General features: G+C 37.4%; 4 protein-coding genes and 1 long non-coding RNA gene across 13 annotated transcripts in view; 2 read left to right on the forward strand and 3 right to left on the reverse strand.

The window, feature by feature from the left end:
* Positions 1-12,607: 12,607 nt before the first annotated feature.
* Positions 12,608-54,419, forward strand: ntrk1 (neurotrophic tyrosine kinase, receptor, type 1). Of its 2 annotated transcripts, XM_051720054.1 has the most exons (17): positions 12,608-12,987; positions 20,455-20,529; positions 20,758-20,829; positions 28,006-28,074; positions 28,272-28,423; positions 29,581-29,723; positions 30,053-30,191; positions 35,312-35,644; positions 35,772-35,789; positions 37,758-37,816; positions 37,895-37,997; positions 41,799-41,963; positions 42,091-42,221; positions 42,383-42,555; positions 46,340-46,580; positions 47,224-47,382; positions 52,189-54,419. In XM_051720054.1, exons 1-17 carry the CDS (start codon positions 12,800-12,802, stop codon positions 52,372-52,374), a joined length of 2,406 nt encoding a protein of 801 aa, XP_051576014.1. In that variant the 5' UTR covers positions 12,608-12,799; the 3' UTR covers positions 52,375-54,419. The 2 variants fall into 2 exon arrangements, with proteins under 2 accessions (XP_051576014.1, XP_051576015.1); XM_051720055.1 differs by lacking the exon at positions 35,772-35,789.
* A 7,619-nt stretch (positions 54,420-62,038) lies between these two features.
* On the reverse strand, positions 62,039-90,165 carry paqr6 (progestin and adipoQ receptor family member VI). The gene is made up of 8 exons (XM_051720059.1): positions 89,995-90,165; positions 74,963-75,207; positions 73,000-73,127; positions 72,443-72,648; positions 68,528-68,654; positions 65,707-65,803; positions 65,417-65,561; positions 62,039-63,057 (listed from the first exon to the last, which is right to left on the reverse strand). Exons 2-8 carry the CDS (start codon positions 75,011-75,013, stop codon positions 62,777-62,779), a joined length of 1,035 nt encoding a protein of 344 aa, XP_051576019.1. The 5' UTR covers positions 75,014-75,207; positions 89,995-90,165; the 3' UTR covers positions 62,039-62,776.
* Positions 90,166-94,196: 4,031 nt separating this feature from the next.
* LOC127453582 (nonsense-mediated mRNA decay factor SMG5-like) lies at positions 94,197-121,581 on the reverse strand. Its single transcript, XM_051720048.1, has 22 exons — positions 121,193-121,581; positions 118,821-118,919; positions 118,578-118,701; positions 118,334-118,490; positions 115,718-115,807; positions 115,504-115,593; positions 115,264-115,342; positions 114,835-114,960; positions 114,599-114,667; positions 111,497-111,708; positions 110,844-110,981; positions 109,033-109,881; positions 108,376-108,545; positions 108,192-108,267; positions 107,551-107,726; positions 105,427-105,585; positions 104,552-104,611; positions 104,272-104,431; positions 102,765-102,855; positions 99,970-100,044; positions 99,652-99,790; positions 94,197-95,471 (listed from the first exon to the last, which is right to left on the reverse strand). The coding sequence occupies exons 1-22, from the start codon at positions 121,255-121,257 to the stop codon at positions 95,388-95,390; spliced, it is 3,288 nt and encodes a 1,095-aa protein (XP_051576008.1). The 5' UTR covers positions 121,258-121,581; the 3' UTR covers positions 94,197-95,387.
* A 1,735-nt stretch (positions 121,582-123,316) lies between these two features.
* On the forward strand, positions 123,317-124,428 carry LOC127453692 (uncharacterized). Its single transcript, XR_007899446.1, has 4 exons — positions 123,317-123,391; positions 123,554-123,657; positions 123,753-123,899; positions 123,982-124,428. It is a non-coding gene; the product is annotated as an uncharacterized LOC127453692 (long non-coding RNA).
* A 143-nt stretch (positions 124,429-124,571) lies between these two features.
* The window catches only part of syngap1b (synaptic Ras GTPase activating protein 1b), a 181,021-nt gene continuing 162,329 nt past the window's right edge, over positions 124,572-143,263 (reverse strand). For 5 of the 8 annotated variants that reach the window (XM_051720252.1, XM_051720251.1, XM_051720250.1 and 2 more), the window contains one exon: positions 126,390-129,108. In XM_051720252.1, coding sequence (XP_051576212.1) covers positions 128,803-129,108 — 306 coding nt within the window. In that variant the 3' untranslated portion in view covers positions 126,390-128,802. Of the gene's footprint in view, positions 129,109-139,166; positions 139,229-143,263 lie in introns of all 8 variants that reach the window. The other 3 variants (XM_051720253.1, XM_051720254.1, XM_051720255.1) reach the window with 3 other exon arrangements.

The raw sequence follows: 143,263 nt of genomic DNA on the forward strand, positions 1-143,263 counted from the left end.
ATCTGTTGTTTTGTTTGCATGATCAAAAAACATTAATCTAATTCTGACATCTAGTACTGGTCCATTACTTGCTTTGTTTTACCATGCACTCTCAAAAATAAAGGTTCCAATTAGGACCAAAAAGGGTTTTACAGCTAAGGCAAACATCACTACTACTATTGACCCTTCACTAAGCCCCGCCTTAAAAGTGTTTCTGACCAATCCTGTCTCAGCAACTGTTGCTGGCCGCCATTTCTCTGACACGCATTGGCTATTTGCCAATGAGATTCTATGGCAGTGATGTGTTTTTGTGTAGTTTTAGCTGGATTTTACCAAAATGATCATTTTTTAAAACAAAAGCATTGCTGCCGAGTCACTTGTAATAGTGACACGAGGTACCCAGCGAGGATACACGCAGTGTTTTATTAGTGCTTTAAATAAATCTTGAGAAGGGCATGCTATGGATTAAACTGTCAGTCCTCATTCCCAAATGGACAGCAAGATAATTTAATTATAAAATTAATTAATTTACATATTGATTCATGTCTTAGTAAAGGTGATAGTAATTAAAAGCATTCTCAGGAACATAGTGAATGTGTTATGAGACATTATGTGCAGTTCTGTTCACTTACACTAATGTTATCAGTAGTGTAATCACCATTAAATTACGTTTATCTCTTTTCAAGTGACTGTGATGATAATAATTTGCCTCAATTCCGATTCTCAGTCTGCAAAGTTTTCAATCAAATTACAGTGTAATTTAACAATTTCTTTCACAAAAAACTTCAGATAAATATGCTTTACAATGTCACTCTTCATTCCAGCCCATGTACGTATATTATCAATTTTGTTTATGAGAATATTTTGCCAAAAATCGTGCCGTTCACGGCAATCTCCCATTCATTCCTATGGGGAGATTTGCAGAGCTTGTCAGAGTGAGCAACCATAACCCATAACCAAGGGGGGCTGAGCTTAGCGAAGGGTCAATTGCTCATACTAAATCCCAAAGAATACTTCGGTCAGGTGCGATCGCTAGACATCAGCAGAGTGCTCGAGTACTGAATGCGTGCAACCTGATTTTTCTACCAATCTGCATACTACATTTACATACTAAAGTATCGATATTTCCAATACTGATGTGGTATCAAGAATATCGATCCTCACATAAAAATATTGATTCTGAAGTTGTTGTTTTTTTAACTAGTGATCTTATTTTGATAACATGAATATTAATGTGTCGCATAAGCTTCAAAGTGGAAAAAAATGATTATATTAGCGAATAGTTGCATGGCACCGGGACTATTTTTTCTTCCGCTCATATTGTAGCACAGAAATGCTAAAATACACTAGCAGCCACAGACAGCACTCACCCTTTCAGTCATAGCTAGGGGTGTTTGATTTAGAGCTTTTTGGAGTCGACTCCGATTCATTTATTTTTAATCAGGATTGTGTCAAAATTCAGGGCCGTCACCAGGGGTGGCCATTAGTGGGCAGTGCCTTCCAAAGTGACATATTTTCACCCATGGGCACCTGCAGGATTTTGTCTGAGGATAAGCGCAGCAATTTGCCCTATACAACCTTATATCTAGGGGGGGTCCCCCATGAGATTTTTTTTTTTTTTAAACAACACCAAAGCATTCAATTCTGGTGACTTTGAGAGAAGCATTTTTTTTTCTTGAGTATGAGTAGCGCTCATGTAACTACTGGCTAAAAGCATTTCTTCCAGTAACTGTTCAGAACAAATGTGTTTCGCTCCAAAAAAAAAGCAAAACGCACAACAACAGAACAGAACGTTTTTATCGGTTGAATTTTTTTTTTACTTGACATGGCGTCTAAAAATGCAGCACTCCCATGAGAGATGCTAAAAACACAGTGAAACGTGACGCACTTTTCAATAGATATCCATTTAGCGAATGTTTACATGGAAAACGATTGAAAAACAGCACGAGCGGACGCAAAAAACACGTTCGGTTTGAACAGTCCCTGGTTCACATGACACAGCACTAGCTGAAGTTTCTCAAAGTTACCTCTCAAAAAGACAGCCTTTTGTTTCAGTTGATTGTAGGTAAATTTACACTGTATCCAGCGCTGTTTGTTCTCTGTATTCATAAATATCCCGATACTGTTTTACTGTGTGAGAAACCGCTCCAAATGATTCAGTGAGAGAGCGCTCTGAACGAATTGTACTGAATCACAAATCGATTCAGACAGCTTTGCAAGCACGTTTGGAAAATTCACTGAAAAGAACCGACTTATTCATTCGCAAATTGGGCATTGCTAGTTCTTTTAAACAGCCAACAGAAATATGGGACACATTTCATGATTGGTGAAATATTCTGAGAGGAAATGTTTCTCAGGTCAGTCGGAGCACTCATGGTACGCACAGTACGTATGGCCGTACAGCTGCAGGCACCATGCTTATCAGGCATGAGCGGAAAATCAATGTAATTATAAAAATCATCATTAATTTTCACTTGTATAGCTTGCTCAATCAATCCACTGCTTACTGCGTCCGATTGCTGCTCCGTGATTTGAAGTTTTTCTGTAACTCCTGGTCAATTTCTCCTACCCAATTCATAATCCTAACTGTAAGTGGGACGGGAGAAGCTGACTCTACATGGCTTCCATGCCGATGGAGAAACAAATTGTGCATATATTCTTGCTCGATTCACTTCAATAATTATCAATAAGCATAGTATGGAGACATGATCAAATAAGAAAATAATTCATTTGGACAACTGTTTTTAATGTAACGTACAGTATGGTATGTGAAATTGCTTTTTTATGGAATGTGGTGAAAATTGAAAACCGGCAGCTTATTAAACTCAACAGTCTCGACCTCAACAGATTAAACAGTAGTGGGTTTAATCAAGATATTTTGGTGTGATTATTGCTTTGAAAAATATCACTAGCTTACCCATACATTTAAGATAATAGTGTTTCCTATTCCATATGTTCTGGCGATGGCCCTGTAAAGAGTGCAGTCTTTATCGCACACTAAATGTAGTTTTTATTTTCTCTTATGAGTTTAAAATGTATGACATGAAGACATAAACTGCTATTATAATAGCGCACTTTTAGTACTGTTCAAATTAGTCTAATTTAAAGACATTGTGTAACTTTACCTTAAAATGACCGGTAACAATGTCATTCCTTATTGCTGCTCATATCCAATTTTAAGAAGGAAAATAAATAGAAACAGACTGGGTAGGGAAATAATTTATTTCATTGTCAAATAGAAACTAGACAAATTAGAAGAATTATGTCATACTACACAAAGTACCGAAAGACAAAGTACCGAAAGTTTTAAAATCTGTCACACACCCTCTCTCTTTTGCACACATGCACATTATCTCTCATTCAAACGCACATATTGAATGAATGAGTGTCACACCAACCAACAGGTATTTGTAGAGGATGTGATTGGTTTTTAATTAATTGATTTGAGCCAATCACAACGTCCTATTCGTAAAGATACGGAGTCGAACAAAAGAACTGATTCCTGTATTAGAGTTGACTCCAATTCTAGGACATGTCATAGTCGAGGAATCTACTCTTTTGGAGTCGACTCCCCATCAGTAGTCATAGCGCTCATTCAAAGATGGGAGCAGTGCTTTCCTGAGGAATTGACAGAAAAACAGCATCTGGAGTTATTCACAGTAAGTAATGACAAACCTAGATGTGACATTCTTCATAATGGGCTTTGTTTGACAATTTCTACAGGTTTATTTAAATTCAGAGTTGTTAAAAAATAGATAATGATCTGTAATCCTCGTTAATAAATGATACCTTTATGAAAACTTACCATGGATTTACTGTAGTAATATTGTATTAACCATGGCTGTAGTAAACATGACTGAAGTAACCATGTTTTTTTTCTTCTTTTTGGCAGAAAGTAAGGTTTTGATACAATTAACCATGGTTTTACTACAGCATTATTGTAGTTCCCTATCTGTCACTCACTCGACGTTGTGTCGATGTAGTGACACTAAGGGTCACTCTTGGGAGCCCTAAACACCTCTGATCTTTGAAAAAATGGCCAATGGGAATTGGTGAATGGAATTTGCATGCCACTCCCCCAGACATACGGATATAAAAGGAGCTGGTATGCAACCACTCATTCAGATTTTCTCTTCGGAGCCGAGTGGTTCTTTTCATTGAAGCTGAATTCATCCGCGAGTTCATTCACCTCATTTGCTGGATTTTACAGCGCATTTCAGCGGCTTCTCCCCTTTTGCACCCGTGGAGTGCAGATAATGTCCACCGTCCCATTTTCGGAGGTTTAGCACTCCAGTGGCGGACTCCCCGCCCCTGCGCACCCAGCAGTGGCACTCCTTGACCAATCTTATGGTGGTTATCAGGAGCCAGGTAAGTGCTTCGATGTCCTTGGACTCAGCACGGCCATGGGACTCGAGCCCCCGCGATGTGACGCCTCAGGCTCCGCCCCACCACAAGGCCCCACCCACCGGTACGTCCGACGTGATTATCCCCTTGGTCTCCCTCACCCGGAGTTTGGACGCGTGGCTTGCGCTTTCCAACCTGTCACGATGGCTGACCCGGACCGTCCGACTCAGCTACGCGATTCAGTTCCCAGGCGCCCGGCCAGGTTCAGCGGCATCCACTTCAACTTGGGTGCGGAGATCGCGACCCTTCTGCGCAAGGGCACGATAGAGCCTGTCCCTCCAGCCGAGATGAAGAAAGGGTTTTACAGCCTTTACTTCATCGTACCGAAGAAAGGCGATGGGTTGCGGCCAATCTTGGACCTGCAAGTTCCTTGCACAGACTCCCGTTCAAGATGCTGACACAAAAACGCATTTTAGTGAGCGTCCGGCATCAAGATTGGTTCGTGGTAGTAGCCCTGAAGGACACGTACTTTGGTTTTACCTTGACACAGACAAATTAAATTAAAACCATCGGAAAATCGGTTTTAAGCATGACACTTGCTTTCGAGGGCCAGGCATACCAGTACAAGGTCCTCCCCTTCGGCCTGTCCTTGTCCCCTTGCGTCTTCATGAAGGTCACAGAGGCAGCCCTTGCCCCGCTAAGGGAAGTGGGCGTCCGCATACTCAACTACCTCGACGACTGGCTGATCCTAGCTCACTCTCGAGAGTTACTGTGCACACACAGGGACCTGGTGCTCAGGCACCTCAACTGTCTAGGGCTTCGGGTCAACTGGGAAAAGAGCAAGCTTTCCCCGGTTCAGAGCATCTCTTTTTTCAGCTTGGAGTTGGACTCAGTCTTGATGACGCCGCACCTCACAAACGTGCGTGCACAGTCGGTGCTGAACTGTCTGAAGGCACAGAGGCTCCTGGGGCATATGGCATCCTCTGCGGTTGCCACACCACTTGGGTTGATGCATATGAGACCACTTCAGCACTGGCTTCAGACTCGAGTCCCGAGATGGGCATGGCGCCACGGGACACATCGCATGGTCATCACGCCAATCTGTCACCGCCTCTTCAGCCCTTGGAACGACCTAGCATTTCTATGGGCAGGGGTTCCCCTAGAGCAGGTCTCCAGGCATGTCGTGGTTACAAAAGATGCCTCCAAGACGGGCTGGGGCACCGTATGCAACGGGCACTCTTGCCACAACGCTGAACTACCCGCTGAAATGGCTGGGACCTTGTCTCAGCTCCTCAGCACAAAACCTGAATGAGTGGTTGCATACCAGCTCCTTTTATACCCGTATGTCCGGGGGAGTGGCATGCAAATTCCACTCGCCAATTCCCATTGGCCAATTTTTCAAAGATCAGAGGTGTTTAGGGCTCCCAAGAGTGAACCCTAGTGTCACTACATTGACACAACGTCTTGTTCCCTCCATCAGGGAACGGAGGTTATGAAAGTAACCAGGACGCATCCATATGGTAACTTGGTTTTAGTAATAGTAACCATATAATAATATTCTATGGCTAATTTTGAGGGTTTATATGTGGCTTACTAATTTTACAGGGTAAACAAAGCAGCCTAATAATTTTCTGTTTAGGCCTATAAATATATAAAAAATGTACGTTATAATTTAAGTTATTCATTTTATCCAAAGAATTCGTAAAAATTAAATTTAATAGAGGTATCGGTATTGGTATCGATATTGGCCTAAAAGTACTTGGTATCGGATCGAAAAGAAAATAAGTGGTATCGCCCATCCCTGCTGTCCTCTTCTGTGATAACACAATGTCTTTTAATGTCTCCAGGTTCCAAAATCAGTGTTTTATATTAAAAACAACATGTGGAAATGGAGGATGCTTCCACAAGAGGGTAAACACAGGGAATGATTAAAATGATTAGAATATCTTAAATATATGCATTTACTGCATATTTAAACAGACACAAAGGGAGAAAAATGTATAGTAAAACAATCAGTTTTCAAATGTTACCATCCTGATGTCTTATGGAAAAGCATACTAATATAATACTCCTATTTTTTTCAGTAAGCAGTATGTATACTTCAGTACGTATTAGGGATGCATGCACTGATGTATCGGCTGCTGATATGTATTGGCCAATTATTGACCAAATTAAAACCATCGGAAAATCGGTTTTAAGCATGAAAACGCCTATATGAAAAACCGATGGTTCATTTATAATTAATTATCAACACACTTTGTAAAAACTCTGAATTCAAATGCACAATCCAGAAATAATGATAGCCTCAGAATGTAGAAGGTTTGGCACTCATCTAATATATAATTTATAATCATTCTCATTCTCACCTTGAGGAAAAACCATCATTACAGATGTGACAGTTGTGAAAGCTGCACTTACCTACGCATAATGAGGTAAAACTATTTAAAATGCTTTGAAACCAGCAAACTTTGACTTCTGAGACATTAGTATTATATCAATTAAGGCTGCACGATTGATTGAGTTAAGACTGAAATCACAATATGGTCTAGCACGAATAAAGCTTAAAAGGCTGCGTTTAAAAATAGACTGTAATCAGCACTTCAGTCAGCATTGTGTGAGCAAGCGGCACCCTCTAGCATTTCCATTATCCATTACACCACAACAGAACTTAAAAAAACGTTTTGTTCCTTTGGTAACTTTTTGTTTTATTCATGATGTTGTGACAGTACAAACATGTAAAATGTGAGTTTTGTTGTTTTGAACCGCAAAAACAGAAGTGTAAAAAAATTGTATAAGTACAAAACAACCTTTTTTTCCACGTCAATCATAATACTATGACATTTAGTTATTTAAAAAATATATATATATCTTTTAATCTTCTATTTATCTTTATTGTGGCACTCTTTAAAATTTTGACCTGCCATGTGTTCGACATATCCAATCCATGTTCAGTGGAAATAATTTATTGTTAGAACAGAGAAAAAGCTTTTTTACCTCTTTGTACATAATAATTCCTGAGAAAAACAGTGATCTGATGACAAAATAAGGTAAATGGCAAAATATCGGTATCGGTCAATAGTATTTTGTTAAAATTGGTATCGGCCAAAAAATTTCATCTTTGCATCCCGATTAATTTTTTAAAATGGACCACCTAAAATTAGGACATTTTACACAAACTTATTTTAAACTTTTATTTATAATGTATTTCTAAGATGATAACTGGTCACCACTCACTAAGTTAAAGATGCAACATAAACGCTGAGTATGAATACCCATACTTCCCTGCTATTTAGTAAGCCAAAAACAGTATGCCAATGGAGTAGTTTGTCCGAATCCACAGTATTTATGAAGCAGTAAGCGAGAAATGCCCAGATGACCAAATATTTCTGTCAAGATTTTGAAGTGCGGATCGACTGGACACTTAACAATCCCATAATCCCTCGCGAGCTGAGGCGACGTCATGTTCAAAACACTGGATTTAAAGGAACGGCTGTGAACCACAAGTCAGATGGCTCTTCTCAACTATAAGTGCTATATATACCAAGATCATTGTTCCTTGTGCTTAAATGGTGCTTGTTTCACAAAACCAGAGCAAACATTAAATTCCGAACACAGTCTCTGAGTGGAGGCCCGGTGTTTCCTTCTTATTTGTAAGCTGCAGCATTAGCAGAAGTTCTGCTGTGTGGGAGTTGTGAATTTGGCCTATAATTAAATTATTCTCTGCTGTGATTGACAGACTTCCTCAGCATATCCTGTTTAAACTCTCATTACAAGAGCCTTCCTACGCCTTACAGTCATGGACTGGGAGGGTGCACAGAAAAAAAATGGCAGTAATATTTTTAAAGAAAATCAATTTCTTTATAGTTTCATATCAGAATTCTGTCCTGCCTGTATATCTTAATAAATCCCCCAGAAATGCCAAACATGAAAATTGTGTCATCATTTACTCAACCTCATGTCATTCCAATCCAAAACTTTTGCTTCTAAAATAGATTTGTTCTTACCGAATTTCGAAACACTGCCTCCAGTGGCCAAAGCTAAAAGTGTTGTTTAATCTATAGGCCTGTGTGAGCTCCAGTTTTCGGGAGAAATTTCCACAGTGGCGCAAAAAGCGAGATGTATTTTTAATTGTAAATGATGTAATAACATCAACAACCCAAATTGCAAACCTAAACCTAACAGTCAGTGGAGTAAAATTTTTATTTTAGAGTAAAAATGCAAACTCCAAATTGCATTCACCATTGTTTATGTGCAAGCAATTGCTTAATGGTTCTCATGGGGCAAAAACCCATGTCTGAGAGGTTGCTTGCGCAATCAGTAGCGCTAGATAGAAATAATATCATGCTTGAATTGATGAAAAAAAAAATGTCTGACGGGGGATTGTGCTTGTCAGTTGATTTCAAGGTACATGAACTTTCAAAAGTAACATGTCAAGTTCCAGTGTGATCATGTTAATGAGTCGTATGGTCTACTTTTAGTGGTATGGAATGACATAAGGGTGAGTAAATAATGGCAGAATCGTAATTTTTGGGTGAACAATTCCTTTAACCCGCAGGAACTGTCAGGTATGCATGTTTCAAAGGCGAGAGCTGTTATTAAAGCACACAGAGGGAGTATTAACAGCCAGCTTCTCCTCATGCTGATGGTTTTAGCTCTTTCTAAAAGAGCGAGAATGGCGCTGAATGAAATCAATGGATTGTGGAAGCACAGAGGTACACGGCTAGATATAAGAGGTAAACAACTGCGGCAATGATAGAGAGTCCGGAATCTACGAAATGGACTTAAAAGCCTCTTCACAAGCTGAGCTTTTAAAGAGCAAGAGAGATCCGTTCAAACTCCAGAGATGCCATTTTAGGGCCGCAGGATAGAACACCACCATAGATGGATTTTTCTCTCGCTCACTCATTCTCTCCAGCCATATTTCTGTCTTTGCTGATTTGTATGAAGAGGGAAAGAGAGGAGGAAATAGGGTCTACTCAGGGTCTGCCAGTAATTGTGGTCAGGGCACTATGACCTTACTCCTGTGTGTATGGTGACTCTCAGGGATGGTGGAGGGGCACAATATTTATCCTAATGGGATGACAAGAATCTGCCATCACAGCAGTTCACCAACAACATCCATCCTCCTGTGGGTCTTTCAGTACTACAAAGCCTTGAGTGTCTCTAAACTGAACTGAAGGTACAAAGCCACAAAGAAAATTACAACAGAATCTGTAACACACCACAGGAAAGAAACTTTCCAAATACCAAATTACATCTCTTTAATACATAAATGGTTTCTCCAAGATAGCAATTCAACTCTGTAAATTGAGTCTGCAGCTTATCAGATTTACACTCTCTGGCTGTGTCTCGTTTGCAAGGCTGCATGCTAGTTAGGACGTGTCCTTTGAAGGCTGCAGTATACCGAACATCCTCCTTTAAACAAGCCTCATTTAAATGAGACGGCCTTCATAGGACAAACGGAAACAGAATGTAACATGGTTGCTATGACAGCACGCCACTCTTGCTAGTGCGAGTGCTTTGAGTGGGAAGGAAACAAAGTCCCTCTGGAAGGGAATGTATGAGGTACATTTTAGGAGAGTTATAATGATGTAAAGAGAAAAGAAAATAGATTTTACAGTTGTACTTTTAGTCTAATACTTTATTTTAATTATATATTAATATAATTATACATAATATATACTCTGCACCCATCTACTGAGGTACTTCAACTTGGGAATTAACATTCCTTGCGTTTGAACATCATATTTATGGGCAAATTGGTGTAATTTTTTTTAGACATTTCCGTTGAAGCAAAGAATTGTGGGTTGTGAGTGCCCACGAAGGATACACCTCATGCATCCTCCGAATTCCCGTGAAAGAAAGCCGCATTCGAAGGCTGCATTTGAAGTGTCCTACTCACTTTTCTGAAATGAGACGGCCTCGATGACGTATGCGGCCGACAAATGCGACCTCCGGAGGACGCATTCTTCCAAACGAGACACAGTAATCTTACATGTGTCTCCTCTAGAGTTTCAGAAGAGATCTCAACAATGTTTCCAACTGTTCGAATGTGCCAAGATATCAAAGTCTGCAATCAAAAGTCAGAGATTTCACAAGTAGTGTAGTAGTGCATGATGACACAGTAATTAGGTAAACAGTGTTTTTGCATCATATCTGTGAAGGCCAAAATATACTTTGGTTGTCCGTGTTGCTGATGGCTCCACGCACAGTATGCGTGACACAAATTTCGTCATCAGCACAGTCTGCACGGACTGTCCGCATGCAACCAGATTTTCTTGACATGCAGACAGTCCTCGTCTGTGCATATCATTGGTGCATGCACTTGCCGTTGACTGTTCTAAAAGAGTATCACAAAGCAGTCTTAGTGTGCATGTGTCAAATGCATCTGTATTCGCTCGCGGTCAAAAAGGTATATGGTCGACCGGGCGCAATCTGATCCGGAACGCCAGAAAAGGAAGTATACCTGGGCCTTTACTATTTTGTGTATTATAACAGCTGGAATGCTGTACTGACCAATCAGCATCTAAAACCGAATTTGAATTGAAATTGAATTTATAAATTAGACTTTATAAATTAATAAGGCCATTGTACCAATTGCACTGAAAGATTTCAAATGATACCAAAATTATACCAGTTCAACTACAAATCCAAAGTCTGTCATCAGTTTTACACCCAAATGTTGTTCTAAACCCATATGACATTCTTTCTTCAGTGGAATGAAAAAGGAGGTGTTAGGCAGAATTTTAGTGTCATCAAAGTGAATGGTGACTGAGGCTAACATTCTGCCTAATATCTCTTTTTTTGTGTTCCACGGAAATAAATAAATAGTTGAGTGAACTACTACTGTAATTGGTAATTAGTTCTTTAGTGTTTGGTGGGTATCTAAAGATTAGCACTTAAAAACAATATTTCAATGTGTTGTTTGCATTAATTATTATTATTATTATTATTATATATATATATTTTTTTTTGTGTGTGGATTTTCTCCCCTTTTCTTCCTGATCTGGCATGCCCAATTCCCAGTGCTCTCTAGGTCCTCGTGGTGGTGTAGTGACTCGCCTCAATCCGGGTGGCGGAGGACGAATCTCAGTTGCCTCCGCGTCTGAGACAGTCAATCTGCGCATCTTATCACGTGGCTTGTTGAGCGCGTTACTGTGGAGACCTAGCACGTGTGGAGGCTTCATGCTATTCTCAGCGGCATCCACTCGCCCCACCGAGAGCGAGAACCAAATTATAGCGACCACGAGGAGGTTAACCCAACGTGACTCTACCCATCCTAGCAACCGGGCCAATTGGTTGCTTAGGAATCCTGACTGGAGTCACTCAGCACGCCCTGGATTCAAACTTGCAACTCCAGGTGTGGTAGTCAGCGTCTTTACTTGCTGAGCTACCCAGACCCCATTTGCATTAATTATAAAATATATACGTAACAGCCATTTTGCTTCAAGAAGCATATATTTTTATTGAACTATTTTTTTTACACACATGCGTTTTGTTGTTGTAGTGTAATGGTTTTTTTAGTTAATGTGTTAAAATGTAGAATTAAAACTATAAAAAAAAATTCTGCATTTCGGCTATCTGACAATTAATTGGTTGAAAAAAAAAACCAATATCGGTCAATCCTTAGCAAAAATGAACAAGCAATGGACTTTAATCATTAGTCGCTAAAAGTTCTCACAATGTTAGGAAAAACTGTTCTTTGTCTAACTAGTCATTTAAACTAGATTTCTTCACATTTATTCTGAGATAAAGATGTTGGCAGATTAAATTGAGAGGACTAGGCATATTTTTAGGAATATTGTGTTCTATAGAGGACAGAAAGCCATATGGGTTTGTGAGTGAATGATGACAGAAATTTCATTTTTGTCTGAATTGTCCCTTTAAGTAAATTTTAAACATGAAATATCAAATTACTCCCATTCACACAGAGCATTTTAAACTTTGGAAGATATGAACCTCATCCAAAGAGGAGGGATATATACTGTGTGTGGTGAGATGTTTGTTCCCCAAAAGCTCAAAGCTCTTGTTGACTTTCACCTTGCATCACCTCAGAGACCATATAAGGGCTTGTTGATCCGCTCTAACAGGTTGAGCACTTCATGTCCATTCATGTCCACCTGCAACTTATTGGCCTCACTTCCCAGCTCACTTCTGCAAGTGTCACAGAGGTATCTGGTGACCATTGCTCTCCTCAATCTCACACTCCCACTCAACTATTGGACTGCTTGGCCCCTCCCCTTCTGTTCTCCATCTCGGACTGGGAGGCAGTGAGAAGAGGAGAGGAGGTAACAGCCCACGTTCCCCTGGGCCCTGCTACACAGCTCAATAGCTCAGCTCCTGGATGGGATCATAACCCTGAGTGCTGTCCAAGATAAGAGCTGCCTCTCCATTCCTCCAGAGTTTCTGTTTGAATCACAGCTATCTTTGCCGCAGAGTGGAGCTGCCCCAGGATACAAACTCCTTTGGACCCACAATGGTAGTGTGCGCTGGCCAAAGTGTGCCCCTGGTTGTGGTACTACTTCTCTTCTTGGTTGCCCCATCTCAAAGTGGATGCCCAGGTGCTTGTCGCTGTTCCTTTGCAATGTTGCAATGCCTGGAGGTGGACGGAATCACAAACATCCCGGCGCTGGCACCACAGGAGAGCGAAAATGTCACCGAAATGTGAGTGAAGTTTGGCGAGCTTTATGTGCTTCATGATGGTCCATTTGAGTTACAGAAAGTTGAGTCTTGTTGAGACTGGTTAATGTTTGGTAGCTGTAGTTATCTGGTGCTCAAAGAGTTTCTCTTGCAATGAGTTGGAACAGGTTGTGAGTTCAATCAAAGCGAGTGACCTACATTAATTCTAATGGAAAAACAGGAGCATATGGATATGTAGTTTGTAGATGCGTTCGTACAATCCTGCACTGATGTTTTTTCCTGGTAGACTACTCCAATTATCAGACCCGCGTTTACTGGTTGTATAAATGTCATTTATTTTTTGGAATTGGGACCTAATACAATTAACGCAGAAGTTTACCAAAACAACTAAACCATTGGGAACTAATCATGGAATGGAGGAAAGCAGACTTGTTTCATGCAGTCGCTGGTGTTTTGAGACTCTCATGGCTGTTGAGCTGTTTGCTGCTTCTCTTTAAGTGCTTTTAAGAGTGTTAAGTGCGTAATCTATTCTCAGAAATGGTGAGAAAACAGCATAGGGTTACAGATGTGTACACTCAGCTGGTATTCCAGAGGGTTCCCAGAGGTGCAGTAGTTTTAACAGTGGCTGCGTTTACATGGACCCTCATAATGTGATTACAATGCGATTAAGGCAATACTGTGACTAAACTGTTGCTCATGTAAACAGAATATTGCAATTAGGATATTGCAATTATGCTTATAATCAGAGTAATGATAATCGCAGTAAGATATGTGCAGTACTCCTATTTCAATCACTTTATACTGGCATGTAAACGCTTTAATCGCATTTCTTCCACTCTGACCAAAGTGTGCCTGCATCAGTGCTGCAGACGGCTCATGTTCCACTCAAGCACAGGTTCGAAAACATCACGAAAAAGAAAAAGCTGCACTTACTTTTCGGCTTCATGTAAAACGGCAGTTCCATGCACCAATTTCCAGCTGTGGCGCTCCCCCATCTACAGCCCCACGGCAAAAGAAAACATATTTTCCCAAGTTGTGAATGTCCATTTGCAGTCTGAATTGAATGTTGGGGAGATAAAAAGACCATATGCCACAAAATAATAGGAAGGAAACACTTCTTTGAAATGAGTTTGTGCTCGCGAGCGAAACACAACAACATCCATCACGTGTATTCCGATTCACAAATAAATTACTCTTATGATCTGATTCTTTTTAGTGAATCAAAACAGACAGAGCAACCAGTGTAGTCTGACAAACAAATGACTCTTATGAATCGATTCTTTTTAGTGAATCAAAACATACAGCGCATCCAGTGTAGTCGAAAATGACTCTTTTGATGTGGTTCTTTTTTCTCCCCAATTTGGAATGCCCAATTCCCAATTCATTCTAAGGACGAATCTCAGTTGCCTCCACGTCTGAGATCGTCAATCCGTGCATCATATCACGTGGCTTGTTGAGTGTGTTACTGCAGAGACGTAGCGTGTGGAGGCCCATGCTATTCTCCATGGCATCGACGCACAACTCACCACGCGCCCCACCGAGAGTGAAAACCACACATTATAGCGACCACAAGGAGGTTACCCCATGTGACTCTACCTTCCCTAGCAACCGGGTCAATTTGGTTGCTTAGGAGACCTGGCTGGAGTCACTTAGCACGCCCTGGATTCAAACTCGTGACTCCAGGGGTGGTAGTCAGTGTCAATACTCGCTGAGCTACCCAGGCCCCCAAAGTGGTTCTTTTAATAAATCATTCAAAAAGACTCACAAACTGACTGACTAATTTTCCTTATGCCAAGCTGTATTTAAAGAGACATATTTGCAACAAGTTATTTTTTTGTAATAAATATTCATTTATAAAAAAGCATTAAAATATCACATTTCTCAGAAAATAATCAGAGTAATGGAAAGTAGCATGTAAACAGGATTTAACAGCATCTTTATCTAATTATTCCATATAATATGATTTTCGCAATAATCAGAGTATAGCTGTACATGTAAACATAATAATTATAATAATATAATAAATAATAAATAAATATAATAATTTAATAATAAGTTATGCTTTGTTGCATTGGGCTGTTTTATGTTATATTTTATGTTATTTATTTAAAGGGACAGTTCACCCAAAAATAAAATCCAGTAATCATTGACAGCCATAGTCACCATTCACTTTCATTGCATGGAAAAAGATGCAATGAAAGTGAATGGTGACTGACACTAACATTTATAAAACCTGTGTTACACGAAAAAAAGTCATATGGATTTTAAACAACATGAGGGTGAGTGAATGATGACAGAATTTCATTTTTTAATCCCTTTAACATTCATCCCTTTAACAATATATAATTTCATTATACAGTAAATAACTTAAAATATGCAGGCACCAAAATGCCTAAAATGTTATAAATCCAATTGTTATGGTGAAGTTCTAGCAACCACAGCAGCTGTTTTTTTATGTTAAATTGAACAAGAGTTTGTCCTTGGCACCTGTCTGTTGTTTGTCTACCATCAGTACACCTGCCAGATTATCATGCACTGAACTGCAGTACAGTCTGTACATTTACTACAAGCATTCAATCAATAAGTGCGAATGCTCTAACACCGAACACTTTGTGCCAGTACAAATTGCATCATTTCACTGTATTAGTGAGCTGGGCACAGTACAGAGGAACACAGCTTCTACCAGGGAGGAAAACAAGCAACCATTACCTCCATACCAGCAGCAGAAATTCATCATTCATCATGTTGTAGATTCCATTTTGTGAATTGCTAGTGAATGCCCTGCTGAAAACAATAGATGAAATATTACCCACTCGACTCCATTCAATAAGGCAAAGCAGTTTGAGATGCCATCCCACCTGCTCTGTAATTGCATTAAAGCTCTCTGGGTGTCACAATTTGAACCCCTTTTTGTCATCTTTCTGTGTCCAAAGACTCTTATGTTGAAATTTATTTTGGTGTTCCTCGTAAAGCCTGTGTTCTTGATTTCATCCATTGTATCCAGCTGTCTCTCATTTAGTCATTAGACTTCATGTGTATATATAGCCCTCATGTTTCCCTTAGTCTTTGTCGGTTCTTGTTCGTTTGTCAGCATGTTAGTTGATGTATGTTACATTCAAAGTTAGCCAAAACTGCTGTTGTGTTTTGTTTCCTTTTGTATCAATGTTTGATTTTCATTGTTGTTCCTTCTTCATCGTCTTCTGAGTTTAATAAACATAAATAGTACTGCGTTTGGATCCACACCTCTCGCCTCGTCCTTCCCATTAGCGTAAGAGAAGAACCGACCCCAAAAACATGGATCCAGCAGTAAAACTCTTCTGGCTGAGTCAGGTAATCACTCGCTGGAGGATTATGTGAGTGAATTCTGTGAGGTGGCTAACGAGGTTGATTTCAATGATGTGGCCTTGAAGGACATATTCCGGATTTATTTGAATGAGCCAGTGAAGTCCCTCGTGCCTTGTGGACCCTGGCCCAATTTATTGATCTGGCAAAAAAATTTAGTGCATCAGCCTTCATTGTAGGAGCGATGGAGGAGGACTACACTCATGAAGTAGAGTATCCCATTATGCCTACGACGGTCAACGAGCCAATGCCCACGCCTGCCACGGTCAACGAGCTGGTTCCTGAAGCTTTGTCTACCCCAGAGAGAGCGTTGAAAGCCTCGTCCTCCCCAGAGCCAGCGTTGCAAGCCTCGTCCATCCCAGAGCTGAAGCCATGATCGTCCCAGAACCAGCTTTCACGCCTGCTCCAGCCCTAGAGGTATTTTCGGTTGGGCGGCTACTCTGGTTCCAGTGGTCTCCGAGCTCCCTTCAACAGAGACCACATTCTCCCCAGCACCGGTGGTCCTGGAGATTTCCTTCACCAAGCCTCCCATGGCTCTACCTTCCGAGCCTCCCACGGCTCCACCTTCCTTCACCGAGCCTCCCACAGCAGTGCTCATGGCCATCCAGAAGTGGAGGATGAGAAGGGCTCCTACTCCCCAGTCGCTGCCAGTGCCCACGGCCACAAAGCCTGTTCCCCTGTCACTACCTATTCTCACGACCATGGAGGCCATTCCCCAGTCGCTGCCAGTGCTCATGACTATGGAGGTCGTTCCCCTATCACTGCCAGTGTTCCCGGCCACGGAGGCCGTTCCCCTATCACAGCCCGTGTTCATGACCACGGAGGCCATTCCCCTGTCACTGCCAGTGCCCACGGCCATGGAGGCCATTCCCCCATCATTGCCAGTGCACACGGCCATGGAGGTCATTTCCCTGTCAAGTCCCTGCTCCTCCTGTGGCTCCACCTTTGGCTTTGCCTCCCCCTGAAGCAACTGTGGCTCTGCCCCCTGGGTCTTCACCACCAGTGGTTCTGCCCCCTGTGGCTCCACCCCCTGCCAGTTCCATCCTGGTGTTCTGATCATCTGCCAGTTGCCTTCCAGGAGCCACCTCCCAAACCGCCTAACCCCGTACCCTTCCTGAGCTGCCTCCCAAACCGCCGGACCCCTCTCCCTGCCTGGAGCTGTCCCCCAAACCTCTGGATCCTGTTCCCTTCCCACAGGCTCCTCCCTGGCCTCCTGATCGTCCGCAGGCTCCTCCCTGGCCTCCTGATCATCCGCAGGCTCCTCCCTGGCCTCCTGATCGTCCGCAGGCTCCTCCCTGGCCTCCTGATCGTCTGCAGGCTCCTCCCTGGCCTCTTGGTCATCCGCCAACTCCTCCTTGGCCTCATAATCATCCTCCATATCCTTCCTGCTCTACTTGGCCATGCCCTCCTTTCCATCCATCATTGGGCGCCAGGAGTCGCCCTCTGGGGGTGGGTTCTGTCACAGTGTGAACCCCTTTTTGTCGTCTTTCTGTGTCCAAGGACTCATATGTTGAAATGTGTGTGTATATATATACAGTGGTGTGAAAAAGTGTTTCCAAAAAAGTTAAAAGTAGTATTCTGAGATGCGGGTTGGTGCTGTTTTGGTGGCACGAGGGGGACCTACACAATATTAGGCAGGTGGTTTTAATGTTGTGACAGACTGGTGTATAAGAACATGCTAAAGTAAATGTAATAATATGTAAAAATGGGCCTGACCTTACAATATTATTCAAAGCGCCTTGTCTTGATTATGTATTGACACAGAAAGAGGCTCTAAAGCAATCATCAGTAATATCAGGGAAAGCATTGGAGTTTAATTGAGTAAGCACTTGATAACCATGAGCAAAATACAGAATTTATACACATGAATAATTTTTGGTATTAGTGCTGCTATCAGTTGACACTGACCCACAGGAAACAAATCTTCTGTATGCTTTTATATCATCCTTATTTTGATTAGACATTTTTGGGGATCCAAACAACATGGTACCATGTCCAAAACCTAGTGGATAGATTAGTTTTAACTATTAGATTATGGTTTTTTTTTAACAATAGAAACACAATTAAACAAGGGTTTTTAAAGGAATATTCTGGGTTCAAGTTAAAGGATTAGTTCCCCCAAATATGAAACTTCTCTCATGATTGAATCACATTTAAGCCAGCCCAGATGTGTATGTCATTCCTTCTTCAGCAGAAGCAAAATGAAGATTTTTAAAAGCACATTTCAGCTCTGTATGTCCATACAATTAAAGTAAATGGGTGCCATCAGGCTGCTGGCTGTTTGACGGTCCAAAGGCATATTTAGGCAGCATAATAGTAATCCACATGACTCCAGTCTATCAATTAATGTCTTCAGAAGCAAATCGATAATAAATCAATAAATCATGAGAGAGTTTTCATTTTTGGGTGAACTATTCCTTTAAGCTCAATCGACAGCATTTGTGGCATAATATTGATTACCACAAAAATTAATTTAGACTTACCCCTCCTTTTCTTTAAAAAAAGCAAAAATCTGGGTTACAGTAAGGCACTTACACTGGAAGTGAAAGGGGCCAATCCGTAAATGTAAAAATTTTAACTTTTTCAAAAGTATAGCCACAAGACAAACAATTTGCATTTTAACATGATTTTAGTGTGATAAAATCACTTACTAACCTTTAGTGTAAAGTTATATCCAATTTTACAACTTCGTTGCCAGGACAAACAACTAACCCTAAAACCCTAAAATGACATTAAAATGGCAATTTAAACAACTTTACAGCTCAAATAATACATGAGTTTTAACAGATAATTAATGTAGGTGCTTTTATAAAATTATAAGCTTCGTATTTCTGGCCTTAAACCCTCCAAAAATTGGCTCCATTTACTTCCATTGTGCCTCCTGTAACCTTGATTTTTGAGTTGAAATTATTTTTTGTGGTAATTCACATTATGCCACTAATGCTGACTGATCTTAACTTGTATTGAACCTGGAATATTCCTTTAACTTATTCCAACAAAATGAAGGAATGTCTTTTATGACTCATGCTTAAACTCATCCATACTTTTTGTCTTACACTGTTTGATTCACTTAGACATGATGAAGGGATCATTTAAACTTTTTCTCAAAGAAAATTTGAGTTCTTCCTGGAAATAGAAATACTGTACAAAGAAACGGCTTGAGTGGAACTGAAGAAAAAAAATCTATTTCGGTGCTTATGCCTCATATTAACGGCTATCCGGGCAAAGCAGCATTTAATTTAACTCACGGAGCCCTGGATTCAGATGCTGCCATACTGCAATAAAAAAACATTTCAAGCTCAGAGTTTTAAAGAGGAGGTTTTCATGGTGAAATGTAGTCAGGTGATCATGAAAACATTGCCATTTAAACATTCCTACAATGCAGTTTCAGGAAGAAGTGTCTTTAGAATGAAACTTGGGTGGTTGCCTTTCCATTTTTTTTATATTTCAACAAAGTAACATCATTCTCAAATCATCATGAAGTACCATAATTTGAGTGAACCAGGATAGTCGTCAAGAAAAACATTAGGCAGCCACTTTACCTTATCTATCGCAAATTGACTGGATCATGAAAACTGGCCGTTACATACCGGAATGGAGTCAGGTGATTGGAAGGGAGGGGATTAAAAGTAAGAGGGAATTGTGACGTCAGGGTTAGGTTTCAGGGAAAGTCGTTTTGATAAAAGTTACAAAGACAGACGTTTTTTTCTTTGGAATAACATGCACCGATAAATTGGTTACAATCTGTAACTCGTTCCGCACTGTTTGTGCTACGAACATGAGTGATATAAAAAATTATCTATTTTTTCTAAGCGATCTGACTGACGTTTTTTGCCTGGCAGATGATAAAATGGGTGGAAAAATCATATCTACAATATCACAGAGACTCTTGGTGGGGCTTTCTGTACTTGGCCCAGTTAGCAACCATCCAGAACACCCTAGCAACTGGATAGCAACAACTTCGCAACACTCTGACAACCACCCACAAAACCTTAGCATTGTGGCAGCGAGTTTTGCACGGGCAATCACCACAATTTCTTTAGGAAATGCAAAAGTCTAGATATTATTATGCAGTTTTACTTTAGTTGAATTACTGATAACAAGGCCTTCGATAACCTGATAACTTGTTATTTGATTTCACCCCTAAAGCTACATAGAGAGTCAAGCCAACCTGGAGAATATCACTGACACAGACCTCGCCAACTACAGAGAACTGAAGAACTTGTAAGTAAAACACTGACTTCAAAAGATATACAGTAATGGAACTGCATAAAGATTTACAAATAACAAGATTTAAATGAAATCTTGATGTTGTTCATTGTACATAACTGTGCTTTGTAGTCTTATAGCATCTCTTTAGTTTCAATTGTATGATTAGGAACAATATATACTCATCCAAAAAAATCAATTATCTAGTTGATCTGTGTGTATATATGTGTGTTTGTGTTTCAGGACAGTAACAGATTGTGGGTTGGTGTACATCTCTGAAAATGCCTTCCAACACAGTTTCAAGCTGCAGTATGTGTGAGTGTTCTTTAAGGCGTTCAGGCCTTTCCACAATACACTTGGGTCTCAAGGCTTGTACCTGTCAATCACTTTAAATCCTCTACTCTTGTGATGAGTGAAGCTGCTTTATTGGTCTCAGGCGGAAAAATAAAAAAATCTGAGTTCAATACATGTTAAGCTTATTTGACAGCATTTGTGGCATAATGTTGATTACCACAAAAATTACTTTTGACTTCGTCCCTTCTTTAAAAAATCAAAAAGCAAAAATCTGGGTTACAGTGAGGCACTTACAAGGGAAGTGAATGGGGCCAACTTTAAAATGCTCATTCTTTTAGAGGTATAGCCACAGGACTTAAACACTATGTGTGTAAACATGATTTTAGTGTGATAAAATCGCTTAATAAACTTTTCTGTGTAAAGTTATAGCAAATCTTTGAACTTCACTGCTATGGCTATGTAAAGCCCTAAACCCTAAAACAACTTTACAGGTCAAATAATACACGAGTTTTAACACAATTAATGTAAGAGCTTTAATAAAAGTCTAAATTTCACATTTCTGCCTTTAAATCCTCCAAAAAGTGGCCTCATTCGCTTCCATAATAAGTGCCACACTGTAACCTTGATTTTTGCTTTTTTTTAAACGAAAAGGATGGACGAGTCAAATGTTTTTTTTTTTTTTTGTGGTAGTCAACGTTATGCCACAAATGCTGTCGATTGAGCTTAACTTGCATTGAAACCAGAATTGAAACCAGAATATATAGAATATAAAGGATCTTTATATTCTATATTCTTTAAAGAAGAATACTCGATTCAGGTTGGTCAATCGCGCCTTTCAGCAGTCTGATGTTTCTGAATAATGGCCGCACATCTGGAGATAAAGTGATATTTCACTGGTCATCCAGGTATTGTGAGTCATCTTTTCTACTTACCATATCACTGTGTGAGCTCTACAAGTAATCTAATCAAGTAATTTAAACTTAAATCAATATTTCATGTCCATTTATTTATTTATTTGGCAAGTAGTCGTGTAATAAGCCGGATAATGAGCAGTCATTTTTGTAATGTAAACACCAACAGAACTCTGACACAACCCAGCTGTGGAATTTAGTTGTAATAATAATGTTGTAATTTCGACTCCATTATTGTCCATTTAATTACTTATTTGGTATGTAACCATGTAATAAGCACGATAAGCTACAGTCAGCCAGTCATTATCGCAAAATAAACCCCTTCAGAGTCCGCTTCATGTAGATTATCCCCTACATAACATAAAAACAATACACATATATTGTTATTCCATAATTCAATACAGAAGCATCACTATCTTTATATCATGGATTTTTTGAGTAAACGAGCCAAATTTCCCTGTTAAAGGGAAGATTTCCAAGCGCCACATGTCAACAAAACTCTAATGACATTTACGGTCCACTTCCAAAGGTTGTTGACCCTTATCTCCACTATCTTGTAATCATTATCTCACAGTGTGTGCGACATGCCCACTGTTGTTGATGTGGGGGAAAGTGGTCACACTGGAGGGGGCGGGGGGGTTCTGGGGAAACATGAGAACATATCCAGCAGTCACCTTTTACTCTCCCACTTTGGCGTATTATTGACAACTGATGCATAATAAATACACTCCACTAAGGGTCCATTATCACTCAATCAATATTTCACAGAGGGCTGTGCATGAACAGATGTGTCTCTCAGATCCAAGCAATACATGTTGGGGGGATATACAGTATGAAAAATTACAATTATAAACGAGTTTATAGTTTATTCGCCTGGCGTCCCATCCATCGCTTTCTTGCCCCATTTGGTTCGTTAATCCATGGCCTGTCCCCTCCCCTCGAGGCCAGTATGATACGGCAGCTGCTCTTCTCAGACATACTCTCCCTGTGGTGGAATCGAGCTGTAATAGATAGGCCCCGATGGAAGACCCATCTGACATGAACTTTTGGGAGTAGCAAAAACAAGTATTTGAACCCTTGCTGGCCCCCATTAGCCCTGCCACGGAGAATCTAAATCAGCGAAGCTATTATTGTCCCTATAGGCTGTCATCTCTATGTTCGTTTAGCTTTGTGTCCAGCTTCCAAGTCTCACAAAGACAATTAAATAAGAAGAAAACTCTTTGTAAATGTCTCTGAATCAGAAACCGTGGGTATAGTTCACCCAAAATGATTGTTCCAAACCTGTTGGGCATAATGTTAAGAACTGACCGCCTCAGTCACAATTCACTTTCATTGTATGGAAAAAGATGCAAGGAAACTGAATGGTGACTGAGGCTAACATTCTGTGCAACATCTACTTTTGTGTTAGGGTGAGCTATAGCTTTAAGATGTTTTCTGTATTCAAAACCTGGCAAAAACCCTTAAAACTGTGATTTGGTCAACACACAAGCCTTCAGTTCACTTGTTCCCTTTGCACTTGCACTTAGTAAAACCTGTTTTGGCTCCTTGTCTGTATAAAACAATTTAATTCTGCTGATTAAACTTGAGCCCATTTGTCAGCCAAATACAGAGAAATGCGGGCCAGTGTTTTTTAGAACTGCAGTATACTGCTATCAAATATTTTGATGCATTAGATCTGTCAGTAAAGAATCATATCAGTGGTGTTTGCTAAGGCAAGCATCACTATTATATTGCTAAAATTTGGGGTTAGGGACTTGGACAAACCCCTAACCCTAAGTATTAAAGGGATAGTTCAGCCTAAATTCAAATTCTGCAATCAATTACTTAAGTTAATGTTGTTCCATGTTGTAATGTTGTAATGACTTTTTTCTGAGTGAAACACAGAAATTAAAGACAAACTGCACGCTTATGTGTCACTGCAATGGCATAGTGTGTGTTAAGATGCTGTGGATGTTTTTTTTTTTTTTTTTTTTGGTTTTTGTTTTTTGTCAAATGGACGTGCATTTTTTAATGCAATTAACCATGCACTGTAAAAAAAATCCTGTAAAAAAACTGGTAGCTGTGTTTGCCAGAATAATTATGTAAAAAATACATTAAAAATTTAAACAACTTTACAGAACAACCTGTACATTTTACATTTTAAAACTGTTGGAAATTACATGACCACGCTTACACAGTAAGAAAATAAAAGAATTTAAAAAAAAAATAAATTAATTAAAAAAAAAAAAATTCTGTTACATTTACAGTAAACAAAAACATCATAAACTTGATATTAACCTTCTGAAACTGTAAAAACCTGCTTTTTACTTTATAAGGTAATGTTAATTACCATAAAAATGATGACATGATGACATAAAGTTCACCAATAGTGGCTGTTCCAGGAGCAATGACCAATAAACATGTGGAGACAGTGCTCAGTGTCACTCACACAAACACTAAACACCATCAGGGTAACACATGTGAAATTTAAATAATGCAATAAACATATTAAAAATAAGAAGAAACAACAATTCCCATAAAATATAATGAAATATGATGGGTCTTGCAGGGAATTCTGTGGGAACGCCTGATTATTGTTTTTTACTGTAATTTTAACAATAATTTATTGTAAAAAGTATATGTACTCTCTTGTTAAACATAATGTACATTTTTACCATTAATTATACAAGAAAATCATAATTTTTACATCTAGAAAATGTAATTTTTACAACATTTTATTGTAAAAACTTTTTAATATAAATATTTTAAATATATTACAATTTTTTACTGTATATTTTACAGTTAATACTCGTTAATCAATTAACGTTTTTTTCTGTAGCATTTTACAGTCTTTTACCGTTAAAATTACAGAATTTTTTACAGTGTGGTGTTACTACAGTAATATGGTGGTAATATAGTAACCATGTTTAATTTTGTGGTTTACTATGATTTTACTAAAAAATACCATGGTGATACTATGGTTACTGAAGTAAAACCATGGTTAACTTTTGTAAGGTTAGGTTAGGTTTAGGGGTAGGGGTTGGTGTAGGGTGTCTGTGGGACTCTAAATAAACAAAATACTGCACAATAACATTCTGGGAATGTTAGTTTATGGTTATATAAATAAAACTTTAAAATAACCATTAGAAGGGGGCCTGGGTAGCTCAGCAAGTAAAGACGCTGACTACCACACCTGGAGTCGCAAGTTCGAATCCAGGGTTTGCTGAGTGACTCCAGTCTGGCTTCCTAATCAACCAATGGCCCGATGGCTAGGGTGGGTAGAATCATGTTGGGTTAACCTCCTCGTGGTCGCTATAATGTGGTTCGTTCTCGGTGGGACATGTGGTGAGTTGTGTGTGGATTCCACGGAGAATAGCGTGAAGCCTCCTCACGCGCTAGGTCTCCACGGTAACACGCTCAACAAGCCACATGATAAGATGCGCAGATTGACGGTCTCAGACGCGGAGGCAACTGAGATTCGTCCTCCGCCACCTGGACTGAGGCGAGTCACTACACCACCACAAGGACTTAGAGCGCATTGGAAATTAGACATTACAAATTGAAAAAAAAAAAAAAAAACATTAGAGAACTTTCTGTAAAGGTTTTTATAAGGTTGTCGCACAAAAACCTCCCTGCAACGTTCTGGGAAGATTTGTTCATAAATCCCAAAAAATAACCATTATAGAACATTCTGTATACAGTTGTGCTCAAAAGTTTGCATACCCTGGCAGAAATTGTGAAATTTTGGCATTGATTTTGAAAATATGACTGATCATGCAAAAACACTGTCTTTTATTTAAGGATAGTGATCATATGAAGCCATTTATTATCACATAGTTGTTTGGCTCCTTTTTAAATCATAATGATAACAGAAATCACCCAAATGGCCCTGATCAAAAGTTTACATACCCTTGAATATTTGGTCTTGTTACAGACACACAAGGTGACACACACAGGTTTAAATGGCAATTAAAGGTTAATTTCCCACACCTGTGGCTTTTTAAATTAAAATTAGTGTCTGTGTATAAACAGTCAATGAGTTTGTTAGCTCTCACGTGGATGCACTGAGCAGGCTAGATACTGAGCCATGGGAAGCAGAAAAGAACTGTCAAAAGACCTGCGTAACAAGGTAACGGAACTTTATAAAGATGGAAAAGGATATAAAAAGATATCCAAAGCCTTGAAAATGCCAGTCAGTACTGTTCAATCATTTATTAAGGAAAATTCGGGGGTCTCTTGATACCAAGCCAAGGTCAGGTAGAGCAAGAACGATTTCAACCACAACTTCCAGAAGAATTGTTCGGGAAACAAAGAAAAACCCACAGGTAACCTCAGGAGAAATACAGGCTGCTCTGGAAAAAGACGGTGTGGTTGTTTCAAGGAGCACAATATGACAATACTCGAACAAAAATTAGCTGCATGGTTGAGTTGCCAGAAAGAAGCCTTTACTGCACCAATGCCACAAAAAAGCCCGGTTACAATATGCCCGACAACACCTTGACATGCCTCACAGCTTCTGGCACACTGTAATTTGGAGTAACGAGACCAAAATAGAGCTTTATGGTCACAACCATAAGCGCTATGTTTGGAGAGGGGTCAACAAGGCCTATAGTGAAAAGAATACCATCCCCACTGTGAAGCATGGTGGTGGCTCACTGATGTTTTGGGGGTGTGTGAGCTCTAAAGGCACGGGGAATCTTGTGAAAATTGATGGCAAGTTTAATGCAGCATGTTATCAGAAAATACTGGCAGACAATTTGCATTCTTCTGCACGAAAGCAGCGCATGGGACGCTCTTGGACTTTCCAGCATGACAATGACCCTAAGCACAAGGCCAAGTTGACCCTCCAGTGGTTACAGCAGAAAGAGGTGAAGGTTCTGGAGTGGCCATCACAGTGTCCTGACATTAATATCATCGAGCCACTCTGAAGACATCTCAAATGTGCAGTTCATGCAAGACGACCAAAGACTTTGCATGACCTGGAGGCATTTTGCCAAGATGAATGGGCAGCTATACCACCTGCAAGAATTTGGGGCCTCATAGACAACTATTACAAAAGACTGCACGCTGTTATTGATGCTAAAGGGGGCAATACACAGTATTAAGAACTAAGGGTATGCAGACTTTTGAACAGGGGTCATTTCATTTTTTTCATTGTTGCCATGTTTTGTTTTATGATTGTGCCATTCTGTTATAACCTACAGTTGAATATGAATCCCATAAGAAATAAAAGAAATGTGTTTTGCCTGCTCAATCATGTTTTCTTTAAAAATGGTACACATATTACCAATTCTCCAAGGGTATGCAAACTTTTGAGCACAACTGTATGTTTCTTTATTAGGTTGCCGCACAAAAACCATCCCGTAATATTTTCAGAAGGTTAGTTTATGGTTTTTAAAAAATAACCTAAAAATAAACATTAGACAACATTCTGTATATGTTCTTACTAGGCTGTCACATAAAAACTTCTCTGCAATGTTCTGGGAATGTAGTTTATGGTTATAAAAAATAACCTAAAAATAAATATTACAGAACATTCTAGAAAGGTTATTTTTAGGTTGTCACACAAAAACCTCCCTGCAACATTCTGGGAAGGTTAGTTCATATTAATAAAAAATAAAACCTAAAAATAACCATTATAGAACGTTCTATATAGGTTTCTTTATTAGGTTGCCGCACAAAAACCACCCTGCAATGTTCTGGGAATGTAGTTTATGGTTAAAAAATAAAACCTAAAAATAACCTTAGAGAACGTTCTGGAAAGGTTATTTTAAGGTTTTCGCACAAAAACCTCCTTGCAACGTTCTGGGAATGTTAGTTCATAAAAATAAAAAATAAAACCTAAAAATATCAATAGAGCACGTTCTGGAAAGGTTCTTTTTAGGTTGTCGCACAAAAACCTCCCTGCAACGTTCTGGGAACATTAGTTTATTGTTATAAAAAATAAAACATTGAAAAAAAAAAAACGTTAGTAATTGGTTCCCAAAAAATAACCAAACGGGAACCATACGCTAAAATTAGGGAAACATTCTGTTTTTGCTGGGTTAATATAGAATGTGTGGTCACAGGTTTGCATAACCTGAACTTCGAAATTTGAGCTTCGAACTCACCCAGCCAAATTTAAGAACCGTAACTAACCATTTCGTAAATATTTTCAAAGTCAAAGGACTGTCTGTCAGTAACTACTTACAAGGCTTGTATGAATATTGTATAAGAGAGCCGGTGGAATTGAATGAATGAATGAAAGTGTCTCTCTAATTTCTCATCTCTATTGGATGACTTATTCACACACTCTCTTATTTTACAGAAATCTGGCTTCTAATTTTTTGATCCACATCAGTTGGAGGGTGTTCCGGTCTGTTCCTCTATTGAGTCTGTGAGTAGCAAACTACACTTATGTACTGCTGTGTTGAAATTTTCACATTTCTTCCACTCTGTGAAAATGTGAACAATTTACCTCTGTGTGAGAAATTTCAATAGATATGAGCTCTCTGTGCACATAATTCAACTGCTTGCTTTGTTGAAAGCAAGAAAGGAGCATAAGAATTGTCATCTCTCTCTTTTGTTGGGTAGAATTTTGAGGGATAATCCACTCATCTGCTCATGTGATATTTACTGGCTTCAGCAATGGCATAGAAAAAGACAAGGCGATATCGACTCTCAACAGAACTGCATTTACAATGGCAACAGCATTCAGCTGGATTCATTTGAAATGGACAACTGCAGTAAGTGTGCCTGTTTGGAACAAAAATTATTTCAAAGAGAAGGGCCTCATTCAGAGAATACATGCAGAAGGAATCTGTATAAATACTTTGTGCAACCATTATGATGTTACTTGTTCCATTTGTCGCAAATCTACTTGCTTTGTGTGAGAATTTTATGGGTGCATGCGTTTGTTTACCTGTGTTTGTGTTTATGTATAGATGGACACAAAATAAACTGAATGCATTAATGAAAATCATGTTTTCAAACTAAAGAGCAATCTGCTTTTACAGTAAAACCATTGTGCATTTGAACGGATGCTCTAGGTTCAATTCAAGTTAAGCTCAATCAACAGCATTTGTAGCATAAAGTTGATTACCAAAGAAAATAATTTTGAGTCATCCCTTGTTTATTTAAAAAAAGAGAGCAAAAATCGCAGTCGCAGTAAGGCACTTACAATGGAAGTGAATGGGGCCAGTCCATAAACAATAAAATACACACCGTTTCAAAAGTATAGCCCCAAAACGTAAACATTATACATGTTGACATGATATTAGCATGGTAAAACCTCTGTTCTACATGATTTTAGTATGATAAAATGGCTTACCAGGATTACAGTGTTTACTGAAATTATGTCGTCATGGCAACAAAGTTGTAAAAGAGGATATAACTTTACACAGATCAGGTTGGTACGAGATTTTATCTCACTAAAATCATATTAACACCCATTATGTTTACATCTTGTGGCTATACTTTTCAAACAGTTGTGTATTTTAATGTTTATGCACTGGCTCCATTCACTTCCATTGTAAGTGCCTTACAGTAACAACGATTTTTGCTTCTTTTTTTATTTTTATTAACAAAGGAAGAATTATTTGTGGTAATCAACATTATGCCACAAATGCTGTCAAATTAGCTTAACTTATTTTGAACCATGAACACTACTTTAATCATATTGACATTAAATTGTTATATGCACTCTAGTATTTATATACAGTGTACTCACATATTATGGCCTAGTGTTTAGCCCACATGTTCTTAAACACTGAGCCATGGTTCTGATGCAGGCAGCACAGGTTCGAATCCTGCTCATTATATTTCCTGACTTGCTTCACATAATTTCCCATCCTGCCTCACTGTTCTTATAAATACCTCTGTTTGCTACTTTTCTGGTTCGCAGGCATTCCTGAGGTCACAGTCCACTCATCCACACTGACCACTCAGGAAGGTGGAAATATGACATTTATATGCCATGTGACTGGAGTTCCCACACCTAATGTCAGCTGGAGATCAGAACAGCTACGATCCATTTGGACCATACAGGTACATACCACTATTTTCATATGAACAGAGTATTTTTTTGATGTTATCCATGGCAGGACGTGATATACAGTACCTAGGAAGAATATTGTGGGTATTGGAACAGCTTTCCTAACCCTAACCATAACCCTTACCCTAACCCTAAACCCACCACTAAGCTCAAAGGGCAATAACTGGTTGAAAAGAATGTTGTTCAAGCCCCTATCCCCAGCTTAATGCCAAACCCTATCTTTAAAACCTTTTTTGTTGATTGAATGTTGTTCCGCTTTTTTGAACAAAGGAGTTCTTATGTCAGCCAGCTAAATCTTGACTTCGTCAATCCTTGTCCACAGCGAGGAACCTGGGGTTCAACCCTGGAGCTGGTGCTCCATATGTGGAATGTGTCTTCTGCAGATAATCTGCACAACCTCACCTGTGAGGCGGAGAATCGAGCTGGTCTGGGAGAGGCCATGGTGCAACTGGACATCGAATGTAAGCCCATAAACTCCAGGGTCCGGTGTTTTCTGTGTAGCTTACTTGTTAGCCAGAGAAAATTGTACTTTACATCATGTTCAGCTACAACACAGCTGACACATCTGACTAACCAACTAAGGGGCTGTTCTTACAGGACACATTGAGCATGTTTACATGGATGGTCCTACATCGATTATGCTTAATAAGTCAACAATGTGTGTGTGGTCATGTGAACCCATTAAATGGATTTCCTTTATTAGAACAATCGGCATGTCTTTTTTTTCATACCCCGATTTTGCGTTGCATGTAAACACCTTTACTGGCATTCTTACAGGGTTATCCAATGTGCACAAGTATTGTGCGCATGCCTGTTTACGCTTTGATGTCAAAAGAAGAGAATAATCAGTTGATTTAAAATCTCATGTAAACACGTTTTTCTTGCATGAAGCTGATTTTTGGTAGTTATCAAGTGTATTGGTGTACATGTAAATGCCACGGAAGTCAAACCCATCACCAAAACAACATCAAACAAAACAAATCAAAACAATGTATCTGACTACTCAAACCCAGTTATGCCCGAAACGTACAAACTAAGGCTAACCAACTATGGGTCCATTCACACAGGATGCATTTTTGCAATTAAAAAGCTAGATGGAGCACAACGGAATGGAAAAAAAAACCTACTTGGGACATTTAAAAGTTTACCTGTGCCTAACTTGACATGAAATCTTTCTGAGACGATTAAAAAAACAGCAAGAAACATTTCAGTGGTAAAAGATGTCCATTTAGTGCATGTTTACATAGAAAAAACAATTCAAAAACAGGGCAGACAGACACAAGATTTGCAAGAGCTGCAGTTTGAAACCCAGGTTTGAGGTTCCTCAAACCAAATCCACCATCCAATGTGAGCATACAGGACACTTGACAATGGTTACAATATCGCAACGTTTTTCCATCTAAAATCCTCCCATATGACCAAACTCCATACCACAGCAATTATCAGTGTTTATCACCTCCTCATCAGAAAAAGGAAAAACAGTGCTTGACTTCAGACAAATGTATAGCCATCAGGGGAGCGATAATGACTGTCAGGAAAATGGGATGATAACCGTCTTCACATCTTGTTTGTTCTCTGCTAATGGATTTCTCTCCCCCAAAGTCCGGAAATATAATTGTGAGGATTGATTGGCAGACAGCAAGTGTGTTAGCTGCCAGTCAATCAGAGTAATTTTACTGGTGGACAACGGTTCACTGGCAAACACTGCTTAATTAGCTCGTAAATTAGCAGGATACATATAGCAGCGCGCTCATGAAATCCTGCAGCACATCTCTGTGTGCAGGTGCTGCCGTAGCATAATTTAGATCTGTTGTAAGCCTCTTTTATTAGATTCAGACAGTAATCGATAATATAATTCCCTAGCGTTAGTTATGATCTTAGCGTACTTACTGCTAACTGTAGCTCCATGGAGTCCAGCTGATGAAATTCACCTTCAGCCACCTATCTTAACCGCAACCCGATTACTGAATTCAATTATTGAATTCATTCTGACTACGACAATTAAAGGAGTTCACAGACGGTTCAAAATCTTGCTTGACAGTTAACATCAGGGCCGTGTAACGAGGACAGTTTTTCAAACATAAACTCGCGGTTATGACACAAATGACTGTGATTCTCCATGCGAAGCACTTTCTAGAGGAAGGGTCACAGGTTAAGAGCAGTGAAATGGTTATGGAGCAGCGACCAGGCTGCGCGCATCAGCATGTTCTCCTGGCTAAAAGAACCATTTCCTGTATCTCACCTCCAACAAGCTCTCAAGTGCCTCTTGTGGTTAGGTCCCCTAAACAGACAGGGATTTATTATTTATAACAGGTCAACAGGTTTACTGTAAAGATGGAGCACATTGATTCATGGAAAAATTAGGATGAATGCTGCAGTCATTTGAGCTATGGTAAAGAACAGGTACTGGATTTAAAAAAAATCATTATCCATCTAGGAAGACTACCTTTTTCACAGATAGTACATGAATGTTCAAAAGAGCGCAACAATCCCATTAATTTTCTCCATAGAGGAAAAGATGTTTAACAATAACTTATAACTTTATCTGAATATTCTGCAATAAAATTAATTGTTTATATATTTATAATTAACAACTTTAAATCAATAGTTTTATATTTTTCTATAGTTTTTAATTTGATTACATCATTCACAATGCTTCATGGGATTGTAGTTCATTCTCTCATTTAAGACGTTTAGTACATAGTCTTGTGCCTTTGTGTTTTTGTCTGATTTTCAAATACTTACAGTTGAAGTCAGAAGTTTACATACATTTTTTAACCACTCCACAGATTAATATTAGCAAACTATAGTTTTGGCAAGTCATTTAGGGACATCTACTTTGTGCATGACCAGAGTAATTTTTCCAACAATTGTTTACAGACAGATTGTTTCACTTTTAATTGACAATCTCACAATTCCAGTGGGTCATAAGTTTACATACAGTAAAGTTAACAGTGCCTTTAAGCAGCTTGGAAAATTCCAGAAAATTATGTCAACAATTTGTCAGTTAGCTTTTGATAGGAGGTGTACTGAATTGGAGGTGTACCTGTGGATGTATTTTAAGGCCTACCTACAAACTCAGTGCCTCTTTGCTTGACATCATGGGAAAATCAAAAAACCTCATGAAAAAAATGGTGGAACGATTTCCAAACGCCTGAAGGTACCACGTTCATCTGTACAAACAATAGTACACAAGTATAAACACCATGAGACCATGCAGCCGCTAAGGAAGGAGACGCATTCTGTCTCCTAGAGATGAACGTATTTTGGTGCAAAAAGTGCAAATCAATCTCAGAACAACAGCAAAGGACCTTGTGAAGATGCTGGAGGAAACAGGTAGACAAGTATCTATATCCACAGTAAAAACGAGTCCTATATCGACATAACCTGAAAGTCTGCTCAGCAAGGAAGAAGCCAATGCTCCAAAACCGCCATAAAAAGCCAGACTACAGTTTGCAAGTGCACATGGGGACAAAGATCTTACTTTTTGGAGAAATGTCCTCTGGTCTAATGAAACAAAAATGTAACTGTTGAACTGATGGCCATAATGACCATCGTTATGTTTGGAGGACAAAGGGTGAGGCTTTCAAGCCGAAGAACACCATCCCAACCGTGAAGCATGGGGGTGGCAGCATCATGTTGTGGGGGTGCTTTGCTGCAGGAGGGACTGGTGCACTTCACAAAATAGATGGCATCATGAGGAAGGAAAATTATGTGGATACATTGAAGCAACATCTCAAGACGTCAGCCAGGAAGTTAAAGCTTGGTCGCAAATGGGTCTTCCAAATGGACAATGACCCCAAGCATACCTCCAAAGTTGTGGCAAAATGGCTTAAGGACAACAAAGTCAAGGTACTGGAGTGGCCATCACAAAGCCCTGACCCTGACCCGATAGAAAATTTGTGGGCAGAACTGAAAAAGCGTGCGAAAGCAAGGAGGCCTACAAACCTGATTCAGTTACACCAGTTCTATCTGGAGGAATGGGTCAAAATTCCAGCAACTTATTGTGAGAAACTTGTGGAAGGTTAACCAAAATGTTTGACCCAAGTTAAACAATTTACCATATACTAACAAAGTGTATGTAAACATCTGATCCACTGGGAATGTAATGAAAGAAATAAAAGCTGAAATAAAATCGTTATCTCTAATATTATTCTGACATTTCACATTCTTAAAATAAAATAGTGATCCTAACTGAGCTAAGACAGGGAATGTTTTTTACGATTAAATGTCAGGAACTGTGAAAAACTGAGTTTAAATGTATTTGTCTAAGGTGTATGTAAACTTCTGACTTCAACTGTATTAGCTTTACATCAAAGTTTGTAACAATATGATTTACCTCGGAGCTGGTTATTTGGTTCATGGCTTAGAATTCTTTTGTAAAAACCTTGTCGCGGTTCTATGATTGGTGGATCTTTTCTCTTCATGATCATGGGTAGTGTAGTAAGTTGAATTAACGCAGACTAATGGCTTCAACAGAAGCATATACCATCGATTAACAACCTTTGAAATCACTATGGATAAAACATTTATAGGAAAAATACTTCCGAAACCAATACCGCTGAAAAAGTGGGCGGGCACTGATGTTCTCTTTAGAGCAATACTGTTAGCGGTCTGCAGCGATAAACCCAGCAAATCTGTAGTTGAAACATTTTCCGAACATTACATTGTGGTTGTGGGAACAGTGAAAATATCCAGTTTTTTTTACACGAGTAAAATGTTCCTGAAAAGGTCTCTCAACTTAATTTACCAAATTCTTTATCAGTTTTCACTCTCAGAAAAAATAGTAGAAATGTTGGTCAAAGGACTGTTTTTAAGTGTCTAAAACAATAATTTTTGTAGTTTTATTTCTGCATTTTAATACAATAATTACTAAAAACTAAAATTACACTATAACAAAAAACATGTGCATAATCAATACTTCAATAATAACAAAAATAATAATTTAGCTTAATATGCTACGTCAATCTAACTTTAGCAAAAATGGCTGTTACACAAAAATGTTACAATTTATGCAAACACATTAAAATGCTAGGTTGTTTGGCACTATTCTTTAGAGACCCACTCAATATTAAAGAACTAATTACCAATTACACCCAGAAATTAAACATATATCATAATTTTCTCACCCGCATGTTGTTCCAAACACTTGTGACTTTCATTCTTCTATTGAACGCATAAAGAGAACTCATTAGGCAGAATGTTAGTGTCAGTCACAATTCACTTTAATTGTATGGAAAAAGGATGTAATGAAAGTCTCCTCATGTGTTCCACAGAAGAAAGAAATTCATAGGGCTTTGGAAAAACATGAGATAGAGTAAATGATGACAGAATTTTCAAGCAAAAATTACTTATTTAAAAATGGATTAAATTATGCAAACTTCAGATTAAAATATTTTGTTACCGCTATTCTTTAAAGACCCATCAGATGATGTTTTTTTATTGCTACACACAGTATTGAAGAACCGATAATTGATTAGGCTGAAAAGTGTGAATATCGGTTAAAAAAATACTTGTAAAAATGATTAACGGTCTATCTTTAATCTTTGCAAACCCACTGTCACTGTCTCTCTACGTTCAGTTCCAGTGCGGATCTTGTTTCTAAAGGATCCAGAACCACAACATCACTGGTGTTTCCCGTTTGCTGTGGACAGCAATCCTCCCGCCACCATCAAATGGCTGTACAACAACACCCCACTCATTGAGACCCGCTACACCTACACCGAACTGATCCGAGATGCGGCCGATGGCTCCGTTCAACATGGCTGCCTCTTTCTCAACAAACCCACTCATCTGAATAACGGCTACTACACCCTCATCGTGGAAAATAAACTGGGGAGGGATGAGGCCACGGCAAATGCAAAGTTCATGGACAATCCATTTGACCCCTTTGATCCAGAAGGCATAATTCCAGGTGAGAACACATCATCACACATCTTATGTAGTATGTACAGCATGTAATGCATTGCATCACCAATACCAAGAGTGGTACTTGGATATCAAAAACTAATTTATTGTTATAATCTCTCTCCATATGCCAGTCCTCGGTGATGAACCAAGTAAGTTATTTTGAATTTCCTTTGATCAACTTTTTTTATTATTTATATTTACAGTATACTACTAGACTTGGTATAATATTATTCTTGGATTAATACAAAAAAAAAAAAAAATCAGCAAACTAGTCAACACTGCTACAATAGAGTTTCAAATACAAAGTGACAGTAAATTTGGCATCTTTCTGTCTTCTGACTGCTGCAACCTATCCTATCAGAGTTTTTCATTTTCTGGAAAGTCATGCAAATGTAATAGTGGATTTTTTCTTTTGCTTTAGTAGCAAATGGGAACACTGTGTTAACATTTGCTGTTCTCCTATTTACCTCTATACTGTAGGTGTCATAAATTTTCCTTTTATTAGGCTACTATGAAAATTGTTAATACTTTATTATTACCCTAACTAATCAACTAATTCATAAACGTAATAAACTGTTAAGCATTGTAGCTAATATGAGTGTAGTAATGTTCACATTAACACGTTATCTTGTATTAACATACACCGATCAGACACAACATTAAAACCACCTGCCTAATATCATGTAGGTCCACTCGTGCCGCCAAACAGCGCCAACCAGCATCTCAGAATAGTATTCTGAGATGCTATTCTTCTCACCACAATTGTACAGAGCGGTTATCTGAGTTACCATAGACTTTATCAGTTTGAAGCAGTCTGGCCATTCTCTTACCTTTCTCATTAACTAGGCATTTTTGTCCACAGAACTGCCGCTCACTGGATGTTTTTTGTTTTTGGAACCATTCTGAGTAAATTCTAGAGACTGTTGTGTGTAAAAATCCCAGGGGATCAGCAGTTACAGAAATACTCAAACCCAAACTCAAACTCAACAATCATGCCACGCTCCAAATCACTGAGATCACGTTTTTTCCCCATTCTGATGGTTGATGGGAACATTAACTGAAGCTCCTGACCCGTATCTGCATGATTTTATGCACTGCATTGCTGCCACATGATTGGCTGATTAGATAATCACATGATTGTTGGTGCCAGATGGGCTGGTTTGAGTATTTCTGTAACTGCTGATCTCCTGGGATATTCACACACAACAGTCTCTAGAATTTACTCCGAATGGTGACAAAAACAAAAAACATCAGTGAGCAGCAGTTCTGTGGATGGAAACACCTTGTTGATGAGAGAGGTCAACAGAGAATGGCCAGACTGGTTAGAACTGACAAAGTCTATGGTAACTCAGATAACCACTCTGTACAATTGTGGTGAGAAGAATAGCATCTCAGAATGCTATTTTCACAAAGTTTAATTGCATAAGTTATATATATATATATATATATATATATATATATATATATATATATATATATATATATATATATATATATAAATATTAACGTTTAGCAAGGCATTTAAAATGCATTTACAATGCAAATTATGGTTACTCCAGAGATGCTTGTGCATCAGACGCTGGAAATGTCCCACCCCTTACTAAAACAGAAAATATTATTGGTTAGCAAATATCCAATCACGTCTGAAATGAACGTTCTGATTAATGGATCAGCTTAGTCAGACTGTCTGTCTTGCCAGTGCCATCAGTTGTGCTCCCGCAGATCTGTGCATGTTTAGAAAGAATCTCTGTACACTTATATATACACAATTCACTCAACGGTGCTGCCCCATCGCGTTAGTAAACTGAAAAAGTTCCGGGTCAAAAGACTGCTCATTGTTCTGGCGGCCATACGTGTCATCAATTATTTCAGGTGGGCATACACAAAATCCTAAGAAAGATCTGTGGGCATACGGCGGATGTCTGTGTATGCCCTAGACTAAACTACTGCCTCTATATGCCAGTGGCACCATTTAACCTGCTATGGTTTCCTTATATATTCCAATCACGGAACTGGAAAAAGGGTCCATACTGCAATCAATGGCCAAATGTAATGATTGCTTACTATTGAAAATATTATTTTATCTCAGTGATAAACCAATGTTTTAATATCTGCAGCTCCCACGAACCAATCAACAGGCGATGTTACTGAAAAACTGGAGAGCAGATTTTTTGGGGTAAGAGATGAGTCACATATGTATACAGAATAAACTTATTTTTCATCTCGCACTCATTATGGATGTTTATTTTGACAGGTGTCAGTAGCTGTGGGTCTTGCTGTGTTTGCATGCACATTTCTGCTCGTCATGGTTGTTGTCATCAATAAATGGGGGCAGCATTCCAAGTTTGGTATCCATCGTAAGTTATACTTCCGCATACATTCTCAAAGTTAACATGAAATCAAAATCAACCTTATAGATTTTAGTTCCTTAATGCTTGATTGTGTTCTTATTGTGCACAAAAATGTACAAACTTGCTTTGCCACTGAAACGGTTTTCCGTTTTGGCTGTTGCTACAAATACTTCTTTCTTTTCAACCCCTTCCCCTCAACTACCTGTCTTAATTCTAGTATGTAACTCCTACCTTTCACGGTCCAATCAATTCCCTATGGAAAAAACCAAGTCCCCCCAACATATTTCTCATTTAAAATTCGGTTTCACTCGGAATTATGTCACAATATAGAAGTAAAATTGGTTGCGAACAGTGTTTGTCGATATGACAGGGGTTTTGATAAAATAAAAAAATAAAAAATAAATGTATACCTTGAATGCTCGATAAGTCGATTTGGATAAAAGCGTCTGCCAAATGTATAATTGTAAATGTAATTGTTTGGACATTATACTGACCTCTATATGCGTGGAAGCAGCATCACACAAAAGCAAATGTTGCCAGTTATCAATACCATTGTGGAAATAGCCTATTCAGAGACGTATTTGCCACCCATGGTTAATTTATTTGAAGAATAAATAAAAAAAAGTAATAAGTGACCAATGACAATGTGACAACCAAGACATTAGTGATAGAGCACAACAGTGGCCACCCACTTTTTCAGCCATCTTGGTTCCGAAAGTATTTTTCCCATTAAATTCTTTCAAAGGGATTTAATAAAATCCTTCATTAAAACCATGAAACAAACCAACCAGCTCAGAGGTCAATCCAATGAAGCATTGTGAATGACATAATAGAATTAAAAAGGATGTAAATATACAGTATAAAACTATAGATTTTTTTTTTTAAATGTTGACAATAAGTATATTAACAAAATATAATTTTTTTTTTTTTGAATTTATATAATATTTTAAATTTGATTGCAAAAATTCAGACATTTACGAATATATAAGACCAACTCAACTGCGTCATTCACAGTACGTCATGCAAGTGGTCGCTACAGTGCTTTTTTGGCACAGTTCTCTGATTGGTGGATCTTTTCTCTTCAGGATCATGGGTAGTGTAGTAAGTTGAATTAACGCAGACTGATGGCTTCAACAGAAGCATATACCATCAATTAACAACCTTAGAGCTCATGGCAGGTCTGTCTTTAAAGGTATATAAGTTATCGTTAAAAATGATTTTGCCTATGGAAGAAATGAATGGAATTTTTACTTCTGGAACCCGACTGTTGCCCTCTGTACTCTAATGACATCGCACCATGGCAGCCTCCAAGAAGCAGGGCCAGCCTTGAAAAAACAAACAAATAAAATGCTTTACACTTTTTCTAAATGTTTTTCTTTAGATGTAAAACTAAAGAAATGACTTAGCGCACCATTAAGTCAATTCAAGTTATTTGTATAGCGCTTTTCACAACACATAATTTCAAAGCAGCTTTACTGGAATTATGCTTTAACAGAAAAAGAAGCTGTAATACGTAGAACGGTTTAATAAAAAACATGACTGTAAACTGTGCCTTAAAATAAATAATAAAATAAATAAGTAAATTATATTTAGATTCAGACCCCCAGTGAGCAAGCTTAACACGACTGTGGCAAGGAACACAAAACTCTATAAGATGTTGGTTAATGGAGAAAAATAACCTTGGGAGAAACCAGGCTCACTGTGGGGGCCAGTTCCCCTCTGGCTAAACAGCATGAATATAATGCCAATATTAGTTATTTGTGTGCAGTGCAAGTCATGGTTTAAAATTAGTAAACTAAGTAAGTGTTAAGGGCCAGTGTTTAAACAAAAAGATTTTGTATGAACATTAACATGGACACTTCTCTGTAAAGAAGATCTTTCTCCCAAATTCCAACTAAAAACTCAGGTTACTGATTTATAGCAAGAGCACACTTGTTTCAATTGTTCAAAAGACAGTGCTAAATTAATTTTACTCATTGTCAAATGGAGACATTTCAAAGTCTCACCAATTTAAGAGGAAAGGGAACTACTGCATGAAAACATATTGCAGAAACAAATCATGTGTGATACGCAATAGCAGAAGAATGTTAGCATTAAACAGAAGAAAAAAATCAGTAGACAGCACAACAACAGGCCATGCCAAAATGACTTTATCCATTATTATTCTGGATTCTGAATAAGTTCCTGATAATAAGTAACTGAATAAGAGGCATTGTGTTGCTTTTAAGTAATGCTCAAAAAGGCATCGAAAAATGGCCCCTTCTAAGCTGTAACTTTTGTACAGTGTCAGCCTAACAGCTCGGCAAAGTGCTGCCAGGTCTTAATTACAGCATGCAAAGTAAATAGCATCGGGAGCCCCAGCCGCGAGCCAGCCATTAAAGAAGAGTGATGGAGCCAGGCTTTTCAGGTCCACTCGCTCCTCTCACAAAGTGCCTAAGTGGACCTGATTGCCTCACTCCCATCTCTGCCTCTATTCCCCGCGTTCCTTTTTGCTGCCCAGTCTGGGGTCTCTTTGCGGTTAAAGCTTGATTGGGTTTTGTGATTTGAAGGAGAAGCTTTTGCTTCTAATACAGATTTCTAAAACTGAGATGATTTAGTTTAAATAAGGTAAACATTCTGCTAGAACTTTTTGGTAGCATTCGCAGTCAATTTTAATAAACATATTATTAGTAGTGCTTGCTAAGGCAGGCATGAGTAGTACTATTGTTAATATACTTAGGGTTAGAGATTTGAACAAACCCTTAACCCTAAATACTGAACTCTGATACCGAACGTGTACGTGCCGAAATTTAATAAAAATCATTCTGAAGCAATTATGAAAATGTTCACTGTTCAACGTTCAACATAGGTTATATCTTCTTATTTTTTCATTTGAATCGTACTGGGGCAATTCTAGTTAAAATCTTTCTTGATTAACTTAAAGATGAAGTGTGTTATTTCTGCATCACTTGAGGCACCAAATGGAATTGTAAATTAAAGACAACATGTTTCCTGAACACTCCCCCTGGTCTGCCATTGGCTGAAAAAACAGGTAGTCTGGACGACATTGTCTGAGCCAATGATGCTGTGTAGGGATGCTCAAACAAATATGGTGAGTTCAAGTCATGTCGGAATGATTTTGTTTACGAGTTGAGCGCACATGCCACCACAAAGTCGTAATTACCTGTGGGAAACTCAGACTTTCCAATTTTCCGTGTCGTGTAAAAAATGATGGTGGAAGCAAACTTGGTAATAATTTTGTTTTACTTGAAGATTTTAACTGTGCAGTTTAGTTTGTATCCATTTTTTGGACTGTTAATGAAGAAAATATGACTCATTTAGCTGGTTTATGAGCAAAACTACATTTCCCATCATTAAATGCGGTGGCACAACAATGATAAAATGGATAGATAACACATCAGTTACATACCTAATGCACGGCTTTAATCTTTATTTTGTTACAGTGGTGCTTCTTAAGCTTCTTATCTTTGTCAGTAAAGAGAGAAAGAAATATGAAATAGCAAAATGGGAATATTCTTTCGGACTAAAATCACACTGTATTTAAGACTTCCAACCTCGTAAATACAAACTTTGCAGGAGAACTTGAACGCAACAATAGAGCAATGCTTTGAAAACGCCCAGAGTCACAGTGAACTTTGCATATAACGTTAAAACAAAATATATTTACCCAAGAAGCAAAATTGTCTAAGATATTAGAGGATATATCTTTAAAATAAGTGCATTTGGTCTTACTGCACTGGTAGATTTTTTTTCACTTGTTTTTAACCGACTTTCCAGACTTACCATTTGTTGTCTATCTGTCTACAGGTTCTCCTGTTTTAGGGACTGAGGATGATCTGGCCGTGTCTCTCCGCTTTATGAACTTTGGGGCAAGTCCTCTTTCTTCAGATGATGGCATGCTTGATTCTGGCTTGTCCAGTTTTGTAGAGAATCCCCAATACTTCTGTGGCATCATCAAAGATAAAGATATGTGTGAGTAGTGGCTAATATTACGTAAGCTTTTGAGCATGATAATTTCAATGCATTACATTCAACATGTATATATTTCCTAACTGTATTAATCAACAGATAAATGTGATTATTTCTATGTTTATTGCAGGTGTCCAGCACATTAAAAGAAAAGACATTGTTTTGAAGTGGGAACTGGGTGAGGGTGCGTTTGGCAAAGTGTACCTGGCTGAATGCGCCAACCTTTGCCCTGATTCTGACAAGATGCTGGTCGCCATCAAGGTATGGTCAATGATTTGTGTTAACTCTGGTCAGTATGTGTCTATATTATCTGCTTTCTTTGAAAACACTACCAGTTTGGCCTCACATACTCATTACATCTTTGCTTTTTTTTCCTTCTGTATACAGTATTTGTATCTGACTGTATTTGTTTTCATGGATAGACCTTGAAAGTCGCCAACGAGTCTACCCGCCAGGACTTCCAGCGTGAGGCCGAGCTGCTCACAGTGCTACAACACGAGCACATTGTACGTTTCTATGGTGTGTGTACAGACGGAGAGCCTCTGGCTATGGTGTTTGAATATATGCGACATGGAGACCTCAACCGCTTTCTAAGGTCAGTCTAATAACCACTAGCTGCTCCCAGAGAATTACCTACAGCAGTGTGGTGTAGCGGTCAGAAAGTGACCAGACAAAACAGCCCTTGGAGAAAGAGCATTAATCCATACATGATGTTTTAGTACAACTCAAGAAATACCAACACATTCTGTATGTAATTTCAAGAATTGTTTTATTTTATTTTGTTTTAGTGCTTTTAATGGTTAATGGTTTAATGGTTTGTGCCTTAATGGTTTTATTAATAAGTCTTACTTCTGAGAATAAAAATATATATAAAAAATATATATATTAAATTTGTATTGCATTTACTACCCTCAGCAGTCAAATGATGAGATCACTTCAGATTTTAACAGGGCAGATATAACAAATGAGAGGTAAATTTAATACAATTCTTGCAAAAGCTTATAAGAGCCATTTGTTTGGGAATAAGTCTACATTGGTTGCGCTGGGTATTTTGCACTATAGATTCAAAAGAACCTCCTCATAAGAGTCATTAATTTGGGAATCAGACTACACTGGTCACACTGGATGTTATGCACTGTACAATCAGACTACACTGGTCGCACTGGGTGTTTTGTGCTGAAGATTCAAAAGAACCGGCTCATAAGAATCATTCGTTTGGGAATCGGAAAACACTGGTCGCATTTTAGATTCAAAAGAACCAGCTCATAAGAGTCGTTCATTTTGGAACCCCACTACCATGGTCATGCTAGTTTTTTTGCGCTGTAGATTCAAAAGAACTGGCTTAACAGAGTCATTCGTTCATGAATCAGACAACACTGGTTACGCTGGATATTTTGCACTCTAGATTCAAAACAACTGGCTTATAACAGTAATTTGTTCAGGAATCAGACTACATTGGTTGTGCTGGGTGTTTTGCACTATAGATTCAAAAGCACCAGCGTATAAGAATAATTCGTTCAGGAATCAGACTACACTGGTCACACTGGGTGTTTTTCACCGTACATTTAAAAGAATTGGCTCATAAGAGTCCTTTGTTTTGGTAATGTTACTACACTGGTTACGCTGAAGATTCAAAAGAACCGGCTAATTAGAGTCATTTGTTCATGAATTGTACTACACTGGTTGCACCGTGTATTTCCCACAATAGATTCAGTAGCGGGGCAGAATGAGTAGTGCTGCAGGACACACAGTTCCAGTATTTTTTTAAAAATGAAACCAGTTCTTGGTTCTAAACCCTAGTGCCTATGCATTCTATTAATGGACAGATATAGCATAGCAAATAATGTACTGGAAGTTATTGGGGCGAATGGAATTGGGAAACACAACCTGATCTCGAATCTGACGGCTCCAATATGCCCAAAATACCACCTTAGGGGCTGTTCACACAGAACATGTCCTTCTGGTGTGGTGCTCCTGTGTGAGACACTGACAAAACAGTGAGATTCAGTGCAACAGTTAAACACGTCTGTCTAGCTCATGTCTACACAGCAAAATAGTGCAGAAGGACGCAAAAATGTGTTCAGAGTGAACGGCTCTTTAGGCTGATTAATGTTGTTTTTTTATTAAGCTGGGATAAAACAAATTATTTTAACATTGTAAGAATTTACACATCACCTTTTAAGCATTTCAATTTCCATATTTTTCTATGTACTTTCACATTCATATCTACTGAAACTCAAAGGCCAAACTGTGGAGAAGCACAACAGAGCTTGAATGTGGATCCAGCTTTGTGATGCTCAAGTTTTAATTAAGATGTAAAGTTCATTGAAGTATGAGTTAACTGATGGGGGACTGACTGACCATATGTGCAACACAGCTGAGTCTCGGTGCGTAAAGATCCAGTCTGTCTGCCAGGTGGTTGCTGGGGCCAGACTGGAAGTGGGGACATGTGAATGTTTGAGGGGGAGATGGAAATCACATTTTCATGAGACGAGTGTATGGATGTGTCTCCAGTCTCTGCAGCAGCTGCCCCTATCCTGCCACCTGCCTGCTAAACTAATAGGGTTCACATACGAAACCTCAGAGCAGAATGGAGTGGCAGAGAGTTTGGACAACTGTAATATGATGAATGGAGTCAGTGGTTCGCTCACTGAGGCCTGATAGACAATGCAAGGCAAGGCGAGGGTGACCCAGACTCAGAGACAAGTCTTCACTTGTAAAACATAATAGATCATTGCAGATGAATGGTTTAACAGAAGGCACATGAAAAAATATGTCTTTACTTTTAGGAGTCCAATCAAATAATGAGTTAAGAAAGAGATGTTGTATATCATGACTGATGTGTTCATTCATCACTCTCAAAATGGAAGGTCAAGTTGAGCGTATTGTATTGTAGGATATAGTATTCCATAAAGTACGCTATGGTATACAGCATATTTTTTTGAAGTCGGTCATCCGGGTAATCCATGCAAGCAGAAAATTCTCATAGGTTCACAATTCACAAACCCAGTGAGCTGTTTATGTAGGGAGCATACCTTTTGGTCCAAAAGGTAGGCAGCATAATAATACCTTATTTTGGCCAAAGGTAGCATGACGTATCCTTCAATGAGAGAATGCACTCAAAGATCAAAAACTAACCCTAACCCTAACCCTAACTCTAACCCTAACTGTGACGAGCTCAATGAAAAACAGTTCATCCAAGATGGATTCAATTTTGAGATGAGTTCCTGCACTTTGTGAAAGAATTTACTTGTATGATATATATAGTGGCTGTCTATGTAGATCTTTCCAAATTGGTCGCTTATCATGTGCCATTTGGGCTAGGATGCTGCCTATTTAGGCAGCTCACTTGGTTTGAGTGCACATACATCAAATTTCAAAAACAGTCAGCCTGATCTCAAAATTACGTGACTGTTGCGACATTTTTTCTTAATGATATTACCTTGTTTATTACACTAAAAGTGAGTTAATGTTTCATGAGGTTTTTAGGTTTAGTCAAACCTATACCTAACCGACAGTATCAAGAAAAGCAAATGTGACATGAAAAAAAATGAGGTTTTTAAGGTTAATGCTCTATCAATTTCTCAATTATCAAAACAGACCTCCCTACCCTAAACCTTAAACCTAGGGCTGCACAATTAATTAAAAAAACTGCATTATATAATCGTGGAAAGTGTCAATTACAGTATTCCATTTAGCTGTACTCCCATTGCACCAAAATTAACATGTTTTTTGGGATGTTTTTTTGAATAATCTCAATTACAATAGCAAAGGAAATAATCGGCAATTATGATTTTCGTCATAATCGTGCAGTTCTACTTAAACCTAAACAATATTGATATAAAAAGCAAATGAGACATGAAAAATGCAATTGCTGGAGAAACCACATCATTTTGTGATGCTTCTATGACACTTTCACCTCACATGCTCTTCAGGACTGGTCCTTTGCATCGCAAATGCAAGTGAACGTGCCTGATAAAGCTTGTAAATGTAGTTGACGTAATGCAAACGCTAAAATGTATCGCCTTACAAATCATGCACTACAGTAAAAGTGTTTAGATGTCATAAGATTGCATTGTGTGAGGAACAGGGCGAGAAGTCAGTGTTTATGACCTGATAATCTGCCATTTTACTCGTGATTTGTGTGAAATTTAATAAAAGTCGTTGTTGTAGCATCACTAGTGTTCATTTGACCAGGACAACGTAAAACGATGTTAAAATCATTCTGCTAAAAATGTACGTACTGTAACGAGATTCTATGAGACCAGGCTGAAAATAGTACAAGTATAGTAGGTAGAATACAATTCGGAACATATCCAAGTCTTTCCTCTGTTCAATGGTTTTAAACAGCTATTTTGTTATATGTCTCTTGTTTTCAGGGCTCATGGCCCAGATGCTCGTATCTTGGATGAAGTGAAGGTTCCTCCAGTGGGTCAGCTCACTCTTCCTCAGATGCTCCAAATCGCAGCTCAGATCGCTTCAGGGATGGTGTATCTTGCTTCTCTGCACTTTGTGCACAGAGACCTGGCCACCAGGAACTGTTTAGTTGGAGAAGGACTGATGGTGAAGATTGGAGACTTTGGAATGTCGAGAGACATTTACAGCACGGACTACTACAGGGTAAAACAGCACATTTGAGTCACATTCCATTTAAAGGAATAGTTCACCCAAAATTGAAAATTCTGTTATTTACTAACCCTCATGTTGTTCCAAACCCATGTGACTTTCTTTCTTAAGCAGAACACAAAAGGAGATGTTATAAAGAATGTTAGCTTAGGAGAAACAACTGAGATCCAAAATGGAATTTTACCCTCCAGACAGTCTATAAATATACAAATATATTTTTATAAAAAAATTAAATATAAATTTTATGAGTTACAAAAACAACAATGTAAATGTAACTAAAGTTAACAAAAAAGAGAGACTATTTTGATATTGAAAACATTATTTTTCATGTCATTCATAAGTTTTTAAAGCCTTAAAAGGAAATCATATATCCTTACTTTATTATTTGATTTATATACTTGAAGTTAAATATGTAAAAATGAATTAAGGTGCATGAAGCACACATGCACCTTAAAAAAAATATGACAATTTAAATGAAAATTAATCATGAAAGCTCTAAAAGAGACAATTAATCATCATAATCGCAATTAACTGTTTGACAATTAATCGTCAGCCAAATTTCTTAATCGTGACAGACCTACTTTTATCCAATGCAATGTACAAAATAGATGTAAATTGTTGTCTTTGACACTATTAGGTTGGTGGAAGGACGATGCTGCCAATTCGCTGGATGCCACCAGAAAGTATCATGTACAGGAAGTTTACCACAGAGAGTGACATCTGGAGCTTTGGAGTGGTCCTCTGGGAGATCTTCACCTATGGAAAACAACCATGGTATCAGCTATCCAACAGTGAGGTACAGAACTAAATTTGGTTGCGCAATCGAATGTCCAGTGTTTCTTCAAATTTCAAACTCATTCATTGTGAGTATTAAAAACAATGCAACCAAAAGAACAGCCTGATAATATACACATACTGAGAATGTGTACGCCTTTAATTCCTTGTAAGTAGCTTTGGATAAAAAACGAGAACTGCATAAATAAAATAAAGAATTTTAATGTTGGCTTGCTGATGACATCGAAATGATTCGAATAGTTGTGTATCAGTGCTGGCCAGTGAGCTAAAGCAAACAGACAAAGCTATTGCAACCCTCATTGTGATATGAATATCCATTTTGGGATGAATGAGACTGTGCTCTTAAGCACTTATGAACGTGGAGATCAATAGATTTTTAGGTACCAGAGTGATCCAGACCTCTCAGATCAGACACCAAAAAGTGGACGCTGGTGTGACCACAACTGCACTTTTACGCAGGAGAGGCCTCTCTTCTTTCAAGAGAGAGGTGGATCACTTTCCCGCCAACTCAATTTTAATCCGATTAAACCTCATCTTCGCCTCGAGCCAACGTTGTTTAACCTTGTTAACCTAATCCTTCCCGAGCCAATGATGGACACAGCTAATTCGAAAGCCTAATTGTAGGGGGCAGAGACAGATCATTCTTGACTTTTCCAATCTGCGAGGAGAGACTTTCGGAGGGGTCAATGTGAATTTTTGTTAATTTATTGCAGTGATTGAAAACCCATTTCAGTATGATGTTGTGTGGTGTTGACAGTCTCTTTACCTCATTTGATTATGAGGCAATGCTATAAGGGCATAATGTCACTGCCAGTTTAAATAGTGACCAGGAAGAGCCATGTTGAGAAGTGGCTCATTCTATAGAATCACCTGATGTACTCAATACAAGTTGAAGGGGATCACAAAGAATAAAATTTTACTTGATATTTTGAGATAAAAGAGTTTGATGTAGGCAAGGAAAGCTCTTTTGTATAGCCAATTACATATGCAGTGATAATTCCGAGGGCTTTACACAGTCATGATAAAGAAGAAAAAAATTAAAATGTAAGGAGAGGTAAAGATTATAATACGAATATATTTTATTATATCTTAACACCAGAAAAACTTACTACTTAAGAGTAAAATGAGGGAAAGTCTGTCAAATGTTGTGCTGTTCCTGGCTGTGTGTAGAATCTAAAGGTTTTTTTAACAAGATCTCTGATCATTTCAGTCTGATCTTAACATTTTGAGTGGAACATTTCAGCGCAGATTGTTTATAAAAAAGAAAAAAAGAATATATATATATATACAATTTAGAGAAATTGCATTATAAGCGTCTCCATTTCTAATTCCTTTTGCGCAGTTGCACCAGTTTCATACACTAACCTGCAAACTCATCAACATCACTTTGTTCATTCTTGAAGTAGTACAAAAACCTTTTGTGTGTATTTTTTGTTGGTGACTAGATTCACATCTTTGGACTGCCACCTGCACCCAATCGATGCGTCCTGTGTGCGAAACCTAGATACATAGAAAAATTTTAAACTCATTAGAAAAACACTAGCAACAACTCAGAACACATTAGCAACACACAGAACACACTAGCAACACCTTAGCAGCCACTCAAAAAACACAAGAAATACACTAGCAACAACCCAGAACACACTAGCAACACCTTAGCACCCAACCAGAACAAAACAGAATCACCAAAGCAACCATACAAAACACAATAGCAACACTCAGAACACACTAGCAACAACTTACCAAACACCCAGAAAACACTAGAAACACCTTAGCAACCACCCAGAACACACTAGCAACACCTTAGCACCCAACCAGAACAAAATAGTAACACCATTGCAACCACACAGAACACACTAGCAACACCCTAGCCAAGGGCGTAGATTTGGCTTGAAGCATTTACATGTTTCCATTGATCATATTATAAATATTGCGTGGCCTGTACTTTCTTGTTTTGATTATTGGGGGGTTACCTCCCCCCATCCCCCCTGGAATCTACGACCCTGACCCAAGTAACCAACCAGAACACACTAGCAACACCCAAAACTCACTTGAAAAACCCTAGCAACACCCTAGCAACCAATTAGAACACACTAGCAACACCTTAGCAACCAACCAGAACAAAATAGCAACACCCTAGCAACCACAGAGAACACACTAGCAACACCCAGAACACACTAGCAACACCATAACAACCACCCAGAACACATTAGCAACACCCAAAACTAATTAGAAAAACCCAAGCAACACCCTAGCAACCACTCAGAACACACTAGCAACACCTGAGCAACCACCCATAAAACACAAGAAACACCCTAGCAACCACCCAGAACACACTAGCTACACCTTAGCAACCAACCAGAACAAAATTGCAACACCCTAGCAACCACACAGAACACACTAGCAACACCCAGAACACACTAGCAACACATTAGCACCCAACCAGAACAAAATAGCAAAACCATAGTAACCACCCAGAACACACTAGCAACACCCAGAACACACTAGCAACATCTTAGCACCCAACCAGAACAAAATAGCAAAACCATAGCAACCACCCAGAGCACACTAACAACACCTTAGCAGCAACCAACCAGAACAAAAGAGCAACACCCTAGCAAACACAGAGAACACACTAGAAACACCCTAGCAACGAACCAGAACATGCTATCAACACACAAAACACACTAGAAAAACCCTAGCAACACCCTAGCAACCACTCACAACACAATAGCAACACCCAGAACATTCTAAACACCCTAGCAGCCACCAAGAATTGGCAAAGAGGCTGTTATAGAAAGATGGGGGATTAAAAACGATTTAATAGTCAAAATCACAGCTCGCAAGTAAGTGCAGCAAAGCGCTGTTTCTGATTTCACATGCAAAAAGGGTGTTTACATAGTCTGAAATGGTTAAAAAATTAATTATAACAGTTTTCCTAAGGTAAAAAGTTAAATGAAATTCCCTATTCAAAAGTTTTATACACTCAAGTACTTAGAGATTGTATTTTCAAATATTTTAAATAATATGTATTTGAGAGTACATTTGCTCAACATGTTTCTTAAGGGCGTCGCACACTGGACGCCTCTGGTGGACGACACGGCGGGTTGTAAAATTCAAAATGGTTGTTTTCTATAAATGTACGCACATTGCCGCTGCAGTTCCTCATCTTTCGTCAACCCAGCTACGACTCTGGAGGCTGCTCAAAATTCTGCAGCGCCATTGAGCTCTACTCACATAGTTTTCCATTAAATTAGATCCAAATCATTTTCAAAGGACTTAGATTATTTACTTCAGCCTTGACTGGATAATACATTGTATATATGTATCTTTCATATAGCTTTCACAATGTTTTTTCAGTTACAAGTATGTCTTTTTGTGGTTTGACACCTTGAACAAACCCTATTCAAGGCAAGAATAGGGTTCATTCAAGGTGTCAAACCACAAAAAGCATAGAGAAATTTCATAATAAACAACTCCATTAATCATTCAGTTTGTGCAGTTGTGCAGTTTGTGTTAGTTCATACACTAACCTGCAAACTCATCAATGTCACTTTGTTCATTCTTGAAGAAGTACAATGAATAGATTGACAACTTTGGACTGCCTCCTAAACTGCATCGATGCATCCTGTGTGGAAACCTAGATACCTAGAAAATTTTAAATATAAAATTATACTTTTAATTATGACACTAAATTATGAAATATATGCCCTATCACTACAACGTTTAAGGCTGCTCTGATGCTGCATTTCATTTACACAGCACCAAAGCAGCAGTAGAACTGCCTTTGATATTAGGGGCTTAGTTGATTCAGAGCAGGCATAATTTATTCTGGCTTTTATGCAGCATTGCATATTTTGAGCAGGCACAGAGCATAATTTTTTTATAACTTTTATATTTTAGGGTTAAGGATTTGAAAAAACACTGTTACTTGTCCTGCACTATTTGCACTACAGATATGACTGATATCTCAAATAGTGTGGCTTGTTGAGGAGTAGTATGCTATCACATTTCTATGTTATCGGATGTATAATTATCATCTGGCAAATGATAAAATGGTTTAAGATTCTATAGTTACAATGAAAGAGGGACCTGAGCCATCTCTAGAGGCCAGAATATCATAGAGACTTGGGGTAGGCTCTTATGACATTAGCAACCACACAGAACACACTAGCAACACCCTAGCAACCAACCAGAACACGCTAACAACACCCAAAGCAAAGCACACTAGAAAAACCCTAGCAACTCCCTAGCAACCACTCAATACACAATAGCAACACCCAGAACATTCTAAACACCCTAGCAACCACCCAAAAAACACTTGCAATACCAAAAACACACTAGCAACACCCTAAAAACCACCTAGAACACTATAGCAACATCTTAGCACCCAACCAGAACATACTAGCAACACTCTAGCAACCACCCAGAACACACTAGCAATTTGAACATGCAAGCACCACTGACAATTTATTCAGAAAAAAATATTAGTACATATAATATGTACATTAGATGTAGCAAATTATAAGCAGTATTGAAAGTTATTTTTAAAAATGACATGAATTAAAATCAAGGTCCAAAGAAATTGCACATTCTGCAATATAATCTTAATATGCAATATAAAAAACCTTTTTTATTAAGTTATGGACTCAGCTTGTTTTTGAGCTTGATTTTAATCTAAGAATTTGCTCAATAAATGTTTACAAAGTTGCAGACGAATTGTCAATTGTCATTCAAAGCAATTCACAGACACAAACTTGTATTTTTATTCATACGTTTTCCACTTTTTTCACTGTAAATTCAAAAGGCAATCGAGTGTATCACACAGGGCCGAGAGCTCGAACGGCCGCGTACCTGCCCGAAAGAAGTGCACCTGCTCATGCAGGGCTGCTGGCAGAGAGAACCGCAGCAGAGGCTCGTCATCAAGGACATCTACAACCGCCTCGTAGCCCTCGTGAAGAACCCACCTGTCTATCTGGACATTCTGGAGTAGAGGCGTGCAGAAACAAGCAAGGAAAGACTCACTTCTGGCGGCAGGATTGGGCTGAGGAAGAAAACAATGGTGGGTTTAGATGAACGTAAATCAAAGAACTGTCTCATATTCAGATGTGCTGTATGAACTTTTCCCTTGTTTGTTGATGTGTATGTGAAATCCACAGCTGCTACTTGTTGTTCAGCCCTTTTTGGAGCACCAAAATGAAAGAATGTAAGATTGTATCCAAGTGTTCAAATTTGAGTGGATACTTGCGTTAGTGGAAATTGCTCATGACTCACCCCAAAAGAGACTTTCTATATGACGATATTGTTGTCAGGGCCTTCTTGTATTATAATTATAGATCATTAAAAGTGATGTGCGTAATTTTTCCTGACGTTAAAATAGAGAACACATATTTCAGTTTAATTTGCAGAGATAACTATAGGTAAGCCACTGTAGGTTGACTTTCTGCTCTGTGGCACTTTTGAAAACATTGCTCTGTTTGTATGTGCATCACGACATAGCAATATTGGCTCAACCAATAGCATGAAAACAATTATTATTTTTGCATTCGGTGATGCAGAAATTACACACTTCACCTTTAACTATTATGTAAAGTTCCTAAATAATTTTACCTTCGAATGAGGATTTGAAGTTGCTTTAATTTAAATGTTGTGCCAAGTTGACTGCATTTCTTTTCACAGTGTCTTGAAATTATGAATATACTACAACAACCTCTTATGCGTGATCTAAACATGCATGTATTGTACATCTTTCGATGTTTAACATCAACTTCTAATTATTCCTATTACTTCCTGCTTTTTTACCGTATCAAAAGCATCAACAAGCTCAGCAACAGATCAACAATAGTGGAGACACATGGGCTGTGTTTGCAATTGAATACTTGCGTACCTCATACTGCGCAGTATACTGTATACTGGCTATAAATTTTTTTAAATAGTATGTGAAACAGTGTGTAGTACATGTTTCACACGGTTAAATTCTACATTGCTACATACTGTAGGTCTCCATGTATTAGGGTATTTCTTGCATACAGGAAAAACTACTAGCAGTTTACTAGTCTGCTATTCCAAACAAAGCCAGAATTTTAGCATGATACCGGTGTAAGGACAGAGGTGGTGTCAATCGAATATTAATTTATCACACAGCATGTTAAGCTGCAAATGTCCCTGTTTATTATTTTATTCTTTCGATAATGGGTGCGTCATTTTTATGTACTGGTATTGAGTCCTATACATAAGCTAGCAATTCAATTGCTTCATGTTCTCTTATTCATTTTGTGTTCTTATTTATTTATTTTTTAGCTCTAACTTTATCTAGTGTTTTAAAGACTAGATATGATTTCAGCTTTATAAATCCTTTATGCCTTCTAATGTTTTGTGACAAATTAAACATTAAAGGTGCACTCAGTATCTTTTGCGTTTGTGTCATCTTGGACCTACAGTGACACCTAGCGGCGTGGATGCAGCATAATTCAAAATCAATAGTTTTTAGTTAAGAATGCCATTGTAGAAATGTACTATTAACAGTGAGCCATGAATAATTTAATCCATGAGTGAAAGTGTCCAATATCAAGGCGGTTACTGAGATTAAGCGAGTAGTATCTGGCTGGTCATGTGATTCTAATATGGCAGCCCCCATGTGTGGACCCTCTCCATGTAGAATAAAACAGCTTTTATAAGGTTGCTGATATGAGTGGAGTTCTTCATCTCATGTGATTGCTCGTGCTTTTATACCCATGTTTCAACATTACTATTAATTTCTTTAGGAGTAAATCTTTTTTAATGAGGAAAGAATTACTGAGTGCATCTTTAAACAAATGGTTTACATTTGAGAACCATAAATTAAACAGTATGTTTTCACAGAATGTAAATTAGAGAGAAACATTCGTTTGACATTTATACATCAATAACAGCCTTGACGCAAAAGCATCTGAAATCTACAGTATAATTTGTATCATTGTACAAATAAATGTAACAGAGTTTTTGTTGTTGTTGATAAACGAATGTACAAAATCTGTATTAAACCTGATTTTATTCAAACTTTTGATTTGCATCTTTTATAATACTGTTCATCTCAGATTATTCCTGCACTAGTTTCTTGATGATAAAGGCATTCATATTGTATTTGAAGTCAATACTGTATCTACAAAATACTATAGACTTCTATTGTTTTTATAGAGAGCTAATTATAATACAGACTGAACCTACCCTTTAAAAAGAGTAGTTTACCCAGAAATTACTATGATGTCATAATTTATTTACTCACCTTTGTGTCGTTGCAAACCCATGACTTACTTTCTTCAGAGGAAAAAACAAAAGAGAAGTTTAGGAGAATGTCTGAGCTCTTTCATGTACAATGAAATCTTTTACATTTTTGTGTGAACTATTCCTTTAAAGAAAACGTTTTTCATTTAAAAAACATTATTTTCTTGATTTATGCATGATTTTTTACCTTTGTAAGCATCCCCAAAGGAAGCTTTCTTGTATCTAACATCTCAGGACAATTATGTCCCCAAAGTATAGCTACAGTATATAGTATAGGCTAAATAACACTCCACACAAATAAAATACAAACACAAATGAAATAAATTACAATAACAAAAAACATTGGAAAGGGACTGCATAGCCTTAATTAAACAACAGTGAAGTATTGTAAATGTAAAGTAAGAATAGAAACTACTAGAAGTGCAAATAACATGTCAGAGTTGTGAAGAGATGAAGAGGATCTTTACAGAGACCAACAGATGGACACAAGAGATGCTGGTGAAAAGTGACAGATGGACGTGAAGATGAAACCATGACACTATTCTTCACATTACAAAAACATACTGCCCATAGCAAGAAAAAAACATCCATTGTTTTATAAAGTCTAAGCCTGTAAATTTAAATGTGGCATCTGTCATATATATATATATATATATATAACAACAAATCAGCTGTTTTTTGGTCCCCACTCATAAGTTAAAGGAACAGAAGGCTTACACCCAAAAATTATAATTCTGTTATCACCCTCATGTTACTCCAAACACTCATGACTTTCTTTCTGTTAGGAAGAATGTCCAGAGTGCTCCATATACTGAAAATACATGGGGACTGGGGCTTTAAAAAAAAAAAAAAAAAGCCAAGATATATGCACTGTAAAAGCAGACAATATGACTTATGCACTAAATTCCAAGTATTCTGAAGCTGTATGATAGCTTCGTATGGGAAAAAGTCAGAAATGTAATTTGTTATTCACTGAAAATCTTCCCCTCTGCTGCAGCTCTCAAATCTACTTCGCACTCAGTTCAGTTAAAGAGATAGTTTACCCAAAAATTAAAATTCTCTCATTTACTCACCCACATGCCGTCACAGATGTGTATGACTTTCTTCCTTCTGCTGAACACAAAGTTTTTTAGAAGAATATCTCAGCTCTGTAGGTTTATTCAATGCAAGTGAATGGTGGCCTGAAATTTGAAGCTCCAAAAAGGACATAAAGGCAGCATAAATGTAATTCACATGAATCCAGTGGTTTAATCCATGTCTTCTGAAGCGATTTGATAGGTGTGGCTGAAAAACAAATCAATATTTAAGTCCTTTTTTAATATAAATTCTACTCCCTGCCAAGTAGGTGGCGATATGCATGAAGAATGTGAATTGCCAATAACAAAAGAGTGAAAGAATGTGAAAGTGAAAGTAAAAGTGGAGATTTATAGTAAAAAAAAGGACTAAAATATTGATCTTTTTCTCACCAACACTTATAACGCTTCTGAAGATACAGATTTCACCACTGGAGTCGTATGGATTACTTTTATGCTGCCTTTATATGCTTTTTGGACCTTGAAAGTTCTGGCCACCATTCAGTTGCATTGAATGCATCTACAGAGCTGAAATATTCTTCTAAAAATCTTCATATGTGTTCTGCAGAAGAAAGAAAGTCATACACATCTGGGATGGCATGAAGGTGAGTAAATGATGAGTGAACTATCCCTTTAAGTTGTTCAAATGGCACTTTGAATTTTAGTGGAAGTGCATGAGTAATATAGACAACTTCTGTGATATTTATATGATGCTTTTTTGTTATTTTTTTGGAGCTAGACAAAAAAGTTAATTCTGTACATGATAACAGAATTTTCATTTTTGGGTGAACTAACCCTTTACAACTCTAATAGGAAAATTACTTTAAAAACATCAGGGTACTTTGATGTAATGTTCTGATAAGGAAACCCACGTTTATCACGTATATAGCATCTCTCAGTTAAGGGGGGTATATGATTGTAAAAAGAAGCAAAATCTTTACGATTATCTCAGGACCAACAGACTACACATTTATTTTGCCTGAAATGTCAGCTCAGACTCTAGATAACTGTAATGCATTCTTGGTTATGCTATCACTGCCTCTGTGGTGTCTAAATTCAATTCTCTCGGGTCACTTGTGTCTGGACCACTATTCAATTTCACTCCTTTTCCAGGCAATGGTAGTCGCCATATTCAGACACTAAAGTGACAAATGATGCACAATTAATATTTTCTTAGTGCACATGTATTTTTTTACTAAATCTAAATTTAAAGGTCCTGTAAGCGGTTCTTTTTTTTTTTTTTTTTTTTTAAGAAACACACAAAATGTCGCTTTTATCTGTCAGATATCTCTGAAATATATTCCAAGAGATATCTCACCTGTCCTCGTGACAGCGCTAGCCTAGGTACTGTACATAGCGGGGAAAAAGTGGACGCGTGCCTATTCTTTGTTTAGCCAATCAGATGACTTTGAGGCACTTTCTGCCTGTCAATAGGCTTGTTCGAGAGGCCTTGAAAGTAGACGAGAGTAGTTTACTGCAGTCAGGGGATGAGTGAAATAAGAGCTGTCAAGTCGGACAGTTCTCACTTCTCTTAACGGATCAGATACCTTAGAGATTAAAGGCGGATATCGTGGGATTCACGTTCAGACGCTGTTGCTTCTTCGTCTTCTGTTTTATTGGAGGATCGCAATTTAACAGTGCATTACCGCCACCTGCTGTTATGCGCTGTTGCTGATAAAGTGGATATCATTTAAATTCTGTTTCTTTAAAATGAAAATAAATATGATGAAAAAGACACTCAATGTACATGTTATTTAATTTCCCCCATAAAACGTGTATTTCCATCCGTTATTAATTTAACCCTTGTGCAACCTTTTTGTCTTTTTCATTTTTGTTTTTTCGATCATTTTGTCTGTGGTAATGCCAATGGCATACATTTTGCCAAAGGTGTGTATTTTTGGGCGAATTTTGATATTTCAACTTCAGTTCCTATAATACATCTATAATACACTGTGTACACAAAATAGTTACATTCAGGACCTTCAGGACAAAAATGTCCCCTTTGAAACCCATTAAAACCGCAATAATTGATCCCAGTGCCATTAATGCACAAAATCATGAATTCTATGTTATTATGCTTTCATTCCGGAGCCCTGGCTTCAAAATTTACATTTTTAATATTTTCCACCAGATGGCGCCATTTTTCTCATTTTTAGTCTATGGAGCAAATACATGCTTTTTTCCTATTTTCTGTTTGCTGTATTATAGAGCACTGCAGGCCAATTGAATAAATGATGCATCTAAAATTGTGTGGGTGTGTTGTAAACAAACTGGCATTTAAAGGGTTAAAATCCTGAAAATGAATGAATATTTGGTAGTTTTGATCAGGACTGATGTTGGTTAAAAAAAGCAAAGTCAGTGAAAGTGGATAATAATATTACTACAGAATATTTTTTTATGGCAGTTTTTTAATGCGGACATTTTTGTCCTCTAAGGACCACTGAGTAACTTTTTTTTATTGATGCACAAGGATTAATAAAGGCATGTATTTTAGATATTTCAGAAATATGATACCACTCACATATCCCATACAGAGATCGCACTGTCAGAGTGTTGGGAATATTCTCACATTATGTATACGAATAAAAACATGATATTATTGATTTAAAAAAAAAAAAATCAAAATTTTTTAAAAGAGAATAAAACATCATGGTTGTTTGCCCCAATGAGCATTAAGCTGTGTCATTTGCAAGTCGTTTCCCATCATGCCTTTATTCAACTCAGTTGGGGGAAGAGCAGCTGCCCACCTGTATGTGTCATGATAAATTGAGTCCGCCCAGTAAATTGAGTCACCCTGAGTTTCAGGGCTTCCGTAGATTACAATAGTCTTCAAGCAACTCTTTGTGCATGCATGCTATTAGAGGGTGGGGTCTTGGAAAAAGGGATGTGTCTTATCCGGTAGAAGTTGTGGAAGTGGAAGTCTGGAAGATCCACAATGGCTAACATTGCTTATAGCATCTCTTAAGAGATTGTTCACCCCAAAAAATAATATTTTGTCATCAATTACTCACCCACATGTTGTTTAAAACCTACACAACTTCATGTATGTAACAGTCGGACAAGCACTGTAGTGAACAATGAGTCAGTTTTATTCTAACCATTATTAAAACAATCATATTTTTTCACATTTTTTTAAACGGTACAAAAATATTTCAAAAATGACAATTGAAAATAAGTGCCATTCTGATCAATTCTGATCACATATTTTACTTTGATTTGAAGGGAAATACATGTATTATAGTAAAAAAATAAAAAGCACAAAGTGAATCTCAAGGGCTTCAATACCTCTTCAATGCTTACATCTCTCACAAATTTCTTGGACCTATTAAAAACTAAAATAATAATTATTTATATTTTAATGTCATTGGTAATTTTAAATGCTACATTGCAACATTAAAGGGCTTTTAAACACACAGTTTCCAACACTGCAATACATTCATTTGGGCCAACAAACATACAGGGATTGGGACACCAATACCTTTAACATTTCATTTCTTTTCTAGCATAGAAAATACTAATGTCACCGGTTACATTCACATCTAAACTTCTGAGCAGAAGAACAGGCTCCATTAGGACTGGAGCTGATAAACACACATCCTTCGATTTAATGAGATTTTCTGCTGTCAAACTACAAATAGACAGCAGGAAAAATGCAGAACCTTTCCATTACGGACCATTTAAACACCTACAATTCCTTTTAAACCCAAGATCCCTTTAATAAACACTATCTAAAATATAATTACCACCATCTGACCGACCTTCAGAGATTGTTAGAAAAGGTTCTGCTAAGTTATTGCTTTTATGCAAGATTTTTTTCATTGAACAGAATTATATACCAACATACCTGTCCTGAACCATTAGTTTAGATTAAAGACATAAAGTATTCCACTTAAGTGCAAAGTGACAGGTCAGGGGTTAACAGCTTAGCCATAAACAATGGTTAGATCTGATTTCTTGTTTGAAGGAACAGTTCACCCAAAACTGAAAATTCTGTCACAATTTACTCAACTTTATTCCAAACCCCCTGCAACTTTCTTTCTTCCGTTGAACACAGAGGGAGAAATTTTCAAGAATGTACTTGCTGCTCTTTTCCATGCAACTACATTTGAATGTGAACTGGAGCTTTGAAGCTTCAAAAAGGATGCAAAGCCATATGACTTTTGCCCTATTTTCCAAATGTTTAAAAGCAGTGTCAATAATTGCCCCCTGGATTTGATTTTCAGGGGCATTTTTTACATTTATGAGGGCATTTTCCCCCTAAACATATAAAAGCTATACTGTGTCATCTTTTTATTCGAATACTTCAGTTGAATCAATTTGTTAACATAAGTTCTCAATCTGAATAATTTGATCTTCCTAATTTTAAAATGAAATCAAATCATATTTTATGTGATAATATTTATAAATGGGCTTAGAATAGAATATTAAGAACTATATTTTAGATGTTATGAATAAAGACAGAAAAAATCATTACAGGGTAATTTTCTGCCCACACATTATACATTTCAGGGGCATTTCTGAATGACTGGACAGATCCGGTTCTCAAGTTCAACTCACTAACTGACTTCTTCCATCTAAGACAGACAGTCATAAAGGTTTGTACAAACATGAGGGTGAGCAATTGATGGCAGAAGTTTTATTTTGGGGTGAACTGTCCCTTTAAGAGCAGCAAATAACATATTGTGTAAAGCCAACATGAGCAAAATGCAAAATAAAAGGAACTTTAAGTTTTGAGTTATGCACTGCACCAGGGTACCAAAATTGACATCTGAACTGACAAGAAGTATTTAAATATAAAACCTTGTGCTATTAGGTAAACAGAGTGTATTGTATGCCATAGGCCTGCAATTAACAAAACAATACCACAGTAAAATGTCCTGATGTAGAATTGGACAACTCAACTATAAACAGTATTTGACGAACATCTAAATGACAGTGAAGAGAACTCCAGTGCAGCCCCATATTCCCATGAGATGCAGAGAGTAGGAAAATAATGCTTAAATGAGCAATTATATTAGACAAATATTAAGAACTACTTGTCCTTTATGGAACGAAAAAGTAAAAGCGAAAACATTTAACAGAGAAATAGCCCTGTTTCCCTTCAGTTAATAAAGGTATGCACTGTACCTTTCGAATTATTGATACAATTGAAAAGAAAGGTGGTCCAGCCATTTCAAATAATTCTGTGATGAGCATTAAAAGTGAATGTTGATAAAACGGGGAATGACTGTAAAAAACAAATACAGATATTTAAAGGGGCAAAATTTCTTTTGAGTAGAGACCAACTTTCCACCTATTAGTAATTTTAGTTGATAAGATTTTCACTATCATTAGTTTGAGATCACCATATACAGTGGGGTCCAAAAGTCTGAGACCACTAGTGAAAATGATTTTATTTAAACATTTTCTAAATTAATATCATTTTTCCCATTACAAAGTACATTATCAGCATAACAATTTGATTAAGAAATGTTCAAAAGAATTTGGTTGTATTTAGCATGTCCCCCTTATTGCTTTTATGACAGGATGCACTCAAGCTAGCTTATTCATTTTACGTCATAACATTTTTTATTTATTGATTATTTTTTTCTAAAAATAATAAATAAAAACTCTCTCCCGGTTTAAATTACATTTTGAATCTCAGGTTTTAAATGTGGTCTCAGACATTTTGACCTCACAGTACTTTGATATGAAACACATCATAAACCTTAAAGGGACAGTTCACCCAAAAATGAAAATTCTCTCATTTACTCAACCTCATGCCATCCCAGATGTGTATGACTTTCTTTCTTCTGGTGAACACAAACAAAGATCTTTAGAAGAATGTCTCAGCTCTGTAGGTCCATACAATGCAAGTGAATGGTGGCAAGAACTGCGAAGGTCCAAAAAGTAGATAAAAGCAGCATAAAAGTAATCCGTTAGACTCCAGTGGTTAAATCCATGCCTTCAAAAGCAATATAAATGTGGTTGAGAAACAGATCAATATTTGCGTCCTTTTTTACAATAAATTCTCCTCCCTACACAGTAGGAGGCGATATGCACAAATAATGCGAATCGCCAAAAAAAAAAAAAAAAAAGAAAAAAAGTTAAAGTTAAAGTGGAGATTGATGGTAAAAAAAAATGACATTAATATTGATCTGTTTCTCACCAAAACCTATCATATTGCTTCTGAACATATAGATCTAACCACTGGAGTCATATGGATTACTTTTATGCTGCTTTTAAATGCTTTTTGGACCTTTACAGTTCTTGCCACCATTCACTTGCATTGTAAGGACCTACAGAGCTGAGATATTCTTATAAAAATCTTAGTTTGTGTTCAGCAGAAGAAAGTCATACACATCTGGGATGGCAAAAGGGTGAGTAAATGATGATAGAATTTTTATTTTTGGGTGAACTATCCCTTTAAAGAGCAAAGTAATACAATTCATTACATTAATGACGTTAATGACGATATTAATGCAAATATAACATCCCTGATTAATGCTATTTAATAATTTTCCAGTTAATGTTATGATAACATTTATAAGTAGTGATATTTGACTTTCATAATAAAAAAAGCCCTTCAAGACTATTATGTTAAAATATAAGCCATAGCATTTAATATTCGCGTCATTCACCCCTCAACCTTTCATATATCGGTAAAATAAAAAACAAATCTATATACCAGAAAGGTCTTGATTAATGTCAGGGTTATCGGCGTAAATAATAAACCGTAACTATAAAATCAACCTACCTACGATAAATTATCTCAAATAATATAAACAATTTAGTTCAACATTTTAGTACAAAAGCAAGCAACACAAATATATAGCTTATATATCAGTGAAGATGACTGTATATGTTTGCTATAAAAATCTAGAAATAAAGTCTTCCAGAAAAGCCAAGTGCACACCACAACACTAAAGCACACTGCATCAATGTTTTTAGTTGTCGACAAGTCTGTGACAAGTTTAGATCGCAATGTGTGCCCTTTAGTCTTGTAGTGTGCACTTCGCTAAAGGTGCTGGTTTACAGTGAGCAGAAGTGTGGATCTCTCAGTGGTTGCTCGGTTGAAAGTTACTCCTCCTTCCTCACAAGAAGTGCCTGTTGTGAGTGGGCAGCACTAGGGGCTGAAGTGCTTTGGCAGGGTGTTTGCAGTAAACTGGCGCTAAAGATGCCGATGACAGCCATGTTGAGCAGGACACCCAGAGTTAGTGCTCCCAATGTACCCAAAAAGGAAGGTAAAGTTGAGTGGGACATTAGCCACCCTTTGCGAGATGTCATGTCCGCTAACACTGCCTCCAACTGGAAGTGGGTGCCCACCACCGCACATATGTGAAAGAGCTGGTGACTGTGACCTTGAAGGAGAATGAGTGAAAAAATACAGTCAAAGGAATCATGCCTGAAGTGCAATTCAAAGCCATCCGTACAAACCTTTATACCGACAAAACAAAGGCTCTGTCCAAAACCAAGCAAGCTGCCTACGTAGACAGCACTTTAAAGCATTGATGCGAAGGCTTTTAGAAAACACGTAGTGTGTTAATCTCTGCTGTTCTTTAATTGTTTTCTGTGTAAACGTGCTAGATAGATGTCTTCGGTCATTGTGGCACATCTCAAGGTTTTTTCAGCATCTCGCGCAGGAGCGGCGTGTTTTTATGGTGCAGTGTCAAATTAAAAGAACTTTAACTTCACATTACGAGACACCTGCATTCTGTTCTGTTTGATGCGTTTAGATTTTTTTAACACGAGTACGTGTTTGGTCTAAATGGCACCTAAGACTAAAGGCCAGAGAATAATTTGGTTTTCCATGTGCTGCTATGTTCCGCATACAGTGCAACAGACGCACATTTTTTCATTAGCACAGTATGCACATAATATATTAATAATAGATATCCGTGATTGCGTTTTCAACAGGAGTGAATCACATTCTAAATTCTACTAGTGAAAACGCAGTTACAAATATCAAAAATAGTTTTTTAATAGTTGAAATTCCAATTTAGTTATCAAGAATTTGCATTTTAACTAGGGAAAACTGAATTGTAGATATCTATCATTCATATCCTGCACCTGATTAAATGTTTAAAGGGCTTGCAATCCTGAAGTCCAATGAAGATGAATGAAAAGCAGGTTAAAGATTTAAAGAGTTAAAGATTGAAAACTGTGATATATTGCAATCACAATATTCTAAACATAAAGAATCATGATATTATTGTATCGCCACCCATATATCTACAGTTGTGCTCAAAAGTTTGCATACCCTGGCAGAAATTGTGAAATTTTGGCATTGTTTTTGAAAATATGACTGATCATGCAAAAAAACTGTCTTTTATTTAAGGATAGTGATCATATGAAGCCATTTATCATCATATAGTTGTTTGGCTCCTTTTTAAATCATAATGATAACAGAAATCACCCAAATGACCCTGATCAAAAGTTTACATACCCTTGAATGTTACAGACACACAAGGTGACACACACAGGTTTAAATGGCAATTAAAGGTTAATTTCCCACACCTGTGGCTTTTTAAATTGCAATTAGTGTCTGTGTATAAATAGTCAATGAGTTCGTTAGCTCTCACATGGATGCACTGAGCAGGCTAGATACTGAGCCATGGGAAGCAGAAAAGAACTGTCAAAAGACCTGCGTAACAAGGTAATGGAACTTTATAAAGATGGAAAAAGATATCCAAAGCCTTGAAAATGCCAATCAGTACTGTTCAATCACTTATTAAGAAGTGGAAAATTCAGGGATCTCTTGACACCAAGCCAAGGTCAGGTAGACCAAGAAAGGTCACAACCATAAGTACTATGTTTGGAGAGGGGTCAACAAGGCCTATAGTGAAAAGAATACCATCCCCACTGTGAAGCATGGTGGTGGCTCACTGATGTTTTGGGGGTGTTTGAGCTCTAAAGGCATGGGGAATCTTGTGAAAATTGATGGCAAGATGAATGTAGCATGTTATCAGAAAATACTGGCAGACAATTTGCATTCTTCTGCATGAAAGCTGCGCATGGGACGCTCTTGGACTTTCCAGCACGGCAATGACCCAAAGCACAAGGCCAAGTTGACCCTCCAGTGGTTACAGCAGAAATGTTGAAGGTTCTGGAGTGGCCATCACAGTGTCCTGACATTAATATCATCGAGCCACTCTGGGGAGATCTCAAATGTGCAGTTCATGCAAGACGTCCAAAGACTTTGCATGATCTGGAGGCATTTTGCCAAGACGAATGGGCAGCTATACCACCTGCAAGAATTTGGGGCCTCATAGACAACTATTACAAAAGACTGCACGCTGTCATTGATGCTAAAGGGGGCAATACACAGTATTAAGAACTAAGGGTATGCAGACTTTTGAACAGGGGTCATTTCATTTTTTTCTTTGTTGCCATGTTTTGTTTTATGATTGTGCCATTCTGTTATAACCTACAGTTGAATATGAATCCCATAAGAAATAAAAGAAATGTGTTTTGCCTGCTCACTCATGTTTTCTTTAAAAATGGTACATATATTACCAATTCTCCAAGGGTATGCAAACTTTTGAGCACAACTATATATAAAATTGTATTGCCAGGACCATATTGATTCTTACCCCTACTGCCTACCTAGGCAGTAGACAGCAAGGCAGCTCACTAGGTTCTGGAAAAGCAAAACCAAAAACATCTATAAAATAATTGAAATGAGTTTCACAGTCAGTCAGTTGAGGCACAATGACGTACCGATGTAGTCAAAGCGGCCAGGAGCCAGTCTCTCAGGGAGATGAGAAGCAAACAGAAAACATGTGAGAAACGCAAAGAGCAGATGATCCGAGTGGCTGGCCAGCGCTTCACTGGGGCTACAGCTCCCCCAACAGCACAACAGCATCTATACACACACACACAGAAAGAGGAACATGTTTACGAATACACTTGTATCCAAAATAAGGGCATTCATGACTACAGTGTACACAAGCACAGTTTGCATAAGCGCTTGGCTTTTTATTTGTACAAAGATATGTGATTGTTCTTACTCGGTAGAACAGAGGGAAGCTATCAAACAGGAAGGGAACAACAAATGCAGCTGTACGCATGATTTTACTTCTGTGTGGAAACTGCAGCTCTATAAACCTGTTATAAAAGACAGAAGCAAATTCGCCCTCAATTAAATTTGTTTTATAATAGATACAGGTGCTGGTCATATAATTAGAATATCATCAAAAAGTTGATTTATTTCACTAATTCCATTCAAAAAGTGAAACTTGTATATTATATTCATTCATTACACACAGACTGATATATTTCAAATGTTTATTTCTTTTAATTTTGATGATTATAACTGACAACTAAGGAAAATCCCAAATTCAGTATCTCAGAAAATTAGAATATTACTTAAGACCAATACAAAGAAAGGATTTTTAGAAATCTTGGCCAACTGCAAAGTATGAACATGAAAAGTATGAGCATGTACAGCACTCAATACTTAGTTGGGGCTCCTTTTGCCTGAATTACTGCAGCAATGCGGCGTGGCATGGAGTCGATCAGTCTGTGGCACTGCTCAGGTGTTATGAGAGCCCAGGTTGCTCTGATAGTGGCCTTCAGCTCTTCTGCATTGTTGGGTCTGGCATATCGCATCTTCCTCTTCACAATACCCCATAGATTTTCTATGGGGTTAAGGTCAGGCGAGTTTGCTGGCCAATTAAGAACAGGGATACCATGGTCCTTAAACCAGATACTGGTTGCTTTGGCACTGTGTGCAGGTGCCAAGTCCTGTTGGAAAATGAAATCTGCATCTCCATAAAGTTGGTCAGCAGCAGGAAGCATGAAGTGCTCTAAAACTTCCTGGTATACGGCTGCGTTGACCTTGGACCTCAGAAAACACAGTGGACCAACACCAGCAGATGACATGGCACCCCAAACCATCACTGACTGTGGAAACTTTACACTGGACCTCAAGCAACGTGGACTGTGTGCCTCTCCTCTCTTCCTCCAGACTCTGGGACCCTGATTTCCAAAGGAAATGCAAAATTTACTTTCATCAGAGAACATAACTTTGGACCACTCAGCAGCAGTCCAGTCCTTTTTGTCTTTAGCCCAGGCGAGACGCTTCAGACGCTGTCTGTTGTTCAAGAGTGGCTTGACACAAGGAATGTGACAGCTGAAACCCATGTCTTGCATACGTCTGTGCGTAGTGGTTCTTGAAGCACTGACTCCAGCTGCAGTCCACTCTTTGTGAATCTCTCCAACATTTTTGAATGGGTTTTGTTTCACAATCCTCTCCAGGGTGCGGTTATCCCTATTGCTTGTACACTTTTTTCTACCACATCTTTTCCTTCCCTTCGCCTCTCTATTAATGTGCTTGGACACAGAGCTCTGTGAACAGCCAGCCTCTTTTGCAATGACCTTTTGTGTCTTGCCCTCCTTGTGCAACGTGTCAATGGTCGTCTTTTGGACAACTGTCAAGTCAGCAGTCTTCCCCATGATTGTGTAGCGTACAGAACTAGACTGAGAGACCATTTAAAGGCCTTTGCAGGTGTTTTGAGTTAATTAGCTGATTAGAGTGTGGCACCAGGTGTCTTCAATATTGAACCTTTTCACAATATTCTAATTTTCTGAGATACTGAATTTGGGATTTTCCTTAGTTGTCAGTTATAATCATCAAAATTAAAAGAAATAAACATTTGAAATATATCAGTCTGTGTGTAATGAATGAATATAATATACAAGTTTCACTTTTTGAATGGAATTAGTGAAATAAATCAACTTTTTGATGATATTCTAATTATATGACCAGCACCTGTATATACAACGTAACATTCATAACTATATACATTTTATTAATTAATTGAAATTAAAATTAACATTAGACAATAAAACATATTAATTTGTTTTATATTATATAAATTATATATATATATATATATATATATATATATATATATATATATATATATATATATTTTTTTTTTTTTCAGAATCAAATATTAATATAATTAACATTTTAACAATAATATTTAACTGGATATTTATACTTTCTGAAGAAAATGGGAGTGGTGCATGTCTGTGTGAAATTTGAAGTATTTCATGTCACACTTAAAGTTAAAAGAATATTCGGTGTTCAATACAAGTTAAGCTCACCATTTGGGGCATAGTGTTGATTACCACAAAAAAAAAAAATTTTTTTTTTTTTTTTTAAATAACAGTGAGGCACTTACAGTGGAAGTGAATAGGGCCAATTTTTGGAGGGTTTAAAGGCAGAAATGTGAAGCATATAATTTAATAAAAGCACTTAACATTAATTATCTGTTAAAACTAATGCATTATTTGAGCTGTATAGTTGTTTAAAGTGATACATTTGGGTGAGAAAGTCCTTTTTTACTATAAATTCTCCTTCCTGTCCAGTAGGTGGCGATATGCATGAACAATGTGAATCGCAAAAACAAAAGAAGAATGTGAAAGTGAAAGTTGAGATTTATAGTAAAAAAAAAAAAATACTAAAATTTTGATCTGTTTCTCACCCACACCTATCAAATCGATTCTGAAGATATGGATTTAACCACTGGAGTCTTATGGATTACTTTTATGCTGTCTTTATGTGCTTTTTGGAGCTTCAAAGTTCTGGCCACCGTTCACTTGCATTGTATGGACCTACAGAACTGAGATTTTCTTCTAAAAACCTTTGTGTTCAGCAGAAGAAAGAAAGTCATACACATCTGGGATGGCAATCAGGGTGAGTAAACGATGAGAGAATTTCCATTTTGGGGCGAACTATCGTTTTAAATCCTAAACCCTCCTTTAACTGCACACTTTGTAAATTAGTCAATAGTGTTCATTACACCTTAAAGCGACACTCACCTGGAGTAACAGGACATGCTGGTACAAAAGAGTGTGTTGCCAACGGCGATCGGCACAAAACACTGGTGAAGCCAACTGTTTACCCAGCAGTCGGGCATCACGTAAGATCCATACGCGATGGCGCAGCCTGAGAACCATAAAAGAGTATGGCATTAGTTAATATTTGTTAACTAGCACAAAGGGAAGTGGTGGCTCAGCGTTTAAGGCTCTGGGTTACTGACCAGAAGGGCGGGGGTTCAAGCCCCAGCACCGCCAAAATGCCACTCTTGGGCCCTTGACCCTACCTGCTCCAGGGGCACTGTATCATGGCTGACCCTGCGCTCTGATGTGAAAAAAAGAAATTTCACTGTATATATGCAAAAAATGTATATATAATGTGTGACAAAAATAAAGGCAGCTTCTTCTTTCTTCAAAAGAGGAAAAAAAAAACATTACTGAAGATAAGTAATGCACACTTTCATTCGGATATCATTTTAAGAACATATCTTTGCTTTAAGAACCAGTTTGCTTAAAGCTGCAGTCTTGGTTAGTTAACATTTTCCACTGTATTCCTCATTTGTGTGTCGCTTTGGATAAAAGCATCTGCTAAATGAATATAAGTAAATGTTAACTATGGATCTAGTGTAAAAGATAGGATCATGGAAGATCTAAAGATATTCCAGTGGAACTATAACATTAAAATTCTAACAATAATCTCCAAGTTATCAAGATACAAAGGCCACAAACGAAACAGCTTTTCTCAGAAAAACTTTCTGTGCCATTTTTGCAAAGGTCATTTTTGTGGGTATATGGGTATGTTCGGAATAGCATACTACCATACTACTCTACTATTTTGCAGTATATAGTATGTTTACTGTGCACAGTATGCACATTTTTGTATGCATGCATGACCTACTACATTTTACAAAAAAATGCCAGAAGTCAAGCATTTGTTCACAAACTTGGATTTAAAAATGTAAAATAACCATATTTATTTCACTCAAAAAAACATTTGTCTATTTTTAAGATTTAGTTATGCATTTTTTAATGTCATTAATTAACATCAAATTGAATTGTGTAATCTTTAACTAAATTAAATAAATAAAAACTTAAGGATTTTCTGTAATTTTGTTAAAAGATTACTCAATTCAATTTGATGAAACATTTGTTATAAAATTAAATGCGTGAATCTTAAAAATATATTTTGTATGTTGCAAGATGATAAACAATTGCTCAATTAAACATGCAACTTGACTTTGCAAAATCTATTAAGAAAATGTCTTTAAATTTGATCCACTAAAATCTGACAATCAGAAAGTGTCCAAATACTTTTTGTCTTCATTTTGAACAGCATATGTATTGTTTTATAATTGAAACCCTTAAAACCCTTATTTTTGTGACATTTTCAGTTTGAAAAATGTTCCTGTGCTATCTTTCTTTATAATAGATGCCACTTGTTTCGGAATTTTGTTTTCCATAACCATACATTTTTAAGAGTCCAAATACTTTTTGGGACCAATACCAAACCAAAGATTTTTCTAATGGCTAATGCTTGGCTATTATTTTGATCGATACATCCACACACATTCACATGAACTGTGCTGCTGAATATATAAAGCAGTTTTGGACTTCTTAAAGGCAGTAAAATGGCCCGTTCGTTGCCACATTTGGAAAACAGGCTGAAATAAAAATGAAAGAATAATATTATTTGATTATGGGAGCTTATAAGAAAACATACTTTATAGGCAGGATATTGAACTGCTGGACATTCCATACATTTAAGTATAGAGATGAAGGCTGTGTCCATAACCATATAAACAGAAATATCGCAGAACCACGTTTTATTTTAAAATTCAAGTTCTCTTTTTACATTTTTTCCACTTGAAAGAATTATCATTCTTCTGAAGAGAACATTATTCTTTAATGTTTAAAAGGTACATTTAGAAATCACTCACTCAGAATGCAAGTTAAAGTGTACCGCTCAGATTAACATTGCGCTTATCCTTCACACTAGCTCTTCACACTTCTTAAGTGGACTGAACAACATGTGTAGCTCTTTAACCTTCACTTTGTACCAGTGCAGACTTTAAAGGTTTTCCCTGCAGTATTTGCTTTCTTTCCTTTGAAGTCACACAGTCAAATGCCTGCAGTGTGTTAAACGGCTCATTTCCTCAGAAGCTCATTGTTTCCTTTACCTCACATCAACCGTCCAGGATGCCTTCATTTCCAGTGTCTGCCTTTATGAATTTCTCCCACATTTCATCAGCTTTAAGGGTCAATCTCACAACTTATTTGACCCCAAAGTCAAAAGAGAAACACAGAAATTATAGTTCGCCTAAAGAAAATAAATCATATTGTAAGACCATTAAATTTTTTTAATTATGACATCATTTTCACATTTAAAGGAACAGTTCACCAAAAAATGACAATTCTCTCTTCATTTACTCACCCTCATGCCATCCCAGATGTGTATGACTTTCTTTCTTCTGCAGAACACAAACAAAGATTTTTAAAAGAATATTTCAGCTCTGTAGGTCCATACAATGCAAGTCAATGGCAACCAGACCTTTCAAGCTCCAAAAATCATATAAAGGCAGCATAAAAGTAATCCATAGGACTCCAGTGGTTTAATCCATATCTTTAGAAACTATATGATAGTTGTGGGTGAGAAACATAAATATAAATTCTCCCTACTGTCCAGTAGGTGGCGATGTGCATGAAGAATGTGAATTGCCAAAAACAAAAGAACAACAATGTGAAAGCAAAGGTGGGGACTGATCATAAAAAAGGACTTGACTTAACTTTAACGCTGCCTTTATTTGCATTTTGGACCTTCAAAATGTTGGTACCCATTGACTTGCATTGTGAGGACCTACAGAGCTTAAATATTCTTCTAAAAATCTTTGTGTTTGCATAAGAAAGAAAGTCATATACATCTGGGATGGCATGAGGGTACATTATGAGATCATTTTCATTTTTGGGTGAACTATCCCTTTAAGCACAATCCCCCTCATTTTTCATTACCAAAAAAAAAAGAAGAAAACAAAATCGCTATAAAATCTCTATATGCTATATATCTAAGACTCATTACTGTAATGTAATAGCAATAATAATAATAACAATAATAATGGTAATAATGATGTATAATGTATATTATAAAGTACATATACACCATGGTAGCAGGCCAATTAGTTATTTAATATTAATAAAATAATACATTTAATTATATATATATATATATATATATATATATATATATATATACACACACACACACACAAACAAACATACATACATACATACATACATACATACATACAGACACACACCACACCACACCACACTTGATGTGCACACTTTTTCATTTTTATTTTGGTATGACCAGTTTTTGTGAGATTCACCCTTAAACAGCCTGACAAATGCGCAGAGAAAACTATCTGCTTGTAAAAATAACACATGCATGGAGTAATTATTTTAATATGTCCACAATGCGATTGTGTTTATTCCTAGTGATTGTTTTGAGACTACTGCCCCATTATTCAATTGTTTCCCCACACCAGTCTACTAGTGTCATCTATTTCAGATAAACCTGTACATAAACCAGTGTGTAAAAATAAAACGAAGTGTGATTGCTTACTTTACATGTCAGTCAGACGCTCTTTTCCTGTCTAAGCGGGCAGTTCCAGACCATAACAAGCTACAATGTGGACTAGACTGTTAGGATGTTAGTCATAAGTCTGGCTACACAAGACAAAATCACCTTTATCTAAACACAGTAGAGGTTCAAACAGAAAACAGTGGGGTAAAACAGTGGGGTAAAACAGCACTACAATAATAACAATGTGCTTATCTGCCACTCAGAAGGGTGTACAGTACTTTAAATTTTACATAAAACCTTGACAGAATGTCAGACAGCACAGGAGAACTGAAGCGTACCGAGACTGTACAGGCTGAGAGCTCCGTAGTCGAAGAAGTAGCAGATGTGGCGAGCCTCAGGTGACATGGTGCTGAAGGTGTGGGCACAGCTGGAGGTGAAGGGGTAAAGGCAGATGAGAAGCATATAGACCAGCAGTGGCCAGGTGTAGCTTTCAGACAGGAAGTCAAGGGTGAAGCACAGCACACTGAATCGCCAAAGGAAGTACCTATAGTGCAGGTCAAGTCATACAAATGGCCAGTTATGTACACAGCAAGTGAGCTGGAGATTTTATTTTATTTATTTTTTTACTTTATTATATCTTTAATGTAGGGCTGGACTGAAGTCACATATCAGCTCTTTTACAGCAGCTTTGAATGGGGCTTATCGAATAAAAGATTAGTCTGAACTATCTATTTTAGGATATTATAATAAAAAACATGTTTTGAGTCTTTTGCCTTTAACACAAGTGGTACATAATGTGTCCCGATTTTGCCCTGATGCCAGCCAACAAAAGCTTAAAAGCTGACAAAAGTTCTGGGCATTAAAAAGAGATCACATGTGTAACTGGATGCTTTACCAGGTTGGCAGGAAGTGGGTCCAGATATTAACCGTCTCATTGGTCATCCTGAAACTGCTGAGAATGCAGTCCAGGGCTGAGCTTCTGGGATGGCGGTACCCAGACATTATGCTCTCCTCCCGAAACACCTGTAAGACAGCACATGGACATCCAAACTCCACGTAACCGTCTGCCGAATTATGACAATATCAGGCAATAAGATCATACAGTTTAAAAGAACAGTTCAGCCAAAAATGAAATATTTGCCCTCACAATACTCACCCTCATGTAATTTCTTTCATTTGTGGAGCACAAAATGATTTGTTTTGAAGAATGTTCAGGCTGCTCTTTATTCATACAATTAAAGTGGATGTGTATTAATACAGTCATACTCAAAAGTGACAAGAAAGTACCATAAAGTTTAATAGTAGTCATTATTCTGAAAATATTGCTGTAGTTTACAGTATGAATGAGTTACATGGGATACTTTTATTGTACTTTTATAACTTGGCAGTCACTTTCATCCAGTTTAGTGGATGTTTGGAAAACAGCAGCTGGATATTTTGCTAAATAACTTATTTTGTGGAAATAATAATGAGAAATCATGTGTTTGGATGTGGATGAGTAAATGATGACATAATTTCCTTTAATATTCTTAAAACAAGTAATTCATCTGATTTAATCTTAAGAGTTTCTATCAATGCAGCTAAAAAAAAAAAAAAATAAAAAAAAAACAGAATTGCAAAAATAATCACTGTTTTCAAACAAGTTTCTAACACTCCCACTATCTTTCATTGAAACAAAAATTAAAAGGATAGTTCACCTAAAAATGAAATTCTCATTATTTACTCATCCTCATGCAATCCCAGATGTGTATGAATTTTTTTTCTTCTGCTGAACACAAAAGAATATGTTTAGAAGAAAATCTCACATCTGTATACAATGCAAGTAAATGGTGGCAAGAACTTTGAAGCTCCAAAAAGGTCATAAAGGCAGCATAAAAGTAATCCATACGACTCAAGTGGTTTAACAGATGTCTTCTGAAGCGAGGAAATCACTTTGTGTGAGAAACAGATCAATATTTTAATCCTTTTTTACTATAAATCTCAACTTTATCTTTCACTTTCAGAATGTGGAGATTTATAGTAAAAAAGCACTTAAATATTTAGCTATTTCTCACCCACACCTATCATATCGCTTCAGAAGACATGGATTAAAGCAATGGATTACTTTAATGCTGCCTTTACATGATTTTGGAGCTTGAAAGGTCTTGTCGCCATTCACTTGCATTGTATGGACCTACAGAGCTGAGATATTCTTCTAAAAATCTTCGCTTGTGTTCAGCAGAAGAAAGAAAATCATACACATCTGGGATGCCAATTAGGGTGAGTAAATGATGAGAGAATTTACATTTTTGGGTGAACTATCCTTTTAAGTTAAAATTAAGTTATTAACTCTCTACCACATCTTATTCATGCCCGCGTTCAGATACAAAAATGGCATATTGATGCGTCTTGCCATATTTGACATACTTAACTAATGTAATTGGTTTATTTTGTGTGTTTAAATATACAGAATGGAGAGTGAGATTTGAGAGCTGCTGCATCAGAGGGAAAGATTTTCAGTGAATACCGACTTAAATTTCGGTCTGTTCCTCATATTAATCTATCATATGGCTTCAGAAGACTTGGAATACAGTGCAGAAGTTCTATGGATAGCCTTTATGTGTTTTTCCCCACCATTTTGGAGCTTGAAAGACATGGTCACTTTAACCTGTTATTTATGCAAAAGAAAACATTTCTTCTTTAGCGTTCCATGGAAAAAAATACAGGTCTGGAACGACATGAGGGTGAGTAAATAATGACAGAATTTTTACTTCGGGTGAACTTTCCTTTTTAGTATTGGAAGCTGTGCATGACATGCAGGTTTGTTGGCAGGGTCAACTACAAGATCCTGTTTTTAGGCGTCTGTCAGTCGGTCTCACCTTTGGCACCTGGTGGAAGTCAAAGAGCTGTGGAAGTCTGACACTCAGCATGTCTACAGGCAGCCAGAACGCACCCTTCCCTTTCTGAAAGGCCTGTCTGAGTCTCTCTCTTCCTCCCAGACACAGGACGCACCACAGCGTACACTCAAGGCTCCGGGACAGGCTCCCTTCCCCAGACTCCCACCTCACACACTGAGGCCAGCCCCAACCATGACCTCCTTCAGCTCCACGCCACGCAGGAAACACTGCAGAGAGAGAGAGGAGAGAGAGAGAGAGAGATTCTTTGACCCATATACGATGTAAAGAAAGCTAGATTACTGTTGAAAACTCACATAATCAGCTTTAGAGCAGCTGATTTTTTTTTTTTTGTCTTCAGTACCTCTACAGCCCCATCAATAAAGCTCAAGTACCACAAATGTTTTCATATCAACAAGTATGAAACATAATCCATGAGTGAAACCTCTAACATTTGCATATTAACTGTCACAGCTTGCTAAAAATCAGACAAAAAGGTCACAGTTAATTGACACTTTGGAACAAATGTAGCAAATTTTTCAAGCGAGTATCTGACCCGTAATATTTGTTTCTTAATTACCATCATGTTTACTGATTAAATTTTTTTTACATATTCTAAAAATATAAAATACATTTTATAAAGTGTATAAAATGCAATGCTGGGCAGTAAAGGTCAAACTTAATATTAACACAAAAAGAAACTATTCAGTAAATAACAGACTATCATAAATCTTCATAATAGCCTTATACAGGCAAACAGTGAAGTGACAGATGTGTTTTGCATTGGAACTGATCAGTCAATGTTTGTGTGTGTTACAGGGATGGTGGGGTGTGGAAATGTTTTGTATTTATGCACTGAAATGTTCTTGTATTCATTATTGTTATGGATGATAATATTTGAATTTTTAGTGATAATATTCAGATTTTAATTTGAATGCATTTATTTTAAGCACCCAAAAACCTTTCAGAGGTGGGGTTGAAAAGAGGATCCTTTTTAGATCCTATATAAAAATATTTTTATAGTTAATAAAATCTTTAAAACATATTGCATTAGTCGTGCATTGAGTAAGGGGGTGAACAATGTGAGAGTACGGATTTGTAATCCGGCCCTCTGGTAGAAAGGAGAAAAAATGTTGGCCCTCATCACCATCAAAGTTGCCCATCCCTGATAACAACTCTATTAGCAAGTGACAAAGTAGACACAGGTGGAAAATTTATCAGGGTTAACCAGCTCATTATCATTTAGTTTATAACAATGACAAAAAAAAAATTATTTCTAGAGGACTCTGAATATCCAACTTTAAAAATACAACAGATAATGGCAATGCCTAGGGTATACATTGAATGTTCTCAATACATTCACGATGTTTTTGCTGCCAATATAACAATTAAGCAACATTGTGAACATTGTGATGATTTTCAAGCACTTTTATTTGGTCATTTAACTTTTTCAATGTTAAAAAAAAAAGATATATTTCTTATATCACAGCTTAATATGCAGAGACAACTATAAGTAAGCCATTCATATGTTAATTTTCTCGAAAACTGTAAACACTGTGTCTATGTGGCGCTATAAAAATTCCTTCTTTGTTTTGGGTGACCCGTTTAGACCCGCCCCAACAACATTACCCAACCAATGGCGTGAGTTGGTGGCGGGACTGTCTGACTGTTTGAAGAACTACAGGTGAGGATCATATTTGGAAAGCTGTTTTGAAAACGTTTATTTTTGCAATTCTGTTCTGTGGCGCTAGTGGCACAAAATTACATACTTTAGCTTTAATACAGACTTTGATTTAAACATCGGTAGCAAAAGCAGCGTTAGAGTTGGCAATGCTAAATCAATATAAACTGAATCAATGCGGATCAGTTTAGGAGCATCACCTGTTCTTGATATGGGCCACATGTGAATAACTTAACAAAAATAAGTCCGATTTGAGCAGAAAATCGGAATTGCGAACTTCGGCTTGTGGTGTGAATGTCTCCAAAAAAAGACCACAGTAATCTCAGATTTCTCCATAAGAGAGCTCAACAACATCTCAAACTGTGCTCAGAATTGGTAAGAACCCAAAGTCTGCAATCAAAAGTCAAAAATTCTTATATGAGCTTAAACATTTCTTATCAAATTCTTCCATGACCAAACTATCTGAGCTATACTAACCACATTCATTTTTATAGCTCTATACTCTTACTGTGTCAACAGTTGTCTCATTTGTGTCTATTCTTCTTTCCCTTAAGGAATTTTAGGAGAAACATCTGAGAGAACAAGTTGATGCTTTAACGAGTCCACTGGGCTATAAAAGAGCAACCTCTGAGCAATACAATCTTCCTTTGGGAAAAGCTAAAGTAATGTTCAGCTGTTTAGTTCTAACAGAAGAGGTACCTGTGCCTCTCTAAAGGGGTTCACACTCATGTACGGGCCGATTCTGTGAACTAGAACAGAATGTGCTCTGTGAGGGTCACAGAGTTGGCTGTTACACGTGGAGCTGTATGAAAATGAGCACGCTTTCTGCACACAGACAAACAGCAGCTCATAAACAAAGCAGATGGAAATGGTTGAGCAATGCCTTTACACAAGAGCCCTTACTGTTTACAGACACAGTTATTGAGCTTGGTAATATAGTTAAAAATATATGGGTGTTTCTTCGACTTCTGGCACTTTTAGTATTGTGGACTTCAAGAAAGTAAAGTCTCAATAAAACATTTTTCACACTCTCACTGGTGTATACTTAATTTCAGTGTCCAACAGTGTTTGTATATGCTTCACAGGAGATTGATTTTCATTTTGTCATTTTTTTCTGAAAGTCATGAAAGATCCCCCCTGGAGTGGCACATCCAGCACATCTCATATTCTGTATTGTGTTAAATACAGTGTTGGGTAAGTTACTCTAAAAAAGTAATTAATTACTAACTACTAATTACATCTACAGTGTAATTAGATTACCGTACTAATTACTCTGTCTGAAAAGTAATTGCATTACTTATTACTTATTACTTTCTAAAACCCTTATCAACCTCGACCAGGTGAAAAATATAAGGATAGACATGAAACTGTTCTTTTAATTCTTTCAAATAAATCATATAAAATCAAATAAATTATTCATGAACTAGCCAAAGAATTTAAGGGGGCTGCATTAAATTACAAAACATACATTTTAACTTTAGACGTTAAATTTCCATTTTAAATTCACTGTTGTTTTATATAGAATTGTTCTATAGTCTATACAGTATTTAACACAATTACATCAGAAGTAACTGTAGTTAAATTACTGAAAAATTAAGAGTAATCACTTACTTTACTTTTTTCAATGAAAAAGTAATTTAATTACAGTAACTAATTGCTTAGTAATGCATTACACCCAACACTGGTTAAATCGAATTCTGTGGTGGAAATAACATTTTTAATGTATTTGAAATAAAATGACTCATTTGTCCTGTTAAGGCTAATTTCATTGCAAACATTTTAATAACATTTATCAATTAAATAAAATGTTCACACTTTTTGCCTAATTTGGCAAGACTTAAAGCTGAATGATGGCCAATAAAAATATTCTTCTCACAAGTGATATTAACCTTCATTTTTCTTTGTTTACTTTAAACATCTAATATTTAATCTCAAGCATGCTCTTCACTGACAGTTCTGTCGACAAGTACACTAACTTTTTGAAAAACGTTGGTGTGGTGGAAATTACGCTACAACTGTGCGACAGTCGCAATTTTTTAAAGATTTTAAAAAATAATTTTTCACGTATAAATATTAAAATGGTTTATGATTATTCCACTTTGTTTAGATTAATCACAGTTTTAAACGTAATTATTTGTATTTTTATAATGGATTTTCATATTTTGACAAAGTCTTGGTCTGGGACAAGGCTTAAACACTAATATTGAAACATAAAAGGGATCTGAATAGTATCAAGTAGGGATGCTACGATCAGGATTTTTACAGCCGATACGATTACCAATTTTCTTGTCATCTGATCGGCCGATACAATAGCTATTGCCTAGGTTTTGCTGACAAAAACACTCTAGGTTGGTTAACTGATAAACAAACACAAAAATATTAATTTTCAAAATTAATTAAAAGTTAAATGTGTTAAAAATAATAATACAAATTATAGGCCTTAAAAACGAAAAATGCTATGTAAAAAAAACAAAAAAAAAACAATATTAAGATACATAGGCCTATAAAGAACGAGGCTTAGTGTCAAACTGAATTCGAACTGAAAACCCATAGGTGCAATTCTAAAGTATGTAACTTTTTCAGTGTTCAAACACTTTTTTCTATCCCATCTTAATATGCAAAGAGCAGACCTCTTACCCAACCAATGGCATGAGCTGGGGGCGGGACTATATCACTGTTTGAACAACTGCAGACAAGTGTATTCGGAGAGCAATATAACAACCAAACAACCATTGTAGGCAATTTGAATGAAAATTTTAAATGCAAGTAGTAAAATGCAGTAACTTCTTGAACATAAGAAACATATGTATTAATTATCTGACATTTTTATTAATTTTCTGACATATTTTCCACAATGTATTTTACTAAAACACTGCAATACATTAAAAATGTGGGGACTTCATTGTACATATTTTAAATATGATGCAAATGAATTATTAAATCAGAATTTTGAATCGATTCAACGAACAGTTTGAACTGTACAATGAATCGAACTTTCCACCTCTAATGCTATTTTTACTACTAGGTTCAGAGACTCTAATAAAACATCTCCATCTTAATCTCATACTTGAAACACTCTAATACTAACACTCATACTAAGTTGTAACCAGGGTTGGGGAGTAACGGAATACATGTAACGGGATTACATATTTTAAATACAAAATAATAGTAACTGTATTCCACTATAGTAACAATTTATATCGTTGGTAATCAAAATACAGTTACATTTATAAAGTACTTTGATTACTGAAGAGATTACTTTACATTTTATTGTCATTTGTTCCATTTTATATTTTGTCTATTCAATGATCTGATCCGTTGAGTGTTTAAACAGCGGTGAAACACTTAAAATGTGTTACATTCATACGAGGAGACAAAGGATGCTTTCACACTGTTACGTGTGAAGCTGTGTAACTTTCCCAACCCTGGTTTTTACTAAACGCATTCGCACATCCGATAACCGAGAATCCGATAACACCCACACCAAGACAACCTTGTGCAATGCAAATCATAGCACAGACCTTTAAAGAAATACTTCACCTATAAACGAAAACTCTATCATCATGTTACCCATATTAGAAATGTTAAAACTTAGCGCCTCAAGTTTGACTTCAATAACATAAAAAGCCATTGGTTAAGATGTGTCTTGTGACCGATCGAGACACACCAACTTTGAATGTTGAGTACTGAAGTGGAGTGGAAGATTTTCAGCAAATAATGACTTAAATTCTCTCACAGAGCTATCATTTTGCTTCAGAATAGAATCCTGCACATGAGGACTACTATACTGGTGCTTTTTATAATCCTCTTTGGAGTTTGGCAGAGCGTAGTCACTGTCTACTTTTGCTGTATGGGAAAGATCAGTGTGAACATTTCTCCTTTTGTGTTCCACTGCTGAAAGGAAGTCATGTGGTTTTGAATGACTCTAGGATGAGTAAATGATAACAGACTTTTCATTTATGGGTAAACTATTCCTTGAAAAGTACAGATACTAGCAGATATCCGACCACAAGCAACAGATTTGCACAAACCGATACGACAACTGATAAATCCCCAGGACCGGACCTCCATTCAGGGAATATGCTAACATTGTTCCATGGGCCAACTGTTGGTTTTACGGATTACTGGCCTGTGGAAGTTCTCTTCCATCAGCTGTTTCTATGGAAGTCAAACATAAACATAGTTCATGTGCTACTGGATATAGTCTCCCTGAAATGCTCTCTGGGAAACGTTTGGTTATTCAAAAACAAACAGCTCAAAACATTTCTCCTTCCAGTTTTTCCGAGTACAGCATGTCTTGCTGATAGGTGGGGATGTTTAGTTTGCAGTCTGACTCACTAAATCTCATTACACAGAGTTTTGAGATATTTGAAACAAGAGGACCAAATGAGCTCAGCTCAAGTTTGTGATGTATTGTATGCACAAACAGTGATTAAAGTCAATATGAAACTCCATTTGCAACCCATTTTACTAATGCATTCTGCCATTATACTGAGGGAAAAAGGATATTCAAAGAGAAACAATATGGGTCGGTACCATTGTCAAAATGTTTTATTTTTTATCAAGGGGTAATATTTGCCCTGTGAAATAGATTTTTTGTTGACTATGAGACTGTATTGTTTTCTAACCATATAAAGCACCTACCTGGTCTCATAGAAAACATTCTTTAAACAATCTCAAATACAAAATGTTCCGCATTCCTTTTTCTCCATTTCTTTTCATTTTATTTGTCTCACAGAAGAGGAGAACACAGACGTTTCGGCCCTCCCTGTGAGGCCGAAGCAAGATGAACCGTGCACAATAAGACCAGGAATGTGCATTATGAAAGTACAGCGGCAATAAAAGTATGTGAACCCTTTGGAATTAGCTGGTTTGCTGCATTTATTGGTGATAAAATATGATCTCATCTTCATCAGTCACAAGTATAGACAAACACAATGTACTTAAGCTAACAACACACAAACAATTATACTCTTTCATGTCTTTATTAAACACATCCCATTAAACATTCACAGTGCTGTGGAAAAAGTAAGTGAACCCTTTGATTTAATAATTGGTCAATCCTCCTTTGGCAGCAATAACTTCAACCTGCACAATGTTTAGAAGGAATTTTGGACCATTACAGAACTGCTTCAGCTCAGCCATATTCTTAGGATGTCTGGTGTGAATGGCTCTCTTTAGGTAATTTCACAGCATTTCTATTGGCTTAAGGTCTGGGCTCTGACTGGGCCACTCCAAAAGGTGGATTTTCTTTTTTTTTGAAGCCATTCTGTAGTGGATTTACTTTGATGTTTAGGGTCATTGTCCTGCTGCATCACCCAACTTCTAAAGTTTCAGCTGGCGCACAGCCACCCTGACATTATCCTGTAGGATATACTTAGGAATTCATTTTTCTCTCGATGAGGGCAAGTGGTCCATACCCCGAAGCAGCCCCAAATAATGATGCTCCATACACCGTACTTCACCGTTGGGAAGGAGCTCTCATACAGTACCCTTTTTACGCCATCCATAGTTCTGTTCTTCACAAACAATTCAACCTTAGTTTCATCAGTCCACAAAACATTTTCCCAGTAGCGTTTTGGAATGTCTTTGGCAGACTTCAGGCGCGCATCAACGTTTTTGTTGGAAAGCAGAGACTTCCATCGTGGTATCCTGCCATGGACACCATTACTGTTTAATGTTTTCCGTATAGTAGACTCATGAACAGAGATTTTAACCAGTTCCAATGATTCCTTCAAGTCTTTAGCTGTCACTCTAGGGTTCTTTTTACCTCATTGAGCATTCTGTGGTGTGCCCTTTGAGTCATCTTGGCTGGAAGGCCACTTCTAGGGAGAGTAACCACAGTACTAAATCGTATACATTTATAGACAATTTGTCTATCTGTGGACAGATGAATAGCTAAGCTTTTCGTGATAACTTTGGAACCCTTTCCTGATTTATGCAAAGCACCAATTCTTGATTGTAGGCCTTCTGAGATCTTTTTTCTGCGAGGCAAGGTCCACATCAGCAGATGCTTCTTGTAAATAGCAAACTCAAAATATTTGAGTGCATTTTATAAGTCAAAGTAGCTCTAACCCACACCTCCAACCTCACTTCATTAATTGGATGCCAGGTTTGCCAACTCCTGACTCTGATTAGCTTTTGTTGACATCATTATCCTAGGTCTTCACATAATTTTTCCAACCTTTTTGTGTTATTAGTTAAAACAGATTGTGTTTGTTCATTATTGTAACTTAGATGAAGATCAAACCAGATTTTAAGACAAACTTATACATAAATGCAGGTAATTCTAAAGGGTTCACAAATATTTTTAATTGCCAGTGTATATATGTTATTTTGATTTAATGTTGACTTTAATGCTCAAGTACTTGACAGATGTTTCATGACCTTGATTTCTGTTAGACTCGGGCCCTTGTCTTTCTCTTTCTCTCCATATAAACCCTGTCTCACCCTCCTCTGTAATTCTGACATTCTTTGTCCAGCTCGTGATTGTGTCACAAGATCTGCCTCAATGGACATCTTTATCATTGCGTGTTGACAATAAGGTGCCTATGAATGGGGCCTGTTAGCTGTTTTCTGCAACCATGTACATGCAGAGACAGTACGGACACTAAACCAGGCTGTTAATGCATTGTCCATTGTCATGTTAATGCATGATCATGGGATGAAACTGTCTGGCAACCACCTACACACACACAAGACTAATAATTATGTAAATGGCTATACTGGGAAAACTGGAATTTTCCAACACTGGAAGTTTCAAAAACACCTTTTCATTTAGATAAGTCTATTTATGTTTTAAATGGCATTTCGATTTAAAATATTAAATTGTCATTGAGTGTTGCAAGAAATAAATGCATTTGCAAAGTGAAAAACCTGTTTTAAAAGTTGTGTATTAATAAAATTTTGCCTGAAGCTTTTTCCTGGAAATAAGGGCTTTTAACCATACCGCACAGTGCTTTCGAGCCAAACAACACGTGACATACATTACACTAATTAAAAAAAAATTAAAATTAAAAAAACTTATTTTTGCTGCTTGTACAAGTTACTTTATTAAAATAAACTAAGGCAACACAATTCTCAAACAACTTGATTTTATTTCGTTCTATCCATTTCAATTTGGAAGTTTACTTAATCCATTTGAGTTGGGACTACATTAATAATTTTTAGGGTGTTAATGTAGAATTGATGAAACTGGGCAGAGGATTTCCATTTCCCAGCATGCTTTGTTGGGGACTGGTTAGGGAGAACAAATGTTGAAATTAAGTGTAATTTTATGCATTTTTGAGCAAGATGAGAACAGGAGGAGATTTATTAAAGTTTAATGTTCTTGGTATTAAAAAAGACTGTCTGTTATACTGGAGTTTTGACGGTTACCATTGTGGGGAAGAATGGTGCTTGTGCTTAGGTTGAGGACGGACATTCATTTTCAAGAAATGCTTGATTCGAGTGCTCTAGCTCTATAAGCAGTTGCTATTAAAATTACAATGCAACAGTTTCACTGTCCTTGTTCACCTGGCATATACTAATGATTACTAAAATAAAATAAGTTGGACCAACATATGAAAATGTATTAAATAAACCTTAGTAAATTGAGTTTGTCGAACCTAATTTAGTTGAGTTAAAACTACTATAGTACATTAATTTGACCTAATCCAACTAAATTACATTGGCTCAATGAAACTGACTTAATCTGAACGAGACACAAAATTTCTTGTAAAAAAAAAAAAATTATAATAATTTTTATATATATATATATATATATATATATATATATATATATATATATATATATATATATATACACACACACACACACATACATATATATATATATATATTAGTTTAATTAAGGGTAATGACTTCATTTTTTGAGTGTACATTTGAGAACCTTGGTAGAGTCAACAAACGATTATGTGTGTGTACTAAAACAAGCGTCACTTTTACTATTGTTCATATTTAGTGAACAAACCCCTGATCCTAAGCATTAAACTTTGATATGTAACAAGCCCCACACTATTTGTACTGCAGATATGAATGCAACTGATGGTGAGAAAATTGCACTTTTTAATGCAGAAGTAAATAATGCACTACTCTCCATAAAAAGTAATGCTGTGACATAATTATTTTTATTATCACCACTGCTGTCATGTTTTAAAAGCAATGTTGGAGTCATTAACCGGACATTGTTTGCACTATAGTCCCAAAAAGCAGTAGGTGCTTGCTGTTACAGATTACATTTACCGCTTATGTGTTGGATCAGTTCACTGCCAAACTGACTGGCAGAGGCCTCTGCTGGGTCTTAAAGCCATCATTTAGATGGCCGGCTACTATTTCTTTGCATGGCTGACGAAACTTGTAGAATATAATGTATAGTTTCCGAAATATAATGTTTCATTTCCTAAAAAAATTCTTGAAGTAAAAGGGACATGTCCTCCACAAAATGTTATAATGGTTGCTACACCCCTGGCTTTGTTATTTCTATGAAAATTAATTTTTAAATGTAAATTTTGGCTATATAATACCAAGATATCGAATGTATATTTGTGTTGTGCACGAGTAAACGACCTGTTAGTCGACTATTAAAAACACTACTCGAATATCGCACTGATTTTTCTTTGCACATTTGCCTGCCTTGAGTAACACTGAATCATCCTGTAATTTCCCTCTGAATCTCTCACCAAATCTCACAGTTACAATTGAGTCCACTGGGGGGCGCTGTGGGTGTGTCGTCAAATTGTTTGATGAGGGAAGAAGATATGATGGCGTCTATGCTTTTGAAAGGTAAGCCTAGTAAAGCACTTGCAATACTGGTAATATTTAGATTGTTAATTCTACTCGATTGATTTTCAGTTCTTGTTGGAGTCATGCAAACCAATGGACAAGGATCTGCTTTTATGGGAGAAAGAAACTACGAAGTGGTAAGAGAAACTCGGAAGCTTATGTGTCTATGTGCGTTAAATCTCTTAATATGGGCAGAGCGCACTTATTAAAAACCAACTTTCATTGGGGCCTGGGTAGCTCAGCAAATAAAGATGCTGACTACCACACCTGGAGTCGCAAGTTCGAATCCAGGGCATGCTGAGTGACTCCAGTCAGGCTTCCTAAGCAACCAATTGGCCTGGTTGCTCGGGTGGTTACTGTCACATGGTGTAACCTCTTCGTGGTCACTATAATGTGGTTCTCACTCTCGGTGGGGCACGTGGAGTTGTGCGTGGATACCGCGGAGAACAGCGTGGGCCCCCACTCACGCTAGGTCTCCACGGTAACGCGCTCAACAAGCCAGGTGATAAGATGCACGGATTGATGGTCTCAGATGCGGAGGCAACTGAGATTCGTCTTCCACCACCCGGATTGAGGTGAGTCACTACGCCACCACGAGGATTTAAGAGCAAATTCCAATTTGGGGAGAAAGGGGGAGAGAGAGAAAAAAAGCCAACTTTCACCAATTGTTTTTCTAAATAATAACATGTGAAATGATAAAAATGTGATGGCCTTTATGTAGACTCAAGAGTTCATACACCAATGAGCCAAAACATTATGACACAGGTGAAGCGAATAACGTTGATCATCTCCTAAGAAGGCCACATGTCAAGGTCTGGGTAGATTAGATGGTAAGCGAACAATCAGTTCTTGTAGTCAACATGTTGAACGCAGGAGAAATGGAGTAAAGACCTGGAACAACTTTGACAAGGGCCAAATTGTTATGGCCAAACGACTGGGTCAGAGCATATCTGAAATGGCAAGGCTTGTGGCGTGCACTTGAACTGTGTCAGATGTGATGGATAAGGATTATATGTAGCCAAGTGCAATTTCTGATTGGGACAGAAATGCCAATGGTGAATTCTATATAATATTTATACTCTTTATTTTAAGAAAAGAACAGTAAATGTAATAAAGGTTCATTAAAATATAACAATTAAGAAAAATGAAGTGCAAAGACACTGACAAGGAATTCTATTTTGAAAGGTTAACATTACTAAAAATGTCAGGGGTCCTCAAGTAAATCATTGAGGTCAAAGGGGTTCAGCTGACAAAAAAAGTTAGGGAGCCCTTGCCTCAAATCATGCAGAGGGTTTTTTTTTAAACCAGACTTAGAACTGTCGCATGTCAGGTGGTACAACAGCGAAAGAAATCCCATAAATTTACATTGAAGGATGGACTCTAACCAAATCTAGGAACCAGAAAATCATTGACTTGGAAGTGGGATCTTTTGACTTGGGGCCATCTAGCAACCACATAGCAACACACATAAAAACCAATCACAGAACTTAACAACCGCATAACCCTGGAAACTCAAGCTGACTGAATGAAGCAATATAAGAGAAAGATATAAGAATCTGGAATATGATAACTCTGTACTATGTGTGGAAGAAATTATGGCCTGTATGATTTAAAAACTAACAATAAGCTTCCAATGGATGCTTTTAAAAATATCACATGCTTTGCAGATATACTTCACGATCATACTCTGAAAAAACGAAACCAAAGAAGTTTCTTTTCTCCTGGAAAAAGCTGAGTTCGCAGTTCACTACAGCTAAATCCCAATGAACACACAGGAACAGTGAGAAAAAAAGCATGTCCTTTCTTTTTCATAGATTTTTAAGAGTTGATAACAGTCCTTCAATTTGTACTGCTGGAAAATGGAATACTTTAAGAACTAAGCTTGAAATGACAAGATGTATCAAGTGTACTGCAAAACAACCACAAAAATGAATAAGAGACTAACAAACAACATTGGTTCGCTTCAGTTCAACTGTTGGGTAACACATGGGTAAAACACAATTTTCACTTTTTCTGAAGAAAATTATAGGGGTGCTTGCCTGCTCAATTGCACAAAGGTGCTTAGGGCGTAGTGAGTGGTTGCCAAGGCATTGCTATGCCATTGTTAAATGTCCTGAGTGTTTTTTTAGCACATTGCTATGAGGTTGCTAGAGTGTTATGGGTGGTTGCGAAGTGAAAGCACACTTGGTAAGCGATTGCATCATATCCTACAACATCTGGACAGACCAGGGACATATGCAAGGATCCTTTTTGTGGAATTCAGTTCAGCTTTCAACACCATCATCCCAGCTCTCCTATGGAATAAATTAACCCAGCTCTCTGTTCCCACGTAATTTTTATAATTTATAATTTTATTTATTTATCACACATTATACATTTGCACATATACAGTGAAATTCTTTTTTTTTCACATATCCCAGCTAATCTGGGGTCAGAGTGCAGGGTCAGCCATGATACGGTCAAGGGCCTTGCTCAAGGGCCCAACAGTGGCATCTTGGCAGTGCTGGGGCTTGAACCCCCAACCTTCTGATCAGTAACCCAGAGCCTTAACCTGTACCTTAACACATGTACGATCAGCACTGGCAACTCCCATGGATGTGTGCTCTCCCCACTACTCTTCTCCCTCTACACCAATGACTGCACCGCCAAGGACCCCTCTGTTAAGCTCCTGATGTTTGTAGATGACACTACTGCCATCTGCCTCATCCAGGATGATGATGAGTCTGCATACAGAAGGGAGGTTGAACAGCTGGCCATCTGGTGCAGCCAAAACAACCTGGAGCTGAACACACTCAAAACAGTGTAGATGATAGTGGACCTCAGGAGGAACACCCCAACATTGACCTCCCTCACCATTCTAAACAGCACTGTGGCAGCAGTGGAGTCATTCAGGTTCCTGGGCACTACCATCTCACAGAACCTGAAATGGGAGACCCACATTGACTCCATTGTGAAAAAGGTCCAGCAGAGGTTGTACTTCCTTCACCAGCTGAGGAAGTTCAACCTCCCACAGGAGCTGCTGATACAGTTCTACTCAGCAGTCACCGAGTCTGTCCTCTGCATGAAATCGAACATACAAAGGACAGTTTGGACTGCTGAGCGGATTATTGGTTGTCCCTGCCCTCCCTTCAAGAACTGTACACTTCCAGAGTGGGGAAAAGGGCTCGAAAAAACAACTCTGGACCCCCACTCACCCAGACCACTACCTCTTTGAACTGTTGCCTTCTGGCCAGCACTACAGAGCACTGAGCACCAGAGTCATCAGGCACAAGAAATTTTTTATCCCTCAGGCTATCCATCTCATGAACAGTTAAAACTGCTTTGAGCAATAATTACATGCAATACACAGTTTAGTCAATGATATTTATTTAACAAAACAGCGCCAACCCGCATCTCATTCTGATAATCTCGCATTCTGAGATGATATTCTTCTCACCACAATTGCACAGAGCATTTACCTGAGTTACCATAGTCTTTGTCAGTTCGAACCAGTCTGGCCATTCTCTGTTGACCTCTCTCATCAACAAGGCGTTTCCATCTGCAGAACTGCTGCTAACTGGATGTTTTTTGTTTTTGGCACCATTCGGAGAAAATTCTAGAGACTGTTGTGCGTGAAAATCCCAGGAGATCAGCAGCTACAGAAATACTCAAACCAGCCCGTCCGGCATTGTCCTTTTTTCTATAAATCTTCACTTTCACTATCTTCTTTTGGCAACTCGCATTCTTCGTGCATATTGCCACTTACTGGGCAGGGAGGAGAATTTATAGTAAAAAAGGACTGAAATATTGATCTGGACTTAACCACTGGAGTCCTATGGATTACTTTTATGCTGCCTGTATGTGCTTTTTGGGGCTTCTAAGTTTTGGCCACCATTCACAGCTTAAAGAAAGTGCTTAAAGAACTAGAGCAACCTCCACAATTGAGGCAGTTCACGTGGACTTATGCAGTGGTAGAACATGTTCCATGTGTGTTCGAGGAAAAGACAATTCCTGAGATGCACCCCCTCCCCCATAATGTATATTTAAACACCAAAGGGAGGTGCTCCATGTCAACTCAACAATGTTCCACAATTCACACCAAAATGCAAAACTGTTCCTTAAAAAAACTTACATACTCAAAACGTATAACTGCATGGTCTATTCTTCACATCTTCTTAAGAGAAACAAAAAGCCAACATTTGCACAATAACACCCAACCCTCCACCCTAATGCTGAGTTACAGCACACTTCCACTTTTTCTTCACCTTATTGCCAGTGTGACATCCTCATGGTGAGTTTGTGTGACATTTCAGGTATTAGAGAAGTCCATTGCCTCTGTTATTAATAATATAAAGCCATAAAATGTTCATGGAAAGCATAGCCTATTCTCACCACATTCCTTCATATAACTTGTGAACAACTCCTTAAAAAGTTCTATAAGTTAAAACAAAAATGCATGGGTAAATGCAGGTTTCCATGCATGACAACACAATTGAAGGCAGAATTTGACACAACATTCTTACGCATTAAAAACAACAACATGGAATTCAATGTGCATGAGAAAATTCCAAACCTTTGAGCTTGATCTGGTCTATGAGATCATTGGCGCGTGTTAGTTGGAGATGTGAGGACGCCAGTTTGGTATCCGGAGTATTACAGTTAATGGAAAAATAAGCGCGAATAACTACAGATCCATGGCCGAACTACGAGCTAAAGTTAGTGGACAGCCCCGATTATCATACGGGCTTTGTGTGTCACTCGCATTCTTTGGTAAAAACACACAAACAGCAGTTGAAATCCCACCCTCCGCACACGAGCACTCTCTCATTGGATGGAGACATGAAAGAAGCCCAGTGTTCAGATCAGGAGACCCGAAAACAAAGCCATGAAACCCGTTTAACTACTTTAGCGCTCTCCTTCGATTCCAAAAGGGAAAATGAAGATTATTCTACAAAATAAATAAATAAATAAATACGGGGCCTTAAAAAGTAGGGTAATCGTTACAATATAACTTTATTATACAATTATCAAAAAATATGTATTTATTTTAATATCTATTTTTTTTGTCGGCTGTAATTTCACCTCAACTTTCGTCCTTTTCTTCATAGTGAATATAAATGAACTATACATAAAAAATGTAACGGTTGTATTTTTCTCTGTTCTGAACTCCAAATAGTAGTAATAGTAGTAATAATAATAATAATAATAATACATATTTAGGCACTTTTTCCAATGTATAGTCAGGACATTAATAACGTGAAAAATTACTATTACAATTAAAATATAACAAATAAAATGTTCAGAACTTCTTAAACTACTTCAAAGAATTCTCATTAAAAAAATAAATAAATAAATAAATAAAAATCCTCCACGTGCAGCAATGACAGCTTTGCAGATCCTTGGCATTCTAGCTGTCAGTTTGTCCAGATACTCAGGTGACATTTCACCGCACACTTCCTGTAGCACTTGCCATAAATGTGGCTGTCTTGTCGGGCACTTCTCACGCACCTTACAGTCTAACTGATCCCACAAAAGCTCAATGGGGTTAAGATCCATAACACTCTTTTCCAATTATCTGTTGTCCAATGTCTGTGTTTCTTTGCCCACTCTAACCTTTTCTTTTTGTTTTTCTGTTTCAAAAGTGGCTTTTTCTTTGCAATTCTTCCCATAAGTCCTGCACCCCTGAGTCTTCTCTTTACTGTTGTGCATGAAACTGGTGTTGAGCGGGTAGAATTCAATGAAGCTGTCAGCTGAGGACATGTGAGGCATCTATTTCTCAAACTAGAGACTCTGATGTACTTATCCTCTTGTTTAGTTGTACATCTGGGCCTTCCACATCTCTTTCTGTCCTTGTTAGAGCCAGTTGTCCTTTGTCTTTGAAGACTGTAGTGTACAACTTTGGACGAAATCTTCAGTTTTTTGGCAATTTCAAGCATTGTATAGCCTTCATTCCTCAAAACAATGATTGACTGACGAGTTTCTAGAGAAAGCTGTTTCTTTTTTGCCATTTTTGACCTAATATTGACATTAAGACATGCCAGTCTATTGCATACTGTGGCAACTAAAAAAACAAACACAATGTTAAGCTTCATTTAACGAACCAAATAGCTTTCAGCAGTGTTTGATATAATGGCAAGTGATTTTCTAGTACCAAATTAGCAATTTAGCATGATTATTCAAGGATAAGGTGTTGGAGTGATGGCTGCTGGAAATGGGGCCTGTCTAGATTAGATCAAAAATTACTTTTTTCAAATAGTGATGGTGCTGTTTTTTACATTTGTAATGTCCTGACTATACTTTGTGATCACTTGAATGCCACTTTGGTGAATTAAAGTACCATTTTCCTTCCGAAACAGCAGAATCTGTACTGCCAGTGTATATAAAATATAAATAATACAAATGTTCATTAAAAAATATGCAATAAAAAGTGATAGTTCACCCAAAAATGAAAATCCTCTCATCATTTACTCACCCTAATTACCATCACAGATGTGTATAAATTTTCTTTCTTCTGCTGAACACAAACAAAGATTTTTAGAAGAATATCTCAGCTCTGTAGGTCCATACAATGCAAGTGAATGGGTACCAAAATTTTGAAGCTCACAAAAGTACATAAAGGCAGCATAAAAGTAATCCATAAGACTCCAGTGGTTAAATCTATATCGAAGCGATATGATAGATGTGGGTGAGAATCAGATCGATATTTAAGTCCTTTTTTTACTATAAATTCTCCTCCCTGCCCAGTAGGTGGCGATATGCACGAAGAATGCAAATTGCCAAAAACAAAAGAAGACAGTGAAAGTGGAGATCGATAGTAAAAAAGGGCTTTAATATTGATCTGTTTCTCAACCACACTTATATCGCTTCTGAAGACACGGACTAAACAACTGGAGTCATATAGATTACTTTTAAGCTCCCTTTATATGCTTTTGGATCTTCAAATTCTAGCCACCATTCAATTGCATTGTATGGACCTGCAGAGCTGAGATATTCTAAAAATTCTCATTTGAGTTCTGCAGAAGAAAGTCATACACATCTGGGATGGCATGATAAATATTTTTTGGTGAAATATCCCTTTAAGTGCTGGAGAAGGACAACCTACAAATGGATATTTGTACTGATTTTTAATTCAAGCAGCATTTTCATTGATATTCATACTCTAAATGTAAATTGAACATGCTAAAAATCTAATCTACGATGAACCCAATTATATGAGCAGTTTTGTTCAGCTGTGGTACCATCTTTACATCCTCCATTCTAGTGCAACCCCTGGGTTCATATGGGTATTGGACAGGACTGCAAATAATTCTACCCTATAAGCATGTCAAAGCCCAGCCATTCTCTGTCAGGGTTGCACTGGGGTCTCTGCCAGAGAACTGGCCATAATACCTCAATGAGATCTCGGCAGAGGGCCAAGCATGGCTGAGGGCATGAGACAGAGAATAGTTGAATGGTGACGCAGAGACCTACTTAGACCAAATAGATGAGGGATAGACCTCGCAGAAAGAGTAGGACCTGACGATGGTGTATTTGGTACTTTCCACGAAGAGTGTACATTTTGGTGTCCCATCACAATTTTTACAGCACAAATGCTATTTTTTTTTTTTTTTAATTTTGTAGTGAGAACTATTACATTTGTTGAATTGATATTCAATTCATTGTAGTAAAAATATTCTGAATTAACTAATTTTATTGACCAAAAATGTAATTTTTAGCTGTGTCCCACATTTTGTGCCTTACCACATGATTTTCCTATTGCAAAATATAAATGTTCTACAACCAGCCATTTGGACCCTGTCTACAGCATGGCAGGAAGACAAGCAAATTAATCTAATTTCTTTTTTCCCAATTTTTAAACAAATGCTAATGTTGACTGCATTTGTCAACAAATACAACATTTGGTCCCAAAGCTAGACCCTACTGAGGGATGGCTTAATTTAGGCTAAATCTCCATACCTGTTACAATTTCTGGCATTTTTTCATATTAGTAAAATAATGCAAATTAATGCATAAAATAATTTATAAAATAATGCAAGAATTTCATCAGCCACTTATCAAACAGATCATGTTACAAACTATAGCATATGATAAATATATTGAACAAGATTGTGCATCGTTTGTGCACTTTTCTAACATCGTGTTCTTTAATCAACAAATATATAAATATACTGTATATGCAATTCATTGTTTTGTTGGACATTTAAACAAATAAAACTATTGTAATTGTAATGACAATAATAAAATATTGCTTTTGGTTGACATTTTATTTGCCACTTAAAGTGTGCAATGAATAAAACTTTTTCATTCAAAACTGCTGAAGCTATTGTAAATCAATATATTTCAATGCATTTGCCGAATCTAAATGAACTTAAGCACTCAAAAAAATATTTTAGCCTATTTTTAAGATTTATTTTATTTCTATTAATGATTACTTAATTCAGTTTGATTGGACTTTGTTATAAAAATTGAAATGTGTAAATCTTTATTTATTATTATATATATATATATATATATATATATATATATATATATATATATATATATATATATTTTTTTTGGTGAGAATTACAGGTCAACAACAGTTACAAAAGTTAGTCATGCCATTCATGCTTTATGTTATTGTTTACTTCCACATTGTAAAATTTCGATATGGAAGAAAATATAGATAAATCATTTCAAATAACTGTGCCATGGTTAATGTTGAATTAATTTAGTTATTTATATTTTATTGTTTTTACGAGAAAAGATGTAATAACATATCTTGTTACTATGAGAAAAGATGTTGCTTCTATGACATAACTGAGTGAAAAAATAATAAGTACGTGGCAGCATTGCTCCACCATACACCCCCTATTTAATGGGAAAAAAATAAATACTTTAGATACATTAACAACCATCTACAAAATTACATTTTCAAGGAGACTTTTTAGATGAAATCTCTTTTTATTGTTTAATTCACTGCCTCACACATACAATGGATTCCTTTGCGTTGTGCAATATGGGACAATTACCATGAAAATATGATGGCAAATGGCTGAGACTGGATCTGCCGAGTAGTTTTTTTCATGTTAAGAGTCGAACAGAATCACTTCCAAATCAGTCAATGCAGCCGAGTGTGACCAGAGTCACATTACGTCATTGACTAGCTCATGCCGTAACAGAAAGATAGATCATCAAGCCATTTAGGATCTTCATTCCTGTATGTTCAGCACAGCATACAAAGGCAATAATACGACACAAAAAAATAAAATCAAATAAAAGCAACCATTTGCCTGACTTATTCCATCCAGTTCATACACCAATAACACATTAACTCACAGAGGTACACAGCAAAAAGAAAACAAAAAATGGGGGGAAAAGCCACGCAAGAAAAAAATCATCAAAAAGAAGTGTACACCCAAGTACCCTGAATCCTTCGTGACTATAAGAGCTAAAAACCCTGTTGCAGCAAGATCTAGGGATGATTTTTTGCTCTGTGATCACCGTTGCACCCTTACAGTTCACCTGCCAGTTACACAGACATCCACATGGCAGTGCACAACCCCAACCATAGTGAAAAGACGGAAATAAAATAAAAAAAAAAAAAAAAATTGCGCAATATATTTAGATTTATGGGTTTCTTTTCTGTGTATATGCACATGAATGTCTGTTTCTCAAAAACATATACACATTTCATCGGCATACTGTACATGCCTGGTTATGGCACACCAGGGGCACTAAAACAGATTTATTTCACCCCATAGATTCTTTCAAACTTCCTGTGTTGAGATCGAGCCCCCTTGTACCTCTGACTTCTCTTTTTTCTAAACACTTCCAGCACCCTCCTTTCTTCCATCCCTCCATCTTTAAGTATTTTTTTGTCTTGGAGACACAGATACAGAAAGAGCAGTAAAGTGGGAGAGAGAGAGAGAGAGGGAGTGAGTGTGTGATCAGTCGAACGCAGAGCCCTTGCATTCCCCCTGTCTCTCAGCCTATCTCTTTCCACTGCCGGTAGAACTCCGTAATATTCTTCAGCTCCATGCCTGCTGCTGCCACCGCCTGGACAGCCACCTGCAGCGAGACAAAAGGACAGAGAGTTAATGCACCATGGAATGCCATCCAAATGGAAACTACAACAGAAATCCCAGAAGTTATCATAAAGAAAGCCCTAGAGAATCTAACTTCTGTGGCTCTGTTCCAACCTAGTGAGCTGCCTTGCTGTCTACTGTCTACATAGGCATCTGCCTTCTACTGCAGCATCCTAAGTTCCAAACTGAAATGGAACCCAGAAATTTACTGATTTTAAACTCTCTACATAGGCAGCAACTACAGGTGCATCTCAATAAATTAGAATGTCGTGGAAAAGTTCATTTATTTCAGTAATTCAACTCAAATTGTGAAACGTGTGTATTAAATAAATTCAATGCACACAGACTGAAGTAGTTTAAGTCTTTGGTTCTTTTAATTGTGATGATTTTGGCTCACATTTAACAAAAACCCACCAATTCACTATCTCAAAAAATTAGAATACATCATAAGACCAATAAAAAAAACATTTTTAGTGAATTGTTGGCCTTCTGGAAAGTATGTTCATTTACTGTATATGTACTCAATACTTGGTAGGGGCTCCTTTTGCTTTAATTACTGCCTCAATTCGGCGTGGCATGGAGGTGATCAGTTTGTGGCACTGCTGAGGTGGTATGGAAGCCCAGGTTTCTTTGACAGTGGCCTTCAGCTCATCTGCATTTTTTGGACTCTTGTTTCTCATTTTCCTCTTGACAAGGTTCAGGTCTGGTGAGTTTGCTGGCCTGTCAAGCACACCAACACCATGGTCATTTAACCAACTTTTGGTGCTTTTGGCAGTGTGGGCAGGTGCCAAATCCTGCTGGAAAATGAAATCAGCATCTTTCAGCAGAAGGAAGCATGAAGTGCTCCAAAATGTCTTGGTAAACGAGTGCAGTGACTTTGGTTTTCAAAAAACACAATGGACCAACACCAGCAGATGACATTGCACCCCAAATCATCACAGACTGTGGAAACTTAACACTGGACTTCAAGCAACTTGGGCTATGAGCTTCTCCACCCTTCCTCCAGACTCTAGGACCTTGGTTTCCAAATGAAATACAAAACTTGCTCTCATGTGAAAAGAGGACTTTGGACCACTGGGCAACAGTCCAGTTCTTCTTCTCCTTAGCCCAGGTAAGAAGCCTCTGACGTTGTCTGTGGTTCAGGAGTAGCTTAACAAGAGGAATACAACAACTGTAGCCAAATTCCTTGACACGTCTGTGTATGGTGGCTCTTGATGCCTTGACCCCAGCCTCAGTCCATTCCTTGTGAAGTTCACCCAAATTCTTGAATCGATTTTGCTTGACAATTCTCATGAGGTTCTCTCGGTTGGTTGTGCATCTTTTTCTTCCACACTTTTTCCTTCCACTCAACTTTCTGTTAACATGCTTGGATACAGCACTCTGTGAACAGCCAGCTTCTTTGGCAATGAATGTTTTTGGCTTACCCTCCTTGTGAAGGCTGTCAATGATTGTCTTCTGGACAACTGTCAGATCAGCAGTCTTCCCCATGATTGTGCAGCCTAGTGAACCAAACTGAGAGACCATTTTGAAGGCTCAGGAAACCTTTGCAGGTGTTTTGAGTTGATTAGCATGTCACCATATTCTAATTTTTTGAGATAGTGAATTGGTGGGTTTTTGTTAAATGTGAGCCAAAATCATCACAATTAAAAGAACCAAAGACTTAAACTACTTCAGTCTGTGTGCACTGAATTGATTTAATACACGAGTTTCGCAATTTGAGTTGAATTACTGAAATAAATTAACTTTTCCACGACATTCTAATTTATTGAGATGCACCTGTAAGTGTGTCATACAAGTGCTCCTCAAACAAAACACACTCAGAACTGATTTCAATAGAGTTTGCTGTTAGTATGTCACTAAGCTAACAATGCTATACTCTATTAACCATAATACACAACGCACACAAATATTGGATAAAATTGCCAATTTTTAAGTAGATTGTACTATTTTTAACCTCTGGAGTCACGAGCGTTTCTATTTACCTTTTTGATTTATAACTACTAGCACCTAATAAACATGCACCTAAATAAAGTGTTGATTATTCATGTTTTTGAGACACAAATAAAAAACTATACAAATAAAAACAATTTGACTCGATTTGACTTATGTTACAATGTTATTTTCTACTTTGGCAACAAAATCTCAATGTTCTCTCTCGTGATAGCCAGTGCTGAAGCATTTTACCAATCAGAAATTAGCATAATTAAGTCTGATACAAGTAATGACCAGCATCGTTCAATCAATGCCAATCATGTTAAAACTTAAATAACATTACTTATTACCATTGTCCCATGTTTGCCAACAATGTTGAGTGGTTTAAACATCATCTGCAGCCTGAAACTTTTAATAGGAATTTTGGATTGAGTGCACTTGGCTTAATAGGAAAGATAAAGGTTGCTCCCTTGCTCCCTATTTAGTGAATGACTTAGCCTCCAATGTGCTGTCTGTCTGCACTGGTCTCAGAACAGTTCGGAATGCACCTTATTTTCATCCTAACTCCATATAGTCTCACCGGGGCAGTGGTGGCTCAGCGGCTAAGGCTCTGGGTTACTGATCAGAAGGTTGGGGGTTCAAGCCCCAGCACTGCCAAGTTGCCACTGTTGGGCCCTTGAGCAAGGCCCTTGACCCTATCTGCTCCAGGGGCGCCGTATCATGGCTGACCCTGCACTCTGACCCCAGCTTAGCTGGGATATGTGAAAAAAAAGAATTTCACTGTATATGTGCAAATGTATAATGTGTGATAAATAAATATAATTATAAATTATAAAAAAAAAAGCAAAAGGTTTTTCTCAATGTGAAAATGCATAGAAAATATAGGATTTCTAATGAAAACCTAGTGCTATTGTACACTATAGTGTACATTGTGTTTAGCTGCGTGGCATTTCACAATAAATCGCACAAATTCAAAAAATGACATATCGGATAAACTGGAGACTCTAATCTTTTGACTCAAACAGGTTTCAATGTAAAAGCGTAATTAGGTTTCTGACCAGATGTAGTTTTGTTGCCGTTTCTCCCAAAGACAAACTCCACTGAAATCAGCACCATACTGTTTGGACACATGACTTGTTGAAAGTTTAACCCTTTACTGACAGCCCAGAGTCTCCTGAACAGAGATCAGTCAGATTAAAAGAAATACAATTATGCATTGCGTATAGCAAAGACAAAATACAACGTCCACGCATGTGTACGCAGGGTCGTACAATGTTAAACAATAGTTCTTGGCTTTTTCAGATTTTTCCGCTGAGCTTGTCGCAATGCATTACGGAATTACCTTCTATGTGAAGGATGCATGTGAGAACATGGCCGAAAGTAGGTACCTACTCTTTGAAACCGGTTTTGGGTCTCCACACCAGCCTTCCCAAAAAGACTACTAGACACCTGCAGCTCATTCAGAATGCTGCTGCCAAGATTCTACCCCAAATCGAAAAATCTGAGCATATTACTCCAGTCCTCAAGTCTTTACACTGGCTTCCAGTTACATTTAGAATTTATTTTAAAGTACTATTACTCGTTTATAAATCACTCAATGGCCTTGGACCTAAATACATTGCAGATATACTTGTTGAATATAAACCTAACAGACCTCTCAGATCATTAGGATCAAGTCAGTTAGAAATTCCAAGGGTTCACTCAAAGGTGAGACAGCGTTTAGCTATTATGCCACCCGCAGCTGGAACCAGCTCCCAGAAGAGGTCAGGTGTGCAGTAGCCACATACAAGTTCAGACTGAAAACACATCTGTTTAGCTGTGCATTTATTCACTGAGCACTGTGCTGCACTTACTGGTTTGACTGTGTCATTTTATTTCTGTATTCTTTTTTATTCATTTTAATAATTTTTTTTTTTTTTTTTTTACATTTTATTTTATTACTTTTTATTCTTATTTCTTGTTCTTAATTGGTTTTAAAATGTATTTGATCTTGTATTTTCTTTATTATTTTTATGTCAAGCGCTTTGAATTGCCATGGTGTATAAAATGTGCTATATATATAAACTTGCCTTGCCTTGGTGCATGTCTATGAAGCCTTAAAATGCAGTCTAGGTAGGCAGCTCAGAAGGTTTTGGAACAAACCCTATGCAAGACACTAAAATCTACATTCCACAGTGTTGTGACAGTAAAAGCGTGTTTGGAAGCAGAAAGTCTTCAAACACGTGACTGACCTTCATAGCAGATGATTTCTCAGTTAACTCCACCAATGAACGTCCGGTTAGAATGGTCACCATGCCAGCGGTGTCTTCATCTCCAGTATTCTGAGATCCAGTCAACTGACGACAACTGTCCACCATCTTATACAGGTGCCTGCCAACAGGAACAATCAATCAATGCAGCATAACAAACAAATTCAGGTACTGTCCATTTACAATACAGAAACTTGGGGATCTATGCATTGCCTGCAGACAATCCTACAGGGCTTCATGGCTGACAAATTTAAAATCAGCCTGGCCTGAAAAAGGAAGTGTAATTGATATGCAGCTTACCAGGCTTCCATGTCCTGTCGTTTTAATTTATCCCTCTCAAAACTTTTCCCTGACTCTTTCTGACAGCGGATGTATCTGTTGCACAATGAGGGAGGAAAAAAAAACATATAAACAAAAACTCTTAGTGGTGCTGTTTGGTATTCAAATGCATATTATAATCAGAATGTTTGCTATATACTGTAAAGGGATAGTTTACCCAAAAATGTATATTCTGTCAACATTTACTCACCCTCAAGTCATTTCAAACCTGTATTACTTTCTTTCTTCTGTGAAACCCAAAAGGAGATATTAAGCAGAATGTTCTTAGTCATTGTTCACTTTCATTGTATGGAAAAGAGATGCAATGAGAGTGAATGGTGACTGAGGCTGTCAGTCTCATTTTGTGTTCCACGGTAGAAAAAGAACAAATGAGGGCAGGTAAATGACACAATTTTGGGTCACTTTAACAATTTTTTGTTTCACCATGTCATTTCATTGGTTGATATACAAGCTCTGTTCCAAAACATAGTGAGCTGCCTACCTAGACAGCATTGTAAGGCATTCTAGGTGCACTCAGTGGAAAAATCAATTCAAGATGGCAGAGTCGAGAAAAAAAATGTCGACTCTTAACCTTGTTAACGAAAATGATTACCAAGAGAAAAAAATACAGCTGAAGTCAGAAGTTTACATACACTTAGGTTGAAGTCATTTAAACTAATTTTTCAGTATTAGCAAACTATAGTTTTGGCAAGTCGTTTAGGACATCTACTTTGTGTATACCACAAGTAATTTTTCCAACAATTGTTTACAGACAGATTGTTTCACATTTAATTGACTATATCACAATTCCAGGGGGTCAGAAGCTTACACACAAGTTAACTGTGCTTTTAAGCAGCTTGCAAAATTCTAGAAAATGATGTCAAGCCTTTAGACAATTAGCTTCTGATAGGAGGTGTACTGAATTGGAGGTGTTCCTGTGGATGTATTTTAAGGTCTACCTTCAAACTCAGTGCCTCTTTGCTTGACATCATGGGAAAATCAAAAGAAATCAGCCAAGACCTCAGAAAGAAAATTGTGGACCTCCACAAGTCTGGTTCATCCTAGGGAGCAATTTCCAAATGCCTGAAGGTACCACGCTCATCTGTACAAACAATAGTATGCAAGTATAAACACCATGGGACCACGCGGCCATCATACCACTCAGGAAGGAGACGCATTCTGTCTCCTAGAGATGAACGTAGTTTGGTGCGAAAAGTGCAAATCAATCCCAGAACAACAGCAAAGGACCTTGTGAAGATGCTGGAGGAAACAGGTAGACAAGTATCTATATCCACAGTAAAATGAGTCTTATATCGACATAACCTGAAAGGCTGCTCAGCAAGGAAGAATCCAATGCTCCAAAACCACCATAAAAAAGCCAGACTACAGATTGCAAGAGCACATAGGGACAAATATCTTACTAATTGGAGAAATTTCCTCTGGTCTGATGAAACAAAAATTGAACTTTTTGGACATAATGACCATCGTTATGTTTGGAGGAAAAAGGATGAGGCTTGCAAGCCGAAGAACACCATCCTAACCGTGAAGCATGGGGGTGGCAGCATCATGTTGTGGGGGTGCTTTGCTGGAGGAGGGAAAAATTACTGACATGACCAATTCTCATTGGATAAAAAATGACTGCGAAGCTCTGGTAATTATTACATTACCCCACTTCCACATATAAAACGAATCCCATCTGAATAGAGTTTAAGAACCATCATAAAGCCAGACATTGAGAGGCAACTCTCATCTTACAAGCAGCCACTTCCCCCTGCAAAGACCAGCTGAGCTAACCAGCAAGCTGGTTTGGAAGGAACTACTCTACATTAAAGTTGAAAGACAGAAGGACAGAGTCACAACTGGGGCTATGCAATTAATTGAAATAAAACTGAAATCGCAATATGACCTTGTGCTTTTATTAAACTGCACGCATTGGGCCATGATACAGTGTCTTCAATGGTTTCAGAGCTGTTCTGTGCTGTCTCCACAGTTCCCTCTCTTGCTCAGAGTAACATACGCTCTGAGTTCAGTTTGCTAAAGAAAGCGCTCTAGATTCACTTTAATTTTAAATTTTTGTAATTCCAAATATATTTGGTGCTACAAGTTATTCTACAAATCTTAAGTAACCCCATGGCACTGTGTAGTTTTGGATAGAGCAGGAGATTTTCAAATGAGGAGCATATTATACAGCTGTTGTGAACTCAGCGACACACACAACCACAAAAGGTCTTCCTGCAGTTTTCTGCTAAAATAAAAGCTCCACAGTTTAGAACTCCTTAGTATATATTGACTGCATAGCAATGCCCTGTGAAAGTTAAAATTATTTTACAGAAATATATTACTATTACTATCTGAGGACTAACTCCTCTGCTAACACAGAATCCTGTAGGAAACACTAATTTGAACGTACTCTTGATGGAAAGTTTTGGAGATTTCTGTTCAAGAAGACATTAGCTGTACTTGCATGACTTAAAATAGCTGCCCGCAGGCATTATGCATATGGCCACCAAGTGACCTGACATGCCTAAAAGGGACTTTGCTCAAACGCTATTGGAATCAATTCGAAGTCAATCATAAATCGAGTCTCCCGTGCGTTTCATGTGAAGAGCGCTATTTGTGTGGTGTGCGGAGTTGTGGCCTATTTAAAGCATTCCAAAACAGTCACTTGTGAGGTTCCCTTTCAGTATGAGGTTGCCATATAGACAGTTCACTTAGGTTTAGAAAAGAGCTACGATTGCAGTATTGCTATAAGAACTACTGCAGAGCTCAAAATGTACCTGTTCCCTTTCCGAAACTCTGTCTCAAGAAAACGGATGCCATCCCTCGCTCCAGCGTTCTCTTTCTTCAGCATATCCAGACCATCAATCACTGCAAGAGAGCAGAAATTCATCTCAGTCAAGCAGTACGTACAAACAACACTGACTGATATTACAAACCACATCGATTGATTGTTCCTTGCGGTTGACACCTTCTGTACATAAGGCCCAACTGTGATTACTTTTCCTTACATCTAAGGTGCCAAACTGAAGGAAATTTGGATCTAACTTGTGTAAGTTCTAAATCTTAAAATAATTCAAAGTGCAGCTGAAACTTGCCAATTAAAAAGAACCAAGTACAGTGTAAAAGTTGTATTAGTCAGTCAAAATGTTTGCCATTTAGGTATTAAAGCATCTAAACTGAACTGATCGACCGGGGTCTCAACATTTTTGACCAATGAATTTCAATTAGTTTTCCATGACCTTTCTAGTCATTTTGATTACTATTATTTTAAATAATTACAGACTAACTTGCTAATGAATCATTCAGAATGATTTATGAAATCATTGAAAAGTCGCTGTACGGCTTGCAAATAGGTTTAAATGAATAGTTTGCCCAAAAATGATGAATGGTTATTATGTGTATTTCAGTGAACAAAAAGTGGTCTGTTCCATTCAAAAAGCTATTTTATGACACTTATGAAATTTTTGGAGATTAACAGCCCTTGGTCACAATTAACTTTCAGTGCATGGAATTAGGGCTGGGAGATATGGCTCCAAAAATTATCTCTATATTTTTCAGCCAATTGATGATATTCGAAATATAGCGATAATTATGTTTTTGCTATGAAATGGCTTAAAAGTGATTTTCTTTTTTTTTCTTTTTTAAATCAGAGGAACCATAATTTCATCAGCCACTGCAGCAAAGAAGATTAAATATTTTTAAAGGCACTGAATAAAAATCTATTTAAAAATAATGAAGGCATGTTTCTCACAGTTTTTCACTAAATGAACACAATGGAGAATAAGATTTAATCATTTTCATTAATATGCACTTTTATATGTATATTTTATATACAATGCTACATAGCAGCTTAATAAAAAGCATTATTTACCATCATATATTTTTCCTAAAAAAAAATTGTGAATGAACAAGGTGTGCGTAAACTACCTGCATATATTGCATTATAATAAATTATTACTGTGGGACCCAGTCAAGTTTATTATTATAATATAATACTGAATTATAATTATTATTTTGAGAATTAGATTTGCTTTATATAAATGCTGACACTGAAAGTGCAGTGTCAGTGTGTTATACTGTGCTATGGAAGGCCATGAGGGTAAATGATCACATCAATTTTATTTTTGGGTGAACTATCCCTTTTACTCAAACTTTTGAGATTTTATTCACTTCCATGACTTTTCCAGGCCAACAAAAAACACTTTTAAAATTCCCTGATATTTCTAGGTTTTCTATGACTTTGGTAAACCAGGATTTAGATCATTAGAAGGCACACAGGCTGACCTGTGCGAGGGATGATGATGATAAAGCAGCCACTGGCAGCCAGCTGTCTGATCAGCCCTAAGTGCTGGCAGAGAACGGCTGTATCTGGCACCAGGTAAGGAGACATGGAGGACTGGGCTTTGGGCTGCTGCAGACTGCCCTCCAGCTGTGATACCTCCAACTGCAGGGAAACACAGAGAGATAGGCAAGGAAATTATTAATTACAGCTTCAATTAACTGAGAAAATTTGAGAAAACTTGCTTTAGTAAAAAATAAAAATAGACAAAAGAGCTGGTGTTACCTGTAGGCGCAGCTGGGCCATGTCTCTCATGAGCCGGTTCCTGCGAGCTTCCTTTTCTGCCTGTGAATCAAATGAGGCAAGGTCAATATAACCTCATTACAATACTCACATTTCACCCTCTGTAAATACAAGATGCCAATAGCATCTATACATATTTTTGTCATTAAAACTAGGGGAAAAAAAAAGTGTATTACTGTCAAAATTGATTTATGACAGAGTAGATAACAGATATAAGTGCCTTCTAAAATCTTGTAGATCTCTCAAACTCTGGGCTGGGTTAACAGCAGTGTCAGAGAGTTCACGCTGATTGCAGTGGTTGTGGTATAGTGGAGTTTCAGGAAAGAACAGTACCATTCTCCGCGTGTGCTTGACTACAGTCTTTTCCATGAGCTTGTCATGAACTGCAAGACATTCTTTTGATTCGCAGGCCCTGAAGGTTTTAATAAAATTGTACCAGAAAGAGCCGCCTCTTCACAGACACAGCAAGGTGGCACTTCAACCATCATTTGTTCTTCCCGTAAGGGGTGCACGGTTGCTTGGCAACATAAGGCTCTCAAGCAATAGCTCACAAATGTGGAGAGCTTTTATGAAAAAAAAAAAAAACAAAAAAAAAAACACATTCTCTTTGCCGCAGACGTGTTTGTGTCAACCCTATTATTTAGAAGCACTTTCTTTGGCTAATTCTGCACATATTTAGTGCAGCTACAGCAACTGAAATCACTAACCAAGAGATTTGAATACATAAAAGACATCAGCCATGGCACCGTTTATTTCAAGAGAAAAAAAGTTTCTAATGCAAATTAAAGCATTACTCCAATGGATTCTTATGTTACAGGTTTTGTTTTTTTATTACACATCAATCTCATGTATTTTACCATGTGGATTTGAGCCTTGGCCTGCTGAACCAGGTTCTCCTGCTCTGATTGGCTGATGCTGGTGAAGATGCCTGCCTCCGGATTGAAGTGCAACACGTTGCCTTGGAGATTTGTGAGGAAGTGGCCAAAGCTGCGAATACAGCACACACGCACCACACACTGGCCAGCACAGAGAAAAAGAGACAGAGGAGAAACATGAGAGAATGTTAATTATAATTTTGCAATTAAATTAAATTCTCCGCATTCTGATTAGCTAGAAGCAAGCATTCGTTTGCCCCTATACTCGGCATTATGACACTCAAGTAGTGATGATAACTGTAAGGAATTTAATTATTCTGGTTCTGATAAAAGACTTTGACTCCTTAACGATTCTTTTGGTACTTTTTAGGAGCCCGATAATTGATCCAAACAATTAGGGCAGGGTATCAATACAGATTACCGGATACATTTTGCACTTTTGAGAATCGATATCGAATCGACCAAATTTGAAAAAACAATTAATCAAATGTTTTTGTTTTTTTTTGCCCAGCCCTACAAAATATATACTATTATATACTATATTATATAACATAGTATATATATATATATATATATATATATATATATATATATATATATATATATATATATATACACACATACATTCATTTTGGGATTTTCACACACAACAGTCTCTAGAATTTACTCAGAATGGTGCCAAAAACAAAAAACATCCAGTGAGCAGCAGTTCTACGGATGGAAACGCCTTGTTGATGAGAGAGGTCAACAGAGAATGGCCAGACTGGTTCGAACTGACAAAGTCTATGGTAACTCAGATAACCGCTCTGTACAATTGTGGTGAGAAGAATAGCATCTCAGAATGCTATTCTGTGATGCGGGTTGGCGCTGTTTTGGTGGCACGAGGGGGAGCTACCCAATATTAGGCAGGTGGTTTTAATGTTGTGGCTGATCGGTATATATCATTTTTTATTAAAGGCGATGTAAGCGATTTTAGCCGTTCTAACTTCAACGAGACTGAACAATTGATTTAGCCACACCCCCTCTGTCCAAAATACTGCACCCATACCGTTGAAACTGACACGAAGTATGTTCCCACTGTTGTAAAACACAACCGTAGCGAAATAGCACCCTCAACTAACAAATTATAATCAGAATAAGGCATTAAGCCTCAATAATTCTCTGCAACGACAACACTATGAGAATGTGCAAAATGATTGACAGGCAGAAAGCGTCATTGTCCGCAGACACATTTTTGTTTGCTGTTTACAAAGTCTAGAGTGGTCACAGAGACAGGTGAGATGATTTCAGTGCTATCTTCCAGGGAATAGGACAATTTGTTGCATACCTTTCCATGAGAAAAAAATAAATAAATAAATAAATAAATAAAAATCGCATACAGCACCTTTAAAGTACCATTTATTTAAAAAAACAAGAATTTTATAACAAAAAATGAATGCATATTCTCAAAAGATTAGTTCACCCAAAAATGAAAATTCTCTCATGATTGACTAACCTTTAAGCCATCCCAGATGTGTATGTCTTTCCTTCTTCAGCAGAACCGAAATGAAGATTTTTTTGAAGCACATTTCAGCTCTGTATGTCCAAACAATGAAAGTGAATGGGTGCCATGAGGCTGCTGAATGTTTGATGGTCCAAAAGGCATATTTAGGCAGCATAAAAGTAATCCACACGATTCCAGTCGATGAATTAATGTCTTCTGAAGCAAACTGATAGCTTTGTGTAAAAAACAAATATACAGACATACAGAGCTGTATTGTGCTTATGAAAATCTTCATTTCGGTTCTGCTGAAGAAGGAAAGACATACACATCTGGGATTGCTGGGAGGTGAGTAAACCATGAGAGGATTTTCATTTTGGGTAAACTTATCCCTTTAACTACAGCTCGTCTTATGAACATCCGGTCAATAATTTCACCAACAATCACTGAGTGAGTCAGTAATTAATGTTAATTCAACAACTGCTCTGATTCAGTGAGTGAGTGAGTGAACCATTTTAGACAGGCAGAAACATGAAACGGGCTGCAATGGTCAAGACCTCTAGCCATGTGTGGTGTTCCCATGACCACAATGGTCAGGTGCATAATGTGGCAATAGTGATGGTTACCTCCTCCAGAGGAGTAAGAGGGGGTCTATGGCTAGAGAAGTCCAGGCGTTTATGGGCCGCACTGAGGGCAGGAAGGTGATGGAGGGCCAGATCCTCAGGCAACAGCAGTGTCTGGACCAAACCAGGCTGCTCACACTCATTCAGAAGGTCTGTTACTTCCTTATTCAGACCCAAATCTGCAACAGAATCAGAGAGAGCATGTTTTTCCACATTAAAAAAAGTTTAACCCCTTATAAATTCAATATTACTTACAAATCTGTTAAAAATTGTGTGTACTCACATGAGATGAAGAATCCATTTATATCAGTAGCCAAGTAAAAGCTGTTTTATTTTACATGGAGCTGCCTCACGGTGGCCACCATAGTGAGATCACATGACCAGCTGCATATTACTCATTTTATTTCAGTAACACCCCTATTATCCGAGACTTTTGCTCAGAGAACTGTATAAATCAAGGCTAACTATAAATAGCACATTTCTGCAATGGCATGAGTAAACTAAAAACATTACTTTTGCTGGATGATGCATCCATGCCACTAGGTAATTCAACACCAAGCCAAATTGGACAGGGCACTTTAAACCAAAATTCCCAAGTGCACCTTTAATAAAATGTTGAAGTCAAAAGGACTGATTTCTCTCACCTGCTTCCAGCATCTTGCTGCCCTCAGGTAGTAAATTCAAAAGTACTGAGAGTCTGTTCCACAAGCTCTGAGAACTCTGATTGGAAAGAACAAAGTTCAGCATGTGTACAAAAGCTCTACTAAGAACTTACATAATGTTTCTGCTGTTTACTTCAGAAATATTCAGAATGGCAGATCAATGTACCTGAGCACACATGACGATGATATCAGTGTTTGTCCTTAGCCAATCCAAAAAGACCTTCACTATCTGGATTAGTCCCTGATTGGTCAGAATCTTCAGTCGCTCAGAAAGGGTTTTCTCACTGTGAAACGACTGGTTGCTGTGCTCACTGCCTTCAGAATCACAGTCAGGATCTGTGCATGGGAAATATGATTTATCTTAGAGTATGGATTAGATTTGCATGACCTGACTGAAAAATCTTACGATAACATCATTGTTGTGGGTTATATTTTGATAGCTAATGCCAATGGGAGATTTTCAAACTTAATATAAAGTTCACCAATATATAGACAGTTAGGTAGTTTAGACAATAGGTAATTATTTACAAAACAATGTCTGAATGGAGTATATTTGTTAAGCGGTTGGCTGAAATATTGTGGAGAATGAAAAAGAATAAAAAGAAGAGAATTGGAAAAACAGTGCTGCCTTGCAAACATGTTATCAACATTTAACTTTAATATTATTATTTATATAAATGTTAAAATATTTTTTTTCCTTATAAACATAATAATAAAAATATATATACTAAATGTAACTATTTACTGAACATTGGAGTATTTTATCACATTGCTGTTTATCAATACTCCACTGATATAAATCACTTCATTGTAAGCAATATACCATTGTCATTGGTTCCATTAGCAATCTCTGGACTTATGTTGCTTGCCGTTTCTCCAGGAGGGGGCAAGACTTCTTGTGAAGGGGCGGGGTTTGGGTCTGGGGTGGGGTTTATGGTAGCTGGGGGGCGGAGCAGTACATTACTAAAGGTAGGTGCAAGCCTGAAGCAGCGTTTGGCCTGAAAGAGCTGAGAAGACATGGCCTGCAGGTTACTGCTTATGCTGGCATCACTGGACACTAGAGGGCCATTGGTTGCTGGAGGGGTCGAGTTTTCCTCCCTAGATGGTTGTGGCTGCTCCTCTTCCACTTGTTGCTGCTGTTGTGGCGTATTCTCAGTGTCCGCCATGTCTTCTAGGTCTGAACGAGACTCCTGACTGTTCATGTCGGAATCCGTCTCCACGTCAAAGGCAGTGCCGCCCTCGTCCTCCTCTGAACCGCTTTCCCAGCTGCCATCCTCTGCCAGTGGTTCCTTCCTCGCCTCCCTCCCTAAAGAGTTAATCTGGACCCTGGAGGCTCCCAGACTGTCGACTGGCCCGGCATCTTCCTCATCCTCTTCTTCATCACTCTCAAATCCCTCGCTCAGGTCACTCTCGTCCTCTTTGTGAGCGCAGCGTCTGCGGCGGAGCATGGAAAGTCGCGAGAACTTACTCTTCTGCTTTTGCTTCTCCTCAGCTGACCTCTTCTTCTCCAGGCCTTTTTCCGTCTCCACCGTCCTCCCGTTGCGCTTGGGCTCGTCTTCATCATTCTCTTTCTCCTCATCCTCCTCTTCATTGTCCTCTTCCAGGGAGCCATTCTGCAGGGTTCTCTCCTCTGAGGGAGCAGTACTGCCGTGATCTCTGGCGTCAGAGTCGTCTAAGAACAAATGTATAAAAAAAAAAGGAAGGTTGGTTTTAAGTGAATTGTCAAATGACAGTAAAACATCAGAAACAAAATTATTCTAAACCCTAATGGGTAACCTACATAGACAGCATTAAAAGATATCATAAGAACGCTTATGATTATGCTGCCATCTAAGACACTTTGTTTCAGCTAAAATCCAATGCAGAATCACGTGTATCCGTCACACAGAATGGAATCCAAAAAGAATAATTGATAGTAAAACTGTTCAATCTAATTAAAATGATAATTCTACCCAATAATTTTCCATGCTATGTATTGTTTCTGCATAAAAGAGTATTGCCACATTAACTTAGCAACATGCTATTGTCAAACTCTAATAAAATCAATTGCAAGTCGAGTCTATCATACGTTTCACATCAGAAACACTGTTTGCATCTTGTCTGGTGTTGCTGCCCATATAGCATTCCTAACGGGTCACTTATGAGGTTCCATTTTAGTTAAGATGATGCCTTAAAAGGTAGCAGCATATGTAGGCAGTAGACAGCTAACAAGGTTTTAGAACAGATCAAGTAAGTAGGGATGTATGACACACTAGTGCTCATATCGACCAATATTAGCAATTTGTTTTTTATTGTTAGTGGTCTGGTTACGCTGATATTAAAAGCAGAAAATATCAGGGTTTATTCTTTTTCCAGTTCAGCCTATTTTTTTTATATTTGCCAAGTTACAAAATTACTAAACAGTTATTGATATTTTTTTCTTTTCTGCTGTGTAAAATGTAAAAAAAAAAAAAAATTTACATTCCAGATTGGAACTTTAGTGTGAATGCTGTTAAAAGGCAATACAAAAAAAAAAAACAAAAAAAAAAAACAAAAGAAAAATAACTGCCCAAAAGCTCAGTACCCTAACAAAAAGAAAAAAAATAACAGAAACAAGGAGAAGCAACACAGAAAGTGCATCATCCATATGTGTACCTGTGTTATCAGTGTGCAGGGGTGGGACATCACTCTCCCCCTCTTCAAGCTCAGCTTGCAGTCGAATATTCACATGATTGACCAGATGAGAGAACAGAGCCAATGTAAAGGCGATGGAGGCGCTGTACTGCTTTGAAGCTAGAAAAGAATTTAGTTGCACAGATGAGTTTGTACTTCCATTAACTGAGACTTTGAGGTGTTAAATACCTTAACTAGTGGTTGACCAATATATATATACACACACAAAGCTGATAAACAGACTTTATAAATTGTATGTGCATGTCGTTAACTCACCTGGTCCCACTTTATATTTGGTGTCTTTAACTTCTGTGTACTAACATTAAACTATATACAATACAATGTATTTATTGTGTAACTACATTTTGTTCCGCAATATCCTCACAAGATTCACATTTGCTGCTACTGAGGTTGAGGTATAGGTAGGTTTAGAAGTAGGGTTAAGGGTTAGGGTTTAGGGTAAGGGTTGGGGTAAAGTTAACAGTGTAATTACTGATGTTCTTAAATGCAGGTACTTTAAATGCAAGTACAATGCAACAACACATATGTACATGATAAGTACATTGTATAAAGTGGGTCCATATTGAGTGAAGACAAGACAGACAGATAGATAGATCCATTCAGACCATTTTTACCTCCTCTCTTCAGGCTGTACACCACCATAAGGCAAGTCACCACCATCTTGAATATGAGGCTGTCAGGCAGCACAGAGCAGACCGTGTCGTGTTCCTCCTCCTCCTCACTGGCCGACTGGCTGCCGTGAACAGGAAGAGACAGGTAGAACAGCACCAGGTTGAAGTCCTCCAGCACGGACTGGCACAATGACGTCAACTCCATCTCCATCAGACTGAAGAGGTGAGAGGTTTGAATGATTAAGATTCTCAAGGCGGTCGCACACCGGACGAGAAGCGCCATGGTGCATCGCGTCACGGCTAGGTCATGGCACAGGTATCAAACACAAGGAACGTCGATGCAGCTCAGGCGTCAGACAGTACACACAAAAGATACCAAGGTTTTTCCCTTCTTCAACAATGAACAATGTTAGAGTAAATAATCAATGTCCTTTGATAATGATTTGGGTCGAATTGAATAGAAAATATGCGAGTTGCGCTCCGTGGCGTGGCAGAAATTTGAGCAGACACCGGAGTTGTAGCTGGAGCTGTTTCGAATTTTAGAACGCACCATGTCGTCTGCCAGACGCGTCAAGTGCGTGACCCCCTTCAGTGTTTCCCATTAATTAACTAGACTGTGGCGGCCCGCACTGGCACCAATTATCTAATTGGCCCCAATGTTATTACCAGCGGCTCTGACAACATAACTACTTTCAGCATCTGAGGAGCAAGTTCAACACAGGTAACCACTTTTGCTTTATTTCTTTGATGGCTCACAGGGCTCGACATTATCGCTTGTCCGCGACAAGTGGATTTTTGAAGGGGCAAGTGAAAGAGAATTGTACTTGAGCGACCGGACAAGCAGACTGATCAAAACAACCAGCTATAGTTGTGATAGCCTGGACCTTTGTCACTTTTTTTTTTTGTCCCCTTTCCTCCCCAATTTGGCATGCCCAATTCCCAATGCACTCTAGGTCCTCATGGTAGCATAGTGACCTCAATCCGGGTGGCGGAGGACGATTCTAAGTTGCCTCTGCGTCTGAGACCGTCAATCCGTGCATTTTATCACATGGCTTGTTGAGCGCATTACCGCGTAGACCTAGCGCACGGGAGGCTCACACTATTCTCCGCAGCATCCACACACAACTCACCATGCGCCCCACCGAGAGTGAGAACCACATTATAGCAACCACGAGGAGGTTAACCCAACGTGACTCTACCCACCCTAGCAACCGGACCAATTGGTTGCTTAGGAAGCCCGACTGAAGTCACTCAGCACACCCTGGATTCGAACTTGCAACTCCAGGTGTGGTAGTCAGCTTCTTTACATGCTGAGCTACCCAGGCCCCCCTCGGGCCTATGTCACTTTTTAGAAAGTTCATATTCTTATTCTGCTTAATCCAGAGCATGTAATTTTATAATTCGCAAGTGATCTAGTACCAGCTGCGCACTGTTTGATTGACAGGCGGCGTATGTGTTTGCTGAACATGAGCGTGTGTGTGAAAATGCTCGCGATAATGCACGCCTGAACGGTTAAACACATTTCAAAATTCTGCCAAAATGGGGGCCTGGGTAGCTCAGTGGTAAAATACGCTGGCTACCACCCCTGGAGTTCGCTAGCTCGCTAGTTCGAATCCCAGGGCGTGCTGAGTGACTCCAGCCAGGTCTCCTAAGCAACCAAATTGGCCCGGTTGCTAGGGAGGGTAGAGTCACATGGGGTAAACTCCTCATGGTCGCTATAATGTGGTTCGTTCTCGGTGGGGCATGTGGTGAGTTGAGCGTGGTTGCCGCGGTGGCAACACGCTGAACAAGCCACGTGATAAGATGCGCGGGTTGACGGTCTCAGACGCAGAGGCAACTGGGATTCGTCCTCCGCCACCCGGACTGAGGTGAATCACTACGCGACCACGAGGACTTAAAAGCACATTGGAAATTGAGCATTCCAAATTGGGAGAAAAAATCCACAAAAAAAAAAAAAATAAAATAAAACAAATTCTGTCAAAATGCCCATCTTGAGATATTTATGTAAACACAGAGAGTGATGTCTAAAGTGATTATAAACAGTGGAGAAAAAAGTGGATTTGTATTAATATGTCGGACTTGTAAGTATAAATGCAAGCTAATAGACCTGCTGCTGTCTTGTATAGTGTATCATTATAATAATCAAACAACCATAACAAGAAAACACTCACTGCTCTTGACTGTGTAACTTTAGTAGTTTTAAAAATTATTAATGTATTATATTCATACAGTAAAACCAGCAGTAGTTTTATGTTGCATTTCATTCTGAATGTTTACTTGAATACGTGATACTGCTGTTAAAAACTTTTAAAGCTTTTAAAAAATAGCACTGAATTTTCTTAATTTGTTTTTTGTTCTATTATTTTTAATCTATTTCTATTCATTGCTGTTTTTTATTGTTATTTTATTACTGACTGTTTACTAGTCTTAAGAACTTGAAAACATTCTTCCATAATTAACATATTAGTTAGTGTTATTATTTGTTGTGTATTAAAGCTGATTTTGAGAATCGTCAAATTTCACTACAGACTACTGAAATTTTGGTATTGTGATAATGTATAGCCCTTATTGTACATGATAGATCTTGCTGCAATAACATGATGAAAAAGTAGATCTCACTCCATAGAAGTGTGAGATCCCTGCTGTAAATGGTGGCGATGGAGGCTTTCCTTTATTTGACTACCATACGTGACATAAAATAATTACCATATGAGAATAGCCTCCTCCCCTACCCAGTGCAGTTTACATTTCTGTCGAAGAGAATCGAGTTGATTGCTTAGGTACACTATTAGGTTGGGCATCGGTTATAATTTTAGAAAAATATACAACATAAACTTTGACATGTTACTTGAGCATGTTAATTTTGCTCTCAAAGTGCAACAGATTGATGCATTTAACTTTAAAATGTACAAATTTTTCTTACGGGGGAAGCATGCCCCCGAACCTCCCTAGAGGGTCTGAGGTCCACCCAACACAGTCTCACAAAATCCTGTGGGAAACACTGATTCTCAAATCTTATCTTCTAACTTTAAGGAAGGGACATTTTTCTGTCAAAGGAGGAGGTTATATAATATTAAACAGGGGCAACTAAAGCAATTCTCTCACCTGTTCTTTGGCTGCAACAGGCTCTGCAAATACATGAAGCTCACCAGTAGTCTTTTGATGTCTTTTGATCTGAAGTTAGAAACGTTTGGTTAATAACCAAATTAATGCCAAAATCATATTAAAAATAGACTTTTACATTTTCAAAAGAGAATGTGATGTGATGCTCATGCAAAACTCATTGTCACAATGCAAGTGGTATTTTTTAGGACACTGAGTTGTTTTTAAGGCATTGTCACCTCTGGCGTGATGGGGAAAGTTTCTTCATCTCTTGTTTCTTCAACTGGTGGTACATCTTGGCTGCCTTGTCAAACAGACGCTTTAAATTCCCATAAGCCCCGTCAAAGGGAGTCTCTGACTGAATACTGTTTAACAGGAATAACCAGTCTGTCATGCTGATTCAGGGTTATCAATGCTAAACATACCACTTAAATGCATCACCACATTTCAAGGGAAACAAAAAGCATTTTAATTAACTAGTCCTCTACTTTTCTCTTTATTGTTTTTGTAATGCTGCTTTGTTCTATACTGTAGCCAAGTACTGTCTCTGTTACTTTATACATGGTATTGTTACATGGACACTCTCAGGCATGTGGTCAAAATGTAGGTAATAAAACAATGGAGGGAAATTAGAGGAAGTATATGTATACTGTTACCAGATCCCTTACCAGCGAAGGTAATTGTAAGTAGCCTCCACATTATAAAATTTACTTCCAGCCAGTGTACCCAATTGATTAAACGGCATTCCTGTAAAAGACAACAAAATATTTTCTAAGTTATGGAATGACATGAACATTAGATAGGATACAAAAATTCACTGTTTAACAGATAAAATAATAAAAAAGCATGTTCTTCAGTGCCAGGAAACGGTTTTGTTGGGAGGATGTGAGAAGCTATGAATCGCTCACCGACGTGAGGTGCGACAGACAGGGCCTGGTGATAAAATCGTTCAGCCAGCTGCTCTGCCTCCACTCCTGCAAGTTCATTCTGGTACCGTGCTATAAACGCCAAACATACATAACCAGTTTCTTTTAATTTCTTATAATGTGGACATGACAGCTCAGTGCAATGCAGAGCTTTTCAAGACCGGTTTTCTTAAATGTCAAGTGAGAACACACTTACCAAGATCTCCCAAGTACACAAGGCATCTGTGACATGCCATCTGGGCCCACTCCATCTCTTTAGGGGTGGCTGAGACTGGTTTCTTACGACCTGCAGTTATTATTCACAGAGAAAGATTGTCTAATTAAGCAACACGCCACTTGAAGCAGTGCATTAGTGTGATTTTACCAGAGTTAAGGGGTGTTCTTAGGCACGTGACGTGGATTGTGATTATTTTGATTTATTGTGCCGCACTAATCATTTCCTGTCTATCTCCAAATTTCTTCGAGACTTTTTACAGCTTAACATTTTTATACATTTTAAAGGGCTACCTCACCCAAAAATTTGAACTCTGTCATCATTAACTCCTTCTCATATTGTTCTAAGGCACAAGACTTTCTTCTGTGGATTACAAAAGGAGGTGCTGGGCAGAATCTTAGCTTCAGACACCATTCACTTTCATTGTATGGAAAAAGAATGCAATGAAAGTGAATGGTGACTGAGACTAACACTGTGGCAAACCTATCCTTTTGTGTTCCACAGAAGAAGAAAAAATAATACGGGTTTGGAATAAGACATGGTTGAGTAAATGAGAGAATTTTAGGGTGAACTATTCCTTAAAGACATTTTATTACATTTTAGGACTAGTGGAAACCCTGAAATCATTTAGGTTTGGAACAACATGAGCAAATGGGTCATTGTAAAATAAGAAAAAATATTTGTAACAAACATTGTGAATTTTTAAGTCAAGAAAATGTAGATGTTTTCTCAGGGTTACACCAAATGACATGAACAAATTACGTGCCTTTTCATAAAAATGTAATATTTAATGATATTACAAAAATATTTTTTTAGACTTCACACGGTCTTGAGGGTCTAAAGGGGTCCTCTCTGTTTTATATAGGGGAAGTGACCCAATTAAGCCCATGTCCCATATAAGCCCACTTACGGATTTATTTTGAAATTTAAAAAAGACAAAGCAAGAGAAAAAAAAAATTGTTGCAGAGGAAATGCACACATTTGTTGGCATCATTTTACTTTTTATTTGGAGCCAATCAAATATTTCGTTCTTGAGTTATTTGGGAACATGTGCTACCACTATTCGGCGGCCATTTTGGAAGTTGCTCCAAAACTTCTGTTTTTAATGACCTCGACATTTTTTTTTTTTTAAATATTTTTCTGGAGTCAGATGAACAAACCAGGCGAGGAATGATTAAAAAAATAAATAAATAAGAGATAAACCAAATTATACTTTTATTATTTATTATCTTTGTATTTAACAGCAGTACTTTGTATTTGAAAAGACAGATTCCATTAGCTTCTGGAGCTAGTTCAGGACACTGCCTTAGTGATGCTCACAAAGATAGATGCAGTAAAATAAAATAAAATAATAAAAACTGCTGATGAACACATTCAATTAAAATATTTAAGAAGCTTCATGAGCTCAAACAAGATTTAGTGCTCTGTCTGTAATTATAATCCAGAAATATAACTTTGTTTTCATGTGGGCTTATAAGGAACAGTGCCTTTGAAAAGCCTGTTTCATCAAAGCTTAAAAGCAGAATAATTATTTTATTTGTTTAAACAACAATAACAAACATAATCTATGTTGTAAAATATAGTGATTTTTATTCATAATTTTTTTTCTTTTTTTTGTGTGTTTACCTTGACTTTAAATTATTTAGGTTTATTTTCCACTGACCCCTATTGTTCCTAATAAGCACACTGAGCAAATAACCGATTGAACCTCATATTAAACTGAATTCCTTGTCAAGGCAACATACTGTTTTCATTGAGGAACAATGAAAAGACAGAGAACAAAATTATAAGGACTGCCAGATTCAGAAATTAAAGATTTAATTTACTGGTTATGTAAATCTACACAAATAATCAAAATCGAGGTGTTTATTTAGTAAAATGTGAAGCATTTACATTTTTAAAAGCATAGTGGGCTTATTTAGAACACTTGTGGTCTTAAATGGTACACATGTTCCTTATAAGCCCACTCCAGACATTTATTTTTTTGTCATGACAACAAATTGGCTACCTACATGTTAGTTACATGACTTTCATTTAAAGGACAAAAATTCTAAAAATATTAATCATATTTTAAAATAAAATTGTTTCACTGCTTATTTTATTTAAAAATAAAATCATAATAACAGATTATTCTGCACTACTCATGCCAACATTTATTTTTTCAAGAATTCAGCTTTTAATGAGACTTTGATTTTTTGATTTTACTGTCTCCGGAAGGTTACACCACATGACATTTTTTACTTTAAACCCCAGAAAAAATATCACAGTGACTTTGAACTCAGTAATTAAAAACATGTTAATCATAGAAGAGCTGTTTTCAAATAATTGTTTTGTGTACAATTTTGTGTATAACTGTTGCACTTGTAATTTCTATCTCTGCAGGGTTCCCACATGTTTTGAATTTCATTACTTTTCCAGTTGGATATGTATTTATACCATAAGCAATTTCTAGCCAATGAAAGGTTATATTAACCTTAGATTTCAATGACTTTTTCAGAATTTTCAGAAATCAGAATTTTAAAATTCCCTGATATTTTCAGGTTCTCCATGCTCATGGGAACCCTGTCTTTGACATGAATATAGAAAAGCATGTCTCACCGATGAGTGGATCGGTGACGTGCGTCCAGTCGATGCAGTCCTGTAGCTCCAGCTGATAGTGTGACTGGATATAGAGCAGCAGGTGTTGAAAGAAGCCCACCCCGGCAATCAGATGGGTCCTGTAGGCGCACTCCAGAGCACTTCGGCTGTGAATATGCTGCACAGAGAGGGAGTATTTTATCATGATGGAAAATATTACAGCAACCCTAAGTTATGAGATATGTGCACTGTGACGCGACAATACCTTCTTGTTGGTCTTGATGACCTGTATGACCTCATAGTAGACCTTCCTCCACAGCAGTTCTTCTGCCTTGCGTCCGTAGTCAACAGGATGCAGGAACATCAGCTTTACACAAAGTTCTCGCAACCTGTTTAAAGCAAATAGAGGAAAAACTAATTAATTTACATTCATTTCTTAAGCAGCTGTGATACCCAATCATATGAGAAGATTATGAAGTTGTTCAGAGAGAGTGAATCTGTTACTTACTTGTTTCTCAAGCTGATATTCTCAGGTTTAAAGACCTCCCTATAAGATGACTTGCTGCTGATAATAGCATCCAACTTGTGCACTGTTTCTACAACAGCCCTTTACAAACAGACAGGAAATTATTCTCACAACACAATACTCCCTGGTCAACAATTACAGTTGAAGTCAGCAGTTTACATACACTTAGGATGAAGTCATTAAAACTAATTTTTTAACCACTCCACAGATTTAATATTAGCAAATTATAGTTTTGGCAAGCATCTACTTTGTGCATGATACGAGTAATTTTTCCAACAATTATTTACAGACAGATTGTTTCACTTTTAATTGACAATATCACAATTCCAGGGGGTCAGAAGTTTACATACACTAAGTTAACTCTGCCTTTATGCAGCTTGGAAAATTCCAGAAAATGATGTCAAGCCTTTAGACAATTAGTATCTGATAAGAGGTGTACTGAACTGGAGGTGTACCTGTGGATGTATTTAAAGCCTACCTTCAAACTCAGTGCCTCTCTGTTTGACATCATGGGAAAATCAAAAGAAATCAGCCGAGACCTCAAAAATAAAAAAAATAAAAAAAATAAAAAATTTGTGGACCTTCACAAGTCTGGTTCATCCTTGGGAGCAATTTCCAAATGCCTGAAGGTACCACGTTCATCTGTACAAACAATAGTATGCAAGTATAAACACCATGGGACCACGCAGCCATCATACCACTCAGGAAGGAGACACATTTAGTCTCCTAGAGATGAACGTAGTTTGGTGCTAAAAGCGCAAATCAATCCCGGAGCAACAGCAAAGGACCTTGTGAAGATGCTGGAGGAAACAGGTAGACAAGTATCTATATCCACAGTAAAACGAGTCCTATATCGACATAACCTGAAAGGCTGCTCAGCAAGGAAGAAGCCACAAAACAGCCATAAAAAAGCCAGACTACAGTTTGCAAGTGCACATGGGGACAAAGATCTTACTTTTTGGAGAAATTTCCTCTGGTCTGATGAAACAAAAACTGAACCGTTTGGCCATAATGACCATTGTTATGTTTGGAGGAAAAAGGGTGAGGCTTGCAAGCCGAAGAACACCATCCGTCTCGTGAAGCATGGGGGTGAAAGCATCATGTTGTGGGGGTGCTTTGCTGCAGGGGGTACTGATGCACTTCACAAAATAGATGGCATCATGAGGAAGGAAAATTATGTGGATACTGAAACAACATCTCAAGACATCAGCCAGGAAGTTAAAGCTCGGTTGATAATGGGTTACAATGACCCCAAGCATACCTCCAAAGTTGTGGCAAAATGGCTTAATGACAACAAAGTCAAGGTTTTGGAATGGCCATCACAAAGCCCTGACCCTGATCCAATAGAAAATTTGTGGGCAGAACTGAAAAATGTGCACGAGCAAGGAGGCCTACAAATCTGACTCAGCTACACCAGTTCTGCCTGGAGGAATGGGCCAAAATTCCAGCAACTTATTGTGAGAAGCTTGTGGAAGGCTACCCAAAACATTTGACCCAAGTTAAACAATTTAAAGGCAATGCTACCAAATACTAACAAAGTAAACTTTGTGACCCACTGGTAATGTGATGAAAGAAATAAAAGCTGAAATAAAATCATTCTCTCTATTATTATTTTGACATTTCACATTCTTAAAATAAAGCAGTGATCCTAACTGACCTAAGACAGCGAATGTTTTCTACGATTAAATGAGTTTAAATGTATTTGGCTAAGGTATATGTAAACTTCTGACTTCAACTGTATAAAGAGCAGGAATTTTAATTGCTGGTTTAAATATGTCACCAAGGTCAGAATTTTTAGCTGGCTGAGAAAGACAAGGTTATGTCTGGAATATTTTGTATAATATACCATCTTTTCCCAGCAAAAGTGTGTTTATACCTGCCATGGAGTTGTTATTGTAGTATTGTAATTTAGCTATTATTGCCAATTTAAAACCTAGTAATTTGTTGTAATTTCTTTGTAAAGAAAATCTTAACATAGCATTTTATCATAACAAATCTGGATGTTCTACCTTTAATTCTCCACATTTCTGGCCACATTTTCATTTGTACCGATAGTTTTCCCAATCAAACATCCCAAAAGAGTACCTCTTGACATAAATCATCCGGTAAAGAAATATTAAATGGCTATAATTTCATGTAAAATAATACAAAGACTTATTGTGAAACCCAGATTCATATGTGACATGTATAAGCTGAGAATGACTAAACTGCTCTTGTACTAAAATGTCAAGTGTCTACGTTTGCATCTTATCTTTATAAATATGTATATATACATACGTGACCCACAGAAACATGAAATAAAGAAATATTAGAGATATTGCCTGGCGGTACCGGCCTGTTATGAGCGCTCTTACCTGTACAGCCGTTTAATATGAAGCACTTTGGCCTCTGGCTCGCTGTCCTGACCCGGTCCGCTCATTCTAGCAGTAAAAAGCAGTCTGCAGTGGTCTGGTTTCGTGTTTCTTGATCTGGTTCGTTTCGTTCCAGTTTAGAACGCGGCTAACGTTAGCAGGCTGGCTAACTCACCTCTTTCCCTCAAAATTACAACTTAAACACAAACGCTGTCGTTCCTGTCCTTCCCCGCCACCGGCCTCGACACCCATCCGTTCGAACGCCGGTGTATGTGCTTGTGTCGGTTCGGGTCAGCTGTCACATTTTGAGGTGGTTGTGTTTGTGTTATTGTCGCGCGTCGTTCCGATAAACGCTTCGCAAGCAGCCATTTTCCCCCCTCCCACCGCACACAGTTCAGCGACCGCTGCAAGTATCGCGAGAGTTGTCAGATAGGGACACCTCCCCAGAATCACGTGCTGCAAGTATCGCGAGAGTTGTCAGATAGTGACTCCTCCCCAGATCAAGTGCTGCAAGAATCGCGATAGTATTCGCGGTCACCCTCTTGGTTAAGCAGTGCTGAGCTGCAGGCTAGCTGATCGGCACGTGGTGTGATCAGCTTATGACGGCAAGTTGACGGTCCTAAGTGACCGCCAAAAATACCATGATAACCAAAGTTTACGCTAAAATACTATAGTTAAACAGTTATTGTTGATACTACTGCAAAAATAAGGCATACACTAATATGGGTTCTCCTTCAAGAAGCTAAGAAGCTTTCAGAATATTTCATTTGAAATGCCTTTCTTTCTTGAGGACAATTGGCTAATACCAAGTTAGTACTGTCAGTACAGTAAGGTATTTTGGCAGGAATTATGGTTTCCATGGTAATTACTTTAAGCCGTTCTCATTTGTAAGTCGTTCTCAATACCTTAGAAAAGAGAATGACTTAAAGTAATTAGCATGGAAACCATAATTCCTGCCAAAATACCTTACTGTAGTGACAGTACTACCATAAAACTGTTGTAACTTGGTATTAGCCAATTGTCATCAAGAAATAAATTTATTAGCACTGATGTTTGTGTTTAGGTCTAAATGTATGGATTGTATATATATATATATATATATATATATATACAGGGTTGGGGAGTAACGGAATACATGTATCGGGATTACGTATTTAAAATACAAAATATAAGTAACTGTATTCCACTACAGTAACAATTTATATCGTTGGTAATTAGAATACAGTTACATTCAAAAAGTATTTTGATTACTGAAGAGATTACTTTACATTTTATTGTCATTTGTTTCATTTAATATTTAGTCCTTTCAGATGCAAAACATTTATACATATAAATGATGCGATCCAAAGTGCATTTGAACAGCAGTGAAACACTTTCTTATGATGTGTTACATTCATACGAGCAGACAGAGAAGTAAGTTTGAAGTAAGTTTGGAGCAGAAGAAATAGAAATAAACCTTGTGTAAATTGTCTATGCTATTTCTAACCATTTTACATGCACGTTACCAGGCACGATCATATTTTCTTATCAAGAAAATTCACATTGGATCATAATTTCTTTTTTTCTAGTAAGACCTTTGATATTAGGGCAAAAATCATATTCTTGATAATAATTTTTGTATTATTTTCCTGTAAAAATATCTAAAAAATACTTAAAACAAGATCAATTTGATTTATCTTGCTTTAGAAACAACACTGCATAAAATATTTAGGTTTTTCAGAGAATGTATTTTTAACGTGTATTTTGTCTTACTGTACTGGCAGAATTTTTATAGTCAAAACAAGTGAAAAAATCAACCAGTGCTGAAGAAGTAATCCAAAGTATTTTGAATACATTACTGACCTCGAGTAATCTAACGGAATACGTTACAAATTACATTTTACAGCATGTATTCTGTAATCTGTAGTGGAATACATTTCAAAATTAACCCTCCCAACCCTGTATATACTGTATATATAGATTTCAACTCATCCCCTAAAAAATTAAGGTTACAGTGAGGCACTTACAATGAAAGTAAATCGGCCAATTGTTGGAGTGTTTAAAGGCAGAAATGTGAAGCTTACAATTTTATAAACGCACTTGCGTTAATTATTCTGCTGTAACGTTTTTTACATTGACATTTTTACAGTCCTTTTAGGATTTACTGTTACGTCATCATGGCAAATGAAGTTGTACTACTGGATATAACTTAACACTGATAAGGTAAGAGATTTTATCGCACTAAGATTATGTTAACACGCATATTGTTTACGTCTTGTGGCTAAGAAAAAAAAGTATGTATTTTAACGTTTACGGATTGGCCCTATTCCCTTCCATTATAAGTGCCTCACTGTAACCCAGATTTTTACTTTTTTCTTTTTAAAGAAAAGGAGGGAAAAGTCGAACTAATTTTGTATGGTAACCAACCTTATGCCACAAATGCTTTCAACTGAGCTTCAGTTGTACTGAACCCGGAATATTCCTTTAAGGTAGGCAAACATCCTGTACAGGAATTACAAAAAACACACTGCAAAAAAATCTTAAAGCAAAATATAATTTCTTATTTTATTCTTTTGATTTTGAGGTGAAATGTGAGCCAGACATTAAAATAGTGATAATCAGACCTGTTCTCATCAAGCCTTCATCTCTGGACAAGATTAACAGACAGACCAGCTGGCATCACCATGGCAGCTGCATTTGGAAATCATCAACAGGGAATTTGAAAAGAGAGGTGTGTATAAAAAATTAACCTGCCCGAGATTGAACATCGATACTGAAATCACAATCTTTCACCGTGTTTCTTTCTGTTTTAGTCTTCCGTTCTGATGAAGGCAGTTTATTTGATGAAGACCATAAGAAGCTGAAAGTGAGAGTGGCATCAATATCAACTAGATAGATAGACAGACAGACAGACAGACAGACAGATAGACAGAGAAACTAAAAATGCCATATCCAGTAAGATAAATGAATTACAAAAGAATTCAATTATTTCTTTATTCATCAGTTTAATTAATTTCATTTCTATAATTAGCCCACCCGAAAAAATATAAATTCAGATTCATTCAAAAAGAAATTAAATTAAAGGATGAAATGATAACAGCAGTCATTATATAATTATTACAATAATAATAATAATCATAGTTCAATAATCAGAATATCAACATTCATATTAAATCCAAAAACATTGGCAATACACTCTAACATACGCTCTTTCTATTACTATATATATATATATATATATATATATATATATATATATATATATATATATATATATATATATATATACAAACACACACACAAAAAAAATTAATTCCCAAGTGTATGCCCTTTTCAAAAACGGAAATTTAGGGGGCTGGGCTTATGGCTTGTCAAGAAACATGAATGTGACTGGCTTATGGCTGACAAAGATCAACTAAAGTTTATTAGAAAGAGGCACATCATGGAAACTCCATTTATTTACAGGGGATGAAAGTAGCTTTTACTTGCGAGTTAGAGTTGCTTGGCACGTAATGAGGGAATAAAGCATCAGCCCATACAAAAGGTCAGTATAGTAAATGGGAACGTTTAGAGAAAAGGTACATTTCTTATGAGATCAACCTTCTACATCGATCCAAAAAACCTCTGACATACGGCACTGTTAAAATTGAAAGCAAGAGGGAATGCAAGCTGCAAAGATTGGCATGTGATTCATGTCTGGAAAAGTTGATATATGCATACATACAGTAGGTATTTAGCCTATATATTTATGTACAACCATTGCTTGGTCGCCCAGAAATTGTTACAAAACGTTTCAATCAATGAGAAAATGACTGCAAGCTTCAGATTGGCAAAATATGTGGCAGACACATGGCAATGCATCGAAGGTTTCAGACTGTGTACAATCAGCCTGAGCAAAACATTGCTTCCAAAGACCGCTGCCAACAAGTTGCCAATGCAATTCTTTTTCAGTTCCAGAAAGTTGCGCTTTTTCTTTTCCACACATTTTAAGAAAAAGAGATATTGGTGTTAAAGAACACATTCTGTACACTGCATATACAAACATATGGTATGTACAAATACATATACTGAATATTTATATTATATAACCATACATCCAGTATATACACAAAGACTGTACACACACTGTATATACACACAGTCACCCACAACATTATTCAACCTGCATTATCTCTCAACATTTATATGTTTGTCTAGTGGTGAAAAAAGGAAGCAGAGAAATGCTCGTGTTGCCTGCCAATGGCATCCAAACAAGGAAATAAAGTTACATTTAAAACAGCAACTTGGGTTTGCTTCGGTAAAACTACCCACAATCCTACAAACGTGCGACTGCCAAGTTTCTAAACAAGAGGAATAAATAGATCCACATCCAAACGGTGTCTGATCGTCCGTAAATAAAGAACTCCACAGCAATCATTGAAAATAAATAAATAAATAAAGTAAAAAAGTCATCTTTCTTTCGCAGATGAGCCATGGAGAATCCAGGTCATAGTTGGGGAGGGGGAGCAGGTAAAATAAAAGGTTGTCGTTTTTTTCTTTTTCTCGTAATTCAACAAAAATTCTTTGCAAAGGATTGTTTGAAGAGATTGTCACGTAACTGATCAAAAAGGATTATTTTCAGATTCTGCAGTTCTCACATTACCAGCATGTAAATATGTAATATCATCTAGGTGAGGTCCAGTCACAAAGTAGAAAACTGCCATATTGGACATGAGAAACAAAGTTCGGATAGTTCCAGCCCCTATCAAATCAGCTGAATTTAAATCGAAGCGTCTCTTTGAACGGAAAAGGGCTGTGCATATTCAGTTTCCCTAAAATAAAAGACATGATCGACACATAGGCAGGCATGATGGCAGAGCTTATCTGGCTTATGAAGATCTTAATGAGAACAAGCAGAGCATCGATATCCTTCATGTAGTTAGTAAAGAAACTAAAAATCAGCACCTTTGAGATGGATCTGATCCTTAGAACTTCTTCAGCTCTCTCAATGAACCACTGCACTGTTAAGCCAGCATGAAAAGTCTCCCATGTGCTTCCTAGTCATTATGAGGCACAGAGAAACTGTCTGACAGGCGTTAAGCATTCAAACACTGCCATCTGACAGTCACTGTCACTGTCAAATCAATGTCTATCATAGAGAGAGAGGGCACATCAGAGGAAGCGAACCTATTTGTTTCTTTGGAACGGCTTTGGCACTGTTAGCAACAAAAACAGAGTCAAAGCCTCAATTTCCCCTCTGTCAACCAACTAAATCACGTGAATGTGCCCTTGAATTAAAACCTGGCCAACCTGAAGAATGTCCTAGGTGAGGCCTCCAATTAGGTTCCAGATTGTCCTCCACGAAGCTTTGTGATTGGCTGGAGATAAAAGGGGATACAAAAGAAAATGGAAAAGGGGAGATGCTTGATGAGCCGCTAACCAATCGCTGCTACTAAACTCGAAGAAGAAATGGACTAACTACCAACAGGCAGTTCAACTTAAAATATTGTTTCGTTTAAACTGTGAGGCAATTGATAGTTTACCTGAGTCGTTCGATTCAACATCTGAGGTATATTCATGTCATGGCACATTTTATCAGCTGATAACCCTGCTATCCCATTTTTCTCAAGCTTTTTTGGGACAAAAACAAATTGCCTGTTTTATTACTAAATGTAGTACAAGTCACTTAAAGATAGCCCTCGAAGCTCTTAAAGGCTAAAATGGCAATCACTCCATTCTCTTCTCTCGTGCCTTCGCAATTTTAAAAATGTTACAGTACAGCTCAGTAGTATTTTTATTGTGCAGTTACTATTTAAATCTCCACAATATATGGACGCTCTCATCTCGGCCTGTTGTATTGGTGTAGCTGTGTTACATTACAGTAGTAAAGTAGTTTACAACTCAGCAAAAAGGCCAATATTTACATCAGCAAAACCAATGCAATGAATTAGATTAAATATGAATGATTTGAAATGTGCTGTATCAAAGCCATGTGACTAGAGAAACATGACAATGAACTGATTAATCATAAGCAAAATAAATAATACAACAAAAACAGTTGTGATCGATGAGGAATACAATCAGTACCAGATGGCAGTGATACTAAAATTAATTATAGCTAGCATATTTCTGTACAGTACATAAGATCTGATTATTTTACATACCAAGTTGTTTCCTTAATAACCATTTAATGCCACCACTAGCTACTTTGGAGATGCGTGAGCTACTTTGATATCTTTTAAAGTCAACATGAAATCAAAATTGACCTTGTTTACTTTTGTAATGCACGTTCTTGGTCACTTTATTCCAAATAAAAAATATTGGTCTGGGTAAACTTTTATCAAAATGTCATAATGGGCTACTCCTATAAAACAACTTTACTTTTTGGCTGCCCTTTTACTTTTTCAACCAATTCCCTCCTTTCTGGTATGCAATGCCCACTTTTCACTATCCAATCAATTCCTGATGGATAAATTCAAGCCTGTCCTTTTTTTCCCCCGATGAATATCTTTTTTCACTCAGAAATATGTCACATTACAGAAGTAAAATTGGTTGTGGCATTTCAAATTGACTTTAAACTATCTTTTAAGACCAACATATACAGCATAAAAGCATAACTGTGCACATACAAGGTGCTGCTTAATTGCTTTAAATATCATCTCTTTTCGCATGCGATCACAGTCCCATTTGAGGAAAACATGTAACCGCATTCTCACCTAGCATCTTGTTTTGGTAAAAAGACAAAATTCCTGACAGAGATGACCTGAAATCACAAGCGCACACACTGAAAAAAAAAATTCAAAATGGGCCTGTTAGGAGATTAATGGGAGGTCAAAGACAAATAAGGACATGAGACATGGATGATGAGACATAGAGCAATGCTTTGAGATTCCGTAGCACCAGTTAAATACACAAAGTTCTGAGATTGAGAAGAGAAAACATTGCACAAGTCTATGCGAAGACCACAAGCACTTTTCACAACGCTTGCCACATTGTCCATCATTGGATTCCAAAGCATTTTCAAAATTCCATATATTTTTGTTACATTGAGGCAGAAGAACACACCAAACTCCTCTTACATGATCAATCTCAAGAAGAGAGCGGCATTCACACAAACATTTCTGTAATTCTGTTCTCCTTATTCTTGTGTTCATTTGAAAACCCTGTCGAGATATACAAAAAGGCACTAGGGAAGCCAGACGACATGACAAAATCTCTAAGACAAAGCTGGCCTTTTTGCGAGTCAAATTTAGATCTTTTTACACGTCAAAACATCGTTGCTTGTCCCCACCATTCCCAAGGTCATTTTCAGCTTCTTAGAATATGAACACAATATCAGGGAGATTCCAAAAACCTGGAAAGTGGACCACGTTAGGACTTTTCAACATGGATTCCAGTGGTTTGGATGACCTGTGTTGGTAGAGGTATGTGCGAGGGGCTTTTGACTTTGATCCAAAGAAAATGCGATACTGTAATATTATCAGATCCAATGGAGAGCCCTTTTGATTTGGATGTTGCAAGAAATTATGTGTCCAGCCTTCCACTTGTCCTTAGTCTAATATACAAAAAGAAAAAAAAGCTTCACTGTGGAGAGAAATGAAGGATGTGACTTTCTTTGAGAAAATACTAAAGACAGAAATTTTTCATGGATTTGGTCAGCAATGGTTTGACCTGCTCCCCCCTACTGTCTTGCCCATTCCCCTTGATGCTGTTGCCGTGTTCCCAGTTGCCATAGTGGCTGTCACTGGGGCTGATTTTTGGTTGCCACGGAGCTCTCCATTCTGGCAGACTTGTGGAAGAGGAGGAGAACGAGGAGGGGGGGCTAATTGGAATGACAAGATTCCGTTCTGGGGAGAAGATTGGGTAGAGGATTTGGAGACTCCAAAGCCAGAAGCGCTGGTCATTTCTCCTCCAAAACTCACACTGGTGTTTGCTGAATCCAAGGAGGGAAGCTGCTTTTCCTAGCAAGACAGAAAGAGAGGAAAGGGGAGGAGAGGAGAGAGGGAACAGGAATGGACAGATGGAAGGATGAAAATTTTGGGAAAAATCAAATGTCAGTGATGAAGAGGAGTTCCCATGGCGATTTGAACGATATAGATGTATAGAACAGGAAGATCAAATGAAAATGGAGGTCAAGGGGTCAGCAGAAGAGCAAGTGAGAGAAAGAGAGAGAGAGAGCAGAGGTAATGAGGGATTGGATGAGCGATAAAGGAGGAATAAAAAGGGAGCATGAGTTGCACAGCAGAGGAATGAGAAATATCAATAGAAGCGCTCAGGAAAAGAGGGATAGACACAAATAAAAAGAATGTGAAAGGGATGGAGAAGAGATTACAATTTGCTGTTGATACACAGTCAGACCATTGGGCTGTGATGCTCTCATGAGGTTGCACTGCAGAGGGCCAATGTTGTTGTCAATAAAAATGATACAGAGTGATTAAAGTCCAAGTTTTGATTTTGTTTTTAAAAATATCTTAAAAAGTGGTTTTAAAGAAGAAGAGACACTTTATTTATTGAGATAGATTTAGCATTAAAAGGGATCATATCATATGTTTTTTTTACCAATTATTTTTTTCCTGAGAGGTCCACACTTCAGGGATATGCAGAGTTTCTGGTGCTACACCAAGCCAGGAACAGCTCAACATTTGGCTTGTTTACTCACCATTAAATGATCAAATGATCTATTATCTATCTTATTGTACATTCTTTGCATTACCTCACTGTGACAGGGCGTGCCAAGTTTCTGATCAGCTACACTGAAAAAAATGATTTTGTGGTTAAGTAAATATAGCAGAAAAGATTAAGTAGCCAATTTTCTACACTGAATAAGTTATTTTAAGCGTGAAGTAAATTCTACATTGTACTCAATTCACAAATTTTAAAAGTAATGCTCTAGTTTATAAGTAAATATTATTTGGAATTGTTTGTTATCTTAACAACGCATCATCACTTTTCGAAGCTGGTGTTCTCAGCATGTATCAGGCTTGAATAATTAATGAGCTTGCATGGCTGCACTGTTTGCAAATTTATTTACACTGTTTTTATTGTTGATTTTGTCGTTACATTTGGTAACTTCTTGTTTTGTGAAGTCTGAAGTTCATTTTCTACTCAAAATTACCCATTCATGATCAAACAATTATCTGTTTATAGTTAATTTCATAGTGTTATTTGCTCCAAGAGTTGAGGTCTTTGTGCGCAGTTCTGTAACTTGTTTCTGTCACTAGAAATGCAAGGTGATTATGTCTAATAGACTACATAGCATGTAATAGACTACATAGCTTCCTTGTGGAAGGCTTCTTTATGTCATGTGGTACATCAGATTTCTAAGTAAAAGTTACTATATTAACAGAAATTCTTAAGTTAAATTTACTTGCTCTAATCAATATTATGTCATAAATTTATGTAGATTTTACTTGATTTTATACCATAAAAATGCATCTTAATCTTACTAGTCATTTTTTTTCAGTGGACATTTTTGACATGTATATGTGGCCAGTCATGTGTCCAAATCTGTGTGACGTTAGAAAGTTGTGGAAGTGCGGAACAACAGCTTAGTTTCAAAGCTTTTTTTTTTTTAACTTGTATAGAAAAAATTGTTCTGAAAATTGCAATATGTTTTCATAGTACAAAGAACACTTTTATCTCAAAACATGAAGGAAAATTTGATTCCTCATTGTATATATATGACCCCTTTAAAATAGTAGCTGGTACAGCAGTGTCTGTGTGCAGTAAAATAGGATTTCTAGTTAGCATGCAAGCATGCAATTAATGCAACACTGTGATCAACTGTAAAAGAACACAGGAAGTGAGAATGACATCCAGTCTATGTGGTATGTTGGTGCTATCTGAATCTGTGCATTACATGTGAATGACAATGGTATGCCAGCCCAGGGATTGAGATTTTAATTCAAGGCTTTACTATATGGAACAATTCATTCTTTGTTTACATTCTGTAAAAATAGGAACTGTAAGAATAACTTATGAATAACTTTACTAATCAGCTATTCTATCTTGAGCTGAGTTAGTTTTTATTCATTTAAAATAGGAAACTTGAATTCTCTTATCTGTAAAAAAAAAACAAAACAAAAAAAAAAAACAATAAAAAATCAATTTGCATTGCACTCATGCCTAATGAAATACTTTTTATTAAGTATTTCACATTTGTATTTATATTTATGTATTATTTAAAATTGTGGTATTTTATGTGACAATTTTCTTTAAAACCAAAACAGACCCTGTTTAGATTTTCAGACAGTTTTCACACTTCGATTGCTTGGTCTGATCCCGAGTTCGGCTCCACCTTCCTCTTCCAGCATGTCTCTTTCACATTAGTATTAGCAGCAACTGTTTACCACTGTGGCTTGATAACCATTAGGAGGAGAAAGCAGCAAATAGGAAAGCCACTGTTTGCTTCACTTTTTTAGTCATGATTTTGTCCCTTTAGCTGAACTACCAAAACTTAACACAATTAGAAAGGCACTTGTCACTGTCTGACAAGTCTTGTTAAACAGAGTTTGGTCAAACAGTCTCGGGTCCACACCAAAAGTTCTAGTGTGAAAATGCTAATAAGCCCATCACTGCCACAAAGAAATGGTTTAGTTTGACTTTTAGAACATTTGACGTGTGTGGCAGATATTTACAAATTGTTGAGAAAAAGTTTCTATTTGTCTTATCCTCTAATCTTACCTACAGAGGCGCAGTGCAGTGCCAAAAGTAGCCTCAGCTCATTTTATATCTAAATCATGTTCAGTGTGTTTTGCATCAAGATCAGTCGTTTTCAGTGAAGTCTGTATTGGGGCAGTAAGGGAGGAAACATTGTTAATCAACTTTTAAAAACTAAAGCTAATGCAGTAGATTAGAAAACAATATGGCCGACATATGAGTTAGCTCAGTTCAGCTGCTAACATGTTTTTTACCATTCTAAACATACTCACCTGTTATTCGTTTTTGAAATCCATGACTTCATTTGGACAAGAATTGTAACTGAATGGCTGAACTTTACAGTACTACATTCTAAGTTTTAAAAATACCAAGGAATTTGGTTCCAGACTGTTACATTAGCGAAGTGGCTAGCTTTGCTAACATAAGTCAGTCTGACACAGTTTTGGTGCAGTTTGTTTCTCTTCTCAATCAGAACCTACTATTTGAGAATGAATATGGAGTTAGGGTTTGGGAACCGAGGTTTGGAACTAGCTGCAACACTAAACAAAAAGACACGTGATGAGGACAAAGGAGAAAAAGGTGCATCTCTGTCAGAACTGCATTCAAGTTGAATTACGCAACTCATACGAGTGATACTTTCGTCTGGAACCATTGTTTAAACCTCATTAAAAAAGGCTTTTCTTTGGGAGATCAAATGGAAGTTGAATTGGTCTGTCAAGCAATTTTGGTACTAGAGAAATTTTTTTTTTTTACTGAGTCATAGGAATTCACATATTTAAAGACCCCATAAATTCACATTTGGGACTTTTATTGCTATTCAGTCCAAAAGTTGAAAAAATCGACCTTTAGCAGATTTTATACAAATTTAAAATGTACAGTCTTTCTCTAAAACAGACTAAAAATATTGATGGCTCATCCTGCACTACACAGATTTAAGTCGAATAAAATGCTCTCTAGAATAAGAGTGTCCTCCCCCTGCAACCAACTAAAAAGTAGCAAATCATGGCTGTGGCGTAACTTAGGCCAGTTGGCTATTTATGCGTTTTGCTCAAACTTCCTGTTCAAATAGGAAATATGTCAAAACAGGACATTAAACTGTGCTTGTTCAGCAATTTCATGGGGTCTTTAAACAGTTCTTCAGGGCCAATCATACCCAGAAACCTTATAAAACATAAACATAAATAAATCTTGAGCTTGGTGGAGAAATATTCCTTTTAAGAATGGTGTAATGAAATGTCAATAGTACATTAAAAATGACAATCAATCACAACACTTAGCAGCACAACACACATAAACAGTTCACTTTCAATCAGTGCGTCTGCTTCAGATAAACATGTACTTTGTTTTCATTTAACCAAAATGAAAATGTTAAAAAAATACCATGAAGATTAAATTCCTTGCAAAACAGAGCAAAATGGCTACACGGCACTCAACACACAAATGTTAACACAAATATGTTTAAATCACCAGAAACACTTTAAACACTTCAACAAAAGCATGGACACATACATTCACACTTTCAGGATCTCATGCACACTGATAAGCGACCCCTGACCACTGTCAGGGCAGCACAGAGAAAGATACGGAGATTTCCCAGTTGTCATCATCTTTTTCAGAGAGTGATGGTGAGGTAGATGATGCAGATAGAATGAACATTGTGATGAGTCCTTCACCTTGCACTGAGCCATATGCCCTGTGTATCTGTGCGTGGATGTTTTTTTGTTTTTTTTTCCAAGTATGCTGAAATTATGAAATTTTGCATGAAAACTAACAAATAAACACACTCCCAAGAAACAAGCATCTCTTTGAAACAGGACATGGCAGAACAATTTTTTTTTTGAATACTCAGCATTTTTATAAAGCACTTTACTGTCTAATACTAATACTGTCATTATCAATCCATTTAGTTTTTAAGGGGATTCGTGCTGTATCATAAATCATGGTACATTATCAGTGCTGGAGGTAATGAGTTACAAGTAGCATGCGTTGCATAATCAGATTACTTTTTTAAATCAACAAGTAAAGGATTATGATACTTCTTTAATTTACACCCTCAAAAAAGTTTTAAAATAGTATCCAATAAGTTTGCCTTCAAATAGTTTTTCAAATAAAGTGTGTTACTTTTCTATTTATGTATGGTGTGGCCAACAGGGCACAGTCTTACAATATACACCTGTACACTTACTTTTTCATGCGATCATCTAATCAGTCAATCGTGTGGCAGCAGTGCAATGCATAAAATCATGCACACACAGGTCTGGAGCTTCAGTTAATGTTCACATCAACCATCAGAATGGGGAAAATCTAAGTGATTTCAACCGTGGCATGATTGTTTGTGCCAGATTGGCTGGTTTGAGTATTTCTGTAACTGCTGATCTCCTGGCATTTTCATGCACAACAGTCTCTAGAGTTTACTCAAAATGGTGGCAAATATAAAAAAACATCCTGTGAGCAGCAGTTCTGCGGATGGAATTGCCTTGTTGATGATAGAGGTCAACGGGGAATGGCCAAACTGGTTCGTGCTGACAGAAAGGCTACGGTAACTCAGATAACTGCTCTGTACAATTGTAGTAAGCAGCATCTAAGAATGCACAACATGTCGAACCTTGAGGCAAATGGGCTACAACAGCAGAAGACCATGTTGGGCACTTTATTAGGACCATAGCATTCCTAAAAAAGTGCTCAGTGAGTGCAAGTCATTTTCAAATATTTTTCTATAATTATACAAAATATTCACGTATATTCACACACACACACAAACACACACACATCCAGAATATAGAGCTGTCAAAATTAACGCGTTAACATGCAATTCATTTAAAATGTTTAACGCTAATTTTTCTTAATCATGATTAACGCATTTACCAATTTTCACATTAGATTCTGACACTTTATTCAGCTCTGTCTAAGTTCTGAACACTGGATGGAACAGGGCGGAGCCTTTGCAACATGACCGGGGACATTAAATATTTTAATCGACTGTCACATATATATGTTAACATTAGTTAATGCATTAAGTATCATTACAGCATTTATTATTCTTGGTTACTGTTAATTAATAAAAAAAAAAAAAAAAACAATTGTTCATTTATTTGTGTTAGTTAATAAAACATTAACTAATGTTAACATATAACTTAAAAATATTAGTATATATATTAGGGCTGTCGATTTAACGTGTTAATTCAGTGTGATTGATTATACCATTGGAGCACCACATTGAAGTACCACCAGTTTTAAGCAGGGGGCAGTAAGCGGAACTCCAGCTGTATAGGCCAGGGGTATTCAATTAAAGTTCCAGGAGGTCTGGTCTCTACATTTCCTTCCCAGCAAAGGTCCAGATAATAATACATAGCTTACATGGTGTCAGTAATCATATGGCTATGAAATAATATAATATATATTTTTGAAAAGTTTTTATAACTTGCCACATTGGCAGCAATAGTACTTTGTAAAGAAAAATAAAATAAATCTTTAACAGTCAAAATAGTCTCTTCAAAACTGGGCAGGGATGAGGACATTGGGGGCCCAGAGACCAAGACCTTCTACCAAAGATTTAAATAATTCATCAAGACTTCATCAGTCGAGGACACTTGGATATGAATATTAAAAGATAAGATCAACAGTTTGTTTTGAAGCTGAATGACAGCAGTTTCTGTGTTTAAATATTTTTACATTCAGAATATATAGTATATGTATGGGACATAGGAGGCCTTTTGACAGATAAAAAACACTGTATGGGGGTTCAGGGTTATCCCCTGAGAGAAAATTTATAAAAATGTAAAAGTCTGAATTGACCATTTTTATATTTTCCTTAAAGTGAGAATCTACAAACAAACAAACAATTTACACAACAACAGTGAAGCATTAAAATACTGTTTGTTTAATTTAAGTATAAATAGGCTTTCCTTGCCATCCATGCCATGATGACATCTCGGATTATTTTCACAAAATTAGAACAAAAATCTGTTTATTATATATATATATATATATATATATATATATATATATATAAAAGGCTCCTAACATGCTGATTAATGAAGCTACATTTAGATCAAAAAAACATCCTGACACAAACCTGGCTTAGCTGAATCGTCTGAATCACATATCATACAGATGAAGTTAGTTTCACTTTGCTTCATTTTTGTTTTCTACAGTGTGTTTAAGCGAAAGATGGCAGTATCTGTAGTGGGGTCTCTGCTACTATTGTTAAAATAACAGCGCATGCAACTACGTACTGTAATGCGGCACCTCATGTCTATAGCTGGGAGAGAGACAACACGCGGAGAGCAGGTATAAGCGCGTAGCCCTGGACTCGCTTTAATCTTGCTCTAGAGAGAAATACACTATATTGCCAAAAGTATTCGCTCATCTGTCTTTAGACGCATATGAACTTAAGTGACATCCCATTCTTAATCCGTAGGGTTTAATATGACGTCGGCCCACCCTTTGCAGCTATAACAGTTTCAACTCTTCTGGGAAGGCTTTCCACAAGGTTTAGGAGTGTGTTTATGGGAATTTTTGACCATTCTTCCAGAAGCGCATTTGTGAGGTCAGACACTGATGTTGGACGAGAAGGCCTGGCTCGCAGTCTTCGCTCTAATTCATCCCAAAGGTGCTCTATCGGGTTGAGGTCAGGACTCTATGCAGGCCAGTCAAGTTCTTCCACACCAAACTCGCTCATCCATGTCTTTATGGACCTTGCTTTGTGCACTGGCGCGCAGTCATGTTGGAACAGGAAGGGGCCATCCCCAAACTGTTCCCACAAAGTTGGGAGCATGGAATTGTCCAAAATCTCTTGGTATGCTGAAGCATTCAGAGTTCCTTTCACTGGAACTAAGGGGCCAAGCCCAGCTCCTGAAAAATAACCCCACACCATAATCCCCCCTCCACCAAACTTCACAGTTGGCACAATGCAGTCAGACAAGTACCGTTCTCCTGGCAACCGCCAAACCCAGACTCGTCCATCAGATTGCCAGATGGAGAAGCGTGATTCGTCACTCCAGAGAACGCGTCTCCACTGCTCTAGAGTCCAGTGGCAGCGTGCTTTACACCAATGCATCCGACGCTTTGCATTGCACTTGGTGATGTATGGCTTGGATGCAGCTGCTCGGCCATGGAAACCCATTCCATGAAGCTCTTTACGCACTGTTCTTGAGCTAATCTGAACGCCACATGAACTTTGGAGGTCTGTAGCGATTGATTCTGCAGAAAGTTGGTGACCTCTGCGCACTATGCACCTCAGCATCCGCTGACCCCGCTCTGTCATTTTACGTGGCCTACCACTTCGTGGCTGAGTTGCTGTCATTCCCAATCACTTCCACTTTGTTATAATACCACTGACAGTTGACTGTGGAATATTTAGTAGCGAGGAAATTTCACGACTGGACTTGTTGCACAGGTGGCATCCTATCACAGTACCATGCTGGAATTCACTGAGCTCCTGAGAGCGGCCCATTCTTTCACAAATGTTTGTAGAAGCAGTCTGCATGCCTAGGTGCTTCATTTTATACACCTGTAGCCATGGAAGTGATTGGAACACCTGAATTCAATTATTTGGATGGGTGAGCGAATACTTTTGGCAATATAGTGTATTTCTCTCTAGTGCTAAATGCGCTATTCCCGCTCCGCGTACGTATACACGTATGCTTACACAATCACTTAGCCAGGTGTCAGATAACTAGCACAAAGATTTAGATCTCGGTCCAGATTGAATTGTCCTTCGGTCCAGATCCGGACCGGAGTCCACCTATTGAGTACCCCTGGTATAGGCAATGCGCAGCTGTACAGACAACAAACCAAATTCACTGCACGGAGTGCAATTCCAAATGCAGGGATTTCGAGATGTGATCTTGTAATTTCCAAACTATGTTTAACTTGACACAGCGACCTAAAAAAAAAAGTGTTTATGACGTGACGCAAACGAAGTGAGACGCTCCAAAAGTGTCCATCTGATACAGGTGTGCATTGGCGCATCCCTAGGCAAGCCCTTATAATAATCTTGGACAGATTGAAGAATTCAATTGCAAAATAGATTGCTTGGGACTGTAGGCCAATGATAGGCGTATGTTCAATAATATGTAATTAAACAATATATTGCATTCTAAAGCCACTTTTTGTATAGTCTTATCAATGCTTTACTCATCTGCCACAATAATGTATTTTAATAATCTGAATTATATATAAAAATGTTTTACTATATATTATATGTATAATAATTTTAACATTATATATAGAATTATTGTTATTTGAGGGGCTTTCTCAGCAAATATTTAAATAAATGCGATTGTGATTAATTTGATTAAATATTCTGCATACACACAAAATATATGTTAACATTAGTTAAGGTATTAAGTATCATTACAGCATTTATTATTCTTGGTTAATATTAATTAAAAGAATATTGTTCATTTTAGTTCATAATGCATACACTAATGTTAACATATTTTAAAAATGTTTTAGTAGATGTTGAAATTAACACTATATAGCCCAAATTAATCAGCACTGAAAAAGAGTTAGTTCACTAATGTATTTAACTAATGTTAATGAATACAACCTTATTTTAAAGTGTTACCATATATTTAGCTTATTAACACTTGTCCACAGCAAAAAAAGAAGAAAGAAAATTACTTTGAATGCAAAAAGAAACACCTGTAAGCCTAGAAAAGTGCTACCGTTCTGTTAGAGAGAGCGCAAAATTAATGCAAAAGTACTGCTAGTAGCTAATGCATTTCTTTCCATGAAAAAAGTAACAATATAAAGAAATTAGTTATAATTAGGAATAATGTGATTATGCAACATGCTACTATGAAAAGTAAAATTCCCCAACACTGCATTACAAAATCTTTAGCTACAGTTTTAGATGCTGGCGACTAAACTGAATATATTTAAAATGTGTTAAGTCCATGTTTCAGAATTTTCTTAATTGTGTTTGATAAGGCACATTTACTTCATTTAAGATCAAAGAAAAACATTGTGGATTAAAACAGAATTGTGGGAGATTATCTTTCATACTGTCTCACTGTACATCAACAGAATTGGAGTTCCAATCCTTCATCATTTATTCATTATGTTGACTTGACAAAGAAACATTTTGCTTATGTTATTTTTTCAAAACCCTCACCAACATTTTTCTTGTCTGTCTCTCTGCCTGCCTGCAAGGCTTTGTCAAGCAAACATTCAAAGTCTGACTTGATGAACTTTCCTTTCCTAGTTTAATTTCTGCTGACCTGAAAACAGACATGCATATGACTTGGTGCAGGCAAGGTGCAGTGTGTGTGTGGACAAATCTAGCGTACATACAGTGGATGTGGGAGGAGACAGAAGAGTGGAGTGGGCGAGTCACAGTCAGGTGAGTCATTACCTGTGCATTCGCAGTGGAACGGGTGCAAGACGTGGCTGCACTAGGATGGACTGCCGCCTCCCCTACGAGAAATCACCGTATCTCATCAACACACAAGAGGAGAGGAGAAAGAAGGAGAGGAAAGAAATATAGGTTTGTGTGTATATGCAAGTGTGTGCCTATGGGGGGGGGGGTGCTGTGGACCAATCCCAGCAGCCAATGGGGTGGTGATGTTTGTGTCCGTGAATCGTGGTAAGCACGCATGCGAACATACACACACGTCGCATACACACAAAAATATACACACACACAAATTCACAAACAGACTTAAAAACATTTAAATGACCTCCAAAATGGCCGTATACACACTGGAGCTAATTACGATTTGTCACTCTGAGTGTTCAAATTCACATCTAAAAATTTACATTACATCTACAGTACATAGTGGAAAAACGTTGTCAACCACTGCAATTTCAGGAGTGACTCTTGTTTAGGCGATTCGCTCCTGTTTATTTAGGGTACACATTCCACATTGAAATGCAGTTGTCACTCCCAAAACTTTGCAGTGTGTACATGGCCAATACATTGAGAATTCACAAACCTCATCCATACAGTAAAAGACAAAAAATAGGGAAAAACAAAACAAAAACAAAATGTGCTAAAGAAAGAGATCTCAGCACCAATATTATAATTATTTTGCAGCCATCATGCGAAATAACAAAACTACAAACTAAACAAAATAAAGAAATGACCTATAGTAAAAAGACAAACACATTCCTTTGTCTGCTTTATAGATTGAATTGAATTCATCAGCTCTTAAAATCCAAATCATTTGAGACAAGGACATGCTATTGGCTCAATGCACAATCTAACACCTGACACAATAAAGTTGCATGGAAAAAACTGCGGAATAAAAACAAACACACAGCATGTGAACGTCTGCCAAGCACATGAGCATACACAGAACTGACAGAGACACACCATTAAACACTATGGGACAGTTCAAAACCAGGCCGCTCTACAAACACAAACTTCTCAATTTCAGAAATTCCGATGTAGGGTCCATAAATCGTACAAATAAATCTTATCATACAACATACAGTTCCAGTCCTCTAATTTGGTAGAACAAGTGGTGTCAAACTAAAAACCCCAAAAGACCCCTTTTTGTCTGGTTTTATTTGGTGATAAAGACCGGATAACAAAATTAAAAAACTAAAAACTATTTAAAAATGAGCTATTCTGATAAAGCAACATTTTATGGTATTTTGTAGCATCTTGCTTGATGCACTAATGAGGTTTCTTCCAAATCATAAAAACGTATATTGAGGTGTATCCATGGAAATGCTATACATGTCTATACACCTTTAGAGTTAAATGTTTTCTGCAAGAAAACCTGTGTTGACTGCTAAACAATGTATGTACAGTATGAGGATCTGGCCACTCAGAAACATCTCAGAGTTTGACATGTCTGAGGTAACACCTAGCATTTAGCTCATTCTTTTTATCTTGTCTTTTCAAAAATTATTGATTTTCCTGCTTTCAAAGTCACTTTAGATTGCGATTTACATACGGCTGGATAATTTGATTTGTGTTTTCAGTTGATGCTTGTATGCACAAACTAAAACCTTAGTTACTCACCTCTGTGTGAGTTCTGAGAATTTGGTGTTTGTTGTAACACAGCGATGCACCATTCAGCTTTATGTTCATAAGAAATGAAAGCATCAAACAAAGCAAAATGTGACACATGGGAATGAAACATGGAGGCATTTGACTTTCCTGTTGGAGATACTGGAGTTTTATACTGTACGCTTAACCAAATATATCTCCACCAGAGGAAAAGTGACACTACTGAGCAAAAAGAGTCCAAAATGCAAATTAACATATGCAAAAATTGCAATCAAGCCCCAAACATTCTGAAAAATTCTTGGACCTATCCCATTTAATATTTAATATCTCAATTTTTCCTCCTAGACAGCAATAAGAATATTTTAGTTTGAGTATATAACTTCTTGGGGTTTTGTTCAAAATGGGGGTTACACTATTAGTTTATTTTTAGGATTTACGCATTTCAATTGAATGACGCATTTCCACCAAACTGAACTGAGTAATCTTTAAATAATGTGCATATTATGAGAATAAATGTGAAGTATTTCATTAAAATGAATGAGGAGTATAAACTTTAAAACCTGCATAAGTTTTAAACAATATAGTGTGGTAAATGGCAAACAACTACATTTGCTTTGGCATCAATTGAACTCATTTTCAGCATATTTAATAGATCTAATTTAAGCCATTTGTTTAAATGGTAACACTTTACAGTAACACTTTACACTATTTGTCAACATTAGTAAATGCATTATGTGTCATAAACTAGCAATGAACACTTTTTTTTACAGCATTTATTCATCTTTATTTTATGAGTTAACTGGTTCATATAGCGTAGTCCTGGAGTGCATTAAGGTAAACATACGGTGTCCATAACTGAGGGGCTCGAGCACAGGACTGGGCTTGAGCACTGAGATCCCCACATTAAGCTTTAAGGGTGCAGCACATGCAGACTATACACTTATATAATTAAATCACAGCCTTTTGCGGATTAATAAGCAAATTTAAGCCATAGAGCGAACTGCTTTTTCGGAGGTGTGAAGCTGTTGTCAAAAACATACAAACTCAAATTGCTTCATTTGGCTTTCCGCCAAAATAAAAGCTCAGTTTAAATAGATGTGTGAAATGGAAGAAATTTTGACAGAAATATACTACTACTATGTAGTAAAAAGTAATAATAATTAAATAATAATTACATTATATTTAAATGAATAGTTCACCCAAAAATTTAAAAATAAACTTATCGATTCGCTTCAGAAGACATTCATCGATTGACTGGAGTCATGTGGATTACTTTTAATTTGCCTAAATGTGACTTTTGGACCGTCAAAGTGCTGGCACCCGTGTACTTCTATTATAAGGACCTGACAGAGCTCTATCTTCTTCTAAAAATCTTAATTTGTGTTCTGCTGAAGAAAGACAGTCATACACATCTGGGATGGCATCAGGGCAAGTGAATATTTTGAGAATTTTCATTTTTGGGTAAACTATTCCTTTAAGCAATATCTCACAAGCAAGAATGCTGTTGTACTGAATAAAACTTTTCATCAATGCTTTCATTAAAACTGTGATGCTCTGCTGTGCAGCGCTGTATTCAACAACAACAACAACAACAACAACAACAACAACAACAAAATCTAATATTTTGTTTCGGATTGTGCTGTGAGGATCTGTATAGAAGCACTTCATTTTGTTGAAAAAAATAAATGTATACTGTATATTATTTTATTTGATAATTTCATAATCATTTTAATTCAACTTTATTTTAAATTATTATTATTTCTCCTCTTTTTTTCCCCAATTTGGAATGCCTAATTCCAAATGCGCTCTAAGTCCTCGTGGTGGCGTAGTGACTCGTCTAAATCCAGGTGGCAGAGGACGAATCTCAGTTGTCTCCGCGTCTGAGACCGTCAATCTGCGCATCTAATCACGTGGCTTGTTGAGCGCGTTACCGCGGAGACGTAGCGTGTGTGGAGGACCACGCTATTCTCCGCGGCATCCATGCACAACTCACCACGCGCCCCACCGAGAACTAGAATCACGTTATAGCGACCACGAGGAGGTTACCCCATGTGACTCTACCCTCCCTAGCAACCGGGCCAATTTGGTTGCTTAAGACACCTGGCTGGAGTCACTCAGCACGCCCTGAATTCGTTCTAGCGACTCCAGGGGTGGTAGTCAGCGTCAGTACTCGCTGAGCTATCCAGGCCCCCCTTAATTAGACTTTTTTATGATAAAATTGTATTAAACTTTAAAAAAAAAAAAAAGGAATTTGAGAAAAATAAACAGAATTTGGAAAAAAATAAAACAGATTTCATGGTGTCCTACATAATGCATTAAATAATGTTAACATATATAAGTTTTCTTTTTAAAGATGTTAGCATATGTTCAAATGAACATTAACAAAGATCACTAAGTGCTGTAAAAGAATTGTTCATTGTTAGTTCTTGTTAACGAATGTAGTTTAATAATGTTAATGAATAAAACCTTGCAGTAAAGTTTTACCGTTTAAA

The sequence above is a fragment of the Myxocyprinus asiaticus genome, chromosome 16 (genome assembly GCF_019703515.2).
Source record: "Myxocyprinus asiaticus isolate MX2 ecotype Aquarium Trade chromosome 16, UBuf_Myxa_2, whole genome shotgun sequence".
In the NCBI taxonomy this organism is placed as follows: Eukaryota; Metazoa; Chordata; class Actinopteri; order Cypriniformes; family Catostomidae; genus Myxocyprinus; species Myxocyprinus asiaticus.

Bases quoted from the DNA above. Each gene is read 5' to 3' on its own strand.
- ntrk1 (XM_051720054.1), top strand. From the start codon at position 12,800: ATGGTAGTGTGCGCTGGCCAAAGTGTGCCCCTGGTTGTGGTACTACTT. The intron at 20,530-20,757 runs GTAAGTAAAACA...TTTGTGTTTCAG, and splicing joins TACAGAGAACTGAAGAACTT to GACAGTAACAGATTGTGGGT. The intron at 42,556-46,339 runs GTCAGTCTAATA...TCTTGTTTTCAG, and splicing joins GACCTCAACCGCTTTCTAAG to GGCTCATGGCCCAGATGCTC.
- paqr6 (XM_051720059.1), bottom strand. From the start codon at position 75,013: ATGCTGAGTGTCAGACTTCCACAGCTCTTTGACTTCCACCAGGTGCCA. The intron at 72,649-72,999 runs GTAAAGCATCCA...CCTGCACTATAG, and splicing joins ACCCACTTCCTGCCAACCTG to GTACTTCCTTTGGCGATTCA. The intron at 65,562-65,706 runs GTAAGAACAATC...GTGTGTGTATAG, and splicing joins GCTTCCCTCTGTTCTACCGA to ATGCTGTTGTGCTGTTGGGG.
- LOC127453582 (XM_051720048.1), bottom strand. From the start codon at position 121,257: ATGAGCGGACCGGGTCAGGACAGCGAGCCAGAGGCCAAAGTGCTTCAT. The intron at 110,982-111,496 runs GTAAAAATGGTC...ATTCTTTTCTAG, and splicing joins GTACAGCCTGAAGAGAGGAG to CTTCAAAGCAGTACAGCGCC. The intron at 108,268-108,375 runs GTACATTGATCT...CTTTCCAATCAG, and splicing joins TCATCGTCATGTGTGCTCAG to AGTTCTCAGAGCTTGTGGAA.